General features: G+C 36.4%; 13 protein-coding genes across 14 annotated transcripts; 7 read left to right on the forward strand and 6 right to left on the reverse strand.

The window, feature by feature from the left end:
* Nucleotides 1-6,101: 6,101 nt before the first annotated feature.
* LOC125206631 (probable LRR receptor-like serine/threonine-protein kinase At3g47570) lies at nucleotides 6,102-8,007 on the forward strand. Its single transcript, XM_048105871.1, has 3 exons — nucleotides 6,102-6,999; nucleotides 7,347-7,538; nucleotides 7,634-8,007. Exons 1-3 carry the CDS (start codon nucleotides 6,102-6,104, stop codon nucleotides 8,005-8,007), a joined length of 1,464 nt encoding a protein of 487 aa, XP_047961828.1.
* A 6,576-nt stretch (nucleotides 8,008-14,583) lies between these two features.
* Nucleotides 14,584-19,129, forward strand: LOC125206632 (receptor-like protein 36). Its single transcript, XM_048105872.1, has 5 exons — nucleotides 14,584-14,770; nucleotides 16,011-16,220; nucleotides 17,538-17,732; nucleotides 18,083-18,172; nucleotides 18,231-19,129. Exons 1-5 carry the CDS (start codon nucleotides 14,584-14,586, stop codon nucleotides 19,127-19,129), a joined length of 1,581 nt encoding a protein of 526 aa, XP_047961829.1.
* Nucleotides 19,130-32,500: 13,371 nt separating this feature from the next.
* On the reverse strand, nucleotides 32,501-33,315 carry LOC125206633. Its single transcript, XM_048105873.1, has 2 exons — nucleotides 33,012-33,315; nucleotides 32,501-32,844 (listed from the first exon to the last, which is right to left on the reverse strand). The coding sequence occupies exons 1-2, from the start codon at nucleotides 33,313-33,315 to the stop codon at nucleotides 32,501-32,503; spliced, it is 648 nt and encodes a 215-aa protein (XP_047961830.1).
* Nucleotides 33,316-36,187: 2,872 nt separating this feature from the next.
* LOC125207126 (receptor kinase-like protein Xa21) lies at nucleotides 36,188-44,856 on the forward strand. The gene is made up of 10 exons (XM_048106346.1): nucleotides 36,188-36,715; nucleotides 37,379-37,591; nucleotides 37,659-37,727; nucleotides 39,216-39,434; nucleotides 39,530-39,673; nucleotides 40,879-41,040; nucleotides 41,210-41,422; nucleotides 41,543-41,686; nucleotides 42,217-44,202; nucleotides 44,301-44,856. The coding sequence occupies exons 1-10, from the start codon at nucleotides 36,229-36,231 to the stop codon at nucleotides 44,687-44,689; spliced, it is 4,026 nt and encodes a 1,341-aa protein (XP_047962303.1). The 5' UTR covers nucleotides 36,188-36,228; the 3' UTR covers nucleotides 44,690-44,856.
* Nucleotides 44,857-46,682: 1,826 nt separating this feature from the next.
* Nucleotides 46,683-48,348, reverse strand: LOC125207127 (protein SRC2 homolog). Of its 2 annotated transcripts, none has more exons than XM_048106347.1 (2): nucleotides 47,863-48,348; nucleotides 46,683-47,236 (listed from the first exon to the last, which is right to left on the reverse strand). In XM_048106347.1, exon 2 carries the CDS (start codon nucleotides 47,202-47,204, stop codon nucleotides 46,755-46,757), a length of 450 nt encoding a protein of 149 aa, XP_047962304.1. In that variant the 5' UTR covers nucleotides 47,205-47,236; nucleotides 47,863-48,348; the 3' UTR covers nucleotides 46,683-46,754. The 2 variants fall into 2 exon arrangements, with proteins under 2 accessions (XP_047962304.1, XP_047962305.1); XM_048106348.1 differs by having other exon boundaries at nucleotides 46,683-47,239.
* A 17,086-nt stretch (nucleotides 48,349-65,434) lies between these two features.
* Nucleotides 65,435-70,664, forward strand: LOC125206634 (probable LRR receptor-like serine/threonine-protein kinase At3g47570). Its single transcript, XM_048105875.1, has 6 exons — nucleotides 65,435-66,305; nucleotides 66,958-67,320; nucleotides 67,409-67,621; nucleotides 67,709-67,852; nucleotides 68,143-70,059; nucleotides 70,149-70,664. Exons 1-6 carry the CDS (start codon nucleotides 65,435-65,437, stop codon nucleotides 70,535-70,537), a joined length of 3,897 nt encoding a protein of 1,298 aa, XP_047961832.1. The 3' UTR covers nucleotides 70,538-70,664.
* A 438-nt stretch (nucleotides 70,665-71,102) lies between these two features.
* LOC125206635 (protein SRC2 homolog) lies at nucleotides 71,103-71,534 on the reverse strand. Its single transcript, XM_048105876.1, has one exon. It carries the CDS (start codon nucleotides 71,532-71,534, stop codon nucleotides 71,103-71,105), a length of 432 nt encoding a protein of 143 aa, XP_047961833.1.
* Nucleotides 71,535-81,518: 9,984 nt separating this feature from the next.
* LOC125206636 (uncharacterized mitochondrial protein AtMg00810-like) lies at nucleotides 81,519-82,172 on the forward strand. The gene has a single exon (XM_048105877.1). It carries the CDS (start codon nucleotides 81,519-81,521, stop codon nucleotides 82,170-82,172), a length of 654 nt encoding a protein of 217 aa, XP_047961834.1.
* Nucleotides 82,173-88,707: 6,535 nt separating this feature from the next.
* LOC125206637 lies at nucleotides 88,708-89,121 on the reverse strand. Its single transcript, XM_048105878.1, has one exon. The coding sequence runs from the start codon at nucleotides 89,119-89,121 to the stop codon at nucleotides 88,708-88,710; it is 414 nt and encodes a 137-aa protein (XP_047961835.1).
* A 1,235-nt stretch (nucleotides 89,122-90,356) lies between these two features.
* Nucleotides 90,357-91,576, reverse strand: LOC125203587. Its single transcript, XM_048101967.1, has 2 exons — nucleotides 90,913-91,576; nucleotides 90,357-90,471 (listed from the first exon to the last, which is right to left on the reverse strand). Exon 1 carries the CDS (start codon nucleotides 91,488-91,490, stop codon nucleotides 90,987-90,989), a length of 504 nt encoding a protein of 167 aa, XP_047957924.1. The 5' UTR covers nucleotides 91,491-91,576; the 3' UTR covers nucleotides 90,357-90,471; nucleotides 90,913-90,986.
* A 4,804-nt stretch (nucleotides 91,577-96,380) lies between these two features.
* LOC125206638 lies at nucleotides 96,381-96,698 on the reverse strand. The gene has a single exon (XM_048105879.1). It carries the CDS (start codon nucleotides 96,696-96,698, stop codon nucleotides 96,381-96,383), a length of 318 nt encoding a protein of 105 aa, XP_047961836.1.
* Nucleotides 96,699-112,354: 15,656 nt separating this feature from the next.
* LOC125206639 (probable LRR receptor-like serine/threonine-protein kinase At3g47570) lies at nucleotides 112,355-116,412 on the forward strand. The gene is made up of 5 exons (XM_048105880.1): nucleotides 112,355-112,397; nucleotides 112,508-112,675; nucleotides 113,248-113,391; nucleotides 114,623-115,816; nucleotides 115,917-116,412. Exons 1-5 carry the CDS (start codon nucleotides 112,355-112,357, stop codon nucleotides 116,324-116,326), a joined length of 1,959 nt encoding a protein of 652 aa, XP_047961837.1. The 3' UTR covers nucleotides 116,327-116,412.
* A 3,581-nt stretch (nucleotides 116,413-119,993) lies between these two features.
* On the forward strand, nucleotides 119,994-121,313 carry LOC125206640. The gene has a single exon (XM_048105882.1). It carries the CDS (start codon nucleotides 119,994-119,996, stop codon nucleotides 121,311-121,313), a length of 1,320 nt encoding a protein of 439 aa, XP_047961839.1.
* Nucleotides 121,314-122,739: the final 1,426 nt, after the last annotated feature.

Here is a 122,739-nt window from a genome sequence, read left to right on the forward strand (position 1 = left end):
TTAGAAAGACCGAATGGCATAACAACCACTCATAGAGACCATCTCGAGTTTTGAATGCCGTCTTCCACACGTCTCTTGATCTCATTCGGATTTGATGATAGCTACTTGTAAGATCAATCTTTGATCCTATCTTAAAATCATGCAATTGATCAAGAAGATCATCAAGACGAGGAATTGGAAAGCAATACTTAATGGTGATCTTATTTACCGCTCTGCTGTCAATGCACATGCTCCACGAACCATCTTTTTGGGGCACGAGAAGGGCTGGATCAGCACACGGGCTTTTGCTAATTTGCACAAGGCCCTTAGATATGAGTTCATCTACTTGTCTTTGCAGCTCTTTGTGTTCCCTTGGATATTTGTTAGGAATAGAAGCTCCTGGGATTAGATACAATGTTGAATATCTCGCATTGGAGGGAGGCCATGGGGAATTCCTTCGGGCATCATATCGGAAAACTCCTCAAGAAGAGGCTGCACTTGCCATGGGACATCTTGATTGACTTTGTTTTCTTCAAGGACCACTAAAGCATAAGCCGTTGAAGATTCACGTATTGCCTTGTGAACTTGAGATTTGGAAAATAGGTTGCTTCCTTCGTTCCTTGAAGGTTGGAAAACATCTTCCGTCTTCGATGGCCCTAAAGTGATTTTTGCACCATCTTTGACAAAAGTATGAGTATTTTTTAAGCCATCATGTACAGATTTTCGATCATATTGCTAAGGTCTTCCAAGAAGTAAATGAAAAGCATCCATTGGAACAACATCACACCAAAATCCATCTTTATATTTGCTACCAATGGAAAATGGAACAACGCACCTCTTGTTTACCTTTATTTCACTATTTTTTTTAGCCAAGAAAGCCTGTATGGTTGGGGATGGGGCAGCCACCACATTTACGCAGCTTCCTCCATCGATGATTACATTGCAAACTTTTCCATGAGAAGTGCACCTTGTGTGAAAAATACTATGGCGAAGCCAAGAATCATCTTCAACATGAGTTGCACTGAGATTACGAGAAACCATCAAATATTCTCCTTGATCTGCATAAACGAACTCTTCCTCATCATAAGCTTCATCGTAGATTGGCATTGTGTCATCTTGATCTTCTTCAACATCTTCTTCCACAAGAGTGACAATCCTTCGATTAGGACAATCCGCGGCAATATGTCTGAATCCTTTGCATTTGAAACATGTTTTTTTATTATTTGATCCGGTTGGGCGTCTTGTTCGAACACCTCCTTCTTTAGGTGTAACAAATTTTTGCTTTACCTCTTTTTGTACAGGTGTGGGCTTAGAGGTTGACGTGCTCCTTCGGTTGGAATTACCATCATAAGATGGAAATCGAAAACCACCTCGACTTGACTCCTCTTGTTGTTTCTCCACCTTGAGAGCCAATTTGCAAACATCATTGTATGTCCAGTAAGGTTGTAATTGGACAAAATTACATATATCATACTGAAATCCTCCAAGGAAACGAGCGATGGTTTGTTCTTTTTGCTCGACAATATCACATCTCATCATGAGACATTCAAATTCAGCCACGTAATCCTCCACGGACAACTCTTTTTGCTTGAGATTGTGATATTTAAAAAATGCATCTTGGCGGTAATTATCTGGCAAGAATTTCCTCCGTATTCCCTTTTCATTTTTTCCCAAGTTCTGATTTTGCCACGACCCTCACGTTCTCGCCGCCTTCTTAGATGCTCCCACCAGATGGATGCATGCTTCTTTAGTTTAATAGCCACGAGCATCACTTTTCGATCTTCTGGAACATCATTGAATTCAAAGACTCTATATGTACTACAACACTTTCTTAGGTACAATTCCTACTTCTTTGTTCAACAATTCCAATCTCCAAATGTTACAAAAATTATCCTTGTATAACAATCAATTGAGTGGGTGCATGCCACATAGTATTTTCAATATGTCATTAACTATAGATATTAGACTTGGACATAATAACCTATTAGGTTGGCTCCCAAGTGATATGTGTAGCAATATGCCCAACATCAAAATATTGTCACTCTCTGAAAACTGACTTGAAGGGCAGATTCTGCCGAATATATGAAAATGCACACAGCTTGAGGGATTGTCATTATCATTCAACAATTTCAGTGACAACATCCCACATGAAATTGGGAGATTGAGACTACATAGAGAGTTGTACTTGGGGTACAATAGTGGTTTTCGAGGTATAAATTTCTTCTTATTCTAGTATATCTTTATTGTCATGTCCGAAAAACAATAATCATCGTATCCTAAGATGCAAAGGTGATCATTATATATGCATATAATATGATTATTTTTATATTCTCATGGTATAATTTCAGGAAGAGTTCCCATAGAAATAGGAAATCTTTCAAAACTAGAGATATTAAACATCGACAGCAATTATCTAACCGGAGATATTCCGTCTACAATCTTCAACATGTCTTCCCTGACATACTTGAGCTTATCCAACAATAGTTTGTCTGGAAGTATCCCAATTTTCCCTAACCTACTAAAGCTTGAGGAGTTATATCTTGATAATAACAAGTTGAAAGGTATGTACGTCAATCCCATATTTAATATATGTCGCAAATGTATTCCATATCAGAATAAGATTATTAGATTTTCAGCAATTATCCATAATTGGCCGAAAATAGTAGTAATTCTAACCACTTTGAATATGCATCAAAATTATCCAAACAATGGCTAAAAATAGTCAGTTTAATCTCCTAGGTTGGGCAAGAAATGAGATGTGCAACAATATGCCCTACGTCAAAGTACTTGGTCTCTCCCATAATCTTCTTGAAGGGCATATCCCACCCAATATATGGAAATGCAGACATCTTGAAGTACTAGGCTTATCCTTCAACAATTTCAGTGGGAACATCCCACGTGAAATTGGAAGATTAAGCATGCTTAGAGAGTTGTTCTTGGGGATAAATTTTTTCTTATCCTAACATGAAAAATTGATCATTATCTACGCACCACAAAAGCTTTTCTACCTCGAGTCTGATTATTTATACGAGGTTTCTCATTATTTTCATTTTATAATTTCAGGAAGAGTTCCAACAGAAATTGGAAATCTTTCAAAACTAGAGATATTAAGAATTCACGGCGCTTCTCTAACCGGAGATATTCCATCTTCAATCTTCAACATGTTTTCCTTGACATAGTTGAGCTTATCTGACAATAGTTTGTCAGGAAGTATCCCAACTTTCAACAATCTATCGAAGCTTGAGAAGTTATTACTTTTTAATAACAAGTTGACAGGTATGTATGTTCATCCAATAATATACTACCTCCGTCCCCCAAAATTTGCTACACTTTGACCCGACACACGGGTTTTAAGAAATGTAATAGAAAGTGAGTTGAAAAAGTTGGTGGGATGTGGGTCCTACTTTTAAAGTATTAGTTTTATAATAAAATGTGAGTAGTAATGAGTTAGTGGGAATATGGGGTCCACTACCAAAAATGGTAAAAGTGAAGTGTATCAAATTTTCAGGGACGGACCGAAATGGTAAACTGTATCAAATTTTCAGGGACAGAGGTAGTAAGTCTCTAATGCATACTCTCTCCGTCCACCAAACGTTGTGCACTTTTTCCATTTCGGTCCGTCCACAAAATATTATCACTTTGCCTTTTTCTTTATTTGGTTAGTTGGCCCTATGTTGTGATTTCTAAGGTACAAATTAAGTACACAAAACAAGTTATAATTCCCTAAAAATACTAATTCAGCAAGTATACAACGTGCAAGGCAGTATAAAAGGTGTCGAACCCATAGGGAAGAGAGTAAAGTACTAAACGGGAAAGCAAAATGCGAGAGAAACTAAATAAAGAGGAAAGACTACTCCTAGCTTGTTTTGGGTCACTTGTTCACATGAATCATAAAGTCTAATTGCTTTCCATTATTTATCGGGATTGTGCTGATTTTACGCTCTCACGCAGCTGATCACTGATCGTAGAATTTTACACCTAGGATAAGTTGATCACGTTTCCTAGGCTCTACTCACCAACCACTTACTCCTACAGTCGCATAATAAGTTCAGGTTTGGCTTCTAAAAACATTCAACACACAAGATCCACCCCGGGCTATCTCTTGATCAGTTTTAGCCTTGGATTCCTTATATATTAGCTCCCCCATCCACCTAAAAGCCTCATATGGAAGCATTTACTCCTCTTCTTGTATTGTTGGCCACTATGAGTTCCTTAAGTTTGTTACCGGATTCATATTTACATGCTCCCTTAACAAACTACAAGTAATCCCTAAAATCTAGTAACTCATAGTGGCCAACAATACAAGAAGAGGAGTAAATGCTTCCATATGAGGCTTTTAGGTGGATGGGGGCTTGATCTTCTCCCTTTTTCTCCCAAAAATTCGTCAAAAATTGCCTTCCCCCTCTAGGGCACGCTTCCTTGTGTACTTTATACCTTTGGATTGGCCTGAAATCGAAAATGGGCTCCAGCACATTGCCAGCGGGTCGCCAGGTTCGTCAATACACGAACTTGGCGAGTCCCCAGTTCCGTTCTTGAATTGTCGTAGCTGCCTGGTGGGTCGAAAGGTTTGTGAAAGCACGTAGTTGACGAGTCGCCATGTTCGTCAAGTGCGAAGCTGGCAGCTTGCTGGAAACATTCTATCCTCCTTTGATCTTGTCCAGTGAGCTCTTTTTTCGCCCTATTCCTCGAGCCACTTCCGTATCCGAGAACCGTTAACCTATAGCGATGGATGTTATCTCAATTTGATTCAAATCACCCTAATTTCCACTAACTCTTTACACTCACATTCAATTATAAAACTAATATTTAAAAGTGGAACCACGTTCTACCAACTTTTTCAAATTTCTGTTCTAACTCTCATTTATTCACATTTTTTAAAACTCGTGTCGAGTCAAATATGGAGAACGATGTTGTGGGCGATGGGAGTACTTGTTAGTGTGCAGGTATAGGGTGGGGCCAACAAATTTGAAATTGTGAAATATGAATTTTACAAAACATGAATTTTAAAAGGAGTTGTTGGTGTGTAAGTCATACATATTACTTTGAATTTGACACAGAAAAAAATCAAACTTAAAAATAGTCCATTTAAATTACGTTGTCTTGAATTTGAATTTGAACCCTCCATAATTCGTAGGTCATATTCCACTCTAAGTATATGGAAATGTAAACATCTTGAGGTGTTGAACTTGAGCAGCAACAATCTCAGTGGAACAATCTCTCGTACAATTGGAAATACAAGCACGCTTAGAGAGTTGCACTTGTCAGACAATCATTTCACAGGTATCACTATATATACATGATTCGTTCTCCTTTTGTTTATGAATTCCTCAAATTATTTCGATAAAGTTCAATCTGAAGTTCAATGCTTAATTTCTCACATGGGTTTTACCAATCATACAATGTTAGATATATTTAGTGTAATTGGATTAACTTGATTGATCGGTTATTGTTATAGTGATACATCATTTAAGTATAGAGTTGCGGAGTGCACACTTATTTGAATTCATTATGATGTTAGGGGCGAAGCCCCTAAACAGATGAACGGGGGTCCGGGGGCAGCGCCCCCGGGTAGCGGGGTCCAAGGGGCGGCAACCCCTGGCTGGGGTCGAGCTGTTTCAGAAATTCATCCGAAATTAATTTCTGAAAATCGAAGGACTAATTTGCAATTTTGGAAACCTTTGAAAATTAGTTATTTTCGGTTAATTTTTCCCAACGGATGCACTGTTTCGTCAACAGCTGCATCGGTTCATCTTCTTCAAAATCCGATCAAGTCTTCTGGTTCATGATCTCAAATACACATAAGAAGGTTCTGCATTCTCTGAATTTTATCCGATCAAATAACTTTGGTAGAACCACCGAAATTGATTTGATCTGAAAGTGTTTTGCACGACTTTCAAATATCCGTTTTTCTGTTCTATATTGAATCTCCCTAATATACAACTTTACCTTTTTGGCTTCTATCTACTTTTAACATTTTTTATAATAACAAAAATCATTTAGTAAATACATCCTGTTTGGAAAATTGTAAATAACTCTTTTTTCAAATTAATAAAAAAAATACTACCCTTAAATAATTATATGACTTGGAATGTGTAATATTGTAATATTCAATGTCGATATATATGGCAGGTGAATCGCCACATGAGATTGGCACTATGCCAATACTTGAGGCTTTCAATGTGTACAGTAATTCCTTATGTGGATCCATTCCATCTTCCTTATTCAACATATCAACAATGAAGACATTAGCAATTTCGTTCAATGAGTTGTCTGGTACTCTTCCATTAGATTTGGGGAATAAACTTCCCAATCTTGATACACTTCTTTTGTCTACTAACCTATTCAGTGGCCCAATTTCAAGTTCTATCACTAATGCTTCTAAAGTTATCATCTTGGACATTACTAACAATTCCTTTAGTGGCTCCAGACCCGACTTTGGTGATTTGAAGCTTCTACAAGAACTTTACCTTTCGGAAAATATTTTGAGTGGAGCTGAATTCCCAACTCAGGAATTGACGTTTCTTTCCTCCTTAACTAATTGTCAACATTTAAAGAGGTTGGAAGTATCAAGCAATCCAATGAATGGCATCTTACCCACTTCACTCGGGAATTTTTCCTCATCTGTTGAGTATATTGTCGCTTCAAACTGCAGTATCATGGGGGTTATTCCGTTCGAAGTAGGAAACATAAGAAGTTTGCTAAATTTATATTTGAGCTATAATCAGCTGAGTGGTCTCATTCCACCAACAATAGGAAAAATGAAGCAACTCCAAAAACTATATCTTAGTGACAATCAATTGGAGGGTTCTATCCCCAACGACCTTTGTCGACTTTATAATTTGGGGGAGTTGAGCCTTCATGGGAACATGCTTATGGGGGCAATACCTGAATGTTTGGGTGATATTAAATCATTGAGAGTGATCTACTTAGGTTCCAACCAATTGAATTCAAGCATCCCTCCTTGCTTGTGGATTATCACAGACCTTGTGATTCTGAACTTGTCATCCAATCATCTGATCGGTCAATTGTCATCTCAAGTTGGAAATTTAAAGATGATCAATTGGATTTGTCATCCAATCAATTTTCAAATGTTATTCCCAGCTCAATTGATGGTTGTAAATTACTAACATTTCTCAACTTATCAAATAATATGTTTAGTGGTTTCATTCCTCATTCCTTGGGAGATGTTAAGGGTATGAATACATTGGATTTATCTCATAATAATCTTTCTGGATCAATACCCAAGTCATTTGAAGAGCTCCCCATTCTTGAAAATTTTAATGTATCCTACAACAAACTAGAGGGGGAAATTCCAAATGGTGGTCGTTTTCGTAACTACAATGCTCTGTCTTTTTCTCACAACTTAGCTCTTTGTGGTCCAGTAGAATTTCAAGTTGCACCTTGCCCGGAAAATCATCATGGATCATGGTTAAAGAAACTCATTGTGTCATCAGTGGTTTTAGTTGTCGTTGTCGTCATTGTGATGCTTACTCTCGTAAGAATGCGTAAACAGAAAAAAGTAGCACTCTCTACTGATATTCCACCATTAACTACTGAATGTAGGAGATTTTCTTATATAGAACTTGAACGAGGAACAAGTTCGTTTAGTGAAACAAACCTACTTGGAAGGGGTAGTTTTGTTCTGTATTCGAAGCAACACTTTCTGATGGGTTGAAAGTTGCGGTTGAAGTCTTCAACTTGGAATTGCAAGGAGTAACAAGGAGCTTTGATGTTGAAGCTACTATATTGAGCAAACAGAGGCATATGAACAGAGTATTTGAGCAAACAGCAGGCTGCAAAGAAACCCAGAGATGTCTTCCTAAAATGGTTGAAGATTTCTACTTCAAAATTAAAAGATTAAACGAAATCGCACCGAGGGATATAAAGCAAAGTAAGATGAGCTATTCATGTGTTTTGACTGCATACAATGAAGCTGATGGACTAACCAGAGAGATTAGAAAGGCCAAAGAGATAGTCTATAAATCAGATGAGATTTATTCCAACTCTGCTTTCCATCTGAGCTGTTGAAACTAAACAAGGCTTGTAACATATGCTTCCACTAGTTCTAAATTGAGCTCACTTCCAATTCTCAATGTAAATAATCATCAATCATGTATGTTTATGAAGGCAAGAAATTAATGAAGTAGAGATCTTCCATCTGGAATTCAGGATGATAGTCAAAACATTGAATAATTAGGAAGAGATTGTTATTGTTAATAGTTGAAGGGTTAGAAAATTGGAGATAATTATACCTCAATAAAGTATGGAAGGTGGAAGTGTTATAACCGATTCAAGCATCAAAATATATATTAAGGAATTTGTTGTTCCGAGCCATAACAATGGCCTACAATAAACAACCAATTCCAGTTCATCAGTTCTATTTAAGGAGACCTAAGTGCTAAGAACCCTTTTATAGAATGCATAGAGAGGCAAATTTACAATTTTATATTACCTAATGTTGGAGGAATAGGAAAAACTCACTTCATAACATACAAATATTGTTCAATGGCAATGCATCTGTCCTTGTATGCTGTAATACAACTTTAAAATAGACAGCTTAGAAACCCATCATTCATGAAAGTCGTTACTGTTAATAAATTTAATAGAATAAATATTCACTCAGAAATTTTAACACAGATTCACTTGACAGCTTGACCCCTTTCATCAACTAGTGTTCAAACTTATCGTCCTTTGCTCATCAAATTTCCTATATTGCTTTTAAAGACAAATTCGATTGACGTAAAATGGGGACAAATTGAACAGATATCTCACTTGATAGCAGCTCTCAAGAATGATGAACAACCCTCTGCACGTGTTTTTGCAGCTCCTAGAGCTTCAGCAAGTTGCTGCATATCAACATATCTCCCAGGTCCAAATTTTGTGGTACAGATATTCGTGGAACTTCATGTAAATTTTCCTGATATAATCTGCAAAAAGTCCCAGATTCTATGTAATGTAAGACAAAACCAAAAAAAGAATAGAAATAACACAAATGTTCATCACTTACTCTGATAAGAACTAATTACAAAACCCAAAGGGGAGTAAGTCATCTAATTCATCAAAGTAAAGAATGAACATTATAAATTTGTAATAGATCTCCAAGCAGTCATAGGATAAGTAGTAAAACAATATTGGTGAAACAATGAGAAACCAAAAAGATGGAACTGACCAAGAGTGTCATCGCCATAAGGGATGTTTTCTTTAACAAGGTGTTCCACAAAATAGACAGCAAGCTCTGCACCGCATGTAAACTGAATTGAGTATATAGTTCATCAAAAGTTCCAGCTTGAGATAATATAGGAAGATTATATTATTTCATTTCTATTTTGAAAAATAAAGAAGGCATGGAGCTTGAGGTCTCCAAACTCAATAAAATTTAACTTAACATCTGGAAGTTTCCTATGCTACTGGATATGTTTCAGCACAAATAATTATCACTTAGGGGGATTTACTTTTCATGATTGAATATTTTTATCCTCATAATAGGTTTCATTCAATCCAGCCATTTCAATGGATAGAGCTAATCCTCAAAAGTAAACATCCTAGTATCTTGTGTTATAACTTTAAACCATTTAGGGGATTTTACAAGGGCTTGACATAGACACATATTGCAAACACTATGGATACATAATGTCTTAAAGGGACACACTCAGCTAAATGCTACAGAACATGAAAGTATATAAAAAAACACAAGTCAGACCTGTCCATTTGCTAATCGTAGGCTAATACAGATATGCATATCGCAGGATATGCATACTTAGTTAGGTTTAGTTAGGATTTATTATTTAAATTAAGTTTGTTAGGATTCTGGATTTATTATTATTTAAATTTAAATTAGGATTAGGTTTATTGCCATATTCTCTCACTTGTATGCCTATAAATATAAGTCTCCACAACGATGAAATCATCTTTGGAGAGATCAATATTGGGGTGGTTTTTACCGTGGCCTCCTGAGTGAGGATTGGCCTCATTCGATTAATTCCAGTTGTGTCAGAAATCAGTTTCTATAGTTTCTGTTCTTTAAATTTTAGAGATTTGTTCTTGTTCGTCAGACTCTAGCCTTTACTCCTATCAATTGGTGCGGTGATGGTGGGTAGGCTAGAGGATGGCAATGGTGCTGTCATGGTGGGTAGGGAGGGTACCATAGCTGTGGTATTATCATTGGATGTGGATGGTACTTTTGCCTGGTTTTTGGCCACATGGACAGCAGCAATAGGAGCATCTCCAAAACGTCGCAACAACTCTTTCGTGAATTTGTCCCATGACAACAAAGAACAACGCATAAGGAGCAATTTTAGCCATGGCATTGCTGGACCGAATATGGCGTTGATGGCTACGTCGGCACGTCTATCCAATGGAGCTTTGTTGATGAGGAAATATTGGTTTGCCCGCGCGAGCCACGCGAGAGCCTCAGATCCATCAAATGTCGGAAAGATCACCACTGGTGAAACACGAGAAGCTCGAAACTCCAGCAAGAAATTCTCCATTTTTGCTAAAGCCTTCTTCAATCCAACCACGTCAAGTATGGCTTGTGTCCGAGAATTGACCATTGTTCACCGCACCAATTGATAGGAGTAAAGGCCGGTGCCAGAAAAACAAGAACATAAATTGGGAAAAACTATAAGATTGAAAGAACAAGATGAACTGAATGGAATTAACCTAACTAAAAGAATACAAGAAAATAATCCTCACAAGGAGGCCAATCCTCACGCAGGAGGCCACGGTACAAACCACCCAAATATTGATCTCTCCAAAGATGATTTCATCGTTGTGGAGACTTATATTTATAGGCTTACAAGTGAGAGAATATAGCAACAAACCTAATCCTAATTTAAATAATAATAAATCCAGAATCCTAACAAACTTAATTTAAATAATAAATCCTAACTAAACCTAACTAAGTATGCATATCATGCGATATGCATATCTGTATCATAGGCAAGCACCCGAGTGAAAAATATCCAAGGCTTATAAGTACGTGTATGCTGAAGCCTGAAGCATACCTGTCAATTGAAAGAAATAAGTTTAAGTTTTATCTAGGGAAAAAGTGTCTTGACATTGGCAAGACTTGGCTATAACTAAAAGTCAAAAACATAAGATTATCTCCCTAAGTTCTGGAACATCACCACATCTGTTGGAAACCATATTATTTATTTTCCAAGTAGAAATTTGACTATCATACCTAGAACCAAGAGATTTATACATTTGATGAATGCCATAGAAGTTTCCTTCCTCTGCAACTTTCTGAATCATCTCAATTGTCTGCAATTGAGAGCTAAAAAATATAAGAGCAAGAATGAACGGAACAAAGCAAACTAAGAAGACATTTACAAGCTAATTCAGATGCGCAGCACCACGAGTGTTGCAAAGATGAAAAAAATTGGTGGTGGAAATTACTACTTACAGTTCAAACAAAACAAACAAAAATTGAATTAAGCTCAGGTTCATAGACATTAATTGATTTGTGATTGCTTCTATGCTGCTCAAAAAACCACAACCCCAATTAAGAGGCTCCCTAGCGTCATTTTACACCCTGAATTCATTGTCCCCTCCTTTCCCTCACTGCCGTTTTAAATTTCTTTAAATACCAAAGAAAAAATTAAACTTACACGGCAGCGATGATGTTGTCCTAGAGCGGCGACGTCGGCGAAGGAGTTGGAGCGGCGAATCTGGAGCGGCGGCGGCGGCGGCAGCGGCAGGCTGGAGTGGCGACGGCAAAGGTCGCGGAAGAGTGAAGTGTGAATTGAATGAAAATCGCAAATCTTAAGTGCCCTAATTTAATTAAGATTCATAAAGCACTGGTGGAAAATTCCACCATTAATGCAGTGGCGGATTGTCCGCCACTATTTTTAAATTTATAATATTATATATCATTATATTTAATTTTTAAAATATTTATATATCTTATTGAGAAAATGATTTTTAGTGGCGGAATTAATCCGATACATATGGGTGGATTCAAATCCGCCCCTGATCCGGGGCAATTCCACCATTGAATTTTCCCGCGGATTATCCCGTCACTATTCCGCCACAATTACTGGCGGATTCTTTCTGCCACTAATTTCCGCCACTAAATAGCGATATTTTTGTAGAAAGTGACTAATTTGAACCCTCTATAATTTGTAGGTCATATTCCACCAAATATATGGAACTGCAAACATCTTGAGATCTTGTACTTGTACAACAACAATCTCCGTGAACCATCTCTTGTGCAATTGGAAATGCAAGCATGCTTAGACAGTTGGACTTGTCGTACAATTATTTCACAGATATCTATACTTGATCCTTTCTTCCTTTTTGTTTATGACTTCCTCAAATTATTTAAATGGAGTTCAACCTAAAGTTTGATGCTTAATTTCTCACATGGATTTAACGGATTTAACAACTTTTCCTTTTTGGCTTCTATGCATTTAGAACATTAGAGCATCTCCAATGGTACATAGGCCAGCAATAGGCTAGCCATTCTCTCCCCTGTCGCGTCAGCAACACTAAAAAATCTACCTGCCACATCAGATTTAGGTCAGCCGCAATAAAAATAATTCAAAATATACTACATTTACGGAATTAAAATTACGATTAAAATACGGAATTAAATTTACGAGACATATACGGGAAAATTAATCCATTCCATTAAAAAAAGTACAAAGATTTTTAAAAAAAAAGTACATGATTTTTTTTTTAAAAAAAGGGCTTCCACACACGAGCCCCGCCACTCTCTACTCCTCATCGCCGTCGCCGTCGCCGTCGCCGCCGTCCTCGCCGCTGCCGCCGCCGCCACCCGTGGTATCTGAGCCCACGTCGGAACCCGCTAGCCGTGCCCTCGCGATTTCCAAATCAACCCGCATGCTCTCGAGCATCGAGTGAAGAAACATCTTCTCCGTGGGGTCAGTGGCGGTCCTCCAATCTTGGAAGACCTTGTACATCTGATCCCGTGTATGGTTACGCGAATGAAGAGTGTACTCGAGTGGGGCGGGTAGGAGGGCGGAGGACTGGACCTCGCGGGGCGATAGGGGGGATCCGCCCTCGCAGCCCCATTGCGCCCGCTTCTCCCAACCGGGCGGGGGCGACCAGCAAATGAAGGAGGGGATGGAAACTCCTCGGCATCCGGAGGGAGGTCGTGGGATCCGCCGCTGCTCTTGCCGCTGTAGTCGCCGGTATAGTTTGCTTCTTCGGCCACCCAGCGTCGCACCCCGCCGGAACTTCTCGGAGTCCTTCAGCAACAAAAAGCACTCCCAGAAGGTGAACTCCTTGTACATCCCCGCCAAGGAGAACTGACTCTCGGCTATCCTCCGGGCGTCGTCCTCATTCTACCCACTACCGAGCCGACGGAGGGCGTTGGCGTACAAATTCGCAAAACGGCCCACCGCGCCCCGATGCGCTCCCACCCCTTCGGGACCTCCTCCCCGCCGAAGTCCTTCCCGTGCGGGCGGTGCCTCCTATAGCAGCTCTGATCTTCGCCCACATGTTGACGACCCGCCGGTTGTTCGCAACCAGCGGATCGTCGCACACCTCCAACCACCCCCTGGCCACCCCGGCGTACTCATCCTCCGTCCACTTCCTCCGGCCAGGGGGTGTCGTCAACAGCGGGCTGCGATGACTCGCCGAACGCCTTGGCCTTCCCCCTCGTCTTCTTCTTCGGCGCGGGCCCGCCTCGCTGGAACGGGAGTATCCAGATCCCCGAGATCGATCCCCATATCATGCAATGACAGAAGGTCATCGCCAGTGAACTGCGTCTCCACCGGGTCGACGTGTGAGACGAAGCCGTCAAAAAATCAAGCGAGGGACGATATACCGTGTCCCCTCCTGGTGACCCGCATCCCGGGATGCATACCGTCTTTACATCCCCACTGCATCCCGCCCTCGCCACATCATCCCGTCATCCGCTGCAGCGATCATCTCGCCGCTGCCTGCATCTGGGGCATACCCCCCACCCGGCGCTGACTGCCCGCCGCTCCCCTGCCCCCCGCCCGGCATCCCCCACAGCATACCCCTGGCCCATACTGCGCTCTTTCATCCAGCATCCCACAGTACCGCGGGGGAGTGGACACTCGTCGTGGACTCGTTGTTGTGATCCATCGCTCGATGATGCTCTTGTACAGAAAGTTAGAGAGAGAGAAAACTCGTTAAAACAAGTGGTGCAAATAAAAATGAAACGAAAATCGCGTTTATATAGGTTTAAAAAAAAAAACAAAAACAAAAACAAAAACAAAAACCAGCGCCGAATATCGATCGTTCCAGCCCACGCGGTCGCGCTGGCCGACTCCAATGGTTCGGCTAGCCGATCGGCCAGCGCGACGAATCGGCTAGCCGATCGCTAGCCGACCATTGGAGATGCTCTTATCTATGATAACAGATATTCTTTAGTAAATACATCCGGTTAGGAACATTATCTTAAATTTGAGTATGTGAATTAAGGGTTCTATTTAAATTACTTATACAACTTAGAATGTGTAACATTGTCATATTCAATATGGATATATATGGTAGGTGAATTACACAAGAGGTTGATACTCTGCCAATACATGAGAATTTTAGTGTGTACGACAATTCCTTATATGGATCCATTCTTCCATATTCAACATATCAACAGTGAAGAATTTAGAAATGTCATACAATGACTTTTCTGGTACTCTTCCATTAGATATGGGGAATTCACTTCCCAATCTTGAAAGGCTTCTTTTGTCTCATAGAAGACTTAGTGGCCAAATTCCAAGCTCTATCACCAATGCTTCTAAACTTATCATCTTGGATATGTCTGCCAACTCTTTTAGTGGCTCCATACCCGACTTCGGTAATTTGAAGCTCCTAGAGCTACTTCGTCTTTTGAGAAATTATTAAAGTAGGGCAGAATTCCCAACTCAGGTATTGACATTTCTCTCTTCATTAACTAATTGTCGACATTTGAAGGACCTGGAAGTATACAACCCACTGAATGGCATCCTACCGGCTTCACTTGGGAATTTTTCCTCATCTCTTGAGAATATTTATGCAATCGCATGCGACATCATGGGTGTCATTCCGTTCTGTTTGGGGTTTATCCCTAGTGATCTTTGCCGATTGTATCATTTGGGGAAGTTGAGCCTTGCTCGTAACATGCTTGATGTCCAATACCTTAATGTTTGGGTGATGTTAAATCATTGAGAGTGATCTACTTAGGTTCTAACCAATTGAATTCAACCGTCCTCCTAGTTTGTGGATTGTCACAGACCTTGTGATACTGAACTCGTATTCCAATCATTTGAGTGGTCAATTGTCATCTCAAGTTGGAAATTTAAAGATGATAACCTCTTTGGATTTGTCATCCAATCAATTTTCAGATGTTATTCCCAACTCAATTGATGGAAGTCACTAACATTTCTTAACCTTTCTTATCTATTTGCAGAATTTGCTTGATTTATTATCACATCAGCTGATAGAGTACAAGTTGTGCTTTCTCACTGCCTCCATAACCTTTCTTGATCCCATGAGAACTTCCATCTTTCCATCTGTGATCAGGAATGAGTACCCTTTCTTCTCGAGAGCACCCAAATAAATGAGATCCCTTTTAATCTATGGGATATCCAATCATGGATCAGGGAGTTTGAACTTTGCATTCCCTATTCCTTCCACCTTGCAGGCTTGATTGTTGTCAAGAAAGACAGAACCATATGAATCCACCAGGTTGTGAAACCATTCCCTCTTAGGGCTCAAATGGAAACTACATCCACTATCCATAATCTAAGATTCACTGATATCAGAATCCATCACATTCATGATTTCTGCATTTTCTGCTTCTTCAGCCAAATCTTTTGTATTCAGTCCTTTCTCTACCTCTCCTTGTTTTCTTTGCATAACAGTTCTTCTTCAAGTGCTCAGGCTTCTTACAATGGTGGCAAGATCTGATTTCATTTTCATCTTTCTCCTTCCCAGAATTCCACTTCTTCTAGCCCTTCTTCTTGAATCCCTTCTTGTCAGCAGGCTTGACATTCATGACCTCATCTGCTGAATGAATTGGTTTCCCAGCTGCCTTCTGAAATTCTTTCATCTTCAAGGTAGAGTGCACTTCTTCATAGGTGGCCTTAGAGTCTCAGCAAGGAAGTATGGCATCCTTAAATTGGTCGAAGCTCTTAGGAAGGGAGTTGAGGAGCATCATGGCTTTATCTTCATTTTTGATAGCTTCATCAATGTTTTCAAGATCTTCTACACACTTAGCAAACTCTTCAAGCTGTTCCCCAATATTCTCCGAATCAGAGAATCTAAAGGTGAATAGTTTTTGGTTCAAATGCAATCTTTTGGTTAGAGACTCAGTCAGGGACGCATCTATTTGAGCATCACAAGTGGCAATTGCCCCAGCTAAAAAAATTATTTATAATATTTTGATCATTAATTTTTAAATTTTTTGAAATTTCCTCTATATATGCCCCTTCTCTAATTCTTAAAATATCTTTATATGTATTTCTGCCCCACCTATATAGAATTCCTGGATCCGTCCCTGGACTCAGTCATATATAATGACTCAAGTTTTGTCCACACTTTGGTTGCAGGTTTTTCCCTTGAAACCTCCCTCAACACCCGATCACTAACGCTAAGAATCAATGTGTTGTAGGATTTATATTGGAGGCCTCATTTCAAGACTTCAGCCTTCTCACCGGCCTAGCCCTTACCCCCTTTCAGATGCTCCCATAACCCTTGCTGCATCATTACAGCCTTCATCTTGAGCCTCCATAGCCTAAAATCATTTCCCATAAAATTTCTCCATTTCGAACTTGGCCGGTGTCATTGCAATCGATTCCCCCATCTTTCCACTTACGGCGCCAATTTGTAATTCGATTCAATGAACAAGCGCAAATTGATACGGCAAGAAACTAAAGCACACAAGCATATACGTGGTTCGGATGAATCCTACATCCACAGGAAACTCTAGCACGATTTTATTGAATGAAGAAACTCACTACAGGATGAAGAACAACGCACAAGAACTACTTTACATACACCAAAACAACTCAAAATCACGATTGAATGGAGCGATCTAACCGAAATGTGAAGGCTAACTCCTCTTCTTCTCGGCTGATTGTGATCCAACTTAAAGTTTAAAATGGAACAGAAATGATTGTGAGATGTGTCAATCAGATTAGATTTAAACCTAATAATGAGTATATTATAATCGTTTTGCCACTAAAGTTTTAGTTCAAGTAATATTAGGGTGTGTCAAATATGAGATGTGCAACAGTATGGCCTAAGTCAAAGTACTTTATCACTCAAAGAACCTTCTTGAAGGGAATATTCCACCTAATATATGGAAATGACATCTTGAGGTATTGGGCTTATCCTTCAACAAATTCAGTGACAATATCCACGTGAAATTGGGAGACTTAAAAGTACTTAATGAGTTGTGCTTGGGATATAATAACGGTTTTCGAGGTATAAAATTTTTCTTATTCCAATAGGATAGTATTTTATTGTCATGTTCAATAAACAGTACTCTGTATATAATCCTAATATGCAAAGTTGATCATGATCTACCCACCGCAAATTACTTATATAAAGAACCTCATTATTTTTTCATTTTATAATTTCAGGAGTTCCAACAGAAATCTTTCAGGACTTAAACATTGCAAACGCTTCTCTAACCGGAGATATTCCATCTTCAATCTTCAACATGTCTTCCTTAACATACTTGAGTTTCTCTCTTAATAGTTTATCAGGAACTATCCCAACTTTTAGGAATCTACCAAAGCTTGAAAAGTTATATCTTTATAATAACAACCTGACAGGTACGTGTGTCAATCCCATATTATATCTTCATATGGCTATTATATTTTGATATACACGCTGCTTATGATACATGCACAAGTAGAGCTGTATAGGTGAGCAGATTATATTGAAAAAACTGGTAACCAAAATAAATGATATCAAAACAATATAGTATAAATTTCGAAAGTAAATTTGTCCATTTCATTATTTGGCATATAAATTTTTGCGTTCTTCATAAAGTTTTTAACTAATCAAACTTGAATTGTTACTGCTCTTCCATAATCAACTTATCAAATTTTAATGCCACTCAGTTTTCTGGTAGTCATTCTCCTATTGCCTGATTTATATTATAAAAGACTCACACTCACAGGTGAAACTCCAACATCTATCACCAATGCTTCTCAGCTTGATGATATATACTTGAGCAGTAACTCATTCACCAGTCCTGTTCCCGACTTTGGTAATCTTAAACATCTGAAAGTCCTTATCCTCAGCGAAAAATAATCTCACTGGTGTAGACTCGCCGAATCAAGAATTTAGATTTCTATCTTCTCTATCAAACTGCCGCAATTTGACGTTCTTGGATATTAGCAACAATCCAATGATGAATGGTATCCTTCCAGCTTCTGTTGGAAACTTTTCTACTTCTCTTTCCACCTTAGCAGCATCTAACTGCAGCATCAGAGGTATAATTCCTCATGAAATTGGAAACTTGAGGCATTTGGAAGTTTTGGATTTATCCAAGAATCAAATCACAGGATTCATCCCAACTACGTTTCAAATGGGTTGTAACCTTATGTCACTCAACTTGAATGTTAATAAGTTGGAAGGATCATTACCCCAATCCATTTGCAATTGTCATACGCTGCAAGTTCTTGATATTGGAAACAACAGAATACATGGCACTTTTCCAGTTTGGACCGGAAATCTCTCTGATCTTCGCGTCCTCATATTGACATCCAACAACTTTAGTGGTACCATTTCTTCTCACACTTCCAAGGCTATGCTTCCATTCCCTAACCTGCAAGTTTTTGATGTATCCCATCATGAATTCGCTGGCAATCTTCCCCATGAATATTTGAGGAATTTCAAAGGGATGGTGGATGTGCAAAAGAATCATCGAGGACACAGGTCTCCATTTTATACAGATTCATTGACAATAACAGTGACATTAACAGTGAAAGGCATTGATAGAGAATACAAGAGAATTCTGAAAACCATGACAACAATTGACATGTCATCCTACAGATTCTCAGGAAGTATCCCAAACATCATAGGAAATCTGAATTCCTTGATATATCTGAATCTGTCTCACAATTGCCTCATAGGAGGTATACCTGCATCTCTTGGAAATGTGACAGAACTCGAGTCGTTGGACCTGTCTTCAAACCAATTGGAAGGGGAAATTCCTACATAGCTAACAAAGCTCAAATTTCTTTCGGCGATAAACCTGTCCATGAATAATCTTTCAGGGATGACCCCAATCGAGTGGCCAGTTTCCCACATTTGACAATTCATCATATGTTGGAAATTCTGGACTCTGTGGGTTTCCTTTATCACGAAAATGTGAAGAGCCCGAGCCTCCAGTGATGCTGGAAGAAGATGATCATGGTTATGGAATTATGGATGGATTCTGTAGGCAGGCTGTTGTTTCTAGTTATGAATGTGGATTCATAGTCAGTGGTATTGTCGGTTGTGTGATTCTTGGGTATGGAATGCCTAAATGGTTGTTGGAATGGATCTACAGTGTTAAGGACCTAAATCCCTAACGATCCGATAAAACGGAAAATAACAAGATAAAGATAATTCGGCGCCCGTGAGGGTCGGCGGATATAAGGATCTGGGCGGCTGTGCGCGGGTTCCAACCCGTCGGGAAACGGCTACAGATCAGATATACGTTCCGGCTGTGCGCGGAGACCTTCCGTCGGGCAGCAGGTAGCGTAGGAAATTATGGATTCAAAGCATTTCGCAAGGCATTTGGCCAAAATAATACATTCATTGATTCATTGATGAGATGATTAAATATGACAACAAGCTTTCCTAATTATAATACTAGAATCTTACCCTAACTTATTGAATAAGAAAACTAAGATAAGGAAAAGATATGATGAAACAAAAGATAACTAATTAATTGTGATTTTCCTAAGATATGGATCGTATCAACTCCCCAATGGTTAAAATCCGCCTTGTCCTCAAGGTGGAAACCACGAAGCAGCGACGAGAGTTGAAAGCACAAGCATTGGCGAGGTGTCTCCCCCTGGATCAAACATACACTGAATAGCTGAACGTATCCCTCGATCACCTCCATAAAAAATCAACCAAGGAAACCTAATGTGGCCGGCACAATTCCGTGCCAAAATGAAAAGCCTGTTCACACCTCCAAGAATGCTCAAACATGGCGTGTCATTGCGCAGAGGGATCAACCTTGCATTGGTGTCGAGCGATGTTGATCGATGATTCATACTTGGAACATCACCGAAATTCAAACCCACATAAACACAAGAAATTACGGACAAACCGGTGTAAGCACCATCTTCTTTCTTGTCCCAACAATTTCCAACAACATTTTTGGATGACACTTGAACGTCATTGAGTGAGGCGATGACCATCTTCATTTCATTAGTGGAATTGTCCTCCTCTACATCATCTAACAATGCCACTTCTCGATGTGTTGGCACAATAAGATTACCAATCTTCTCATCGTATACCCCGACGAGCACTTGCAGCGGCATATTGTCGGTCTTGGCGATCTCTTCCTTGGACTCGTTGATTGGAACATCAACATCAAGATTAGTGCCCCCATTTTGAGCGGCGTTGTTGGGAACATCCTTAACTAGATTTTTGTCATCAATATTCTCCTCAGACCACGCCTTCAAATGGGCGAGAAGGGCAGTTTGCTCATATCTATAAATGCGCAATTTCTTATTGTAATCACTTACGGCAGCTAGTTGGGTCGGGCAAGGCGAACGAACCTCGAGACTGGGAATATTAGACCACGCTGCTTCCCCGAATCAATAAACTTGCTGGACTGTTGAGGTGGGTGCGTGAAGCCAGACCGTGGCGAGGCAACGACAGACAATGAGCTCTGCGGTGACTCCGCGGTCGGTCGGACTGCGTAGGCTGCACGGTCTGTGGGCAGCGATAGTCGGGCGGATCCAAACGACTAGGCGGACCCAGTGGTGGCTGATCATAATCTGAATATCCTCGCGATGCACGGCGAGGCGGTGGTTCCCAACAAGAGGGCTGGCGCGACTATGATGGGTCGTAACAAGTGGCTGGTCGATTAAACTGCTGATCATACCCGCCTATTAGGTGACGATGTTGTTGATATCTTTCTCGCTGATCACGCCTACGGTTGGGGTTCGGTTCAAGATTATCGAACCGACGATCCGTTTCAGCCCTCCAAGAATCAAATTTATCAAGTCTATCCAACAATTGATCCAGTTTTATGCTAATGGATTCGTCGTTGTTGCCATCATCCAAAGTCCGAATAGACGGCTCCTCGTCCAAGGGTGGTCGCTGAAGACCCAGGCAATCACGACGGACACCGACGTTGTTGCAGCGGGAAGAACCATTCAAAAAAGTGTCCGGGCGGTGGCTTCCCCAAGTTCCTTTCCCATTATTATGAAAGCGGGACATGAGTAAACCAATGAAAGCAACTGTTGTTAAGGACCTAAATCCCTAACGATCCGATAAAACAGAAAATAACAAGATAAAGATAATCAAGCGCCCGTGAGGGTCGGCGGAGATAAGGATCTGGGCGGCTGTGCACGGGTTCCAACTCGTCAGGGCAACGGCTACAGATCAGATATACGTTCCGGCTGTGCGCGGAGACCTTCCGTCGGGCAGCAGGTAGCGTAGGAAATTATGGATTCAAAGCATTTCGCAAGGCATTTGGCCAAAATAATACATTCATTGATTCATTGATGAGATGATTAAATATGATAACAAGCTTTCCTATTTATAATACTAGAATCTTACCCTAACTTATTGAATAAGAAAACTAAGATAAGGAAAAGATATGATGAAACAAAAGATAACTAATTAATTGTGATTTCCCTAAGATATGGATCGTATCAACTTCCCCATAGTTAAAATCCGCCTTGTCCTCAAGGTGGAAACCACGAAGCAGCGACGAGAGTTGAAAGCACAAGCATTGGCGAGGTGTCTCCTCCTGGATCAAACACACACCGAATAGCTGAACGTATCCCTCGATCACCTCCATAAAAAATCAACCAAGGAGACCTAATGTGGCCGGCACAATTCCGTGCCAAAATGAAAAGCCTGTTCACACCTCCAAGAATGCTCAAACATGGCGTGTCATTGCGCAGAGGGATCAACCTTGCATTGGTGTCGAGCGATGTTGATCGATGATTCATACTTGGAACATCACCGAAATTCAAACCCACATAAACACAAGAAATTACGGACAAACCGGTGTAAGCACCATTTTCTTTCTTGCCCCAACAATTTCCAACAACATTTTTGGATGACACTTGAACGTCATTGAGTGAGGCGTTGACCATCTTCATTTCATTAGTGGAATTGTCCTCCTCTACATCATCTAACAATGCCACTTCTCGATGTGTTGGCACAATAAGATTACCAATCTTCTCATCGTATACCCCGACGAGCACTTGCAGCGGCATATTGTCGGTCTTGGCGATCTCTTCCTTGGACTCGTTGATTGGAACATCAACATCAAGATTAGTGCCCCCATTTTGAGCGGCGTTGTTGGGAACATCCTTAACTAGATTTTTGTCATCAATATTCTCCTCAGACCACGCCTTCAAATGGGCGAGAAGGGCAGTTTGCTCATATCTATAAATGCGCAATTTCTTGTTGTAATCACTTACGGCAGCTAGTTGGGTCGGGCAAGGCGAACGAACCTCGAGACTGGGAATATTAGACCACGCTGCTTCCCCGAATCAATAAACTTGCTGGACTGTTGAGGTGGGTGCGTGAAGCCAGACCGTGGCGAGGCAACGGCAGACAATGAGCTCTGCGGTGACTCCGCGGTCGGTCGGACTGCGTAGGCTGCACGGTCTGTGGGCAGCGATAGTCGGGCGGATCCAAACGACTAGGCGGACCCAGTGGTGGCTAATCATAATCTGAATATCCTCGCGATGCACGGCGAGGTGGTGGTTCCCAACAAGAGGGCTGGCGCGACTATGGTGGGTCGTAACAAGTGGCTGGTCGATTAAACTGCTGATCATACCCGCCTATTAGGTGACGATGTTGTTGATATCTTTCTCGCTGATCACGCCTACGGTTGGGGTTCGGTTCAAGATTATCGAACCGACGATCCGTTTCAGCCCTCCAAGAATCAAATTTATCAAGTCTATCCAACAATTGATCCAGTTTTATGCTAATGGATTCGTCGTTGTTGCCGTCATCCAAAGTCCGAATAGATGGCTCCTCGTCCAAGGGTGGTCGCTGAAGACCCAGGCAATCACGACGGACACCGACGTTGTTGCAGCGGGAAGAACCATTCGAAAAAGTGTCTGGGCGGTGGCTTCCCCAAGTTCCTTTTCCGTTATTATGAAAGCGGGACATGAGTAAACCAATGAAAGCCCCAGTTGTTAAGGACCTAAATCCCTCACGATCCGATAAAACGGAAAATAACAAGATAAAGATAATCCGGCGCCCGTGAGGGTCGGCGGAGATAAGGATCTGGGCGGCTGTGCGTAGGTTCCAACTCGTCGGGCAACGACTACACATCAGATATACGTTCCAGCTGTGCGAGGAGACCTTCCGTCAAGCAGCATGTAGCATAGGAAATTATGGATTCAAAGCATTTCGCAAGGCATTTGGCCAAAATAATCCATTCATTGATTCATTGATGGGATGATTAAATATGATAACAAGTTCTCCTATTTATAATACTAGAATTCTACCCTAACTTATTGAATAAGAAAACTAAGATATGGAAAAGATACGATGAAACAAAAGATAACTAATTAATTGTGATTTCCCTAATATATGGATCGTATCATATTGATTTTACAGGATAAAGATGAGAAGCCTTAGAGAAAATGTGGCACCACAAAGAAGAAGAAGATGGAGATAACAAGGTTGAGATTTGATGTATAATAATAATGTGTTTTGTTGTTTTCTCAAGTTTATTAGCATCTTATGTTGAACTTTCTAAGTAGTAATGTTCTACTATCCATTGCTTCCTTATCCATGCGTGGCAATTGAATTACAATTGTTTGGCATTCATGTGTTGGGCTTTTCGAATTAGAAGGTTTGGATCTCAACCAACAATTATAACTAATTGGGCTTATTTAACTGCTAAGACTTCTTAGGTGTGCTTTGTTAATCGATAACCGATGAACTGGTTAATCACTCCTAATTTAAAGTGCAATGAAAGATATTATTATCGGATCAAAACTTCACTCGAGAAAATGAGGATTAAGAAAAAATGATTTTTATGGAAAAAGAAAGGTGGATTAAAAACGTAGAGAATTTTCTGTGATAAATTTATTACATAATCAAACAAGACCAATAGTATAATCATGTTTTCATTTTTGTCTAAGAATAAGTTCTTAAACAGTTTATTAGATTTGAAAATAAGTTTTAATATCTAAAAGTAAGCTCTCAACACATATACTTAAAGAATTGCATCTCTAGTCATTTTTTTTCATTAACTAAAATTTTCTCTAATCTCTAGCATATAAGCACGATCATGCAAATATATTTTAAATCTTATAAGCTTTTAAGACACTGCATCTTTACAGCTATAGAAACACTGTATGAGCTTTGAAAACATATCAATTCTTGAATAAGCGTAGTTAAGCAGCCCTAATTCCATTTTTCACTATAGTATCTTGCTTAAGCAATTAAATTAAATACGAACAAATATAATAGGTCAAACTTACTGACCGAGAAAATTTTAGAAATTGTTGTGTAATGGAGTATCTGAATGAGCTAGGAAATATAGTTGAAATATACTACTCCCTCGTCTCTTAAAATTTGACACTATTTAACCCGATATGGGTTTTAACTTTTAAGAAATATAATAGAAAGTGAGTTGAAAAAGTTAGTGACATGTGGGTCCTACTTTTATATATTAGTTTTAAAATAAAATGTGAATGAGAATGAAATAGTAGTATGTAGGGTCAACTACCATAAATGGTAAAAGTGAAATGTGACAAATTTTTAGGAACGGATAAAAAAGGAAATAAGTGACAAATTTTCGAGGACGGCGGGAATAATATGTAGAGTAGAAAAGGTAATTGGGATATTAATGAAGATAGAGTGAATTGACTGTTAGTTGAATATACTTTTTTGAAATTTGTAAATGTATACTCCATCCGTCCCAAGATATTAGAGCCCTTTCTTTTGGGCACATGGATTTAAGAGATGTTGTTAAGTGGTGTAAAATGAAGTTGGTAGTAAAGTAAATTTTTACCATAAATAGAAATGACTCAAACATGTTGGGACACCCCAAAAAGGAATAAGGGTCTAATATCTTGAGACGGAGGGATTAATTTTTTTTGATTGGACTAAAAAAATGTATATTTTTCTTATTTCACCATCTTATTCATTCCACTCAAACAAATTGACTAAAAGAAAATGGAGTGTCATATTCTACAAGAAAATTTCAAAAAAGGACATATACTCCTAAGGTGGAGTGTCATATACTCCTAAAAAATTTGTAAATGTATAATTTTCTTGTAGTACTACATGTCTAGATCGTAAAAATATGTTGGAGTTTGATGAAAAAAAATTACTCTGTTTATCGATGAATAATAAAGAAAGAAACATTATTTGCCCCGTTTATCACGTAAAGTATATATTGACAATTGTTTTCCAATATTTCGGTAGTGCATTAAATTACTAACAATCCAAATTCATCATCTACAAAAATTACCTAAATATCATAGAGAAACGATAAGGTACGCAAGTGGTGGGGAACAAAACTTTGAAAGACGATAAATAAAGGACATAGTACTGCTATATTTTTACTGGTTATTCAGAGTCTAGACCCTGCGAATAGCTGTGAAAGTGTGAATCTATTTAACTTGTGAAAGTATTTGACAGAACATGTAATTGCAGTATGGCCCTATCTAAAGGAATCCAAGGAAAGTGAGTCTTTTCATGGGCTATAACCTACTCCCTCCGTCCCAGTAAATATGGAACGTTTGCTTTTCGGCACAAAATTTTATGTATTGTTGTTTTGTGAGTTAAAAAAGAAAGGATAAAGTAAGATAGAGGAAAAAGTAGAGATAAAGTTATTTCTATTTTAAGAAATGTATATTTTTCGTTTTCTACTTTATTCTCTCTTCAGTCAACTCACGTAATACAACTTTTTAAATTTTCGTATTCAAAAAAAATGCCTCTACTATAAAGGGACAAGGGAGATAACTTTTTTTTTTGTCCCGAAACTTTATTAAGGTATCAATTTTGGTCCGTAACATTTGAAAATACTATACTGAGCTCCACTAATTTTAAATATTATGAACCAAAATTAATATATTGACAACATTTACTAATAATAAAAATAATCCCTAGACTTTCTACTCCACACAACTTTGTCAACTAGCAACCGGCACACATGTATCCATTCCCTAGTTACTAATAACCCGCATATGAATAGGATTTATTTAATTTTCAGAAATTGTTAAAGAAAAAATACTTACAATCTTATATTCCCTCCGTCCCTCATTAGTTTAAAATTTAAGATAATAATCAAATTTAATAGGTGCTTTGTGATAAATACGTCGTCTCTGGTTTATAAAAATATGAACTGTAAAAAGGTCAGAGGTTTTAATGTAAAGTTAGGAATAAAAGAAACAAGAGTAAAGATGAAAAAAATAAGATAGAAGAAGCAAAAAAAATAATAAAATTAATATTAGTGAATTGTGAGGTACATATCTCAAAATAAAAAGATTTTATTTTTAAGAAATTAACCAAAAACAAAAGAGTTAATAATTTAAGAAATTGAAGGAATATATAGCTATTAAAATTACTACGTAGTATTTGGGACTAAAAACCGTACGTGATTAAAAGTAGTAGAAGAAATAAGTCATTTTTCTTTGTTGATATCTTATTTAAAGTGATATATTTTACAAATGAAAATATCAATCGTTCTATTTTATTTGTATTTCATTTATTATTTATCTATAAATGAAATAGAAGAAAGACTGACATTTCAGTTAAAAAACAAATCAATAGTACCTATATAAATGGGGCGGAGGTAGCGTATAGGGTTGTGATCAATTGAGAACTTTTAGCTTAATTGAGAATTGAGATTCATTTTTAGCCACTCGTTTTTATTAAATGAGTGGTCCAGAATCTGCCACATGAAAAATATTTTTAGATTAATTAATTATGAAAGGGCAGAATAGTACTCCCTCCGTCCCTGATTAAGAGTCACACTTCATTTTTACTATAAATGGTAAGTAGGTCCACATTCCACTAACTCACTTTACTCACATTTTATTATAAAACCAATATAAAATAGTGGGTCCCACATTCCACTAACTTTTTCAACCAACTTTTCTTTACATTTTTAAACCCCGTGTCCGGTCAAAGTGTGACTCTTAATCAGGGACGGAAGGAGTAATTCACATCCCTTTTGTTCTCCGCACCAGCCATCTCTCTCTTCTTCTCAAAATTCCCTTTTTTCCCAAATCACTACCACTAATCGGCCCTCCATCTTCATCTACCTCTCTCTCACGGTTCTCCGTCGGTGAAACACTGCACCGTCACCACCAATGTCGCCATCCTCTGGTTTTCTCATTTCACCTTCATTCTTTCTCTTTCTCTTTCTCTTCTCATCCTTCTCTCATCGCCGCTGCAATTCGACCATCACCAGCTCCTTCCTCGCCTAAGACGCCGCCGGAGGTGGAATCCCTAGCTCATCATCCGATGCCTTAAGCAGATAGCTTAGATCCGGCCGCGATTCACCGGAATCCGACGCCAATTCGACGATTCTTTCCTCAACCCCTCCGGATTCGCCGCAATCTGACGCCGATTCGACGATTCCTTCCTCTGCCGCTCCGGATCCGTGACCGGAAGCGGGAGATGCAGTGACTTCCTTCTCGAATAATAAGTGTTATTTGTTAGTTGTTGACATTTTAATACGAGTTGTTGACATTCGATATTCTGACTATTGATATGTGAATTATAAGTGTTATTTGTTAGTTGTTGACATTTTAATACGAGTTGTTGACATTTGATATTCTGACTATTGATATGTGAATGATAAGTGTTACTCCCTCCGTCCCACTTTAGGAGTCCCGATTGAGTTCGACACGAGTATTAAGAAATGTAAAGGAAAGTTGGTGAAAAAAGATAGTGGAATGTGGGTCCTACTATTTTATACTCCCTTCGTCCCCGATTAAGAGTCACACTTTTCCATTTCGGTCCGTCCCCAATTAAAAGTCACACTTCATTTTTACCATAAATGGTAGTAGGTCACACATTCCACTAACTCACTTCACTCACATTTTATTATAAAACCAATATAAAAAAGTGGGCCCCACATTCCACTAACTTTTTCAACCAACTTTTCTTTACATTTCTTAAAACCCGTGCCCGGTCAAACTGTGACTGCTAATGGGGGACGGAGGGAGTATTAGTTTTATAATAAAATGTGAGTGGAAAAGGGTTAGTGGAATGTGAGGCCTAATACCATTTATGGAATATTCTAATGGGGACTCCCAAAATGGGACACCCAAAAATGGTAAACCGGGACTCCTAAAGTGAGACGGAGGGAGTATTTGTTAGTTGTTGATATTTTAATACAAGTTGTTGACATTCAATATTCTCGCTATTGATATGTGAATTATAAGTGTTATTGGTTAGTTGTTGACATTTTAATACGAGTTGTTGACATTCGATGTTCTCGCTATTGATATGTGAATTATAAGTGTTATTTGTTAACATTTCAATACGAGTTGTTGATATTCGATATTCTGGGTATTGATATGTGAATTATAAGTGTTATTTGTTGACATTTTAATACGAATTGTTGACATTTGATATTCTGACTATTGAAATGAAATGATTTTTTAGTTGTTCACATTTTAATAGAGTTGTTGACATTTGATATTCTGGCTATTGATATGTGAATTATAAGTGTTATTTTTAGTTGTTGACATTTTAATAGAGTTGTTGACAATTGATATTCTGGCTATTGCTATGTGAATAATAAGTGTTATTTTTTAGTTGTTGACATTTTAATACGAGTTGTTGACATTCGATATTCTCGCTATTGATACGTGAATTATAAGTGTTATTGGTTAGTTGTTGACATTCGATATTCTCGCTATTGATATGTGAATAATAAGTGTTATTTGTTAGTTGTTGACATTTTAATACGAGTTGTTGACATTCGATATTCTGACTATTGATATGTGAATTATAAGTGTTATTTGTTAGTTGTTGACATTTTAATACGAGTTATTGACATTTGATATTCTGACTATTGATATGTGAATGATAAGTGTTACTCCCTCCGTCCCACTTTAGGAGTCCCGATTGAGTTCGACACGAGTATTAAGAAATGTAAAGGAAAGTTGGTGAAAAAAGATAGTGGAATGTGGGTCCTACTATTTTATACTCCCTTCATCCCCGATTAAGAGTCACACTTTTCCATTTCGGTCCGTCCCCAATTAAGAGTCACACTTCATTTTTACCATAAATGGTAGTAGGTCACACATTCCACTAACTCACTTCACTCACATTTTATTATAAAACCAATATAAAAAAGTGGGCCCCACATTCCACTAACTTTTTCAACCAACTTTTCTTTACATTTCTTAAAACCCGTGCCCGGTCAAACTGTGACTGCTAATGGGGGACGGAGGGAGTATTAGTTTTATAATAAAATGTGAGTGGAAAAGGGTTAGTGGAAATGTGAGGCCTAATACCATTTATGGAATATTCTAACGGGGACTCCCAAAATGGGACACCCAAAAATGGTAAACCGGGACTCCTAAAGTGAGACGGAGGGAGTATTTGTTAGTTGTTGATATTTTAATACGAGTTGTTGACATTCAATATTCTCGCTATTGATATGTGAATTGTAAGTGTTATTGGTTAGTTGTTGACATTTTAATACGAGTTGTTGACATTCGATGTTCTCGCTATTGATATGTGAATTATAAGTGTTATTTGTTAACATTTCAATACGAGTTGTTGATATTCGATATTCTGGGTATTGATATGTGAATTATAAGTGTTATTTGTTGACATTTTAATACGAGTTGTTGACATTTGATATTCTGGCTATTGATATGTGAATTATAAGTGTTATTTTTTAGTTGTAGACATTTTAATACTAGCTGTTGACATTTGATAATGAAATGACGATAATATCCCTCAGTTGACATAATCTACTTGCAGTTGACATTTTAGAATGATTGGCTGATATTGCATCTAATTTCTCAATTAAACTAAAAAATCTCAAACTAACAAGACCCGTAGCATATATTTATAATAAGTAGCAATACTATATATTTAGAATGAGCTACACGTTATTATTTAGCCTTATTTTTCATGATATATTTCTACACTTGTAGGATTTTGTTTTGATTTGAATTGATTTTTTTATATGTGATATTTTGTTTTAGTCTTAGATAAAAATTAATAAAGAAACCAATATTAGGGTCTTATTAGGTTGAAATTTTTGAACCTAATTAAGAATTGAGATGCAATTTCAGCCACTCATCCAGAATATTTATGAAATGTCAACAGCATATAGTTTATGTCAACTAGAGGGTATTATTGTTAATAGCCTGCACATCAAATGTCAACAACTTTATTCAATAAATACTTTATTTATTTATTTTTTTTTAATTTTTTTAATTTTTTTAAAAATTTTGTTTAACTTATTTTTTAATTTTTTAAAACTTTTTTTAAATTAAAAAAAAAATTAAAATTTTTTTTAATTTTTTAAATTTTTAAATTTTTTTTTTTGCCAACTACATATACAATTCATATCAACTACATATACAATTCATGGCAACTACACATCAAATGTCAACAACTTTATTCAATAAATACTTTTTGACATGAATTGTACATGTAGTTGACATTATATTGTGTAGTTGACATGAATTGTGTATGTAATTGACATGGATTGTACACATAGTTGACATTATATGTTGGTAGTTGACATGAATTGTGTATGTAGTTGACATTGATTGTACACATAGTTGACATTATATGTGGGTAGTTGACATGGATTGTACACATAGTTGAATTATATGTGTATAGTTGACATGAATTGTATATGTAGTTGACATTATATGTATGTAGTTGACATGAATTGTATGTGTAGTTGACATTATATGTGCGTAGTTGACATGAATTGTATATGTAGTTGAAAAATAAAAAAAAAGTTAAAAAAAATTAATAAAAAAATAATTTTTTTTTAAAATTAAAAAAATTTTAAAAATTAAAAAATTAAAAAAATCAAAAAAATCAAAAATTAAAAAAATTTAAAAATATATATAAAAAAATATTTATTGAATAAAATGTACCATGATATTATTATTCTACCCTTTCTTAATTAATTAATCTAAAAATATTTTTTATATGATAAAATTTGGACCACTCATTTAATAAAAATGAGTGCTGATATTGCATCTCATTTCTCAATTAGCATAAAAAATCTCAATTGATCACAACCCCCAATACTAGTATGTACTCTCTCTGTCCCACAATATGAGTCACATTTAGTGCGTGCATGAATTTTAATAAAATTAATATTAGTGAATTGTGAGGTACATATCTCAAAATAAAAAGATTTTATTTTTAAAAAATTAATAAAAAAAAGAGTTAATAATTTAAGAAATTGAGGGAATATATAGCTATTAAAATTACTACGTAGTATTTGGGGCTAAAAACCGTACGTGATTAAAAGTAGTTGAACTTCATCCTTACCACTTGAAATAAGTCATTTTTCTTTGTTGATACCTTATTTAAAGTGATATATTTACAAATGAAAATATCAATCGTTCTATTTTATTTGTATTTCATTTATTATTTATCTATAAATGATATAGAAGAAAGACTGATATTTCATTTAAAAAACAAATCAATAGTACCTATATAAATGTGACCTTATTAAGGTAGGGAGGAAGTATTTATATTAATATCATTCTCAAATTACTCTCTTCTCTCTACCCGACTCCAATTTAGGTTAGTTTCTTTTATCTTTTCCTTTTCCTCTATTCTTAAACTTTATACGTACTTACAAAACTCTGTGCATGTATATATAGGATACAAGGATGTATTAATATGACAACCCACTTTATTGTAACACCATATCACTATTTTAGCCCATTAGATTTGAAAATCGTGTATTCTCAAACTACCATGTGGCAGCCCACATTTATTAATATTTATTAAAACTCATGTTAGAAAGAAATGAAACTGATATTCATGGACAAAGGAAGTACGTATCAGAAGCCTACAAGCAGAGAATAATTCACACCATATAAGAGCATCCACTATAAGAGGACACTTTTTGGTGGACACTTTTCTTTTGTCCATAGCCACTTTTTATTTGTCCACGGCCACAAAAAAAAGTTTCCGCAGCAATAGTGCACACTTTTGTTAGCCACATTTCACTTTATTTTTATTCTTTGTACATTTTAATTCAATTAGACTTAAAATTCTCGGACTAAAAATAATTAGAAAACGAGATAATAATAAAATTAAAAAGTGCGATGGGACCAAATATTCGTTGTATTTAATGTATACTGGAAAATTATACAATGAACATTTTATAAAAAAAACATATAAAAACAAATAAAAACACCGCCACCATCTACTCGGTGGCGGAGTTGGAATCCTCCGCCTCTTCTTCGTCGCCCACTTCCGCTGGCGCCGCCGCCCCTGCCCCCGCCGCCCTTGCCTCCTGCGCACTCGGCACCGCTGAACCAGTCAGCCCCAGATCCTCTCTGATCCTACACATGAGCTCATAGTATATCGCCTTGGTGATCGGGTCGGTGGCGGACTCGTAGAAACGGTAGTTCTCTTGCAGTTGTTTCATCAACTGCACATTCAGGTTCCTGTTCAAGACCACATGGGGCCCAGGGTCCACGGACTGAGCTCCAGAAGGCGTCTGCGCGCTGTGCGAACCAGACGCAAATGCCGAGTAGCGGGAGGAACCTGCAGACATTCAGGCGCTGCGGATACTGGCCTTCTGCCCCGGAGGGCGTGAGCGCCTAGTGTGTGTATCAGAGGGCTCCTCCGTTTGGGCGTCGTTGAGGTCGATTGATTGTCCGCCGCTGCTGCTGCTGTAGTTCTGTTGCGTCTATTGCGCTTCGCCCCTTGACCTTCAGTCTCCTCTGCACAGATGGACTTGAATTTCGGACAGTTCTCGAGAACGAGAAACTCCTCCCAGTGGGTGAACTTAGGCTTCCATAGCGCATTGTATTGGGACACAGACAGAGCCTTCACGTCGGCTTCGTTGCGGCCACTCTCAGCGTTGAGAAGGTTGTTGCCGTAGATGCCCGCGAACTTTCTGGTGGGTGTCAGAATCCTCCCAAACTTTTTCCGGATCTGTTCCGCGTCACGCGGTTTGGCGCCTCTCGGCTTGAACTCATTGTAGGTCAACAAAACGCGCTTCCAAAAGCCCATCTCGGTCTGATCGGTGCCAACACAGGGGTTTGATGTGACGGCATCCCATGCCCTCGCCACAACAAACGACTCGTCTTTGGTGTAGTGCCCGCCCCGACTTGTTACCGCCGACTCGCTACCGCCGCTGCCGCTGCCATCCCCGTCGCCGTCGCCGCCGCCCCTCCCCCACCGCCGTCGCCGCCGCCCCTCCCACCACCGCCGTTGCCACCATCCCTCCCATCACCGCCGTTGCCGCCGCCCCTCCCACCACCGCCGTTGCCACCATCCCTCCCATCACCGCCGTTGCCGCCGCCCCTCCCACCACCACCGTTGCCGGAACATCTCGTCGGGGGGTCTCCGGTAGGCCCGGACTCATCAGCCACATCATCTGCTCCAGTGTGAACCTATCGAAATCAGACAAAGGAGTCTGGGTGCGCTGGAAAGAGTGAGAAGGGGTATCCGGACGCGGATGGTTGGGCGAGTCCATAGTGGGTCGATAATCTCCGAATGCCGAACGACCCAAATTCCTCTGATGAGATGACTGACCCCGATATCGGGTTTGTTGCCACGGCGGGGATGTCGGTGACCACGACTGGAATGGAGGGGGACTGGGACTCGATCCCCGGGGGGTGGGACTCGATACCCACAGCGGAGATGGCTAGGAAGAAGGATAGTATCTGTATCCCGATTCTTCCGTGCCGGGTGAATCTTCGTCTCTCCCGTGCATTTAGTATAAAATTCTGAAGAGTGAAATTGGAGGTGGAGTGAAAATGGGTGTGGAGTGAAAAACAAATTGGTGGGGTATTTAAATAAGCCAACAAAATAATTACAAATTCGAAAAAAAAATAAAAATTAAAAGAAAACCGGTGACCGCCGCAGCGGTTTCGCCGCACAATAGATAGGCGCGGCGGCCGCCGAGCTTCTCTCTCCTCCGGCTCGTCCACGCCGCCTTCGGGGCGAATGCCCTTCCGCCCCAACAAATTCGTCCGCCTCCGGGGCGGACGCGTCCTCCGCAGTAGCCCGCCGCGGCTAAGCCGCAATCGGGGCGGCCGGTGCGCTGCCCCTATAGTGGATGCTCTAATACTCTCTTCTTTGCATGACAGTTAAGTTGGCTTATAAGATTACTTGGGTCAATCTTTCCTTTTCTATTTTATGTAGTACTTTTCCGTTCCACTTCAGATGTTCACCTTTATCTTTTATTTTGTCTCACTCAGATGTTTATTTTTTATATTTGAAAATAAATCTCTATTTCTTTATTAAAATATTCTATTTTATTATTATTTATTTTAATCTACGAGCACTTATTTTTTCTATATGCGTGTCAAAAACTATAAGGAGACTTTGAGTTGATGGGACTCAGTCCCCTTTGCCCGGCCCACCGATCACGTAAAGTAAAGTATACACGCAACTGATTATAGTCGTGCATATAAATTCTAACAGTCAAATTCATTATGTACCAAAATTGGGTGATTGAATTACCTATACTTTACAGAGTTTAAAATACGTAGGTATGACTGTATGAGGAAACATCGATCAAAACAGAATGGTACAAATAGGTGGGGAGAAAGCTAGAAATATGTACTCCCTCCGTTCCATAGTAATGGAGGCGTTTCTTTTCGGCACGAAAATTAAGAAAAATTGTGTTATATGTGAGTTAAGTAAAGAGAGAATAAAATGGAAAATAAAAAATATAGAGAGACGAAGAGAGTAAAAAAAGTAAGAAAGAGTAAAGTAATTGTGGAAAAATGTGTTGACTTTTATTAAAAAAAGAAATGATTCTATTACTATGAAAACGTCCTAAAATGGCAAAATGACTCTATTACTATGTAACGGAGGGAGTAATAAATAATAGAGATGAAAAAGTAAGGGAGATAAAAAGTGAATAAAATAAAAAGAGACAGAATAAATTAGGAGACAGTAATAATTAAATGAGTAAAGGCCAAATGTGGTCCCTAACATATGGTCGTTTTATCAATTTGGTCCTTAACATTATCATTTTGATTATTTGGTCCCTCACAAATAAACTCGGACCCGAATCGGTCCTCACTTAATAGAACGGCCAAAAAATTAGACGGTGATTGCAATTTGACTGTATTAAATTACTAATGGTAATTAATTATACTTAATTATAATTCTTAATTCCTATTAAATTACAAATTATTCATTTCATTTTGCAACTAATACTATCTTTTTTCCAATTTTGCTAATAGGAAAAGAATTATAATTATGTATGATTAATTACCATTAGTAATTTAATATAGTCAAATTGCGGTCATCGTCTATTTTTTGACGGTTCTGTTAAGTGAGGACCGATTCGGGTCCGAGTTTATTTGTGAGGGACCAAATAATCAAAAAGATAAAGTTAAGGACCAAATTGATAAAATGGTCATATGTTAGGGACCACATTTGGCCTTTACTCTTTTGAAATCACGAGTTTTGTGGACATTTGAAATTTTATCCTTTTTCAACTGAAATTAAATTCCTAATTAAATACTAGTACTTTCTCCGTTTATAAAAATAGTTCCATTTGTGCATGATACGAATCTTAATGAGAAATTATTAAATTAAGATAAAAGGGAAAAAAAATATAAAGTAAGAGGAATATAGAGAAAAAAGTAAGTAAAGGATGAGAGATGGGAAAAAGTTTGTAAATTGTAAGAGAGAAACTTTCCATATTTAGAAATGAGTCTATTTATGTGGACATTCTAAATGGCAAAATAAAACTAAGCCTTAAAAAATGATTTGATGCAATTAATCCCAATATTTGGACGAATATTTCGGTTGACGAAGACTCATCCTTATAATCTAAATGGAACTGAAATAAAAATCATTTAAGAAATTAGTTATACTCCACCATACATACTACTATTACACTGCAATTGCTAGCTTATATATATTAAGCATAGATATGTTTTAAAGAACTCAGTCTATCAAATGAAACCAAGCACCAAATTAATGGAGTCTTCTATCTTCTTCGTTGCTCTTTCAATCTTATTCTTAAGTAGCTTTACCCTCTCCTTGAATTCTATCATCACTGATAAAAGTGCACTCATTTCTTTCAAAAACTCCATCACTTCCGACCCTTATGATATCTTGAGCACTAATTGGTCCCAAAACACATCAGTCTGTAATTGGATTGGTGTGTCGTGCGGCCTCAAACACCTCCGTATCACGTCTCTCAATCTCTCTGCCTTCGACCTTGCTGGAACTATTTCTCCACATCTTGGAAACCTTTCGTTTCTCAGATATTTAGACATCAGTTCCAATATTTTAGCAGGGATCATACCATTTGAGCTATCTAAACTGCGTCGTTTGAAGGTGATGAATGTGGGAGCAAATTCAATCACCGGAGAGATACCAACATGGTTGGGCAGTTTACCTCAACTTGAGAAACTCTATCTGTACAACAACACTTTCTTAGGTACAATTCCTGAATTTTTGTTTAATACTCCCTCGTCCTATAATAGATGACACACTTTCCTTTTTAGTTTGTCCCATAAAAGAAGTTCTCTTTCACATAAATATAAAAATTATATTTTCTCTCTCCATTTAACACACAAAACAAAACTTCCTAAAATTTCATGCCGTCCACAAATATAACATCTTTTGTGGGACGGAGGAAGTACTTAGTTCCAAGCTCCAGATGTTACAGCTATTACAGTTGAGACTATAATCAATTGAGCGGGGTCCATTATCATATGCTATGTTAATATTTTAACTGTGTCTTCATGTAGAGAAATTAAAAATAATAGCCTCAGGTTGGCTACCAAGCGATATGTATCACATATGCCCAATACCAAAATATTGTCATTTCATCATAATCAACTTGAAGGGCAGCTCCCTCAATTATATGAAAATGTACACATCTTGAGGTGTTGTCATTATCCTTTAACAATTTCAGTGACAACATCCCATGTGACAATAATTGTTTTCTAGATATAACCATCTCATCTTCCTTCAATATGTGACAGTTGTAATGCTCAAAAACTACTAACACTATCCTAGTTTATGAAACTGGTCATGGTCTACACACCACAAATTATTTTTATAAGGCTTCTTATTATGTTCTTTTTCACAATTTCAGGAGGAGTTCCAACAGAAATAGGAAATCTTTCAAGACTAGAGAAATTAAATATTGACAGTGCTACTCTCATTGGAGATATTCCATCTTCGATTTTTAACATGTCTTCCTTAAAATACTTGAGCTTAACTGACAATAGTTTATCAGGAAATATCCCAACTTTCTACAATCTACCGAACCTTCAAATGTTATATCTTTATAATAACAAGTTAACAGGTATGTATATAAATCTTTGACATTTCTTCCTTGACATACTTTTGGCTTCTTTGACAATAGTTTTCAGGAAGTATTCCAAATCTCCACAATCTACCGCACCTTGAAGTGTTGTATCTGAACAATAACAAGTTGACAGGTATGGTAATCACAAACTCACATAACTGTTCCGAAATAATCCCTCCGTCCTATAGAAATAGGCCATTTAGGGTTGACACGAGTTTTAATGCATAATTGGTAAAGTAAGAGAAAAGTAGAAAAAATTGTTGAAATTGTGTGGATGGTGGAGTCCATAAATGATAAAGTACAAGAGAAGAAGAAAAATGTTACTATAAATGGATATGGACTATTTCTATGAAACGGAAAAAAATGAAATATGACATATTTTTATAAGACGGAAGGGGTATATGAAATAAACATCTCAAAATATAGCAGTCGGGTTCAAAAATTAATAAAAAAATGTTGACCCCCAATCGCAAAAATAACCAAGATTATTGTGATGTGGCAGCACCATTCTCCCTTGTATTTCTCTTCTCACACGTTTTTCTCTCTTTCTCTGTATTTAATAATTCTTATTTGACCTCTTTTAGTGGTTAAATGAGTCAATTTCATTTGGATCCCAACATTTCCAACCGTGAGAAGTTGGACTCCATGCGAGCCGTAATAAATTCTACTCCCTCCGTTCAAGGAAGATGACTTTTTCTTTGGATGGCATGAGATTTTATGCAATTTTATTTTGTGTGTTAGATAAAAAAAATAAAGATAGAAAAATAAGGTAGGGCAAGTGAAAAATAACCAAAACTCAAATATTCGATCCGAACCAAACCGAAATTTAAAATTTGATTCGGTTTAAACTTTTAGCTAATTTTATTTCTAGGTTCTTATAGGCAAAGAGACCGAAAAACATAATTTCATTTTAATATAATATTGTGCATTATATCCAAAAATAAATTATAATTTATTTTTAAATTCTTTTAATATGTAATTGGTAAAATAAAAGAAATATGAGAAAAAGTAAGTGAGAGAAGGGTAAAAATGTAGTGGCGGGATTATGAGGTCCACATTATAAATGATGTGTTCGATTATTATTTGTTAAAAACTTCTATGTTTAGACTTGGTGTAAGTTTGGGGGATGGCCTGAAATGGTAAAAACTGGTCTAGTTTTTTGGACGGAAGGAGTAATAATTAGATTTATAAATACTTTAATTGTTTGGATATATATTAATTGGTAGATATATTTTTTTCTGTTAGTTATAAAAAATTAACTTTTGAATTTTTTTTTTCATTTTTTTGGCAATATTTATGAAATTTCGGTTTTTCGATTTAGTTCGGTTTTTATAGTTCAGATTTCAGTTGTTTGGGTTCCGTTTTAGATAAAATTCTATTTAGATCGGTTTTTTCGAATTCATAAAATTTTAGATTTTCGGTTTGATTCAGCCAAAAAACTGAACTAAAAAACCAATAATCCCTAGATTAAAATAGAGACAAAAGTGTTTTCATTTTTAAATTCTTTTAACTTGAATTTCAAATATTAATTTCTTTTATACTATACACATTAAGATATAAATCCCTAAAATATCTTTAGAACGAACAAATGCACTAATAATTATTAGCACAAACACTATAGGCTGGGTTAAAAATGAGATGTGCAACAGTATGCCATACGTCAAAGTACTTGGTCTCGCAGAGAACTTTCTTGAAGGGAACATACCACCCAACATATGGAAATGCAGGCATCTTGAGGTATTGGGTTTATATAACAACAATATCAGTGGCAACATTCCACGTGAAATTGGGAGATTAAGCATGCTTAGAGAATTGTACTTGGGAAATAATGGTTTTCGAGGTATAAATTTCTTATTATATGTGATTTTATTATCATGTTCGAAAACAGTAATCTTTATATCCCAATTTCTCATTATTTTCATTTTATATTTTCAGGAGGCCTACCAAGCGATATAGGAAACCTTTCAAAACTAGAGATATTAAGCATTGACAATGCTTCTCTAACGGGAGATATTCCGTCTTCAATTTTCAACATCTCTTCCTTGAAAATAATTAACTTATCTCACAATAGTTTATCTGGTAAGTATCGCAAATGTATTCCTTATCTACATACTGTTACTCCCTCCGTCCCAGATAATTTGGGACACTTTGACCGGCACGGGTTTTAAGAAATCTAATGGAAAGTGAGTTGAAAAAGTTGGTGGGATGTGGGTCCTACTTTTAAAGTATTAGTTTTATAATAACATGTGAGTAGGAATAAGTTAGTGGAATATGGGGTCCACTACCAAAAATGGTAAAAGTGAAGTGGGACAAATTATGTGAGACGGCCCGAGAATAGAATACTGGGTCGAATTATCTGGGACGGAGGGAGTATTACTTACTCGATTTTGATATACAAACTAGTTAGTACGATACATGCACAAGTGAGCTGTGAGCAATTATCATAAAATGGCTGAAAATAGTAATTTTAACATATTTGAATAAGCATCAATATAATTAATTGCACTAGAAAAAAATGTTGTAATTTCTTACTATTCTGTACGTGCATTATATGACACAGAAATTCAGTTATAGCAGCTTATTCAACAATTACACAAGATGACAAAAAACCGACTGTATGAACAAGATTCATTTGTTTAGGGTAGTTATATAATGCAAACTTATATATTGTACAAACTCAAAACTCATCAACACAACTTCGATACTGTTTCAATACAATCTCAACACAGTGTAAAATTTCAAGATTTTAATGTCAACACAGTATCAACACAATATCAACACAACATCAATCATTGACTACTTGTTGAAACTCTGTTGACATTTTCTTGTTGATGCTTTTTTTGTGATCTGTTGACATTTTTCAATGGTCCAGATCATAGTTTTGAGTTTGTATAATATTTAGAGTTTTTTCATATTATCACATTCCCATTTGTTTATATATATATATAAATTTTTATGAGAATTATATATTCTGCTATAATTTTTAGAAATAAATTATATATCTTGTATAATATTTTCCCTGAATATAATTTATTTTCCTGTAATTTTTTTCTTTATTTTTTAATCTCCCCAAAGAAATGATCCAACATTAATGGGACGGAAGGAAAGTTATTTAACTTGAATTTACATTGATACTCAGTAATAAGATATCTTTCCCTGAAACATTTTTCGAAAACCAATGGGCAAATAATATTATGGTTAAAACAATCTTAGGTTGGGCCACAAATGAGATGTGAGTATTAATTACTATGTCCTGATTATATTCAAAGTAATTGATTTCTCAGAAAACAATCTTGAAGAGCATATTCCACCCAATATTTGGCAATGTAGACATCTTGAGACACTGAGCTTATCCTACAATAATTTCAATGGAAACATCCCACGTCAAATTGGGAGGTTGAGAGAACTTAGAAAGTTGTACTTGGGTCACAATAATGGTTTTCAAGGTACATATTTCTTCTTATTCCAGTATGTGATTATTGTAATTTGTAATTAATGTTTGTAAAACATAATCTTTGTATCCTAACATGCAAAATTGATCATTATCTATATTCTCTACATATTATATGATTACTTAATATGAGGTTTATAATTGCTTCCATTTTATAATTTCAGGAGGAGTTCTAATAGAATTAGGAAATCTTTCAAAACTGGAGATATTAAATATCGACAGGGCTTCTCTAACCGGAGATATTCCACCTTCGATTTTCAACATGTCTTCCTTGACATACTTGAGCTTATCTGACAATAGTTTGTCGGGAAGTATCTCAACTTTCCAAAATCTACCCCAGCTTGTGGAGTTATATCTTGAGAATAACAAGTTGACAGGTATCTATGTTAATCTAATACCTTAGGTAACAAAATTTTGTGAATATAGTCCATTTGCAAAAAAATGATTTGGTAATTTAACATGGTAAAGTGACTAATTTGAACCCTCTATAATTTTAGGTCATATTCCACTATATATATGGAAATGCAAATATCTTGAGACCTTAATCTTATACAACAACAATCTTAGTGGAACCATCTCTCGTGCAATTGGAAATACGAGCATGCTTAGAAGGTTGGACTTGTCGTACAATCATTTCACAGGTATACTATACTTGATCATTTCTTCCTTACGTTTATGATTTGCCAAATTATATTTGGATGAAGTTCGATGCTTAATTAAATTTCTCACATGGATTTTACCAATTTAACAACTTTTCCCTTTTGGCTTCTACGCACTTATACAATTTTTTATGATAATGAATACTCCTCCATCGGTGAATAAATGTCTCATATATGACCTGCACGGGTTTTAAGAAATTGTTTGACTTTATGTAGTGGGTAGAAAAGTTAGTGGAATGTGATGCCTACTTTTATATATTGGTTTTATAATAAATTGTGAGCGGAATGAGTTAGTGGAATGTATGGTCCACTTACTATATATAGTTAAAGTGAAATCGGACATTTATTGGCGAACGAACGATAAAGGAAACATAGGATATTTAATGGCGGACAGAGGGAGTATTGTTCAGTAAATAATCCCATTAGGAAAATATAAAGTAATTGTTTTTCAAATTGTGAAAAAAAATCTTCATGTGTACTATGGTAATTTTCAACATGGGTATTCACGGCAGGTGAATTACCGAAAGAGATTGGCACTCTACCAAAACTTGAGACTTTCACTGTGAAAAATAATTCCTTATATGGATCCATCCCATCTTCCATATTCAACATATCAACAATGAAGGAGTTTGAAGCTTCAAATAATGAGTTTTCAGGCACTCTTCCTTCAGATTTCGGGAATTCACTAGTAATTCTTGAACGACTCTATTTGGATAATAATAGACTCAGTGGCCCGATTCCAAGCTCTATCACCAATGCTTCTAAACTTACTATTGTTCAAATGAATATGAACTCCTTTAGTGGCTCCATACCTGACTTCGGTAATTTGAAGCTTCTACGATCATTTCGTATTTGGGAGAATAATTTGAGTGGAGCTATATTACCCACCCAAGAATTGACATTTCTCTCTTCGTTAACTAATTGTCGACATTTGAAGAGGTTGGAAATATCAGACAATCCACTGAACGGCATCTTACCCGCTTCAATTGGGAATTTTTCTTTCACTCTTGAGTATATTGACGCTTCAAACTGCAACATCATGGGTGTCATTCCGTTCGAAGTAGGAAACTTAAGCTATATGCTAAATTTATATTTGAATGATAATCAGTTGAGTGGTGTCATTCCACCAACAATAGGAAAAATGAAGCAACTCCAAATGCTCTATCTTTTTGACAATCAATTGGCGGGACCTATCCCTAACGATATTTGCCGATTGTATCATTTGGGGGAGTTGAGCCTTGATGAGAATATGCTTGCGGGTCCAATACCTGAATGTTTGGGTGATGTTAAATCCTTGAGATTGATCTACTTAAATTCCAACCAATTGAATTCAACCATCCCTCCTAGCTTATGGATGCTCACAGACCTTGTGATTCTAAACTTGTCTTCCAATCATTTGAGCGGTCAATTGTCATCTCAAGTTGGAAATTTAAAGATGATCAACTCCTTGGATTTGTCATCCAATCAATTTTCAGATGTAATTCCCAACTCAACTGATGGTTGCCAGTCACTAACATTTCTTCACTTATCAAATAATATGTTTAGTGGCTCTATTCCTCAATCACTTGGAGAAGTTAAGGGTTTGATTACATTGGATTTATCTTACAATAATCTTTCTGGATCAATACCCAAGTCCTTAGAAGGCCTTCCTTTTCTTGAAAATTTAAATGTTTCCAACAATAAGCTAGAGGGAAAAATTCCAGATGGGGGCAATTTTCCGAATTTCAGTGCTCTGTCTTTCTCCCACAACTTAGCTCTTTGTGGTCCTATAATATTTCAAGTTGCACCTTGCTCAGAAAATCATCATAGATCATGGTTAAAGAAACTCATTGTGTCATCAGTGGTTTTAGTTGTTGTTGTGTTCATGGTAATGCTTATTCTCATCAGAAAGCGTAAACAGAAAACAGTGGCACTCTCTGCTGATATTCCATCATTAACTACTGAATGTAGGAGAATTTCTTATATAGAACTCGAAAGAGGAACAAGTTCATTTAGTGAAACAAACCTACTGGGAAGAGGTAGTTTTGGTTCTGTATTCGAAGCAACACTTTTTGATGGATTGAAAGTTGCGGTTAAAGTCTTCAACTTGGAATTGCAAGGAGCAACAAGGAGCTTTGATGCCGAAACTGCTATATTGAGCAACATTCGACACCGAAACTTGGTTCGAGTAATTGGATGTTGTTCTAATATGGAGTTTAAAGCATTGATCCTCACATATATGCCAAATGGGAGTTTGGATAAATGGTTACATTCCGACATGTTTGGTTTGGATCTTATACAGAGACTGAAAATAGCAATAGATATTGCAGCAGCTTTGGAATATCTTCATCATGGCCATACATTTCCAGTTGTTCATTGTGATATAAAGCCAAGCAATGTGTTGCTTGATCAAGACATGACTGCTCATCTTACTGATTTTGGTATTGCCAAGCTTTTCAATGGAGGAGAAACGTTCATCCAAACACAAACATTGGCAACCATTGGTTACGCAGCACCAGGTGATGCATGATACTAATTTTTCGAACTAAAATTTCGTCATATATACATGTTTTTTCCCTAATTCTAACAAAATTTTGAATTCATTTGACACAATTAGAGTTTGGAATGGAAGGCAGAGTATCCACAAATGGGGATGTATTCAGTTTTGGGATATTGCTGCTAGAGATGTTCACCGGAAAGAGGCCAACAAACGACATGTTTGGTGAAGAAAGGAGCATGAAAGAGTGGGTAAGTGAAGCATTAGATGAAAAGGCAGCAACTGAACTGGTGGCGCCTGCTCTATTATCAAGGGAAGATCAACATTACTCTGCGAAGGTGCAATGTTTATTGTCAATATTTGAATTGGCAATGAAATGTTTAGCTGATTCAGCAGATGAAAGAATCAACATGATTGAAGCAGCAACTGCTCTGCACAGGATCTATGCTACTATTGTGGCAGCTACAAGTACTCGTCGTCCACGATTTGCTGTTTCTGTTCGCCAATAATCTCAGATGTGTAGTTGCTCAAATCAATTTGTTTGTCACTGTTATGTGAACACTAATCCATTAGATTTTTAGTGCCATTTGTAGTAGTTCATGATTTGATGAATGATTCAGCTATCTTACTTTTTATTTTTCAGAATATATTGATGAAGATGTATAATTTTTGGCCCTTTGTACTTGTCTATTATTGATTTTGTTTGAATTCTTTGTTAAGTTTCATAACAAACAGCAGGATATGGAACACAAATATAATGATAGAATGTAGGATTTCCAATGTCACAAATTTAGCAGTAGTGAATGCTGATAAATTTAACTTCTATTTTGACTGGGCCTTTAGAGCATTTGGATTTTGAGCACGCATTTTACTAAAAACAAAGTGGGCTGCCTATTTAATTCTTATGGGCTGTTTTCTTTTATTTAAAAGTCTTGGAATCTTAATTTAATGGCTTAGGCTAGGATTGTTATCCCAATGTAACAAACTTTTCTAATTTAATTATATTGTTAATTGCCTGATTAATTATTCCATTGTGTTAAAATCTCCAAAATTAGGTTATTGGTTAAGTAGATGAAAATAAATCTTCCGACTTAATGGATTCTAAAGTGATTAAATCTCCCGATTTAATTAAGTTCCGAGTCCATATCATCGACTAAGTTGTGATATACTAAGTTTTATTACCCGTTATTTTTAGGTTGTTTGAACATTAGATTCTCCTTCTTTCTATTCCCCTCTTTTTAAATCTATTCCTTAGTTGCGGTTTTATTGGATTTTGCTATCCTTAGCAAAGTGTATTCGCAACATCTAAATAAGATATTTCCAAAGGAATACTTTTAATGGGATTGATAATTATGGATTCATCAAAATTATACGCTATAATTTTATATTAGTTGAACAGTAACCAGGTCTTCAATGTTTAATCAGCATATCAATATATCAAATAAAACAATTCATATGTCACCGAAATTAATATCAACCATTTTCACGCCGATTACCTGAAACGAGACCGGTGGAGATTATACCATTTTCTTCTACACAGTTTCTTCTTCCTCTTCTAATGGAGATTTCTCCATTCCAATTCAAATCTTGATTTTCAACAAGTTGAATAAGTTAGTAAAATATGAATGTCGAAGTGCCCAAAACAAGCACCAAGAAAAGTCAAGGTGGAATTTTGTTTCCCGAAGAACCGGGGACGAGACCGATGGAGATTGAACCCTAGATATATTTGACAAAAAAGGTGTTTCTCGATCGTTTGAATATTTCCGAAGTGGCTTAAGCCTACTAATAAAATGGGGAAGAGGAAAAAGAAGAAGACAACGACAATTTAGAGTGTGATCAAAATCATAGATACATGTATTCATCCACACATTTTGTATCTTCCTCATAGTAGAAAGACTTAATATAAACATGAAAAATGTTAACGGTATTTCCCTTATCACGATGCCAGAGACGATAAACAAGATAAAAGAGAAGTCCCGGAAGGCGGAATCCCGTCGACAACTCAAGTTTAAACAAAGTGCGTAAAATAAAATAGAAAGAGACGTAAATTCATATATTATTGAATGAAAGGAATAACAATGACACCTATTTATAATGCTAAATACTCCCTCCGTTCCCTCATAGTTGAGGCGGAACTTTTCGGCACGGAGTTTAAGAAATGAATGTTGAGTGTGTTAAATAAATAAATAAAAAAGTAAGAAAGAGAAAAAGGTAGAGAGAATAAAGTAAAAAGTGAATAAAGTAGAGAGAGTAAAGTAAGAAAAAGAAAAAAGTTACTATATATGGAAATGACTCAACTATGAGGGAACTTCCTAAAATGGAAAAATGACTCAACTATGAAGGAACGGAGAGTACCCTAACTTAAAGGAACAGAAAAATATCCTAAACATATATGGAAAATATATGACAAATCACTAATTAACTAATTAATAAAGATTTGGGGATCTTATATATGCACATATCAAAGAATCAGTGGCGGATCTAGGCTTTTTGATTCAACATTTATATTGATTTAAAGCTTTAAAATTCGATATTGTTCAAGAAAAGAGGAAAATAGAAAGAAGAAAAAGAAAATTAGATGGTGCCTCCAGTCAAGACGAAACATGTCCCCTGTACCATTACCAAGAACCCGACCTTGAGCCTGACCTTGAGCTTCTTCTTCCAACGTGAAGGCTTATCATGATCATGCTTGTTAAGCATCTCCACAAACGTATATGAAATGTTGAGCTTCCCATTCTTGGTCCCATCCACATCGAAGCTCGCCTCTATTTCAGCCTCATCACGCCTGGAGTCGAGGAGACCCATGACCGGTATCTTGACTTGACCGATGTACTTGTCTCCCAGAGTTCTCTGACAGTAGAGCTTCACCACCACCACCAGTCCCGGCTCATGGAGAGAGACCTTGTTGATCGCGTAATTGAGTTGGAGGTCCCATTTAGGGTTCGTCTCTCCAGCCATGTCCACGGTGGTTCGAATTCTTGTTTGTGGCTCTCCGTTGAGCGAAACCTCGGCATAGACTTTCATCTTCCCGGAGCTCTGGATATCGGGAAGATTGTCTGCTGAAACAAGGTTTATCTTTAAAATTTGGAAATCCATTTTGTTAGGATTGAGGATTTTTTTTGTGGTTCTCTCTTCATGAATGTAGCTAACTAACTATATATAGACATTTCAAATTTGTGATTAAGGAAAAATTAGCAAGGAAGGTGTTGGGAATGCTCACCTTTGAGTCAATAATTATAGCTATTAACATTAAACGAGTTCAAGTCTTCCAAGTGGTTGCATTATTGCATATATAAATTTCTCCATTTTGTAACGCATACCCGTGGATACCCGATCCGAAAGTGATTGATTATCGTTGACATGATTTTACATCGTCATCTTCCATTTCCATATCCTTTAATATGGACGTTTATGAGACATTAAATCACAGAACAACTTACACGTGTCGTGAGAGAACAAGCCCAACTCTGTCATTAACTTCTTGAGCCACATCTAAGTAAGAAATTTCCAACAAATATGGGGGGAGGAATGCAACATAACAACAGTTTAGAAAAATACTTTTAATGGGATTGATAATTAGCAATTTATGGATACATCATAAACTATACACTAATTTTATATGTGTTGAACATTAACCAGCTCTTCAATGTTTTTTCTGACTGAAAAAATTTAATTTGCATACCATCATTTCCCGTTCAAATTATGTATACTCTCAATGTGTTGAATCTGCTGTATACTCCAGGGAGACAAGCGCGCGGCGCTGCTGAACGTCGGGGGACAACCGGCGATGACTCTCCGTCGCGAGGAAAGGAGCGGCGGCAGTGGTGCTCGCCGAGAGCGGAAATTTGGCGAGGAGCTGCCTCGGAGACCGCCGACGACGGCGAGACCACGAGGGCAATAGCGGCGGCGCTGGTCTGCGAAGCGGACCGAGCTGCATCTGCCCCAGCCGGAGACGCCGCGACGGTGCTGAATCGCCGTGAAGGGACGGGCGGTGACACGACGGAGAAACCGAGAACCCTTTCCATGGTTTCAGCGGAGAGAGAGAGAAAGCCCGAAAGCTGAGATAATGGCAGAAGAAGCTCACTCCGGTCACGTTTTCGCCGGAGGAGCCGTGGTCCTGTTTTTGTTTTGAGTAAGGAGATTGAATTGGGGAAAAGTGTCGATGGAATTGAGGGAAGAAGGGAGTGGACTTTTGGGCCAGCTTGCCTTTAAATTGAGTTTAGTATTTGGGCCACTCTTTTAAATAATTTAAGGCCAGGAGAATTATTTTATGTTAGGCTAGTAATTAACTTCTAAATAGAAGCTTGGGCCTAAAAACATTAAAGAAAGGAATGGACTTTAAGTTGGGCCTGCTGTACCTATTTAAATCATGGGTTCTCCTAAGTCGCTCAATTAATTGATGTTAAGTGATGGTTCGCTAATTAACTCCCGAGATGATAAAGTAATACATGGGAGGTAATAATTCGAAGTTAGACGACTTATTCCTTAAACCTCCTCCATAAATTAAATTCCTCGATTTAATTAATGTTCAAGGATCTTAGAACTTTTTCTAGAAAAATAAGAAAAAGAATAAAATGAGCCCACACTTAGGATGCATTCATGTTTAAGTCTTTTTGATTTCTCAAGGTCTAATTAGGGTATAACCTTAAGTCAAGGATTTTTCGAAAAAGACTTAAGCTATCGAGGTGGGCATTTCTTTCAAAATGTGAACTTGCCTTCTAGCATGATTATGTGAAAATTATGCTATTTATGTTTTGTCATATCATTTTATGTTTTATGGATTACCTATCTACTTGGCTATGTCAATTATGTTTAATCGAATTCGGGTTCCAGTAGGGCCACAAAACATACTCGGGTGTACACATAGGGGGATCATGAGCTAGCTTTTAAGTTGGCCGGTCCAGTGACCGTCGTGGAATGTGGCCACATTCCCGGTTCACATACGTTTCAGATATGGTATATATGTTATGTGATTGCGCAATCAACTTTACAAACAAAAGAATTTTAGTGACTCAGACCTTTTTAAGTTAAAACCCCGTGTTCACTCAACTGGCTGACAAAACTTTTACGAAAACTATGTTTCGGCAATGTGCCCACTGAGTATATCAAATACTCAGCCCTACATGTTTCTTTTCTAATGTAGAGGTTGAACGTGTACGAGGAGGCGAATGTGTTGGGAAATGATCATTAAATAAGTAGTTAGATAGCCCAAAGTAGTATGTCTTCATACATACTATTTTGTCTTGGACTCTTCCGCTGCAGTAGAACTATGTGCTAGGAATGTATGAATTCAGTCTTGATACTCTGACTTTCTTTTGACTATGTAACCATTCGCCTTCGAAACTATTACCTCGAGTTGATTTATTTCTCTTATGCTTATTTCATGATTTATGAGATTATTTTATTCGCGAAATAGCTATGCTCACTAGTACTAGGGAGTTGTGGTCGTGACAATAGGTCAACACAATTTAACATTAACATTATATATGTATTATATTGACATATTATATGATTTCTATGTTGACATTATCTGTTTGTAAAAAATATGAAAATTCATTAAATTTTTTTCAAATTTTGACATCGAAATATTGAGCATAGAGGCTCCACCGACTTCACGAAGAGCCGAGAGAGATGGATTAATCAAATTAACAAATGAAATGATTACTTAACATCTAGAGAGTTCCACCAACATTGGAATAGATTAGATATTTTGTATTATTATATTAAGTAGAATAGATTAGCTAGAGTTCTCTAGATTAGTAATGTCGGTTACATAAACCGACTTAGTCGCCTATATAAAGGCACTAGGCCTATTTTGCTAATGTACACAATTAGAGAGCTAAGTGAGAGTGTACGTGTGTGTTTGTGAGTGCGAGGTGTGTCCTCGTAGAGATAGAGGTGTGTCCTCGAGTTCTTGTGAGGTGTGTCCTCCAAGAGTCGTAGTGTTGTGTTGGTGTTGTGTATTGGTGTTTCGTACACCGTTGTCGAGTGTTTAATAAAAATTCCGTTTGTGTGTCGATCCTGGAGTACCGCTGATACCCAACAAGTTGTATCAGAGCCACGTCACAGGTCTTTTGTTGTGTTCATACGAAGGTTGGGAGTATACTGTAGCTCTGCCGGAGTTAACAGTCAAGGACTGTTGTTGGAGCAGCTACTCTGCCGGAGTTGACCGCTGAAGAATACCAGATGGCGGATTTTTCTAGAGTTGCAAATAGCATCGAGAAGCTAAATAGTAACAATTACGGAAATTGGAGTATCCGGATGCGATATTATCTCATAGGCCAGGACTTATGAGATATTATTGGAGGAGATAGCACTACACCACAGACTGGTGACGCGAAGGCGCGAAAAAAGTGGGAGATGAAATGTGGAAAGGCGATGTTCGTATTGATGGCTGCGGTAGAAGACGAGCAGACGCAACGTATCAGGTCAGCTAAGACACCGAAGGAAGCGTGAGAGATTCTGAAGATCGCTTTCGCCAAGAAGAGTGAGGCAAAGCTGCAGCGCTTGGAGAATGAGCTATTCTCCATCTCGCAACAGGAGCTTACTGTAAGTCAAGTCAGTACTTTTCTAAAGTCAAAACATTATGTGAAGAGATTTCAAAATTAGATCCTGATAACATGATTAATGAGACGAGGATGAGGAGGATCATCATCCATGGTCTAAGACCCGAAGTTCAAGGGTCTTGTGACTGCCACGTGCGGTTGGGCTACACAACCAACTTTGGACGAGTTAGAGAATATTTTGTCCAATGAAGAGATTTTGGATGATAAGATATCTAAAGTAGCAGTGAAGGATTACGAGGAAGAAGCTCTGTTCACTGGCAATAGAGGTCGTGCTGCCAGAAATGATCGTTGGCGAAGAAGAGAAGAAGGTGATCGAGATCATTAGTGTAGAAGAGACGAAGGTGATCGTGATTATCGACGTAAAAGAGAAGATGATGATGATGATGAGGAGGAGAGACGTTCTCAGCTAGGGGGAGCACAACGCAGAGATGGCCGGAGCAGCGAATCTCAAAGACGATTTGATGGAATGTGTTATAATTGTGGGAAGAAAGGCCACATAGCCAGGTACTGTCGGTCAGAGAATAAGCCAGTAGAAGGTCATGTAGTGATAACTAGCGGAGCATCACCGAATGAAGAAGAATGGGACATGGAAGCATTAGCCATTCTAAGTGAAGGGGAGTTGGAGTCTCAAGCGTCCTCCATTATAGAAGAAGAAGAAGATTGAGATTTTGAAGATTCCACATTGATGATAACTGAAGACGAGTGGGATATTTTCCTGACAGGAGAGACTCGAGGTGGAGCAAAGGGAGAAATAAAGCTGGAGCTGCTAGAAGTTGAAGAGGAAATTGATGAGCAACACGTGGAGCTTCAAGAAATGCAATGAGAAAATAAAGAAGGTAAAGATATACAAGTATCAGAGGCCGAAGTGGATAAAGACTCGATAAAGTTGAAGCAACGAGAAAAGATTTTGGAGTCCGAAAAAGAGTCGGAGAAATCACAAGCTCAAAGGTCAAGAACAACACGAAAGAAAGCGGTTGGTAGAGGAGATTTTAGAGAAGCCGACTCAATTAAAGAATCGTGTCAAGGTACGCATCCCGAAGAGCTTAATATTGCGAAGCTGCAGAAGCTACAAGAACAATTAAACATACGGAGAAGAAAGTCGGTGTCGAGGGGGAGTATTGAGCATAGAGGCTCCACTGACTTCACGAAGAGCCGAGAGAGATGGATTAATCAAATCTACAAATGAAATGATTACTTAACATCTAGAGAGTTCCACCGACATTGGAATAGATTAGATATTTTGTATTATTATATTAAGTAGAATAGATTAGCTAGAGTTCTCTAGATTAGTAATGTCGATTACATAAACCGACTTAGTCATCTATATAAAGGCACTAGGCCTATTTTGTTAATGTACACAATTACAGAGCTAAGTGAGAGTGTAGGTGTGTGTTTGTGAGTGCGAGGTGTGTCCTCGTAGAGATAGAGGTGTGTCCTCGAATTCTTGTGAGGTGTGTCCTCCAAGAATCGTAGTGTTGTGATGGTGTTGTGTATTGGTGTTTCGTACACCGTTGTCGAGTGTTTAATAAAATTCCGTTTGTGTGTCGATTCTTGAGTACCGCTGATACCCAACACGAAACATATATAATTGAGATCTTGTTAGAATCCTTATAAAATTATTTTTAATTTGATATATATTGTGTAAAAATATAATTTTTATTAAGATAGTTATAATCATTTAAAGTTTTGAAATATTTTTAAAAGTTAGTTATAACTAATCTTTTGTTAATTAATTGATATTAATACTCCTAATTGATATTTTTTTTACACCGTATTAATATTAGTGACTGAATGATCTTACACATTGATTTAATGATCCAATGTATATCATTTAGTTGTAGTTAACAATTTAAGAATGAGTTAAGCAATATAACACACCCTCTTATAATATTGTTGGAATGGAGAAATCAATTAATAGGAGAACAAGAAATCAAGAGATGATATAATAGCAAGAATAATGAAGAAAATCAATTAAAGATTATGGAAACTCAAATCAATAAGATATTGGTATAATTAGAAAATATTTTTCATATATAGCTAGAATTTGAGCTTAATGATTGTGTAACCATTGAGATAATCATTCAAGTCAATCACAGTGTAATCTCTAAAGTTATTCAGTATTCTTTTATTTTCTACATTAGTCTTTTATTTTCTGCATTTTACTTTTCAACAATATAAAACCCTATAAAAACAACATTAAAAAGCAGATCGAACACTATTATTTGATTATTAATCATCACAATACTGGCTTGCATATTCATAGCGAACACACATATTATTCTAGACTGGTGTTGCTTTGAGTTTTTAGAGGAGGCAATGACCTGCAATAGTTATTGCATTTGTCAAAACAAACATCTTCATCGATATTGCCGAATGATACCAAGCATTCCCTCAGGCACTTCTGAAATGTATATGCCGTGCTACCAACTATAGTCAAACGGACGCAGAAAAAAATGTTAGCAAGGGCTTAGCTATTTTTGCAATATTCTTACTATTAATTTGATAAGGGAAAAAGACATTTCTCAATTATTTACATTAATTTTAAAACACAAAATAAAAATAGTAGAAAAATAGTTTGCTTACTAGGTCCGCCCTTGGCTACAGAAGATATCAATATCACCTAGGGCTGACAAATCGTGTGGATTGTGTCGCTATCGGGTCAACCCAATATCGACCCAATTTTATCAGGTCCCAACCCAATCCAACCCAACCCAAATCATCGTGTTTTATCGGGTTCAACCCAAACATATTCATATCGGATTCGTGCGGATTTCGTGTCATCCAAAAAAATATCGATCGTGTCGGATTCGTGTGGATTTTATGTCATCTAAAAAAATATTGGTCATCTTTTAATGATAGTAAATTACTACACAATATAAACGCTATACGATAACGACCGACATGTGATATTATATAATTAAAATTTGATATTACACGATAAAATAAGATATTACAAAATTAAAATAATTAATTTAAATAATGTTTAAATCCAAATAACAAAATTAAAGTATATTAAAATTAAATCTAACAAATAAAGTTAGAATAATTAAAATAATTATTTTTAAATAAAATTTAAGTATGCAGTAATACTTTTTTAACATAAAAAATAATTAATAATAGTATTAATCATATTTTTACTAATAAAATGAAAATTATAATATTTTAGTTAATAAAAATAATTATAATTTAATATATTATTTTAATTAATAAAAAAGATCAAAATAAATTTTTTTTTCTTAACGGATAACCCAATCCGACCCGCATCCGACCCAACCCAACCCAAAATTTTCGGGTTCTTATTGGGTCGACCCTATAAGGACCCAAATCTTAAACGTGTGTGTTCGTGTCGTGTTAACTTCGTGTAGATTCGTGTCGGATTATCGTGTCGGATCAAAAATTGTCAGCCCTAATATCACCACCATTGCCATCAGCACAAGGAATCCCATTTTTAAAACCTTCATTTTTATCTATTTCTAATATTTTTGTCATATGATGTGTTTTGTCGTACAATATAGACCATCATCAATATATAAAGACAAAGTTTCGAAAACGCTTATGTGAATTTTGATTTTCACAATTGTATTCACCTCAATATATGAACGATTGGGTAAATTATAATTAATGTAATTAGATGGATTACATTTTATTGCAAACTGTATTATATTCTGAGATAAATTTAAGGTTGTTGTCAACTACTCAACTTCATAATTGGTCCCTGAAAAATTAGATTCGTACGCTTTAGGTCCCTAAACTCGTAAAATATTACCACATCATATCTCTGGAAAATCATCAATCACATTTCAGGTTCTTCTCCATTTATTTTTTCCTATTTTACTTCTGGACTTCTTTAAGACATACTTTGTCTAAATTTTTTGATATTTTAGGAATCCAAATCTAACATTATTAGTACTATATTATTCCATCCGTCTTATTGATGTTCATATTTTTTTTAAAATTTATTCCACTCAAGATGTACACTTTCTATATTTAAAGTGAGAAAAAAATCATAAATAAACTTGAATTTCAAATTTGTAATGCATATACATATAATCATGGATACACTTTGCTTCTTTTCTTAGGGAAGAAAGAAAGACCTAATAAAAACATCAGAAACATACCAAAAATAAAGAAATTAGAAAACAAGCTATCTTTGATATGATACATCAATATTAATTAACCAACGTCATCCTCCTCCTAGTCCTCGTCCTTACAAATCTAAGCTACCTCCGGTGAAAATGAACCCCGTCCCTTGTACCATCACCACGAACCTGACCTTGAGCGCCTTCTTCCAAGCCGGGGGTTCCTGCTCCATAAACTCTTCCCAAAACTATACAAAATGTTGAGCCTTGTAATAGCCGCTTTTTTTCGTTATCCTTTCCGTTGATGTTTAATGTCGAACTAGAGAATCTTTACTTTCTTGATTCATGTTTTAAATGGAACTCGTTGCTCCTTTTCTTTTGATGCCTAAGGTTGTTAGTTTGCGGAACAAAAGTTAAAGAAATAATTGAAGGAACTAAAACAAGCTAATGTATATTGTAAAATAAAATGAACGTGCTATAAGGATACAAGGCTTTTCCCCGAATGAAGGTGTTCGCATACATCTCAAATAATACTTTAATTTGCATGATCATCTTATATGAATAGAAGTAAAAATATAAGAAACTTTACAAATAGTCATGAATGGGCCAAAAAGGTAAGAAACTAAAATCTTTTCTTTTGCTACACTTTGGGCCTCTTTCTCCTCTAGCCCAAGTCACACTCCTCCACCGCGACCATATACGATCAGCTCGTTGGGCCCGGGGCAGCGAGCCCGAGGGCCCGAGGCAGCGAGCCCAAGGACTCGAGACAGCGAGCTCGTCTAGGACAACAGCTTGGCAGCCCAAGTCCTCTCCCAACCTGCAAAGTAGAGACAAACTTTACTTACTAAAGAACAAAGGAAGTTAAAAGAAACTCTTAACATGAGGAAGGAGAAACCTCTCTTTAGTTGGAAGACCAAAGACTTACCCAAAAGGGGCAAGTCAATCCTGCAAATCCTCCACACTATGGCAGCACCTGTTTTATACCAGCCACAATCAAACAATTGAATTCATTAGCCGAGTACCAAGTACCCAAGCTAGGCACCAAACCACATTAAGATAAAGGGGCTGCATAATCAGAAAAGGGGGATATGCTAGCACATGAAAACAAAAGAGGAACAGCTCCATTTAATCCTCATAAGTACACCACACTCTGCCTATAAAAACCCCATTCCACACCACCTATGAACTCCCTCCCACACACTTCGAAATTTCAGCAATATAGAGTTAGAGAGTGGAACATACCTGTGAGTAACAACAAGGGCAGCCCATTTCTTTCCATTTCTTCACTGTCACAAGAGGTAACACACAACTCTCCTTATGACTCCCTTTCCATCCATGTAGAAAATCACTACACAATCATGCTTAAGCACAACGATATCACTTAGCAAACCTACAACACAAAAATAGTAGGAAACCAAGCACAAGCATGTTTAGAGCACCACCATTTCAGATCTTAACAGCATGATAGGAATAAATGGAAGAAAACAGTAAAGCACTCGCACTCCTTGCCTTTCTTTGACTTCATGCTTAGGATAAGAAAATTTAGAGCTTTAACACATAGATGAAACAAGGGAAACTCAGAGAACAAGTGTTAAATCCACAAAGAAAATGCTAGCTTTACTTGAAATGCTACATCCACAATTTTTCATAGTAGTCGACAGTGAGTTCAAATCAAGGTGCTAGCTTCACATAATCATAAGCAAAACCCCAACCCAAATAGGGGTGCTACTGCCTCCTAACTCATCTATTAACTTAAGAAAATAAAAGAAAAGAAATTGAGGATAAGGAAGAGAGGTTAAGCACTTAGATACTGTCCGACGAAGCGGTGTGGCTCACGAGCGGTGGTGGCAGCAAGCACGCCCGCGGAGGTAGCCGCAGATAGAACCACAGCTCGACGAAGAGTCGAACGGCGCAGAGGAGTGAGGTCGCGCGAACCGGATGCCGATAGCATAGACCGCTGTTCCGCGCAGCAGCCTCATGCCGGAGGTGAAGATGACGATGGCGGAGATAGCTGCAGGCAGAACTGCAGCTCGCCGGAGAGCGGAGCCATGTGCGTAGAGAAAGAGAGGCGATGCCTCCTCTCCTTCTCCGACGGCGCAACACTAGCTACGGCGGTGGCGCGAGAAAGAGAGACAGAGATGGATGGAGACGGAGAGTACCAACGACCCTGTGACGCCGGCGACAGAGCGCTGGCGGTTGACTGTCGCGACGGAAGCAATCGGCGTGAGAGAGAAGAGGCGCCGTAGAGTTTAGATTTGAGAATTTGGATTTTGAGAAGAAGTGAATTGGGAGTTAGGGATTTGAAATGGATTAGCGGATTTTGTGAGTTGGGAATTTGTGAAGAGAAAAAGGGAGATGACCGATGGATATTGATAGTATGTGTTGGGCCTTATTCTTTTAATTGTTTTGGGCCACTGCATGAATTAATGACATAATGGACTGCCAAATTTAATTATTTTTGGGAGATAGGTGTTTTTAGTTTGGGTCAGTGAAATAAATCTTAAGCTCGTCAATGTCAAACGATTATTAAATTGTTTCGATGAGAGAGTTTCTAAATAACTCTGGATGAGGAATTAAATTCCCGAATTTAACTTAGTACTTGAATAATTTACACGGAGAGTAATACTTGCAGAGTTCATGGAATTATTTCTTAAACCTCCACAATAAATTAAATTCTAATGCTTAAGGTGTTGGGGTTTGTATACTAAAGGATGTTTCGAGCATACATGTCTTTGTACAGTCAGCTTGTGCATGTATACGAGAAACGCCACGTCCACTTATTTATCTAATTATGAGAATAAATAATATAATATAATGGTTTATTATTGAAATATGATAAACAAGTCTAAGGCTTTTTACTAAGAAGGTCAAGTAGGAAAATTCGATGAATCTCCTCATGAATTTTCCAATAGGAGACTTGGCCAGATCTAGTAAGAAGATAAACGTATTCACAACCTAGATAGGCTTTGGCTACCTATTGGTACGGTTGCGGTGTTTGTGATAATTCTCTCTTACCTAAGACGAGATTAGTAACACCGGTGTGGTAAAGCACTGAAATGATCTAATATGAAATGTATTCTTTATTGCTATCTACTGTAAGAATATATTTCAGAAATTTTAGTATTTTATAGTCTATGGAATTAATATCAATATTGTTTATTCAGTCATACGTCACTTTAACTTATCAATATGTGAGAATTTGTATTTAACTCAAGTTCATGATATCCTGGGTGGTAGTAATTGAATAACATGAAGGTATTGGAATATTATTTCATAGAATTTGTGTGCCCATGTGGTATGATTAAATCCCTAAGGAGTGATTCCCGAGAGGTGTTTGAAAAATGAATTTATTATCCAGAAAACTGCGCAGTTGGAATTTATTCCACGAATAATAAATAAAGTTTTAAACTAGAAAAACTCTTTGGAGAATTAATTTAATTCTAGTTACATAGCAGACAAAAGAATTAAATTGATGGATCAAGATAATCTTAAACGTGGAAAATATTATAAAATAAAATGGACCCAAGTTATTTGTAATTTGGTGATTTAGGTGGAGTGCAATATTATTCTTTAGTAGAACAAAATAATATTCCATTGATAATATATTAAATCATGGGTCATTTGATTTAATTAGTTAATTATCTAATGATGAGCCCAACACTTAAATCATTCCATGGATCCCTTACTAGCACATCAAGTCTATTATAAATAGTGAGGAGTATGGGAAACCCTAGCTCAACACACAATACACAACACACACTGAACCCTAACCCTAGCCGCCATTCTTAGCGTCTCTCTCTCTCTCTCTCCCTCTTGGCTCGATTTTCGTGCCTAGCACGTGGGAGATTTAGGGTTCTTGTTTTGTTCTTGATCTATCCTAATTCATAGGTTTAGATCGAGGCAATCTCGTGTTTTGTGTTTGGTTCACCTAGATCTCTTCAAAACTATTTGTTGATTATTCAAGATCCGCCCACACGGATGGATGATCAAGGACAAGGGAATAGTATAGAAGATACATGGTCAGTAAACCAGGGATCACTCGGAGGTGCAGCAAGCAACGTCAATCCGATGTCGGATTATTAGGTAACATTTAATTCACGTCGAATATGCATGTTTATGTGAATATTTGATGTGTGTTCTACAGATCTATGTTTATTGCATGAAATTGGAATCGAATGCATAATCACCTAAATAGATCCGTTAAGGACCTGTTTGTTTTCCGTGTCTTCCGCTGCGGTAGCCCCAACAATTGGTATCAGAGCCAAATTTTAGGCTCTGATTATGTATTTGATTGATTGAATTTTTCAAAAATTATAGTGTTAAAACTTGGGATTTTCGAAAATAATGCAATACATGTTATATGTTTATAATATGTGTTGGATCTATGTTTTTCTTGATTTTATTTTCGGATCTATGATATGATGTTCTAGATCGATGAAAGAGTATTATGAATCTTGAATTTTCTTCAAGTTTTTCACAAAAATATTCTAGATCTATGATGATCATCATTAGATCTATATATTCTAAGTAAGGGGTGCGTTATATTGCTAACTATTTAAGTTGCTAACTCTGCTAACTCATCAATACAGTGTATTAAAAATGTCAGCATGATGACATCAAAATGTCAACACATAATATCAACACACTATATTGAGCTTCAACAAAATTATGTGTTGACATTTTATTATTATCGTGTTGACATTTTTAATACACTGCATTGATGAGTTAGCAAGTTAGCAGTTTAAGAAAGTTAGCAATTGATCACACCCCTGCTAAGTAATATATACTAGATTATATGTTTATTGATTACATATATGTATGTGTTTAAGTGAATATGTGTTTGAATCATGAAATAAAGTGGTCCATGATTGAATACTTGGATCGATGAAAGAATATTATGAATCTTGAATTTTATTCGAGTTTTTTCACAAGAATATTCTAGATCTAAGCAAGTATTCGTAGATCTATAGTGTTTTATGTTCTTTATATGCAAGAACAATTTAAATTGCTAATAGCTAGATATTTTAATGTGCATATTTGATATAAACATAAAAGATTGTTACAAATTAAGAAACGATTAATTAAGATTTAAGATCACGATCAAGCGACGCGACCGCGATGAATCTAATAAATTGAAAACGACTAAATGATCACAAGGGTTAAAACCTAAATATGTTTGCGTTCCGCGCTGTCTTCATCGGGGATCCGAGATCCAGATCCAGTGAGAAGAGGCAGCGGCGATCTGCGTCGTCTTCGGGCAGTCCTCGCAGTTGCAGATCTGATCAGTAGCTGCGTCGCCTGGCGACGGCGGAGGAGCTGTCCTAATCAGACAGCAGCGCAGCATTCACAGCAGCTTCTTCTCCGGACAGCAGCTTCTTCTCCGGTCGTGGACAGCAGCAGCCCTGACTTCGGTTAGGGCAGCAGCCGCGTAGTTCCAGGCGACGGAGGCAGGACAGCGTCGCGAGAAGCTGCTCCAGTGGCGGTCTTCGTTGCTGGACAGCGGCGGCTGTTCCAGTGGGAGCGATGGCGGCAGCCACGGTCTTTATTGCTGGTCAGAGCCGGCTGCTCCAGTGGGAGCGGCAGAGGCGACAAGTGGACAAGAGTCATTTCCTTTTTAAAAAAACAACAAAACATCGAATCAATTTTACTTTATTCTATCATCTACTCTACTCTCTTTATCTTTCCTACTTTATTCTTTTCTCCTACTTTTCAACACAATTTCTTAATCTCCATGCCCAAAAGTTTTGTCTCACTTAATTCGGACGTAGGGAATAAAAGTGAAAGTTCACAATTTGTTAGGGACAAATGCAAATGAGAATAAGTAACAAATTTTCAGGGATGAAGGGAGTAATAATGCTACATAATGTGAAATTAATTTAATAAAGATTAAATGTTAATTTTGGTCCTAAACATATGACCAAAATACGAATTCCCTTCAAAACATTCACTATTTGATAAACAAGTCCATAACAATGAAATCCTTGTTGGAAGTCCGTGTACTGCTTAGCCTCAAGTTGTTGGTATGTTTTGGGTGAAAATAGATCGTGGACTTAATTTCCAAAGTTAGTGACGCCGCTGGGTAAAAACCGTCGGCTCTGGTTAAGCAAATGGTAGAACCGGGAAGCTGTCAATGAGTCTCCTATTCATGAAGGAAGGAAGTATTACTTGGAGAGACTTTCTTGGTTATTACTTACTTATATCTTACTCAAAAGAGTGTCTTGATTTTATTTCATTTTTTTTGTCTTGATTTTGATTATACCATAAATCTAAATAATCACTCTATCAACGGTTTTTTTCTTTTGAAAAAAGTCAACTTGCAATGCTTTACCGCTAATAGGCCTATATATGATCGAAAAGTAAAGCAATATTTATTTGGACAAATCATCTTATAGTTGGGCTGGGCTGGGCTAACCAGAACTCTTAAGTTCACTAGAAAGGCCTAGACTAGCCTTCACATGTAAATTTAACTTTTGATTATTAGCCAATACTCCATCCGTCCTCAAAGAATATATACTTTATTGTCGGCATAGATTTTAATGCAAAATTAATAAAGTGAGAGAAAGATAGAGAAAAAAAGTAAATAAAGTATTGTAAGTGGAGAATGTGTCCAATCTCATTAGAGAAAAAAAGCTTTTTAAAATTAGACATATTCTTGTGGAACATATTAAAAATAAAAGAGTCTGTGGAATATATTAAAAATGAAAGAATGCATTTTTTTTTTATAGACATGAGGATGTAATTAGTTTAATACTACCGCAATTGATAAAGTCCAGAGCTTAGCATGTATATGTGGGTAGGTTTTAAATTAAAATAGATCGTGGATTTAATCTCCGTGCATCATTATTTTAAGTTGAAATTTCTTTCCCATTAACCCTTGATAAAAGATCAAACGGAATAGAATATGTATATTTAATAGGAGTATGAATAAATAATAAGGCTCCAAAATATAAGACAAAAATAAATAGTTAAAGATAACTAAGTAAACTGGGGAGTAATAGGGTGCAACGTTAATTAGAGTGCTAATGTACATTCAATCACGTGCTGCTACGTGGTATAAAAAATGCAATATTGTAAACACAAAAATGCAATACACATTTGTGAAGTACATGCATTTCCGAAGATTGCATTTTAGTTATAGGCAAATTGTGTTTTATATTGTAAAGTTTTGCATTTTAACATAAATTGTCTACAATGCAAAATAAACAATATATAAATGCAATCCCTCTGTATATAAAATGCAAATTAAACAGTTAATATCTAAAATACAAAACTCAATAATAAAAAATGCGATATATCTGTAACTAAAATGCAATCTGCCAAAATTCATCTATCATTTTTCTAAAAATGTATATTGCATTTTTTTTACAATATTGCATTTTTCGTGCCACGTGACAGCACATGATTGAATGTACGTTAGCACTTTAAAATTAGTTCACATATTAGTATATCCATCGGCAGATCCAGGTGGGGTCAGGCGGGGTCGGCCGACCCCACCACAGGCCCCGGAGTGCCACCGGGAAGCTCCTTTCATCAGCCTCCGACCCTACGGCATTCGCTTCTCCGACCCCACCTCACCCAGTGTGAGATGATGAGACTGAACAGAGAGAAAGGAAGAAAATGAGGGAGGATGCTGTAAAACGGAAGCCGATAGTCGAGAAAGAAGAGGGAGTAAATTCAGAAGAGCCTTTTCGTGTTTCTTCGAAGAGAGAGAAATTGAAATGGGTTAGTGGTGCATTGGGCGAAGAGAGAGAACTAAAATTTATCTTCCTTATATTTACTTGTAAACTAAAATTAAATAAATCAAAAGACATCAAGAAAGATGACACGTGACTGCATAATTTATCTTAAGATTAAATTGAATTATCTAATTGTAATTAGAATGGGCATTGAACTTTTCTTTCTTTCTTAATTTGTATTAGTTCTCGAAAATCATTTAAATATATATTCAAATCTAAAAATTCAATTAACTTTAATTACGAGTACTGGTATTTATATATCTAAAAATCAACTTATTTATAATAAACACGTAATACTTCAATAAATATAATATAAAATAAATATTTCTCAATTTCATCTAATTTTAGTTTATACTCTCTTCGTCCCACAAGAATATGCACTCTTTCCTTTTTAGTTTGTCCCATGATAATATGCACTTTCCAATTTTGAAATTTTTTTCCTAGACTCATTCTCCAATAATTATACTTTAATTACTTTTTCTCTTTATTCTCTTACTTTAATTTTGCATTAAAACTCATGCCGAACCCAAAGTATATATTCTTTTAGGACGGAAGGAGTAATTAAATTTTCAACTATATTATTCATATTAAAATTAGTTTTGAAATTTCAAATTTGGGGATGTTACGAAAAAAATTATACACGCTTCGTCCCATTAACACTTTTGGGATGAAATGAAATTTTTAATGCACATTTAGTAAAAAAAAAAAATAGAGAAATAAAAAAGTGATTTATATTGTGTTTGTGGAAAATAAGGTCTACCTCAAAAAAGAGAAAAATAGTTAAAAAAAATAGAAGTGTCTATAGAGCGGACTCTGGCAAAATAGTCTATTTTTATGCGATAGGGTGAATATTTAGTTTAGAATATCGATATTAGTATGAGTTATAGTATTTAAATTAAAATATATTTTTTATATGAATAATTATACTATTAGATATTTATTATATGGTTCGACCCCACGATATTTAGTTTCTGGATCCGCCATTGAGTATATCCATAACTTTTGCTCATTTAGTGGAAGTGATCAACAACTACAAGATCGTGCGTGTGTGGGTTGGGATAGCTGACTATATCAAATGTGGATGACTACAAGTAAAATTTCACTAATAGCGTGCAAAATCGACTAATTATAGTCTAGAGCACTTGCAGATACACAATTAATAGTTAAATACTTTAATCCACCCAGTGCGTCAAAAAGAAAATTCTACTAGTACTTATTATAGTCTAGAGCACTTGCATATATATTAGTTAAATATTTAATCTTCCGAACAGGAAATATATTGGGGGCCAATTAGTCTAAAGAGCATTGACAACTTACACTATCCAGTATCCACCCACTTTTTCTTTTCTTATTTGTACTCTATAAAATTAGGGATCAATTTTGGACCTAAACATATACTCCCTCCGTCCCCGATTAAGAGTCATACTTTGACCGGGTACGTGTTTTAAGAAATGTAAAAAAAAGTTGGTTGAAAAAGTTAGTGGAACGTGGGACCCATTTTTTTTATATTGGTTTTATAATAAAATGTGAGTGAATTGAGTTAGTGGAATGTGGGACCTACTTACTATTTATGGTAAAAATGAAGTGTGACTCTTAATTGGGGATGCACCGAAATGGAAAAATGTGACTCTTAATCGGGGACGGAGGGAGTAATTAAAATATGAATTTGATATAAAATATTTACTTTTTAAAAAATAGGTTCATAACAAATGAAATCCTTATTGGAGTAGTCATTTTTTGAGTTCCATCAAAAAACTAACGGTCATGTCATTATGCAATTATTGTTGACCGTTAGTTTTTTGACGAAACCATTAAAAAAGGAGTACTTCAATGACATTTTTCATTTATTATAGACTCATTTTTCAAAAAATTGGATATTTTGGACCAAATTCGTATTTTGATCATATATTTAGGACCAAAATTAACATTTACTCTTTCTATAACTATTTATTTTATAACATTTAGCTGAAAATACTATACAAATAAATATAATAACCAAGATTTAGTTAAAATTTGGAGTTAGGATGTATATATGAACAAAAGGATTATACTAAAATGACAACCACAATTAAAATTACAATGCACCACCAATGAGAACCTTTAGATTTTGGAGTAGATGCAATCTTAGCATGGCATGTGGCAGACTTGTTTGCATATGTATCATAGATTGTTTGATTATCTCTGATTCCGTATCACAGATTGCTTGGAATCATATGCTAAGTTGTTTGCTTATTATTTTAACTATAGTACATCACCGTAATGCTCTGATTTTATATCACAGATTGCTTGGAATCATATGCCAAGTTGTTTGCTTATTATTTTAACTATAGTACATCATCGTAATGCTCTGATTTTATATCACAGATTGCTTGGAATCATATGTCGAGTTGTTTGTCTATGTATCTCAGATTGCTTGTCTAGGCTGTTATTTTAACTATGATGGAACTATAATGCACTCTTATGAACAAAAGAACAGAAATTGACTAAAGTACATTTCTTGTCCTAAACATATGGCTATGTCATAAAATATTGTTGTAATATGATACACAACAATTAGTTATTTCTCAAATTTAACGTAAACACTAAACAAGGTGTTTGAAGACTTGAGTCGACGACAACCCACAGACCACAGTCTCATTTAATTTTAATATTTACACACTCACCCACATGAAATGACTCGACGAGCTAAGAGTTTAACAATATATGTAATGAGCCACCGATTAATTTTTTTTAACATTAATATAACACGGAAACCTAATTCAATTTTATAAACTCTGAACAGAATATAATAATATTATATATTATTTGTATTCCACTACAAAGCATCTATTATAAATATGCCAGCCTATCAAAAGAAACGAAACAGCAAATTAATGGAGAGTTTTACTATTCCCTTTGCTCTTTTGATCTTATTCTCGAAGAGTTTTACTATTTCCTTTGCTCTTTTGATCTTATTCTCGAGTAGCTTTACCCTCTCCTTGAATTCTATTATCACAGATAAGCATGCACTTATTTCTTTCAAAAACTCCATCACTTCTGACCCTTATGCTGTTTTGAGCACCAATTGGTCTCAAAATACATCAGTTTGTAATTGGGTTAGTGTGTCATGTGGCCTCAAACACCGTCGCGTCACTGCTCTCATTCTCTCTGGCTACGACCTTGCTGGAATTATTGCTCCACATCTCGGAAACCTTACGTTTCTCAGATATTTGGACATCAGTTCCAATAGTTTCACGGGGATTTTACCCTTTGAACTCTCTAAACTGCGTCGTTTGAAGGTGATGAATTTGGGAGCATATTCATTCACCGGAGTAATACCAACATGGTTGGGCAGTTTACCTCAACTAGAGAAACTCTATATGTACAACAACACTTTCATAGGAACAATTCCTTCATCTTTGTCTAACAATTCTAAGCTACAAATATTAAACATGAACTATAACCAGCTGAGTGGGTCCATACCACATGGTATTTTCAATATGTCTTCCCTTGGACAAATTAGAATTAGAAATAATAACCTATCTGGTTGGCTACCAAGTGATATATGCAATAATCTCCCAAATATTGAAGCACTTGATATTTCGGCCAACCAACTTTCCGGAGAAATTCCACCGAACATATGGAAATGCAGACATCTTCAGGAGCTGGAATTATCTATCAATCATTTCAATGGAAAAATTCCAAGTGAAATTGGAAGTTTAAGTATGCTTAAAGAGCTGTACCTGGGCGTTAACGACTTCAGAGGTAAATGCCTCTCTTTTTAATTACCTCTACATTTCCTTTCTAGATTACAATTCCAAAATTTGAAATGGATAAATGATTTGAAAGCAATTCTATTGTCTGTTCATTATACCACATTCATCCTTAAAATATAATTATATTTTTCCATTTTAGCATTTTAGTACATCAATTAGAAAATTACCAATAGTTCAAATGGTAAGTTTATCTCTCTAGTTAAGTGACTTTCATTTTATTAAAAAAAATTTAGTAATTTTTTTAATAATTATCTTACTTGATCAATTTAACATTAAAATTAAATACGTCCTGTTATCATTTTTAGATGCATTTCCAACATACGAAGCAAAAACATCAATAGAAAATGAAATTAAGCCGTCAAACAGTAAAATTGCCAATTTATTGTTTCTGCAAATTTTATTTTACTTTTGTAATTTTATTTTTTTCTTTTTAAATTCCTAGGGTATTTAGATTACTTAGAGAATGTGGGTTTTATTATTTTGCAGTCAGTTTAATAATATTAATAAATTTTATTTTTAAGAAACTATGATTTCTTTGACTTTTCTATAAATTATTTTCCTATAAATAAATTATCTCATAAGCATAATGTGATGATTTAAGCAAAGGGTTTCCTTATATCTTTCTACCTGTAAAAATGCAGGAAAAATCCCTGTAGAAATAGGGAATCTTTCACAGTTAGAGGAGTTAAGCATCCCAGCCTCCTCTCTGACCGGAAATATTCCATCTTCAGTGTTGAACATATCTTCCTTGAAATACATGTACCTATATAACAACAGTTTGTCTGGAAATATCCCAAGTGATATGTGCGACAGTCTTCCAAATATTGAAGTACTTAATCTTTGGACCAACCAACTTTCTGGAGAAATTCCACCAAACATATATAAATGCAGACACCTGCAGGACTTGGAATTATCTGTTAATCATTTCAATGGAAAAATCCCAAGTGAAATTGGAAGTTTGAGTATGCTTATATATTTATACCTGGGCGTGAACGATTTCAGAGGTATTATGCATATGCTTCTCTTTTTAATTAGCTACATTTATATATGTATTTCGATTGCTATAATATCTTTCTATTTCCTAAAATGCAGGAATGATCCCTGAAGCACTGGGGAATCTTTCACGACTAGAGGTGTTAAGTATCCCAGACTGCTCTCTCACCGGAAATATTCCATCTTCACTGTTCAACATGTCTTCATTGAAATTCATGGACCTCTCTAACAACACTTTGTCTGGAAATATCCCAACTTTTCATGGTCTTCCTAAATTAGAGAAATTATATCTGTTTGACAACAACTTACTAGGTATGTCCATAATTTAAAATAGAATCAGTAATTACATGAAGGACTAACAATAGGAAGTGACTAATTTGAACCCTCTATACTTTGTAGGTCATCTTCCACTAAATTTATGGAAATGCAGTCATCTAGAGATCTTGAACTTAGACAACAACAATTTCAGTGGAACCATCTCTCGCGCAATTGGAAATACAAGCATGCTTAGAGTGTTGGAGTTGGCGTACAATCATTTCACAGGTATCTATACTTGATCCTTTCTTCCTTTCGTTTATGACTTTCTCAAATTATTTGGCTGAAGTTCAACCTGAAGCACTACAACTTTTATTTTTCGGCTTCTATGTACTTTTTTAACATTTTTTATGATAACAAAAATCCTTTACTAAATACATCCCTGTCAGGAAAATTTTAAATCAAATTGATAAAAAAAAAAATTCTTCAATTGAGTAGAGAATTAAGGTCCCTATTTAAATTATTATGATTTGGAATGTGTAATATTGATATTCAAAGTGGATGGATATGTATCGCAGGTGAATTACCACAAGAGATTGGCACTCTGCCAATACTTGAGACTTTCTCTGTGTTCGGTAATTCCTTATATGGATCAATTCCATCTTCCTTATTCAACATATCAACAATGAAGAACTTAAAATTTTCGTACAATGAGTTTTCTGGCATTCTTCCATTAGATATGGGGAATTCACTTCCCAATCTTGAATGGCTTCTTTTGGCTTATAACAGAATTAGTGGCCCAATTCCAAGTTCTATGGCCAATGCTTCTAAACTTATCATCTTGGATATGCCTGGCAACTCATTCAGTGGCTTCATACCCGACTTCGGTAATTTGAAGCTCCTAGAGGAAGTTCGTCTTGTGAGAAATAATTTAAGTGGAGCAGAATTCCCAACTCAGGAATTGACATTTCTCTCTTCATTAACTAATTGTCGACATTTGAAGGGATTGGCTATATCGGACAATCCACTGAATGGCATTCTACCCACTTCCTTAGGGAATTTTTCCTCCTCTCTTGAGAATATTTATGCATCAGCATGCAACATCATGGGTGTCATTCCATTCGAAGTAGGAAACTTAAGCTATTTGCTAGATCTCCATTTGAGTGAGAATCAACTGAGTGGTCACATTCCACCAACAATAGGAAAAATGAAGCAACTCCAAACACTATATCTTAGTGACAATCAACTGGTGGGTTATATACCTAACGATCTTTGCCGATTGTATCATTTGGGGGGCTTGAGCCTTGCTCGTAACATGCTTGTGGGTCCAATACTTGAATGTTTGGGTGATGTTAAATCATTGAGAGAGATCTACATAGATTCTAACCAATTGAATTTAACCATCCCTCCTAGCTTGTGGAATCTCACAGACCTTGTGATTCTGAACTTGTCTTCCAATCATTTGAGCGGTCAATTGTCATCTCAAGTTGGAAATTTAAAGATGATCAACTCTCTGGATTTGTCATCCAATCAATTTTCAGATGTTATTCCTAGCTCAATTGTTGGTTGTCAATCTCTAACATTTCTTAACTTATCAAATAATATGTTTAGTGGCTCTATTCCTCAATCATTGGGAGAGGTTAAAGGTTTGATTACATTGGATTTCTCTTATAATAATCTTTCAGGATCAATACCCAAGTCCTTAGAAGAACTTCACTATCTTCAAGTATTTAATTGTTCTAATAACTTAGCTCTTTGTGGTCCAATAGAATTTCAAGTTGCACTCTGCCCAGAAAATCATCATAGATCATGGTTGAAGAAACTCATTGTTCCATCTGTGGTTTTAGCTGTCATTGTGGTCATCATAATGCTTATTCTCATAAGAAAGTGTAAACAAAAACATGTGGCACTCTCTACTGATATTCCACCAGTAACTACTGAATGTAGGAGAATTTCTTATATAGAACTTGAACGAGGAACAAGTTCATTTAGTGAAATCAACCTACTTGGCAGAGGTAGTTTTGGTTCTGTATTCGAAGCAACACTTTCTGATGGGTTGAAAGTTGCGGTAAAAGTGTTCAACTTGGAACTGCAAGAGGCATTAAGGAGCTTTGATGCTGAAGCTACTATATTGAGTAGCATTCGACACAGAAACTTAGTTCGAGTTATTGGATGTTGTTCTAATATGGAGTTTAAAGCATTGATTCTCACATATATGCCAAATGGGAGCTTGGATAAATGGATACATTACGACACGTATGGTTTGGATCTTATACAGAGATTGAAAATAGCAATAGATGTTGCATCAGCCTTGGAATATCTTCACCATGGCCATACATTCCCGGTTGTTCATTGTGATATCAAGCCAAGCAATGTGTTGCTTGATGAAGACATGACTGCTCATCTTGCTGATTTTGGTATTTCAAAGCTTTTCGATGGAGGAGAAACGTTCATCCAAACGCAAACAGTGGCAACCATCGGTTACGCAGCACCAGGTGATGCATGATACTAATTTTTAAAACTTAAATTTCATCCGATATAAATGTTTTACTAACAAAATTTTGAATGCATGTGACACAATTAGAGTTTGGAATGGAAGGCAAAGTGTCAACAAATGGGGACGTATTTAGTTTTGGGATATTGTTGCTAGAGATGTTCACCGGAAAGAGGCCAACAGACGATATGTTCCGTGAAGAAAGGAGCATAAAAGAGTGGGTAAGTGAAGCGTTAGATGAAAATACAGCACCTGAATTGGTGGCGCCAGATTTGTTGTCAAGGGAAGATCAACATTTTTCTGCAAAGGTGCAATGTTTGTTGTCAATATTGGAATTGGCAATGAAATGTTTAGCTGATTCAGCAGATGAAAGAATCAACATGATTGAAGCAGCAACTGCTCTACACAATATCTATGCTACAAATGTGGCAGCTACAAGTACTCGTCGTCCACGATATGCATTTTCTGTTCGGCAATAATCTCAGTTTGATAGCTCAGATGTATAGTTGCTCAAATCAATTTGTTTGTCACTGTTATGTGAACACTAATCCATTAGATTGGTGGGAAACTATTGTTTATTAGTGCAATTTGTAGTAGTTCATATTTTATGAATGATTCAGCTATCTTACTTTTTAATATGCTTTTTTAATATTGATAAAGGGTAAAGAGAAATAATTTGAGAAGGTATTATACACCTTATTCAATTTTTAAGACATTTTTAAGACGTGTCTTCATATTTTCTTCACATAAAAAGTAAATAAGGTAATTATTTTTCTTCAAATTACCTTTTTCCCTTGGAATTCACTACCGTATATAATAAAGGTTATATTTTACTATTTAATAAGGTAAACAAGAAATATATATTTTCAATTTACTTTTTTTCCATTTTAGACGCTCTAACAAAATAGGGAAGAGGACGAAGAAGAAGACGATGCCAAGGACATAATATAAACATGAAGAAACATACAAATAGTAAAGTAATTAGAAACGAGCTATGCCTGACATGATACACCAATATTAATGATTTAACCAACCTCCTCCTCCTCACATATCTAAGTTGCGCCCTGTCAACACAAACCACGTCCCCTGTGCAATCACCACGAATCCGACCTTGAGCGCCTTCTTCCAAGCCGAGGTCTCCTGCTCCGTAAACGTCTTCCCAAAACTATACAAAATGTTGAGCCTCCCATCCCCAGCCCCGGCCACATTAAAGCTCAGCTCATTTTTAGCCTTTGGCCCGGAGTCGAAGAGACCCTTAACCGGTATCTTGACTTCACCGATGAACTTGTCTCCCAGTATTCTCTGACAATAGAGCTTCACCACCACCTCCAGCCCCGGGTTGCGGAGAGAGGCCTTGTTGATTGTGTAATTGAGAGGGAAGTCCCATCTAGGGTTTCTCTCCCCGGCTGTGTCCACGGTGGTTCGCATGCTTGTGTTTGGCTCTCCATTAAGGGAAACCTCGGCATAGACTTTCATCTTACCGAACCACTGGATATTTGGAAGATTGTCAGCTGAAACAAGGATTATTTCAAATTTTCTGAAATCCATCAAAATATGTTTGCTTGATTTTGCTGGATTTCAGGATTTATCTTGTGCTTGACTTTTTCATGGATGTAGCATACCTATTATATATGTGTAGCAGTGTAAGAGTAAGATTTTTTCATGAGGAAACTTTCCTTACTCAAATGGCAGGCGGTGTAAAAAATTAGAGGAGACTTAGTAGGGCGGATGAAGTGATGTGTTTTGTGTGACTTGTAAGGAATATCAAGCTCCCTAGGTCCAGCGAATCCACTAGATCACGGGGTCTAGGAACTCATGGAACGTTGGAATATCTCGGTTGTCGGACACACAGAATACCTCTTCAAAACCCTCAACCACATATACTAAATTAGCACAGGGAAGTAGGGATCGATCCCACAGAGATGAATGCGCAAAGAAACATGTTCAAAGACTCGGGACTATTTTTGGTTGGCTGCTGCCACGCAATTTGGGTTGAGGAAATTAAACTAGACTCGGTGTTGAAATTTACTATGCTAACAACTAGATCTAGGCAGAAATAGGAAAATGCATATAAACCGGAACAAGCGAGACAATAACTAGATCTAAGAAAAACTATTCTCTATATTACCTAGACCTGGGATAACAACTGACGGTGGGGACCATTTCCTGAAAAGGTAAAATACGGATGAAAAGCTGGAAAACAACTAACTAAAGTACTAACTAACAGCGACATCATCTTCTCCAATAATTGACATGAAACAATCAGTAAGAACAGAGTGAGAACGCAATACGAAACGAAGCAACAGAAATTAAAGCGACAAAATCGAAGAACAATTAAAACTAAAGCAGATATACGGTTACTAGACGAAGTAAAATAAAAAGAAAGCAGAAAGTTCAAAATCCATGCAAACTCGGTTTCCCCTGTTCAGATCCACACTCCGGATGCTAAATCCACTCCGGATCCAAGCATCCGAAACAAACTCCGACCAAAATTATATCCATAACTACAAATTCGCCGATTCACCATAGATCAAACAACAACAACACAGATCCACAACCTATTTCCCAAATCAAGCACAGAAACATCCAAAACAGAGAATAACATTCAACTTCTGAAATAAAACCTCAAAAACACAGAATCAACGTAAATCAACACAAAATAAACACCATCATGATGTAAACTAAATGCATAGATAATGGTAAGTAGCAAACAACCAATCGACTTCAGAAACGTTGAAATTCGACGGAATAACAGTGCGAAACTGAATGTAAACTGATTGTATCTTCGCCCTTCGTGAGGACGGTGTTACCACTAACATTCTCATGAAACCCCTAACTACCCATTCCCCATTTTCTCAAGTGTGTGAGTGTGTGAGCTGAGAGCAAAATCATGCATGTTTGGTGTGCTGCATGCTCCTCTTTATATAGGCGTGGAAGTGGGTCCAGCAGGGTGTGAATAGTCTTCGTTACCCTCAGATTTGGACTTCCTTCGTCTAGCCCTTTTCCTCTTCAATTCTGCTCACTTCCCTTCGCTTTCCTTCGCCTGTCCACTGCCTCCAGCTCTTCCTGGACCTAGCGATTTTCTTCACACACCTGGCTTAAAACTTGTGTTAGACCAGTAAAAAGGTGATTTTTCACCACATAACCGATGCATGAAATTAGCCTTATCAGCGGACAAAGAAAAAAAAAACATACTGATAGGGACTCCACTGTTTTAAATTTTTCGAAGTCAATATATATGAGTGCGTGAAAAAATAATACTCCCTCCGTCCCCCATAATTTGTCACCATTTGATCCGGCACGGGTTTTAAGAAATGTAATAGAAAGTGAGTTGAAAAAGTTGGTGGCACATGTGTCTTACTTTTATATATTAGTTTTGTAATAAAATGTGAGTGAGAATGAATTAGCGGAATATAGGGTCCACTACCAAAAATGGTAAAAGTGAAAAGTGACAAATTTTTAGGGATGAACAAAAAAGGAAATATGTGACAAATTAATTTTCAAGAACGGAAGAAGTACACCATAAACATATAAATATAATAATTATTATATCTTGATCAGAAGCTTCATGGAAAATGATAACATTAAATTATGTTACTATTGTAGTGTAAATCAGAGGCTACTATGATTAATTAAAATAAATTGAAATGTCACCCGCAGATAGCAGTAAAAGTGGGTAAACAATACTGCTTCGAATCATTTAAAAAATATACTACCCCGGTGTTTAAACTCAAACCGTAGAAATACTTCAACCCAACACCAAACAATTTAATAAATCTCATGATATTTAGAAAGAAATTTCGTTTTTTTTTGTATTTTTATTTCACTCACGTTGTATTACTTACTCCCTTCGTTCCAAGGTAATTGGATCGTTTCCTTTTTTTTCACTCGTTTTGAAAAAATTATTCTCTCTCGTACACTATATTTTCTCTACTTCAACTATTTATTATATTTTTGCAAAACGAATGCAAAAATGAATCAACTCAACTACCTTGGGATGGAGGGAGTATAAAAATTTTTCGACCCACTTCCATTATACTTCCTCCATATTTTAAAAATAAAAACATTTGGAACGGCACGGGTTTTAATGCACAATTTGGTAAAGTACGAGAGAGGGAGAGAAAAATTAGTAAAGTAAGAGAGAATGATACGAGTATATCACTAGAAATATCTCCATATATCTATTATTTAGTTTTGTATTGATTTAGCATATTTTTCCATATATTCTTAGTATCTATATTTCTTGTTCCCTAAGTCAGAGTAGTCTTATAAATAAGAATTATTTTATTCTTCTATTTCATTCAAGATATATCAATTATCCCTTTATTTTATCTTTACGCTTTTATCGTATCATTCCTGGTTTGATCGACCGGCAAAGCTCCGGCGACTACCTTTTATCCCAAAATTTAACGCCGGAGTGATCGTCGGGCAACAGCTCCCACGACGTTCGATGCAAATATCCGAGTTAAGGACTTCATCCTTAACCAATTGGCGCTTTCGTAAGATCTCATCCTCCATCCATGACTTCCGACAAAGAAATCTATCTATCTTACCTACGTGACCAGATATTGGTTGCCTGCAACAGAATAAACAAGAAGTTAGACGTGATGGACGAACAACAACGCTTGTTCACCTACACGGATTCATATGCAGCGCCAACCTACGTATCTGCACCCTACTTCCACAATCAGCCGCCGTCGGCGTCTCTAAACACCTACCAGCCACCGCCACCACCTCCACCACCGCCTCCAAATATCTTCCAGCAACATACCTACAAGCAGCTGACCTACCTGCTCGACACGGAGCCATACGGACAGTCACTGTATCCAACCTACACCGAACCCTACAGGCTGTTGAAGTCTCAGCCCTACACTGATCAATGGCAGCAAGACCAGCTCGTCTACCGACCACCGCCCCCAACTGAATGGCCGTCGTCGCCACCGCAACACCAACCCTTCTGGAGCTCGACGAGGCACTGCTGCACAGCAGCACCGTGTTGGGGATTGGTGCGCCTTGCACAGCGGAAGATATGCATACACAAATAAATCAGATCTACAGATCTATTTGACCAATTATGGGATTAATTATCTACATGTTAAACAAATCAAATTGCATTCAAGAACACAAATAAATCATGTTTAAGGAATTAAAACCCTAATTCATGATTTCCTACGGTTTAGAATTACCGATCTGATTCTCCAAAGAATCGTCGATTGCTTGTGCCTTCTCCACGAGATGATCTTCGTACTCAACCATGAATCTTCTAATCTGTATCCCGAACTCAGAATCTGACCTTTGGGTGGGCAAAGCTTGTCAAAATGAAAAGGACTTAATTAGAGAAGAAGACAAAATTTCAGTTCTAGAGAGAACTGAAAAATCACGTTCAATCTGGAGAGAGGAACGATTAAAATGAATTAATTAATTTGTCTTCTCCCTAATCTCCTTTATATATAGAGTTATGATGGGCCAGATTAGGGATCCATGGAGGTTGGACTTGGGCCAAACCTGTTGTACTTTTACTAATTAAATTGAGCCCCAATTTAATATAAGTCCAAACAGAATGTTATTATCATCCACAATAGTATAATAATATTGACTGCCCGTCCAATCCCAAATTACAAGTAATCCTCCAATCCCAAATTATGAGTAATCCGGGCTTTACCTCTTTAATTTATTATTTTCCGTGTTTAAGATATAAATATCCATTAATTAATTTAAGTTTGCTATTTGACTTTAATTATTTAATATCTTTTTCCAGGAGTTGTCTAGTCCAAAATCTTTATTTATTATTCTGGAATAAATTTCAACCGGCCAGGTTTCTGAATAATAAAACCTTAATAACACCTCTTGAGGATATTATCAAACTGGACTCACCCAGCACACGATTCATTGCAATAACAATACTAGCACCTCTAGACATTGATCACCACTACCCAAGATATCAGGATTCTTGGATTGCGAAAAATCTGCACCATTTGATAAATCAAAGTAGTGCATAATCAATATCGTATGCTCAATGCTATGTCAACAGTGATTAAGAAATAAAAATCACCGACACCTCGTCTTTCAGTAAATAGCAAGAAAAACTTATCTCAACTGTTAGATCCTTCAGTGCTATACCACACCAGTGTCGTTTATTTCTTAAGGTAAGGAAACATGTGGATTGACACTGCAACCTTTCACGATAGGTTGTGAAATTCTATTTCTCTTCTACAAAGAACCGACTGCGTCACCTTCTCGTGAACGTCTGTTCACTCATGACCAGTCTACTATGTAGAAGAATTAGACTTATTTGCTTCTTATACATTTAAATGTTTGAGAAGCATCTTATAAATGCACAAGCAAACATCAATGCGATAAAATTACTTCTTCTTGCCTTGGGTTAAAAGTGAATTGTACAATATACAAGCAATTCTATCCGTGCAACATGCTCGAAATATGCTCTTCAGTATACCATTCCTAACACACCGCTGCCCGCGGCAGCTGTCTTCCGGCCTCTTCCGCGACCTCTTCCACCGACTGAACGGCCGCCTTCCTACCAGCATTCAACCTCAAAAAATACAACCTCGGCGAATTCCCCGGCAACGACAACTCAAAGCCGCTCTTGCCACGATCAGCCTATCTGGCGACAACCGCTCGGACTTCAGCAGTACGATCAGCCACCGGCCCACCGAGTTTCGTGTTGGGAACCCTCTCTAACAACAACCGTCGCCGCACACCAGCCCCGCCAACACTACCAGCATCCGCAAACAGATTGCCCGTTACAGCGGTGTAGCCCAGCCCCGCCTGTAACTGCTCCTTCATTGGCCTTTCCGTCACACCCACAGACTGTTGTCCTGTGCTTAATGACAAATGAGTGGGAAACGAATCGGCATGGAGGTGAACAGAGAATGGAGATTCAAGGTCGTGTTGATAAACACAAGGGAGCAGTTGAGACAATAAAGCAAGACATGGAGGAAGAAATAGATGGGAGGAGACAGTTGCTTGAGGATGGGCTGCGATTATATATTGAAGAAGTAGTAATGAAAGGAGGTGCTTCTCTATATGCATTTGTTGGAGATGAGGATGCATGCGCCATTCCAAAATGTTTGAAGGAATTTCCCTAATGATGTTGTGAGTACGACTCATAGATAAACATCGCTTGACGCTGATACACGGTTGATCCCCCCGCGTAATGACATGTTGTATTTGGGCATTTGTGGCCGCGAGGATAAAATTCACGTGTTAGCGTTGAAATATCACAACTCTAAAGATCTTCCCTTGGTGAGTTTTGATGTTGCTGAAGAGGGGAGATGCTCAACTAGTCGATGTGTGTTTGATCCAGGAGGGGATAGCTCGTTAAAGCTTATGTTCGCAACGCTCTTTGTTGTGTCGTGGTTTGCACCTTGAGGGCAAGGCGGATTTTAACCGTGGGGGAGTTGATACGAGTATATCACTAGAAAGATCCCCATATATCTATTGTTTAGTTTAGTATTGATTTAGCATATCTTTCCATATATTCTTAGTATCTATATTTCTTGTTCCCTAAGTCAGAGTAGTCTTATAAATAAGAATTATTTTATTCTTCTATTTCATTCAAGAAATATCAATTATCCCTTTATTTTATCTTTACGCTTTTATCGTATCATTCCTGGTTTGATCGACCGGCAAAGCTCCGGAGACTACCTTTTATCCCAAAATTTGACGCTGGAGTGATCGTCGGGCAATAGCTCCCGCGATGTTCGATGCAAATATCCGAGTTAAGGACTTCATCCTTAACAGAGAGAAAGAAAAAAAAGTAATGGAATTAATGTTAGTGGATTATGGGGTCCACTTTATTAGGGAGGTTTAGTGGTATAAGTGGTAAATAAATTGATGTATAAGGGTGCAAAGATTTCCTAAAATAGAAAGTTTAAAAGTTACTATTTTTAAGGAACAGACTAAAATAGAAAGAGTTGCTATTTTTGAAAAATGGAGGGAGTGTTTCTTAAAACCCGAGTCAAGACAAAATGTAATACTACCTCCGTCCCTGAAAGTTTGTCACAGTTTACCATTTCGGTCCGTCCCTGAAAGTTTGTCACAGTTTACCATTTCGGTCCGTCCCTGAAAGTTTGTCATACTTCACTTTTTACCATTTTTGGTAGTGGACCTCATATTCCACTAACTCATTCTTACTCACATTTAATTATAAAACTAATACTTTAAAAGTAGGACTCACATCCCACCAACTTTTTCAACTCACTTTCCATTACATTTCTTCAAACCCGTATCGAATCAAAGTGTGACAATATTTAGGGGACGGAGGTAGTAACGTCTTATTGAAACCTCTCCTTCAAATATCAAAATTGAAGAAGTCATCGGCAGAAGTGAATGCAATGCCAAGTTGGAAAATAACATTACACTGCAGCAATATGGAAAGATGAAGTGTGCATCGGATTTAATTTGTAACTCTCAAATAAGTAAAATGCTACAAGACTCTTCATCTAACACATCAATGCAGAAGCTTGAAAGGTTGTAGAATGTGTTAGGTCTTGTGTTTTATTTAATGCTTATCTATTATGAGTAGCTTATAAATAGTCTTGATGTAATGCTCACTTCTGTAAGTGAAAATCTTGAATACACATCTTTTCATCTTTTATTTTATTTCTTTCATGGTATATAGAGCCTAGGTTCTGATCACCTACTCTTCGCTTCCCTCCCTCCCTTTCCATTTCCATTCTCCATTTCCTTTTTTTATGGATACAAATACTAATTCCAGCTCCTCCACCTACATCATCCTCTTTCCATCAAACTCTCCGATGAAAATTATCTCATTTGGCGACAACAAATTCTAGCTACTGTTCGTGGTCATGGCCTTGAGGGATTTCTTCTTGGATCAGACATCCCACCCTCTCCCTTTCTTACTAATGATGATGATGTTGCTACAAAGCAGCCCAATCCCGCCTACCTTGCTTGGCATCGCCGGGATCAACTTTTATCTGCTTGGATTCAAGGATCGCTTTCTGAGAGCTCGATGATACTCGTTGTTGGCCTCTCCACCAGCAAAGATATATGGCAAGCTATAGAGTCCAGCTATGCGAGCCAATCAAAAGCTAAAATTATGATCTTGTCCACGCTCGTGCTCCTCCTGTAGCTCCTCCCGGCTTCCGTCCACCTTCTCCCCACCAGCAACTTCACCAAGCACCTGCCTATTCCTATTCTCCTTCAGAGATTAGCTTTGACTCAGCTTCCAACTTTTGGTATCCTGACTACTCTGGTGCTACACATCATGTCTCCAATGACCTCTCATCTCTAAATGTTGCCACTGAGTATCAAGGAGATAAATCTCTACATCTTGGCAATGGAGATGCTATCAATATTGCTGATGTTGGTAGCTCTTCATTTCAGCCACCTTTGTTGTCTTCAAGATATTTACTCTTGAATCATCTTTTACATGTTCCTAAAATTTCGAAAAACCTTCTAAGTGTCTCTAAGTTTGCAAATGACAATAATGTCTTCTTTGAGTTTCACCCTCCCTTTTGCTTTGTTAAGGATCGAATGTCCAGGAATGTTCTTCTCAGAGGCACCCTTGACAATGGATTATATCGCTTCTCTCTTCCCAAGGCAGAGTCTGCTCACCTCTCTTCTGACTCAAGCCATGCACCCGTTGCCTTCTCTTCAGCTCTTTCCTCTACTTTCACATCTCATGTGTCTTCTACTTTAGATCTTTGGCACAAACGTCTTGGCCACTGTGCTTATGATTTAGTAGTTAAGGCTCTAAATGGCTGTAATATCAGTTTCAATTCAATAAAATCCAGTATCCTTTGTCATCCTTGTTGTATTGCTAAGAGTCATAGGCTCCCTTACACTGCTTCTAACTCTCAATATTCAGCTCCTCTCCATCTCATACCACTGACTTTATGGGGTCCCTCTCCCATCAAATCCAGAAATGGGTTCTCCTACTACATCACTTTTGTAGATCAATTTACTCGCTTCACATGGATTTATCTATTGAAAGCAAAAAATGAAGTTCGAAACATTTTCAAACACTTCAAAGTGACTGCAGAAAACCAGCTTAATCATAAAATTAAGATTGTGCAAAGTGATTGGGGTGGAGAGTATAGAGGGCTTACTTCTTTTTTTCGGGAACATGGTATCATACACAGATTATCTTGCCCTCATACTCCCCAACAAAATGGCCTCATTGAAAGGAAGCATCGACATGTTGTTGAGATGGGTTTAGCATTACTTGCTCAAGCAGGATTGTCTACTCAATTTTGGGATGATGCCTTTACTTCCGCAGTCTACATCATCAACAGATTATCCACACCACACTCCTTCTTGCCTCCCCCTTTGAAAAGTTGTACAACTCCAAGCCTAACTATCATGAGCTCAAAGTCTTTGGTTGTCTATGTTATCCATTCACTCGGCCTTACAATGCCCACAAGCTTGAATACAGATCATCCCCTTCAACTTTTTTGGGATATAGTAATGCTCATAAAGGATACAAAGCTCTCCTTCCCAATGGAAAAGTCATCGTCTCAAGAGATATCATATTTGATGAATCGTCATTTCCTCACCTTAATTCTCCATCCTCACAAGCTCCCTCTCTGCCAAATAATCCTTCAAGCATTCCTCCCTTGCACATTATACCTCCTTCACCACCTACTACAAATCCCACTCCTCCCATCAATCTCTCTCCCTCTAATCCACCTGTCACACATGAATCTCCATCTTCACAGCCTTCTGCTACTGTAGCAGCAGCCTCTCCAACTTCTCTCACCTCTGACACAACCGCTTCCTCCTCTCTTATTCCAAGCTCTACAGCTGCCTCTCATCCTATGATCACTAGATCTAAGGCTGGTATTTTTTAAGCCTAAAATTCTTCTTGTCACATGTCCTTTTTCCTCTCTCCCTAAATCTGCCCAAGCTGCTCTTCTAATCCCCATTTGGAAGCAAGCCATGGTTGAAGAGTTTCTGGCTCTTATTCGAAATAAAACATGGATTCTAACCATTCTTCCTCATGGGAAGAATCTTATTGGTTGTTCTTGGATTTTCAGGTTGAAGAAACATGCTAATGGCGATATTGCTCGACATAAAGCTCGATTGGTTGCTCAAGGCTTCTCCCAAGAGCCTGGTTTTGACTTCACCGATACATTCAGCCCTGTGGTCAAGCCCACAACCATTCGCATAATCCTGTCTCTTGCTATATCTTCTGGCTGGCGAATCAAGCACTTAGACGTCAACAATGCATTCTTACATGGAGATCTTGAGGAAGAAATCTACATGCGCCAACCCCTTGGCTTTGAACAAGGAGGCCCACACCTTGTGTGCAAACTCAACAAAGCTCTCTATGGCTTGAAGCAAGCCTCCAGATCATGGTTCCTCACTATTCAAGCTGCCTTATTATCACTTGGATTTCATTAATCTCGGGCAGACCGATCTCTGTTCTTTCGGATTCAAGCATCTGAAACAATTTATCTTCTCATCTACGTCGATGATATGTTAATAACTGGTAGTTCATCTTCTGCCATTGAGCATGTTATTTCAAGCCTCAGCAAGCAATTTTCTCTTAAGGATTTGGGTGAAGTGAAACATTTCCTAGGAGTTGAAGTCACTCAAACTGCTCAGGGACTCCATCTAAGTCAAGGTTCCTACATTAAAAATATCATTGAACGAGTAAAAATGCAAGATGCGAAAGGATTGCCTACTCCAATGCTAGCAAATCTTAAATTATCAAATGATGAAGGTGATCCTACCATAGATGGAAAGCTATATCGGAGCACTGTAGGAGCATTGCAGTATGCAACCCTCACACGACCGGAAATCAGCTATGTTGTTAATATGGTTAGCCAATTCATGGCATGCCCTCTTGACTCTCATTGGAAGGCAGTGAAACGTATTCTCCGATACCTTGCCAGCTCGGTCGGTTACGGCATTCATATCCAAGCATCTCACACCAATCTTATCGCCTTCTCCGACTCTGATTGGGCTTCAGATATTGACGACCGACGATCTGTCACTGGCTATTGTGTTTTTCTGGGTAAGAACTTGATCTCTTGGTGTTCCAAAAAGCAGCCTGGTGTCTCTCGAAGCAGCACACTGAGGCTGAATACCGGAGTCTTGCTCAGGCTGTCTGTGATGTCACTTGGGTAACTCATCTCCTCTCCGAATTGAAAATCTCATCCTCTCGCACTCTGATTGTGTGGGTGGATAATATCAGTACCATCGCATTGGCCAGCAACCCAGTTCTTCACGCCCGCTCCAAGCATATTGAATTAGACATACATTTTGTTCGCGACAAGTTTCAAGACAAATTAGTGGATCTTCGTCTTGTTCCATTTGCCGACCAAATTGCAGATGTCCTCACCAAGCCACTTTCTTACCAATTCTTCTCTAAACTTCGCAACAAACTCACTGTTTGTCCTAAGTCCGCGCTCGAATTGAGGGGGGATATTGAAACCTCTCCTTCAAATATCAAAATTGAAGAAGTCATCGGCAAAAGTGAATGCAATGCTAAGTTGGAAAATAACATTACACTGCAGCAATATGGAAAGATGAAGTGTGCATCAAATTTAATTTGTAACTCTCAAATAAGTAAAATGCTACAAGACTCTTCATCTAACACATCAATGTAGAAGCTTGAAAGGTTGTAGAATGTGTTAGGTCTTGTGTTTTATTTAATGCTTATCTATTATGAGTAGCTTATAAATAGTCTCGATGTAATGCTCACTTCTGTAAGTGAAAATCTTGAATACACATCTTTTCATCTTTTATTTTATTTCTTTCAAGTCTAATGTACTATCACAAGACCTACGCTACAGTTGTGGCAGGCACAGGTACAAGTATTCGTCGTCCATGATCTGCTTTTTCCGTTATTATCGCCAACAAAGGGTCTTGATTCTTGTATTATAGTATCAGTTCTGACATTTTTACTACTCCATATGGCAAAACATTGGGCCATTGGATATACTATCTCCGTCTCTGAAAGTTTGTCTCATTTTTTCATTTTCATCTGTCCCCCAAAGTTTGTTCCATTTCGCTGCTTATCATTTTTGGTAATGAACCACATATTCACTAACTCATTCTACTCACATTTTATTATAAAAATAATATATAAAAGTAGGGCCCATAATCCACTAACTTTTTTAACTCACTTTCCATTACATTTTTTAAAACTCGTGTCGGGTCAAAGTGAGATAATATTTGAGAGACGGAGGTAGTAATAAAAATGGAATTTTTACCATGAAATTGCTCCCAATAATCTCTCGTCCTTTGCTGAAATCACTTTCTTTGTCACTGTTGTGTGAACACTAATCTAGAAGATTGGGGTTCAACTATTGCTTATTAATTCTTTTGTAGCACTCTCTCCATCTAGATTAAGATGATACATTTCTTCATTGACACGAGATTTTAATAAATATAAAAACTTTCATGAAAAAAAATTCTAAATAACTAAATTCAAACAAATTGAAAAACTAAAATCTTGGGGAAAGGAATTAAATGGAAACAATAATATGGAGTACTATATTGAAAGGACAAACTCATATTTTATAGAAAATGAAATGCATTCCTTTCTATTTTCTGTGCAATTATTGAGAATCATATCTTACACTATGAGACCAACCACCAGTGGTGTATCCAGGATTTTTGATATGGGGGTGCGAAAAAATTACAACTTAAAAATTCACAATGTGACTAATCGATTTTATATATTGAATGGCAATCTTGTAAATCACCAAAATTATTCACTATTCACCAAAATTTAAATATATTTAAATTAAATAGTAATCTTGTAATTTCTCCAACACTCACCTTTTATATATTGTATAGATTAATTTATAAAAGTAGATCCACGTTCTTATAACTTTGTCTTCCCACCATTTTTCCAAAATCTAGCATATTTTTTAAACTAGTGCAAGTAGAAAATTAAACATTTATCGTGGAAAGGGGGGAATAGTACATAATCAAGTAAATACTACTTTAACATCTACTCCCTCCGTTCCAGAAAGATTGTCCCAGTTCATTTTTACACTCGTTTTATAAAATTAATAATAAATAGGTAAAGTTGAAAGAGAGTAAAATAAGAGAAAGAATAATGTAGGTAAGACTGTTCTCTACATTATTCTCCCTTTTACTTTACTTTCTTTCTACTTTAACTATTTATTACTCCCTCCGTCTCCCATTAGGAGTCACATTTTGACCCGACACGGGTTTTAAGAAATGTAAAGAAAAGTTGGTTTGAAAAAGTTAGTGAAATGTGGGACCCATTTTTTATATTGGTTTTATAATAAAATGTGAGTGAATTGAGGTAGTGGAATGTGGGACCTACTTACCATTTATGGTAAAAATGAAGTGTGACTCTTAATTGGGGACGGACCGAAATTGATAAGTGTGACTCTTAATAGGAGACGGAGGGAGTATTATTTTTGCAAAATAAGTGCAAAAAATAAACTGGGACAATCTTTCTGGGACGGAGGGAGTATTAACTTGATGTATTTCATCCGTAAGTACCGACCACCAGTAAGAAATATTTATTATGTGAAAATTGTAACATATACTCCATCTATTCCATTCTAAGTGAAATATTTTTTAATCCGCACAAAATTTTATGTAGTGTAGTTTTATAAGTTAAGTGGAAAGAAATAAATTAAGAGAGAAAAAAATAGAAAAAAGTTATATTTTTATTTTTAAAAGGTATTATTTAGAATGAAATATTCTAAAAAATGTGTTACTTAGAATATAACGACGAAGTTTTTTTTTTTTTTTGAATATAAGTATTTTAGACTATAAATTTGGTACAAATATGATAATAGCAGACTATTCAACCCAACACCTAAATTCATCCCCATAAACAATATAAATACATTTCACTAATTTGAGAATTGAGAAAAAGATGAGAGTGGGTTGGGCCCAACAGCCCAATAAACTGACCCCAATGCCAAGGGTATCATCATTGCCAACCACCCATTAGTAAAATTGCAAGAATAAACAGCGTAGATTGCAATTGTATAATGTAACGCTATTGGAAATTATTCGATTAATCATCGAAGAATATCCAAAAATCTAAGTGTTGAATCAAATGCTTTTGCCGCGAATACAAAAGTGAATTAATTCAATTATTCACACCATAGTAATTAAAATAGTGAACTGATATTGGACATATAACATATTTATTTGCATGTTTTAACATACGAACTAATGTTTGAAGACTTGAGTTGACTAGCTAGAGTATTCGTTCCATTTCCTTCCATTTCATTAGTGTTAGAGCACTTTTTTTAGTACTGAACCTATTTAATAAGTTAAGTGAAAGAGAGAAAATGTACGAGATAGTAAAGTAAACATAGAAATAAATTAACATGGATAAGTGAATTATATTTTCTAAAAAAGGAAATGGTCCAACTCAAATGAAACTGCAGGAATATGTAATATATAGATGTGATCAATTATTACTACTAATTAGCTAATTCATAATTACTACTCATTCCTAGCTAATTTATAGATCCAGTGGTATTTAGTGGTGCCACGTGAAAATTCATTTTGTATTAATTAATTTGAAATGGCATTTTAGACATTCCTTGTACACGGTAGTTTTTGTGATTCTAGTGATGTCAACACGATATCAAAATGTCAAAATGAGTGCAAAAATGTAAGAGAAATAATAATATAGATTAGAGTCTTCTCTATATTATTCTCTTTTGTGTTACATTATCACCACTTTAACTATTTTATTACTATTATTGTTTTTAAAACGAGTGATGAAAAAACATCTCACTTATAGTGCGACGAAAGGAATAACATTTTTTGTTAAAATGGACTAAAAAGAAACCGATGGAATATTAATCTTAGCAAAATATTATTTGTCAAAAATATAAAAAATTTCCAACTAACTTGGAGTGGTCCCACATGCGTAACGAAGATGACGCTCATAAACCTTTGCATTAATATTACTAGTATTTCATTTAATTCTAGTCTTCTAGACTATTGCATTTCTCTTTCTAGCATGACTTGAATATATGGTCCATGCATGTCGTATGTCGTACAAGTCTCGGCCTGGCCCACTATAGTTAAATTTTATGTGTCATTTTAATAGTAGAATTTTAGAATGGCAGACTACTTAAAAAAAGTCATAATATTAGACAAATTCTATTCGTCACAGCTTTAAAAAGCGGTAGCTAAATTCATACTCTATGTCTTCCATTAAAAATAAAATATTTTTTTAAATTATTCTATTAAATATAAAATATTTATATAAATAAAAATAATATCATATCTATATTTTCCTCTCTATTAGTCGTTGTTCACTTTTCCAGATATAGTTTTGTGCCCAATTTACCATATCCAGATATAGTTTTGTGCCCAATTTACCATAAAATCAGTCAGTTTAACAATTTACATGCTTCAATTCTGACTACATAACTTTTTTTTTATACAATAGAAAAGCTCAAGCTGAGGGCACAGCGAGCAAAACAGTCGATAACAAACAAACGAACAAAGCAAACAAGGCAATAAAAAACAAAGTAGAAACCCCCACTAACCTGCCACTAACCAAAAACCCATAAGCTAAGCAAAGAAACACTACAAGTCAGCAGCAACCCGACTACGAGCCATTCCTCAACAAAAAGCCACACCACCAGCTCAACCAACAACAACACACCAACAACAGAAAAGCAGACATCGGAGTAAAAGAAAGAAAGAAAAAGTAACAAAACCACAAAAGAGCGCACCTCAAATGCTTTATTCCATCTAGTTCCTTTTCCTTTCAAAGCCTCGCTAGGCCTCTAACATTGTGCAAGTTTTCTGCCATTTGTGTAGGGGAAAAAGGGAATCCTGAGCACCAACCCCTCACCCATGTACCAAGTCACAACAAAAGTCTTCTCTTTTCAAACTCCCAGTTTAGTGTGAAGTCTTGGAAAATTATTTTATTCTGGATGTCCCAAATAGTCCACGAGAGACATAGAACATGGAGATCCATATCTTCTTGTCAAACCTCTTGAAGGGGGCACCAAGCCATGAGAGCAAGCATGCTTCTGGTCCCTTTGGCAAGCAAATCGACATACTCCAGCAGTCACAAGAAAAATACCACAGTATTGATGAAACTTTGCCGCTGAAGAAAAGGTTCTCGATCGATTCAGATTGATAAGGCTCGTTTCATGCATTAGTTTAGGGTTAAAATTCTGTGCATTTGGGGCGCTAATGTGCGTTTATGAGTTCAGGTGCGTAGTAAATATGCCGGACCTAGGAGTTGCTGTTACCTGACCTGGTAGATGCAAAAGAGATGGAATTAAAGTAAAATTAGAAGTTATCGTCCAGACCTGGGAGAATTAAAAGTTGGCGACAGGAACAGAATGGAGCATGAGCAGATCATTTTAAAAGTCTTACTCAAGGGCAAGAGCGTCAAATCACCAGAGGGATACCCTAGGGATCAGAGCCTCACATATATAAAGAGCTCAACCTTGAAGAACAAGACAACCACTTCTACTCGCACTTTAGCTTAAGCTCTCATTCCATTCCTTAGTTCCACACTTCAAATTTCTCATTTCGTTTACTACGCGCTTGGAGATGGAGGATTCTGGCCACCGTGGTTCTTCTCATCGTTATTTTGCTGCTGTGTAACACCGTCTTGTGAAGGCGAAGAAACAATATTTACTTGCTTTCGTTTAGTGCTTGTTGGTTTTTAAGTTTCATAACTCTAGTTCTTGCTTTGATCTACTGGATCCGAACCTATTTCTCGTTATTATGGAAGTTTATGTTGGTTTTTGTTGGATCGCGCTGAGTTGATGTTTATTTCCTGCTTTTTACTTTCGTTCTTATTTATTGTTGGATGTTTGGAGCTGAGATCTGTTGGTTTGTTGTTGGAGGTTGGGGATTTGCGTATGGAGATGTCTGAAATTGTTGAATCGTGGTGTATTTGAGTTGGAGTTTCGCGTATTTGGTGTTTGCTGTTTACGTTGTGCATGATTATGGCTGTTCACTTTATGTTTCTGCCCTTTAGGTCCAGTAGCGTAGATCTGGTAGTTTAGGCTTTAATTTCTCGTTTTAAGTTAGATCTGAAGTTTGCTCTGTTTTCATGGTGTTTAATACTCTGTTTTATCTGCTATTCTCGTTTGATTCCCGAAGAAGATGAAGTTGTTGGTAGTTAGAACCAGATCTGCTTTATGTCAGTACTTTTTCTGCATGTACTTTACTTTTCTGCAAGTCCCCTAGACCACTGTCAGTACGATCTACTTTGCCTTTACTTTTCGTTTTATGCTTGTCTGTCCAAATTAGGAAAGTCCGTCTAGTTAGTTTACTCCAGTTGTTTTAGAACTTTAAAATATCTCGTTTCTCAAAAGTCATGCATGTTCCGTACGCTCTCATTTCTTAGACCCAGTAGGTAGAGTAAAGTTTTTCTATCCTTCAGACCCAGTAGTTTTAAGTTCTTGACCCACAAAATTTTGTGGCAGCAGCCAACCCCCTTTTTCCCAAAACATCCTCAAATGCAGCTTCGTAACACCTTCGTCCTCGTGGGATCGAGCCTTTACTTCCCTGTGCTAAGTTGTAGCATAGTGGGTTGAGGTTTTGAAGAAATAGAGTGCACCCAACGACCCCTTTCTGATAGTTTCATGATCTTCTAGCCTCTGAAGTCTAGTCGAATCCTCTGAACCTGTTAGATCGAGTGACATATATCACACAGCGCAAAACTGCACGTCTACTCTAGTCCCTTCACAAATTCAACCTTGCAAAAGGTGCGTAAATTGTCTTCAATCCTCGGAGTTCCTAATCTGAAGAGTCTCTCTTTAGTGTTGAGTCGCCCAAGAAGTACCAACCCAACATGGAGCTGAACACGAGGGGGAGCAAGGTTCTTCGAAGCTAGTCGTCCGGGTTCATTTGTTGTCTGCCCTTTTTCCGTTTGCTTATTAACATGTAAAACAAAATTAGAAACTGAAAATAAAGTATGATTGTCCTCAGACCACACCCTCACATCGCTCGTATTTTCCTTCAATACTATCAAATTCACGACCATTAGGAGTTCTTCCACTAATTCCTCCTCCCAAACAAAGAGCCTCCTTCTCCATCTCCACAGAAGGTTCCACCTCCAGACACCTCCATCCCATCTCCCCATTTCTGACTACACAATTGAAGCCTTATTCCACCAGAATTATCTCTCTCTCTCTCAAAACGTATGCGTTTTATTTCTAGTTGTACTATCTTGACCATGAATTATATAAAAAAAAAAAAATTCTATTTCCCCCAAATTGAATTAACACAAAACGATTTACTGTTGGATTTTTCACTTGTCGCCCTGTAATTGGTAGAGGGGTGGGGGGTGGAAAAATGTTAAAATATGTAGTATCGTTTAGGATTAATTAGTTTTTTTAAGATTTGGTTTTCAGCGTATATAAGACATCTAATTTATTTTGTAGTTATCAATTAATAAAAAAAAATTGTACTAGTCATTAAATATATTTCTCTCTCTTTTCTCTTCCCTCTCACATCGACCGTTTCTTAAAATCTTCATCCTCCTTATTCAATTCTCAATATTTTATAGAAATTAAATGTTTTATATTTATTAGGATGAAAAGAATATATTATAACATTTTTCTTTATTTTTTTTTAAGGGGTGGCTAATTCGTAGTAGTATATTAATATAATTGTGTAGAACAAATGCACCTCAAACGTTGCTGTGGTAAAATTTATAAATGTAGGCCTATTTTGGCTCAATAAAAATATTGGACATACATATCCCTAGTTTATAGCATTCATAACCCAAACAGGAGAGGGATGCCGCGACGGAACAGTGGCGAGGCAAGGTGAGGCGAGGGCGCGACTCATTGTGCGATAAATGAGACAGGCGGGCGACAGGAAAGGGACATGGGGTGAATTTTCCTTTAAATAAAATTGGTGGAATTCTTTGATCGGAATTTTCCGTGGAGAGAGTAGATGATTACAACTTGATGAATGAAGACTTTATTTTTAGAAGACAAATTATCACCATTTTATTTACTATATTTCAAAATAAAACCATTCATGAATTACCGAAATTAATCTCAACCATTTTCTCGGAAAAAATTGCCTTGCGTTTGGGGACCAAGGTGGAATTTCGATGCCGACTACACGGTGCCTTGTAATGACCGGAGTATAAACGAGACTGATGGAGATTATACCCTATTAGAATATGCTATGCAGCGTGTAGAAAGAAGAAGAGAAGACACATTTTGCTTTCTTGTACATGTATATCTGTTAGTATGCCTTGAATATGTATAGGATTGTGTCCTATTTGTCATAACAATATCCTATCGTTCTGCAACATTTAGTAGAGATATAGATGGTAACGAGAGATAAATAACAAGTTATGGAGTAAATTATGACTATATTCATGTTATTTTTACATAAATACTTTTATACTATAATGCAATAAAATCATTCACCATTCACCAAAATTAATCTCAACCTTCCCCACTCCAATAATTCCCTGCAAAAATCAATTAAGACAGCAAATTAAAATTAATGAAGTGCAGAAAACAGCCACATCGACCGCGTTTGGGACTGAAGAACCGGGAACGAGACTAATGGAGATTGAACCCTAGATATGTTTGATTAAAAAAAATGGGGTTTCTCTGTCGTTTTCCGAAGAGACTTAACGCTACTAATAAAACGGGGAAGAGGAAGAAGACGACGACAATTTAAAGTGAGATCAAAACTCAAAATCATAGAGACATGTATACATACACACATTTTGGTAGTACTTTCTTAAAGAGGAAAGACCTAATAAAAACATGAAGAAACATTCCAATAGCCAAGAAATTAGAAAACAAGCTATGTTTGACATGATATATCTGTTGTGACAGAATAGAGCAACTGTGTAATCGTGAGAAACATAAACGTAAAGAGACACAGAATTTACGTGGCTCACCAACGTTGTATCGGCTAGCGGCAAACTATACAGATTCAAGGCATACTAACAATATCAATATTAGGAAACAAATCTTAGATGCCTCCAGACAAGGCGAACCACGTACCCTGTACCATCACCACGAACAAGACCCTGAGCCCGGCCCTAATCGCCTCTACCCAACAGGAGGGCTCCTCATCCCTAAACATCCTCCCAAAACTATACAAAATGTTGAGCTTCCCATTTCCGGTCCCAGCAACATCGAAGCTCGCCTCTTGACCAGCCCTACGCCTGGCGAAGAGGGCCTTGACCGGTATCTTGACTTCACTGATGTACTTGTCTCCCCGAGTTCTCTTGCAGTAGAGCTTCACCACCACCTCCAGCCCGGGCTTCCGGAGAGAGGCCTTGTTGATGGTGTAATTGAGCTGGAGGTCCCATTTAGGGTTCCTCTCTCCAGCCATGTCCACGGTGGTTCGGATGCTTGTTTTGGGCTCTCCGTTGAAGTAAACCTCGGCATAGACTTTCATCTTCAGGAAACACCGAACTTTTGGAAGATTGTCGGCTGAAACAGTTTTCATATCAAGTTTTCTGAACTTCATCTTTATCGGTGGGTATGATTTGTTTAAAATTGATGAGGATATATTTTTGCTTTTTTGTATATGGATAATGTAGCTATAGCTAGATCTATAAATATGTATGATTCATGATGAATACTGAAATGGTGAGGTGTAGAAAATATAATGGAAATTTACTAGGACGAAAAAGAAAAAGAAATTGATTTTGCTCGCCAGATTTAATGAATATATTACTATTGTGTGTGTATGTGTGTGTGTGATTAGGCAATAATCTAAAGGAAATATGTATTTAGGAAGTTTCCTTTAAACAATGGCCGGTTGGGGTAAAGAAAAATAACAATATTGATAGGGACTTCACTGCTAAAGTCCTGCTATACTGCAAACTTTATCTCTCTTATGAATTACTAGTACGAATTAAAATTTGGACCATTAAATTTTAAAATTTGATGTCAATAGATAATAAATAACGTTCAATGTTAACACAATATCACTCGATTGACGTTGTATTGACGTTATTTGTCATTTGTCATTTGTTGACATCAAATCTGGAAATTTAATATAGTCTACAATGGATTACACCTCGACTTCACTATATATATTTTGTGCATGTATACATATATGTGTGTGTGAGATAGAAAAAACAATATTCCCTTGGTCCTGACTAAGTTGAGTCGTATTGCTTTTAGGGACGTCCCAACAAAGTTAAGTTATTTCCTTTTTTTTTTAAACAAAACATCACTCTTACTTGATTTCATCACCTATTTTACTCTCTATTAGAGCACCCGCAACGGTGATCAGGGAAAAGCGTTGGCTTGTCACGGCGGGCCACCGTTGCAAGGCACCCTCGGGGAGTATATATCTGATCTGGCTGGAACACACGCCCCGCAACGTGAATATAACCGTTTAATACCGCTTTTCTCACATTTTTTTAATTTTTTTATCCTTCAATGCATCCCCAAATCATCTACAAATTCTCCATTCATCTAAAAAAATTCACACTAAATTCTCAACATTTTCATTCTCTCTCTCATATTCTCCCCTCATTTTATATATATTTATTTTATTAAAATTTGATATTTTAGAATAAAAATAGAGAGTTGCAACCAAAAATTTCCACGTGAATATTTCAACATGCACCACTTGAGCATTACTTACCCAATAAGAATAGGACTATTCAAATCTTCAAATCAAATTAACTGTGAAATCATACTACTATTAGGCAACGAAATGTGTGGGGATTGGGATATGTCACTAGGGAACGTTAAAGGTCTTAATATCTCCATAGTATAAGCATCAAATAAAGTATTTGTATATTATAGTGAATTTGATGACTATGATAAGTTACATTATTATATTAAGATTGCTACATTATTAAGCGACCAATACTATTCCACACCTAAGAAATTTAAATGCAGAAATTTGAATGCGTATGAAACCACTAAAATTTAGTGTTTAATTAGTAAAGTAATATACAAGTACTTCAAATGTCTCTATGGAATTAAAAACTAATTTATAACTAATTAGACCAATAGTATTTACTATTTCAAAACAATTTATCATTAACAATTAGGTGTCTGGCTCTCTCTACAAATTATAAAATAATAAAATAAAATAATAGTACTAGTTTAGTAAGTTATGCATTATGTCATGTCACGTAAGGTACTTTCAAAAATAGAAATATATTTGTGCTTTTTTGTACATGATTTGGTTAGAATTGATGAGGATATATTTGTGCTTTTTTGTATATGGATTTATAGATGTGTATGATTCATGATGAATACTGAAATGGTTGGAGGTGTAGAAAATATAAAGGAAATTTACTAGGGCGAAAAGAGAAAAACAAATTGATTTTGCTTGCCATATATACTAGTGTGTGTGAGTGTGTTTGTGTGTGTGAAAAAAGGCAATATTCCATAACAATCAAAATCATAATTAATTTTTGGGGATTAGAATCTTCGTATGGGAGTTTTCTAGTTTGAATTTGATGCCTAAAAAATGGGAATTATGTCAAGATAAGCAATTTCAATGTAGTGTTATCGAATTATTTTTAATGTGTAGGCATAATTTGGTAGAAATTAAAGTATACTAATCTAACGACACAACGCTATAGAGAGAAAAAACATTGGCAAGATTTAATATCGATCGTCAAGTTTGTTATGCGTGTCACTGTGTAGGCCATTCGACGAGGGTAAATATTTCGGTATTTTGGAAAAATTATACTGCTAAGATTTAATATTCCATTCGTTTCCGATTCAAGACGAGCCACGTCCCCTTTGTCATGACCACGAACCCGACCTTGAGCTCAGCCTTGAGCGCCTTGTTGATCGTGTAATTGATCGTCCCATCTAGGGTTTTTCTCTCCAGTCATGTCCACGGTGGTTCGAATGCTTGTTTTTGGGACTTTCATCCTCCCGAGCCACCAGATATCTAGAAGATTGTCTACTGAAACAATATTTATTTTAATATTTTGCAATCCATCAAATTAAAATATGATGATTTTGTTAGAATTGAGGACTTATCTATATGTACAAAAAGTTTCCAAAGTCGTAAATTTGTATGAGGAAGTTTCCCTTAATTGAAATTTAAGGAGGATTAGTAGGCTGGACTAAAGAAAAACAACAATATTGATAGGGACTTCACTAATTTTCATCCGTTCATGTGAATTCTATTTTTGGAAAGTTATATCGATTTAATAATGTAGGTCTCACTATCGATTAACCACTTTAACTACAATTCTCCTTCCCTATCTTACTTTACCCCATTTTCTTCCTCTCTTACTTTACCAATTTTATCTTAATTCATGCGTCATACTCATTGCTCATACTTTTATGAGAAGTGGGAGAGTACATTATTTTCTATATCAGTCTCATCTACTTTTCGGCATGAGTTTTAATAAATTGATTGCAATATTATAAGCCTCATTTTCACAGGGGAGTATTTTATTATTGAAACTTTCACCATTTTATCAAAATCTCCAACATTCGGAGTTTCTTTCCTTTTCTAAACTAATTGCTTAATAAAACTCATATCGTCCACTTTCATCCTCAATATATATATATATATCAACTTATTTACTAATTTCTACCACATACTCTACCACTTTATTCATTCACAATACTATATTTTTTAATTATTATTAAGTTCAGATCCTTTCTCCGCTCAAATGCTCCAACTATTTTTACTACCTGTAATGCACACATTAAGCAAAGCTAGGAATATAATGTGCAAAGAATAGTAAGTAGAATGAATTTAACTTTGTAATGGATGTAATTATAAATGGAATTTCAGCTATGTTTCAGATTGTGGTAAAGGAATTGTATTGAAAGTTATACTATATAATAAATGTGTTTTACATTAAACGATATCATAATTGGTCTAATGTAGTTAAGTTATCGTGTATAAAAGGCGAAAGAGTCCAATTTTTCCAATGTGTAGACATAATTTGGTAGAAATTAAAGGAGTATACAAATCTAACATTGCCAAAATTTAATATCGTCAACTTTGTTATGCGTGTCAGCGTGTGTGCCACTCGACGTGAGTCAATATTTTGGTATTATGGAAAAATAATATTGCCAAGATTTAATATTCCATTCATTTCCGATTCAACAAAAATGCTATATTTACATTTAATAAAAAAAATTAGAAAAATCAGGATACATAATAAGGTGCGGAGAGAGTAACTGTTTTAACTAATTCACTAAAAATGAAGGGAAGGTGATCTGTGCGAGTTGTCTTCTGGTGTAGAACTTTTTTTTATAATGAATCTTCCACTAAATCACCTTCATTCATAATTTATTATAAAATTAATATATAAATGTATGGCTTACACTCTATTACTCCATGTGTTCCATATATTTTATCACAATTTGTCCAGACAAATGCTTTAAGAAATGCAATAAAAGTGAAATAAAAAAATTAATCAAATGTGAGTCATAATTTTATATATTAGTTTTATAATAAAAATGTGAGCGAGAATAAGTTAGTGAAATATAAGGTCTGCTACAAAAAATGGTAAAAAGTCAAATGTGAAAAATTTTGTGGGACTAAAATGAAAAATGTGACAAACTTTTTGGAACAAAAAGAGTAATATATAGTAGTATTATTTAACAAAGTCAAACAATTTCTAAAAACTAAAGAAAAAATACATTTATTAGGGGACGAGGGAGTAGATAATAACAACTTGATAATTATAGGCTTTTCTTGAGAAAACAAAATATCACCATTTACTTTATGTTTGAAAATAAAACCCTTCACAAGTCACCGAAATTAATATCAACCATTATTCGTTGCTGCAGCTATAGAACTATAGATGGTAACAGAGAAATAAATAACAAGCTATATATGGAGTAAATTATGACTAAATTCATGTTATTTAGAGCCAGAAATTAAAGTTTATGAGAAAAAATAAACCCTTATTTTTACATAAATACTTACTCCAACAAAATCATTCACCATTCACCAAAATTAATCTCAACCTTTTCCAGTCCAATAATTTAACAAAATTAATCTCAAGAGTAAAGGTCAATTTCGGTCCTAAACATATGACCAAAATATAAATTTGGTTCAAAACATTCACTTTTTGAAAATTAGGTCCATAATAAATGAAATCCTTGTCAGAGTGGTCCTTTTTTTTATGGTTCCGTCAAAAAGCTAACGGTCATGCCACTGTGCAATGTTTTTTAAAAAGTGAATGTTTTAGCCAAGAAATAAGAAAACAAGCTATATTTGATATGATATATCAATATTAATTGACCAACGCACCGTCTTCCTCGTCCTCACGGTCACGAATCTTATAAGGTGCCTCCAGTCAAGACGAACCACGTCACATGTACCAGCCCCGCGAACACGACCTTGAGCCCTTCCTTGAGCCCTTTCTTGAGCCTTTTCTTGAGCTCCTCTTTCCAAAAGGAGGGCTCATTCCCAAAACTTGAGCTTCCCATTCTCGGTCCCATCCACATCGAAGCTCGCCTCTTTACCATCCGTACGCCTGTCGAAGAGGGCATTGACCGGCATGTTGACTTCACCGATGTACTTGTCTCCTCCCCAAGTTCTCTGGCAGTAGAGCTTCACCTTCACCACCACCTCCAGTCCAGGATTGTCGAGAGAGGCCATGTTGATCGTGTAATTGAGTTGGAGGTCCCATTTAGGGTTCATCCCTCCAGCCATGTCCACGGTGGTTCGGATGCTTGTTTTGGGCTCTCCGTTGAAGTAAACCTCGGCATAGACTTTCATCTTCTAGAACCACCGCCGAACTTTTGGAAGATTTTCGGCTGAAACAATTTTCATATCAAGGTTTCTGATCTTCATCTTTATCGGTGGGTGTGATTTGTTTAGGAATTGATGAGGATATATTTGTGCTATTTTGTATATGGATGTAGGTTTATATATGGATGTGTATGATTCATGAGGAATACTGAAATGGTGTGTAGAAAATATAATGGAAATTTACTAGGACGAAAAAAGAAAAACAAATTGATTTTGCTCGCCAGATTTAATGAATATATGTACTATGTTCTAAAGTAGTAATATATATACTAGTGTCTTTGTGTGTGTGTGTGAAAAGGCAATATTCCGTGAACAGTCAAAATGTTAACAATCAAAACGAAATATGTATTGAGCAAGTTTCCCTCCAAACAATGGTCGGTTGGTGTAAAGAAAAATAACAAAATGTCAACACAATGTCACTCGATTGATGTTGTATTGACGTTATTTGTCATCTGTTGACATCAAATCTAGAAATTTAATATAGTCAACAATGATTACACCTCGACTTCAATATATATATTTTTTGCATGTATATATATGTGTGTGTGTGAAAAAAAAATACTCCCTCCGTCCCAACTAAGTTGAGTCGTATTGCTTTTAGGGATGTCCTAACAAAGTTAAGTTATTTCCTTTTTTTTTACAAAAAAGCAAAACATCTCTCTTACTTGATTTCATCACCTATTTTACTCTCTCTTAGAGCACCCGCAACAGTGATCAGTGAAAAGGGTTGGCTTGTCACGGCGGGCCACCGTTGCAAGGCGCCCTCAGGGAGTATATACTGATCTGGCTGGACCACACGCCCCGCGACGTGAATATAACCGTTTAATACCGCTTTTCTCACATTTTTTTTTATTTTAAAATTTTTTTTATCCTTCAATTCATCTCCAAATCATCTACAAATGCTCCATTCACTCGCTCCTTTATTAACAAAAAAAATAAAACGGCACTGTTACTTTATATTATCACCTACTTTATTCTCTCTTAGCCCGCAACAATGATCCGGAGGAAGGGCTAGCCTGTCACTCTCAACATTTTCATTCTCTCTAATATTCTCCCCTCGGTTTATATATATTTATTTCATTATAAATATTTGATATTTTAGAATAAAATAGAGAATTGCAACCAAAAAATTTCCACGCAAATATTTCAACGAATACCACTTGCGCATTAATTACAATAAGAATAGGTCTGTTCAAAATTTCAAATCAAGCAACGTGTGTCACTATTCGATTTAGTGTCAAAATAAATTCAGAATCAAAAATTTAAATTCTTAAAAAAAATTGTGTGCATGAATTGAAATGCAAAAATGAAGTGATGCAAATCATCAATCCAGTTAAAACACACTGAAAAACTGAAAATTATGTCTTTTGATTAGGATAGGATGCGTAGTTACAAACATGTTTCCCTTTACTTACACCTAAGAAATGGGTCAGGTCAATAAACAAAATATGGAAAATATATTGGTACATTTAACTGGGATGTCAATCCGCTCAGATTGTCGGGCTATTCAGATTGTAAAATTTTTTAATTATAAATTTTCAATCCTAATCTTTTGGATTTCAGACTAACTCATCGGACTAGTCGGGCCAAATTATTTTTCCGTTGAAATATTAACTCTACACATAAGCCAAAACAAACTAAACAAAAGAACAATCGAATGTGATTGTATGCTTTACAAAACATTTGTTATAATACCGAGAAATTTAAACGTGTATGAACTAAATGTTGGGAAGAAACCAAACAGCCAAACCTTGCGGAAGCACAAAGGGTGTTCTTTCTCTCCCAATAACACAAGTCAATAATTATTTCTAACACAATGTGGCACGATAATTTCAAAGACAAACAATCAGCAGAAATATAAACTGAGACAACGATTTTTACGTGGAAAACCCTTTCGAAGCAAAAGGGAAAAACCACGGGACTTGAGAGTCCACTCAAAAGCTCCACTATAATATATTTTTGCTACAAGATCAAACATCCAACCTCTACAACGAAGTATAAACTCCAACTAGGTTGATAAAACAATCTTAAGCAAAATACCCAAAACAAGATGAGAAAATCACCAAAACAGGGGCTGATTTCGACACCAGAAAATCTGACCTTACTGTTCACGGATCAACAATCGCACCGTACAATATCAAGATCTTCAAGTCGACTACCCACTGTCCGAGTTTCAGCTCAATCAGACCACGGATGAATACCCGATCGAAGCCTCGAACAGAACTGCACCAAGCTGAAAATCTGCACTCACCTTTCACAAAATGGAGTTATGTTGCCACTCTCAATCTCTCAATTCTGACTCTGAATTGATGATAATAGCAGCTGACTCTCAATCTCTTTTTTCTTCTCCACCGTCTTAATTTGTGATTTTCCCCAAATCAAAAGATGTGCTGTCAATTTCTAATTAAACACACACACTAATTAGCATTAAGGAAAAAAGAAATATGCCCATTTATTTTGGGCCAACTTGAGTTGGGCTCCCACATAATGGGACCAGCCCAACAAATCTCCCCCTCCCATTATGTGGAGGAGACCGCCATCCCGGCGATCGAGCGACAAACTTCAAACTTCCCTCTCAGTAAAGATTTGGTGAACATATCTGCACCATTATCATCGGTGTGAATCTTCTCAAGCTCTAACAATTTAGCCTCAAGAACTTCTCGTATCCAATGATATCTCACATCAATATGCTTTGATCTTGAATGAAAGGTTGAATTTTTACCGAGGTGAATTGCACTTTGGCTATCACAAAACAAGACATAGCTTTCTTGAGTAAAGTCGAGCTCTTGCATAAACTTCTTCATCCAAAGCAACTCCTTGCTTGCTTCGGTCACCGCAATGAACTCTGATTCAGTAGTAGACAAAGCAACACACTTTTGCAACTTAGATTGTCATGACACAGCTCCCCCTGCACAAGTAATCAAGTAACCTGAAGTAGATCTTCTTGAGTCAATATCTCCGGCCATATCTGCATCTGTGTAACCAACTAGAACAGGTTTCTCAATGCCGAAACATAGTTTCAAGTTGGAAGTTCCACGAAGATATCTCATAATCCACTTCACTGCATTCCAATGCTCCTTGCCCGGATTAGAAAGAAACCGACTAACTGTACCAACAGAAAAGGCCAAGTCCGGTCTCGTGCATACCATCGCATACATCAAACTACCCACGGCTGAAGAATATGGAACTTTCTGCATCTCTTCCTTCTCTTTATCTGTAGAGGGACTTTAGCTTTATCCATATTAAACCTTTGAAGTACTTTTTCAATGTACCTCTCCTGTGATAACCATAATTTCTTGTCATTTCTGTCACGTGTCAATTGCATGCCAAGAATCTGCTTTGCCGGCCCCAAGTCCTTCATCGCAAATGACTTACTTAATTCCTTCTTCAATACATTGATTCTAGAAGTATTGCAGCCAAAAATAAGCATATCATCAACATAGAGCAACAGAATAATAAAATCATCATCAGAGAATTTCTTAACAAAAACACAATGATCGGAAGTAGTTTTCTTATAGCCATGCTCCCCCATAACAAACTCAAACTTCTTATACCATTGGCGGGAAGCTTGTTTAAGACCGTACAAACTCTTCTTCAATCTGCACACATAATCTTCTTTTCCTTGTACAATAAAACCCTCTGGTTGCTCCATGTAAAGCTCTTTCTCCAAATCCCCATGAAGAAAAGCGATTTTTACATCCATCTGTTCAACCTCTAAATCATAATAAGCTGCCAAACTCAAAACGGTTCTGATAGAAGACATCTTTACAACCGGAGAAAATATTTCTTCAAAATCAATCCCCTTTTTCTGACTATAACCTTTGACGACCAATCTGGCTTTGTATCGTGGAGCTTCAGAATTTTCTTCTTGTTTTACCCTGTAAACCCACCGATTTTTCGAAGCTCGTTTACCCTTAGGCAGTTTCACCAACTCAAAAGTATGGTTGTCATACAAGGATTGAAGTTCATCTTTCATAGCCTCAACCCATTTATCTTTGCATCCACTTTCCATAGCCTCATCATAACATTCAGGTTCTCCCCCGTCAGTTAAAAGAACATACTCTTCAGAAGTATACTTCACATTAGAACGTCGATCTCTAATAGACCTCCGAAGTGGAGCTGTTGGTGGAGCTATAGGTGCTTGGTATTGATTATTCTCATCATCATCCATAGGAGCATCAACATCATCTATACCTTGCTGGTTATCAACAACGTCATCTTGCACGTGATCCTGAACAGGATCTGGCAAATGACCTAGAACGGGATCCATGTTAGTCAAGTCATTAGTTTCTTCTGGATCCTTTTTCTCTGCCTCGTAAATATTATCAACGGTTTGATCCTCAATGAACATCACATCTCGACTTCTCATCAGCTTTCTTTTAACTGGATCATAAAGTCTATACCCAAATTCATCTTGACCATAACCAATAAAGATGCATTGTCGTGTTTTGGCATCCAACTTAGATCTCTCATCCTTAGGAATATGAACAAATGCTTTACAGCCGAACACACGAAGATGATCATATGACACGTCTTTACCAAACCAAACCCTATCTGGTACATCACCTTGCAAAGGAACACTAGGAGAAAGATTAATCACATGTGCTACAGTACACAGAGCTTCTGCCCAAAAGCTCCTAGGCAACTTTGCATCATGAAGCAAACATCTAACTCTCTCAATCAGTGTCCGATTCATTTGTTCAGCCAATCCATTCAGTTGTGGAGTTTTCGGTGGTGTCTTTTGATGTCTGATTCCCTGCACACGACAATAATCATCAAAAGGTCCACAATATTCACCACCATTATCAGTACGGATGCACTTCAGCTTCTTTCCTGTTTGCCTTTCAACTGAAGCTTGAAACTGTTTGAACACATCAAGAACTTGGTCTTTTGTTTTCAAAACATAGACCCAAAGCTTTATGGAACAATCATCAATGAAAGTAACAAAATAAAGTGCACCACCATGTGATCTTACCTTCAATGGACCACAAACATCGGAGTGAACCAACTCTAGCAGCTCAGACTTTCTCGACGGAGGATGACGCTTAAATGAAACTCTTCTCTGTTTTCCTGCAGCACAATGAGCACAATTTTTCAGTATAGTATTCTTCAAACCCGAAAGTAAGTTCTTTTTAGCTAGACAATTAAGGCCCTTCTCACTTATGTGACTAAGTCTTCTGTGCCATAACTCAGTTGAGCTATCATTCTCTGTCACATTTACAATGGTACTTGAAGTCGAAGCTTGCATCAAGTAAAAATTCGCATTCTTAGTTCCTCGAGCCACAACTAAAGAACCTTTAGTCAATTTCCACTGCCCTTCCCTGAATGTATTACAGAATCCCTCGTCATCTAGCTTTCCTGCAGATATCAAATTCAAACGAATATCCGGTGCATGTCTGACATCTCTGAGTGCAAACTTTGTTCCATTATTAGTAACTAAGCAAACATCTCCTATGCCAACAACCTTCACTAAACCATCATTGCCCATCCTTAATACTCCAAAATCACCTGAAGTATAAGATGTGAAGAACTCCTTCTTTGACGTGACATGAAGTGAAGCACCGGTATCAATCACCCAACTCGTCTCGTCGTATGCTAGGTTGATCACATTTTTATCACAAACAACTAGCAAATTATCATCAGAAGTGGTAGTAGCAACAGAATCAGATTTTTCATCTTCTTTTCTTTCTGATTTATCTCGGCCAGCTTTGTTCTCTTTCTTCCACTTGAAGCAGTTTTTCTTAATGTGGCCTGGCTTACCACAATGATAACATTCAATATTCTTGTATCTTGATTTTGATTTGCTACGACTTTTGTCTCTGCCTTTTTTTCCTTTATTTTTGCTTCTCCCCCTGTCTTCGGTAACCAAAATCTCTGACTGCGATGAAGAACCCTGCGACCGTCTTCTCACCTCTTCATTTAACACTCCATTCTTGGCGATTTCCAAAGTCACAATACCACTGGGAGCTGAATTAATAAGTGAAATCCTTAGAGTTTCCCAAGAATCTGGTAGAGTAGCAAGCAACCAAAGTCCTACAATCTCATCATCTAATGTGACCCCCATGCCGAGTAATTGAGTCAATGAACTCTGAAACTCACTCACATGATCAGCTATAGATGTTCCATCTTTGTATCTCAACATCATCATCTTCTTAAGTAAGAATAATTTGTTATTGCCTGACTTGGAAGCATACAAATTTTCAAGCTTATCCCATAGTGTGCGAGCATGTGTCTCTTGATCAACGTGGTGATAAACATTCTCTTCAACAAATTGCCGAATAAAGCCACACACTTGATGATGTTCAAACTCCCATTCTTCATCACTTTTAGACTCGGGTTTTTGAGTAGCAAAAACTGGAAGATGCAAAGCTTTCACAAAAAGCAAATCCTTCATCTTATTTCACCAAAGTTGATAATTTGTGCCGTTCAACATAATCATTCTGCTTGTGCTAATTTCCATAATTACCGAACACAATAACCGTAGCTCTGGATACCAGTTTGTTGGGAAGAAACCAAACAGCCAAACCTTGCGGAAGCACAAAGGGTGTTCTTTCTCTCTCAATAACACAAGTCGATAATTATTTCTAACACAATGTGGCACGATAATTTCAAAGACAAACAATCAGCAAAAATATAAACTGAGACAACGATTTTTACGTGGAAAACCCTTTCGAAGCAAAAGGGAAAAACCACGGGACTTGAGAGTCCACTCAAAAGCTCCACTATAATATATTTTTGCTACAAGATCAAATATCCAACCTCTACAACGAAGTATAAACTCCAACTAGGTTGATAAAACAATCTTAAGCAAAATACCCAAAACAAGATGAGAAAATCACCAAAACAGGGGCTGATTTCGACACCAGAAAATCTGACCTTACTGTTCACGGATCAACAATCGCACCGTACAATATCAAGATCTTCAAGTCGACTACCCACTGTCCGAATTTCAGCTCAATCAGACCACGGATGAATACCCGATCGAAGCCTCGAACAGAACTGCACCAAGATGAAAATCTGCACTCACCTTTCACAAAATGGAGTTATGTTGCCACTCTCAATCTCTCAATTCTGACTCTGAATTGATGATAATAGCAGCTGACTCTCACTCTCTTTTTTCTTCTCCACTGTCTTAATTTGTGATTTTCCCCAAATCAAAAGATGTGCTGTCAATTTCTAATTAAACACACACACTAATTAGCATTAAGGAAAAAAGAAATATGCCCATTTATTTTGGGCCAACTTGAGTTGGGCTCCCACATAATGGGACCAGCCCAACACTAAAGTATAGTGTTTAATTAGTAAAGCATTATACAAATACTTCAAATGTCTCTATGGAATTAAAAATAATTTATACAGTAATTAATTAGACCAATCTAGTATTTATTTCAGAACAACTTGTCATTAACAGTTTGGTTTCTAGAAGTTTTAGGCCTTCAGCCATTTTTGTCATTTATTTCTTCAATTCAAAATTTTTAGAGATGTAGTTATTATCTCTTTTATTTCTCAACATCATACGAAGAAAAAAAAAACTTGAATCAACCTTCCTCCACTCACAACCACGCCGGAGGCGACCGCCCTCCTTTTCCGGCGGTGCCAGTGGAAACAAGAGGTCATCACCTTCCATGTGAATTTTATCACTTTGTGTGTGTCTCCTTTTCTCTTTGTTTTTTTTACTTGCTTCTTTTTATATTTATTTATTTTCTTGCTTTATTACATGCCCTAGTTATTGTGGTCAAACTCATTCATTTTATTCAGTTTTGGCATGATAAATTCATTTTATTACATGCACTAGTTAGTTTGGCTTTTTCGATGTAAAGACAAGATTAGTTCCAAGAATATATGACCATTCGATCGTGGTTCGACACTTGACTTCACTTTTTTGTGTTGACTAATCTTTACTTGTATAAAATTAGGTTTTGCCTACTATATAATTTAGCTTTCTTTGGTTAATTATCTTTACACTTAAAAACACATGTACACCGTGATGTGATAAAGACGAGCGTAATGTAGGATTAGTAGGTTGTAAGACCCGTGCGCTGACCCGCAACCTGACTGGGCCAACTCCTGCATAACTTACCAGCCCAAATGGCCTGATTATATTTCAGGTTACAAAAATACAACCCTAACTTGTTAATTTTACGTGCTCAGGCTATTGTTTCAGGTTGTATTGACATTCCTACATCTAGACATAATTCCAAAATTACAAAAACATATGCAAAAAAAATACAACAATAGTTGAAAATCAAGCAAATGATATAAGATACCCACATATATCAAAAATCTCTATAGATTACAACAAAACATGGCAATATAGCCTTTGGATTAAAAACATACAATATATCCAAATTCGAATAAGACCCAACGGCTCCGGCAACGGAGTCATAGTCCTCCTCATTCCCCTCTGGGTTCTTCTTTACCCGGCCGGCGATCACCCTACAAACCAGCATCGCCCTCCTCCCCTCGTCCGCCGCCACCCTACAACTATCGTGGGCATTTCCGCTAGTCGCAGTTGTTAATATACCTATCCATAAAAAAGTAACAGCATAAATAGCCGCAATTATACGACATTTGTCGCTATTCACCACTAAAAAGACGTTGTCTTGTACACGAATGAGAAAATTGCCTAAAATCAAAACTTTAATGTAGATGTCTATTTTAGTAATCAAAATTTTATATTTATAGATATTCTTGTAATCCAAAGACTTTTGTCTATTCTCAAAGTTATCATATCTTATGAAACCATATAGAAACGACATGAAATTAAAGTAGATCGATCTCTATTATTTGATTATTAATCATCACAACATTGGGTTGGCATATTGATAACAAACATGTATTCTAGATCGATCTACATAAAAGATAGCATCCGGCTCAACAAGCTTCTTGACATCGCGGCATGATGCCAAGCACTCCCTCAGGCACTTCTCAACTGAATCTGCCGTGCTACCAACTGCAGTCGTACGCAGAAAAAAAATATTAGTAGGGATTCAACTATTGTGCAATTTTCTAACCATTAATTTGACAAGGTCGAAAAACATTTTTGGTGACTTACACTAATTCTATATAGAATACAAATTTTTTTAAAAAAATAGTCGTAAGGGCTTAGGCCCCTAGAGCTTGCTTACTAGGTCCACCCCTTGGCTATAGAAGATATCATTATCACCACCATTGCCATCAACACAAGGAATCCCATTTTTGAAACCTTCATTTTTATCTATTTTCTAAGAATGTTTCATATGATGTGTTTTATTGTACAAAAGAGACAATCAATATACAAAGAGACAAAGTTGTGAAGGTGATTTGATTTTCAAAATTGTATTCACATGATTACACACATGTTAGAGCGATAAATATACGAAAGATTGGGTAATTGTATAATTAATTTAATGAGATTAATTAGATATGTGGAGGAATGTAAGGTAAAAACACTTTAGAAAAAAAATACTTTTAATGAGATTTATAATTAGCAATTTATGGATTAAGTTGTTTAACATTATCAACTTCTTCAATGTTTTTATATCAGAAAATATCTTTATGTTGCATATCATCATTTGCCATTCGAAATATGTACACTCTCAAATATCTTGTTTAAAGTTGTTTCTTCTTAAGCAATGTCAAAAGATTTTCCATATCACATTAAACAGAACAGCATTCAAGAAAATTCAAAATAAAAAATGAACACGTGAAATTAATTATCTACATTAGCAACGTTACTGTACCGTCAACGACATATATGGACTTCTATTTGTTACTATGTGTCACATTTTCTTTTTTCTTCACTAAAAATCATTGTAGATATTATTGTAATCCAAAAGGCTTATGTGTATATTTAAAGTTATCTTATATAGGGGTGTGATCAATTGTTAATTCACCATTTAATTGCTAAATACAACTATTTTAAAACTATAAGATTTGTAGAGATCTAGTGGTATATAAATTGTCATATGTAATTTTATTTTATTATTATTTATATTTAAAATTATAAGAAGAATCGCCAAGTTTAGGGTTTTGGAAAAACTGTGAATATAGTGTATAAAAAATATCAATATGATTCCTTAAATATGTCAACACAATTTAACATTAACATTGTATATGTATTATATTGACATATTATATGATTGCTATGTTGACATTATCTGTTTGTAAAAAATATGAAAATTCATTAAATTTTTTTCAAATTTTGACATCGAAACATATGTCATTGAGATCTTGTTAGAATCCTTATAAAATTATCTTTAATTTGATATATATTGTGTAAATAAATAATTTAAGTTAAGATAGTTATAATCATTTAAAGTTTTAAAATATTTTTTAAAAGTTAGTTATAACTAACCTTTCGTTAATTAATTGATATTAACACTCCTAATTGATATTTTTTTTACACCATATTAATATTAGAGACTGAATGATCTTACGCCTTGATTTAATGATCTAATGTATATCATTTAGTTGTAGTTAGCAATTTACGAATGAGTTAAGCAATATAACACACCCCTCTTATAATATGTGTTGGAATGGAGAAATCAATTAACAAGAGAACAAGAAATCAAGAGATGATATAGTAGCAAGAATAATGAAGAAAATCAACTAAAGATTATAGAAACTCAAATCAATAAGATATTGGTATAATTAGAAAATATTTTTTTTTTCATATATAGCTAGAATTAGAGCTTATAAATGGTTGTGTAACCATTTAGACAATCATCAAGTCAATCACAGTGTAATCTCTAAAGTTATTCAGTATTCTTTTATTTTCTGCATTATCATTTTATTTTGTGCATTTTACTTTTCAACAATATAAAACCCTATAAAAACAACATGAAAAAGAAGATCGAACACTACTATTTGATTATTAATCATCACAACACTGGTTTGCATATTCATAGCGAACACACATATTATTCTAGACTGGTGTTGCTTTGAGTTTTTAGGGGAGGCAATGACCTGCAATAGTTATTGCATTTGTCAAAACAAACATCTTCATCGATATCGGCGCATGATACCAAGCATTCCCTCAGGCACTTCTGAAATGTATCTGCCGTGCTACCAACTATAGTCGGAGTTATTGTATTTGTCAAAACAAACATCTTCATCGATATCGGCGCATGATACCAAGCATTCCCCCAGGCACTTCTGAAATGTATTTTCCGTGCTACCAACTATAGTCGGACGGACGCAGAAAAAAATGTTAGTAAGGGCTTAGCTATTTTTGCAATATTCTTACTATTAATTTGATAAGGGAAAAAGACATTTCTCAATTATTTACATTAATTTTAAAATACAAAATAAAAATAGTAGAAAAATAGTTTGCTTACTAGGTCCGCCCTTGGCTACAGTAGATATCAATATCACATTATCACCACCATTGCCATCAACACAAGGAATTCCATTTTTAAAACCATCATTTTTATCTATTTTCTAAGATTTTTGTCATATGATGTGTTTTGTCGTACAAGAGAGACCATCATCAATATATAAAGACAAAGTTTTGAAAACGCTTATGTGAATTTTGATTTTCACAATTGTATTCACCTCAATATATGAACGATTGGGTAAATTATAATTAATGTAATTAGATGGATTACATTTTATTGCAAACTGTATTATATTCAGAGATAAATTTAAGGTTGTTGTCAATGACTCAACTTCATAATTGGTCCCTGAAAAATTAGATTCGTACGCTTTAGGTCCCTAAATATTACCACATCATATCTCTGGAAAATCATCAATCACATTTCAGGTTCTTCTCCATTTATTTTTTCCTATTTTACTTCTGAACTTCTTTAAGACATACTTTGTCGAAATTTTTTGATATTTTAGGAATCCAAATCTAACATTATTAGTACTATATTATTCCATCTGTCTTATTGATGTTCACATTTTTTTTTAAAAATTTGTTCCGCTCAAGATGTACGCTTTCTATATTTAGAGTGAGAAAAAAATCATAAATAAACTTGACTTTCAAATTTGTAATGCGTATACATATAATCATGGATACATTTTGCTTCTTTTCTTAGGGAAGAAAGAAAGACCTCATAAAAACATCAAGAAACATACCAAAAATAAAGAAATTAGAAAACAAGCTATCTTTGATATGATACATCAATATTAATTAACCAATGTCATCCTCCTCCTCGTCCTCGTCCTTACAAATCTAAGCTACCTCCGGTGAAAATGAACCCCGTACCTTGTACCATCACCACGAACCCGACCTTGAGCGCCTTCTTCCAAGCTGGGGGCTCCTGCTCCATAAACATCTTCCCAAAACTATACAAAATGTTGAGCCTCCCATCCCCGGCCCCCGCCACATTGAAGCTCAGCTCATTTTTAGCCCTATGACCTGAGTCAAAGAGAACCTTGACCGGTATCTTGACTTCACCGATGTACTTGTCTCCCAGCACTCTCTGACAGTAGAGCCTCACCACCACCTCCAATCCTGGGTCGCGGAGAGAGGCCTTGTTGATAGTGTAATTGAGAGTGAAGTTCCATCTAGGGTTTGACTCTCCGGCCATGTCCACGGTGGTTCGCTTGCTTGTTTTAGGTTCTCCGTTGAAGGAAACCTTGGCATAGACTTTCATCTTCCCGAACCACCGGATATTCGGGAGGTTTTTGGCTGAAACAAGGATTATTTCAAATTTTCTGAAGTCCATCAAAATATATTGGTGTGATTTTGTTAGAATTGGCAGGGGGGGTTCTCTTGTGATCGTTTGTTCATGGATGGATGGCTATTTACATGTGTTTATGATTCATTAGAGAAAGTTTCCCTTAATTAGTCAAATGGTTGGGGGTGTAAAAAATTAAAGAAAACTTAATAGAGACAACAAAGAAAACAAATTGGTAGGAACTTCATTCGTATAGTCAATATATGTTACTATACCATAATAATTACTATATCTTGATTGGAAGCCTCATGGAAATTGACAACCTTGTAATGTGAATCATTGACAACTATGATGTTAGAATTAAAATTTTTAAATTAAATTGAAATGTCACCCACAGATAGCTGTAAAAGAATTAAAAATATTAGGTTAAATTGATATGTCACCCCCAGATAGCTGTAAAAGAATCATTTTCAAAATGTTAAACCCCAATGGTTTAAACTCAAACCAAAAAACTTCAACCCAACACCTCAAACAGGCAAAACAATCTTTTTTACAAATTACATAGTCTTATACTATAAATTTAAACCAGAAACTTTATGCATAGCTTTTTTCACATTTTTATTCTCAATTTCTAATATATAATAAATATACAGAATATAATTGTTCAAAACGTTCTTTTTGTATAATTGAATTTAAAAGTAATTTGAGAAATAGAAACTTTTGAAACAGCTCGAATTTTAATGTACAATTGGCAAAGTGGGAGAGAATAATTGGTAAAGTAAGAAAGATGTGATAAAAATAGGTAAAGTAAGAGAGATGATTATAAAAAATAATGAAAATGGTATTAGTAGATTGTTGGAAGTTTCTATTTTTAAGGGACGGTCAAATAAAAATAGTTTCTACTTTAATTTAAAGGGACGTAGGTAGTAAAACATAAGAGAAATAAAGAATGTGCGTAGTTTTAGTCTAGGATTTTAACTTGAAGAATAATCGATTTATAATAAACTAAGAAGAAGTCAAAATAACACTTCATTAGTCCACGAAAACATATTCACATTTTTCCATTTTGGTCGGTCCAATAAAATAAGTCTCATTTATATTTGAGAAAACTCTCTCACTGTGTATTTTTTTTCTCTCCTACTTTGTCGATAGATCAGTACAATTTGAGGCTATTCTTAGAACCGTCGACTACTCATTCGTATAATATCATCCGCCTTTTGCTAAGCCCGTTGAACTTGAGAAGCACTTATATATTGTTTCCAACTTTCTTTTCTTTGATGTGGTATGGGTTTGCACCCGACAAACTCCCCTTTTAACCAAGACCACATCGGGAACATCTAATGCAATGCAATCGACTTTGGTCATTCAGGGCACGACCCTAAACTTGGGTCATCATGGGCCCAATCCTGAGTCATTCTAGGCCGAATTCGAACCTGAGTCAGACTGTATACAAGGTAAGACCATATGGTCTCCACTCCACCCCAAAATGAAGCTTAGCTGTTTAATTAACTCCCTATATATGTTGTTTCAGTATTTATACGAGAGATATTTTTCTATTAGTAGTCACAATTACGGCGTTTGATTCTCTGTCACATTAATTACCTAATTAAAAAGTACTTGAGTTCCAGTCAATTTACGCGTAGTGAATCGGTCTCGATGAAATATCGTTTGGGGCAAATTGAAAATTGATTAGGATTATTTAGGCGAACATTAAACAATTCTGCATACGAATTGACAAATTGCACCCAACATTCTAGTAAATAATCAAGTGAATACTACTTTTACATTAATTATCTTAGTGTATTCCATCACTAAGTACCAACTATCGGTGATTGAACAAGAAAACTAAAATAATACTAATAATAATATTAAAAAATGAATTAATAAGATAATATGTTTACATTATCAATTTTTTTTAAAAAAATTCTCAATGTATATAGTTACATTTGAACAAAAAATATGATCGATTATGTGACATTTGATTTGTTTATGAATTTGTTCTATCACATATCATTCAATGCATATGATCACATGAAACTTTCATTTAGCACGAACCATTTCACTATAACACGAAATCATTCAATTTGTGGGATCGCATGAGCCTTTGATCTTTGCATAAATATGTATTCTTACAATGCCATCAAAGGGTCCCAATAAAGTTAGTAGATTAATCTTGAAATTACATAATAATCAAAGCAAACTGGACATTTTGGTCAATACATTGAACCTCCAAACAAAATTGAGGTGGCAATTTAGAGTCAATACAAATTAGTTATAGAAGTCATTATATTTTTCTTTATATTATTAAATTAATTCGCACAGCATATAATAAAAGTATCAATGGAGCCGTTATATATTGATAGATTTGTTTGCATAATTTAAAAAGAAAAAAAAGTTTGACACGTTCCAAAATTTTGACATATTACAATTTCTGTTATTACATAATGTATGTATATATGTTTTTGTTTGTTGTGTGTGTTTTTGGATATGCATATGTTTATGTTAAGTTTTTCTATTATGCTTAGTTCTATTTACAAGTGTAGCTTTATGTTTCGTAATATGCATACTACTTTATTAAGGGTTTTTGGCTTTTTAAATTAAAATCTTTCCCTCAATTCTGATTTTTCCCATGAACTATGAGATTTATTTTTAAAACCACGAACTTTCATTTTCTTAGGATTTTCCCAACCCGACCCGATTAGCACATTGCCGACCCGAATAGCATAATTCAAAATGTTAAAGTTGTGTTTTGTTTATTCAAAAGTTGTCATTTGTTATGTAATAATTGTGACTATATGCATTATTGTGCCAAATAGGATCCAAGTAATCAATTTAGTGACAAATAGGATTAAAATTGACATGTAGACAACCCGGGTTTCGTCGTTGACCCGCTGGGGGAAAAATCCTACTTGAAGGGCAGATTCCGCCAAATATATGGAAATGCACACGTCTTGAGATCTTGTCATTATCCTTCAACAATTTCGTGGCAATATTCCTCCAGAAATTGGGAGATTGGAAATGCTTACAGAGTTGTACTTGGGATACATTAATGGTTTTCGAGGTATTAATTTTTTTTTTCTATTGTATAGTTCATATCCTTATATGCAAAATTGATCTACACACTAAATTTTTTTATAAGAAGTTTCTCATTATGTTATTTTATAATTTTAGGAGGAATTCCACCAGAAATAGGAAATCTTTCGAGACTAGAGATATTAAATATCGACAGTGCTTCTTTAACCGCAGATATTCCATGTTCAATCTTCAACATTTCTTCCTTGACAGAATTGAGCTTATCTGACAATAGCTTGTCAGGAATTGATTATAACAAGTTGACAGGTATGTCGATCCCATAATATCAAAGTTGTGACAGGTATGTCACAACTTTTCCTTTTTTCATCAACGCATTTGTGACATTTTTTATGTTATACTATTAAAATAAGTGTAAAGATCAATTTTGGTCTTGAAAAAAGAGTAAAGATCAATTTTGGTCTAAAATATATGACTAAAATACAAATTTGGCCAAGATGTATATAAAACATTTACTTTTTTCTGAATTGGGTCGATAACAAATGAAAATGTCGCTGAAGTAATCTTTTTTTTTACGGTTCCTTAAAAAAACTAACGGTCAACGCTAATTGTATAGTGGCATAACCGTTAGATTTTAGACGGAACCGTAAAAAATGACCATTTCAACAAGGATTTCATTTGTTATGGATCTGTTTTTCAAAATGTGAATGTTTTGGACCGGATTCGTATTTTGATTATATATTTAAGACCAAAATTTACCTTTACTTTTAAAAAGTTAAAAAAAATAATTATATCTATAATTTCAAATTGACAAACAAATATCTTCAACCTCTTTGATTGGGCCCAAAATGAACTTCATCTATCTATAACTTTACTTGAAGGTGATATTCCACCAAATATATGGAAATGCAAACATCTTCAGACGTTAGATCTAGGATCCAACAATTTCAGTGGAAACATCCCTAGTACAATTGGAAATATGAGCACGCTTAGAGAGTTGTACTTGGGATACAATAATTTGACAGGTACATTGTACATGATCATTCCGTCCTTTTTATGATTTCATCACATTATCTGGATTCTACCTAGCAGGCAACAACTTTTCCATTTTGCAAGTATGGACTTTTAACAATTTATATGATAACAAAAAAATCTTAAGCATATACAGCCTGTTAATAAATTTTAGAAATAATTTCTACCACTATCTCATAATAGGAGTCATATTTGGTATGAGTACGGATTTTAAGAAATGTAAAAAAAAATGGGTTGAATAAATTAGTGGACTACGGGTCTCACTTATACTATATATTTGTTTTATAATAAAATTTGAGTGGAATAAGTTGGTGGAATGTGGAGTCTACTTACCATTTATGATAAAAGTGAAATGTACTCCCTCTGTCCCATAAGTTTTGTCACACTTTGACCGGGCACGGGTTTTAAGAAATGCAATGAAAAATGAGTTGAAAAGATTAGTGGAATATGAGTCCTACTTTTATATACTCCCTCCATCCCACTCTATGTGTACACATTTTTCTTTTTGGAATGTCCCACCCTAAATGACATATTTATAAATATGAAAATTCACTCTCTATTTTTCCTCTCTCTCTTACTTTATTCTCTCCACCTAACTCACAAAACAACACTGCATGAAATCTCGTGCCGAATTAGAAATGCTTCATTTAGAGTGGGACGAAGGGAGTATTAGTTTTATAATAAAATGTGAGTGAGAATGAGTTAGTGGAATATGAGGTCCATTACCAAAAATGGTAAAATAGTAAAATGTGACAAATTTTATAGGACGGATGGAAATGGAAAAATGTGATAAACTTTCTGGAACGGAGGGAGTAACTCTTATTGTGGGACGGAACCAAATGGCAAAATGTGACTTTTATTGCAGGAAGAAGGTAGTAGAGTTTTATTTCAAATTGACAATGATAAACTTCAATTTGCATAGGTGAATTATACTCCCTCCGTCCCTCTTTAGTAGAGGCGTTTCTTTTCGGCACGGGATTTAAGAAACATTGTGTTAAGTGAGGTAAGTAAATGAATAATAAAGTAGAAAAGAAAAAAGGTAGAGAGATGAAGAGAGAATAAAGTATGAGAGAAGAAAAGTTGTTGCTTTATGCTAAAAAAGGAAATGACTCTGCTACAGTGGGAATACGACTCAGCTACCGAGGCACGGAGGGAGTATAATTTTTTATGTATAATATTGTAATATTCATTGTACCATCTCGATTATGTTTGTATATCCGGCAGGTGAATTACCACAAGAGATTGGCACTCTGCCAAAACTCGAGGTTATCGACGTGTTCGGCAATTACTTATATGGAGTCATCCCATCTTCCATATTCAACATTTCCACATTGAAGTGGTTAGAGATGTCATTCAATGAGTTTTCTGGTACACTACCATCAGATTTGGGTAATTCACTTGTCAATCTTGAAATTCTCTATATAGCCAGTAACAGACTAAGTGGCCCAATTCCTAGCTCCATCACCAATGCTTCTAAACTCACAAATTTGGACTTGGCTACCAACTCATTTAGTGGCTCCATACCCCACTTTGGTAATTTGAAACTCCTACAAACACTTTACCTTTGGGAAAATAATTTGAGTGGAGCAGAATTTCCAACCCATGAATTGACATTTCTCTCTTCATTAAGTAATTGTCGACATTTCACTGCTCAATCTTTTTCCCACAACTTAGCTCTTTGCGGTCAAGTAGCCTTTCAAGTTCCACCATGCCTAGAAAATCACCATAAATCATGGTTGAAGAAACTCATTGTGCCTTCATTGGTTATAGTTGTCGTTGTGGTCATTGTGAAACTCACTCTCGTAAGAATGCGTAAACAGAAGAAAGTAGCACTCTCTACTGATACTTCACCGCCAACTGCTGAATACAGAAGAATTTCTTATATAGAACTTGAACGAGGAACAAGTTCATTTAGTGAAACCAACCTACTTGGAAGAGGTAGTTTTGGTTCTGTATTCGAAGCAATACTTTCCGATGGGTTGAAAGTTGCGGTAAAAGTGTTCAACTTGGACCTACAAGGAGCAGCAAAGAGCTTTGATGCTGAAACTACTATATTGAGCAACATTCGACATAGAAACTTGGTCCGAGTTATTGGATGTTGTTGTAACACGGAGTTTAAAGCAATTATTCTCACATACATGCCAAATGGGAGCTTGGATAAGTGGCTACACTCTGATATGTATTGTTTGGATCTTATACAGAGACTAAAAATAGCAATAGATGTTGCATCATCCTTGGAATATCTTCACCATGGTCATACCTTCCCAGTTGTTCATTGTTATATAAAGCCAAGTAATGTGTTGCTTGATCAAGACATGACTGCTCATTTTGCCGATTTTGGTATTTCCAAGCTTTTTGACGGAGGAGAAACCGTCATTCAAACACAAACGGTGGCAACCATAGGTTACGCAGCACCAGGTGATGCATGATGCTAATTTGTCAAACTTTAATTTCATCATAAATTAAATTTTTTTATCTAATCATCCTAGTATATGGTAAATGCATGTGATACTATTAGAATTTGGAATGGAAGGCAAAGTGTCCATAAATGGAGATGTATATAGTTTCGGGATACTGCTATTGGAGATGTTCACAGGAAAGAAGCCAACAGATGATATGTTCGGTGAAGAAAGGAGCTTAAAAGAATGGGTAAGTGAAGCATTGGAGCAAAATGCAGCAACGGGGATAGCGGCGCCTGCTTTGTTATCAGGAGAAGATCAACATTACTATGCAAAGGAGCAATGTTTGTTGTCCATATTTGAATTGGCAATGAAATGTTTATTCACCTCAGCAGATGAAAGAATCAACATGATTGAAGCAGCTGCGGCTCTGCACAAGATCTATGCTACAATTGTAGCCGCAACAGGAAGGCGCAGGCGCAGGCCAGGATATGCTTTTCAAGTAAGTGTTGGCAATAATGGGGTTTGATTCTATTATATACTTATGCCTTCTTGAATTTCTATATATAGCCGAATTAAGCAGTTGATCAGTGATACATTTGGTTAGTAATTTAGTATGATTAACATAAATCCCCCACTCTATTTATAATATAAATATCTATTAATCATTCATAATAGCCATATGTTTTTCTTCATTGAGCGAAGTGTAAACACGTCTATTATACATGCCGATTCATTGTATGTAAAACAGCCATATTTTTTTCTTCATACAGACTTCATTCACTCGCAACCTTAATTATTGGACATGTGTTTATCTCTATTTTTAATTTCTCTCTTATTTTACTCTCTCTCCACATATTAATTACTTAATTATTAATTTTTTTAAACTCGTGCTTAAGAGAAGTGTCTTATTCACTGTCAGACTTGATATGAGACGTTACAAAACCAGTGACGGAGTCATAGTCCTCCACATTCCCCCCCGGGTTCTTCTTTACCCTGTCGGCGATCACCCTACAAACCAGCATCGCCCTCCTCCCCTCATCCACCGCCACCCTACAATCATCTGGCGCTTTTTCCACTACTCGCAGTTGTTAATATACCTATCCAAAAAAAAAAGTAACAACATAATTAGCCGTAATTATACGACATTTGTCGCTATTCACCACTAAAAAGACGTTGTCTTCTACACGAATGAGAAAATTGCATAAAATCAATATTTTAATGATATAATATAGTGTTTATAAATAGATGAAATTGTGAATGACACGAGCTTTAATGTGCAATTGATAAAGTAAGAGAGAATGAGGAAAAATGTGGTGAAAGTAATGATAGTAGATTTATAGAGTCTGTACTCCATTTGTTTGAATTTTTTCATATTTGAAATCGGTGTCGCTGAAATAAAATTGGGGAAATTGAAAAGTTATTAGGATTATTTTATTCAAATACCAAACAATTCAGCATATGAATCCACAAAATGCACCCAACCTTCTACTCCCTCCCTCCATCTGTTTCAATTTTCCTTTTATTGCCAAAGGTTTATCGTCACCTTTATTATGCGTGTGGGACCACTCCACGTTGGTTGGAATATTTAATATTCCATCCGTTTCTTTTCTAGAAAAAATTTTTATTCCTTTCGTTGGACTATAAGTGATTAGATGTTTTTTCTTCACTATATTACCTTGTATTTCACCTTAGAATAATTCATTAAATTCTAGTCTTCTAAACTATATTACCCTTGCACTGACTTCATTCCTTAAAAGTCTACTTTAATTTCAACCAAATTAAAAGATATATATGGTCCATGTCGTATGTTGTACAGGTCTCGGTGACCCGCTATAGTAAAATTACATGTGTCACTTTAGTAGTAGAATTTTAGAATGGAAGACTACTAAAAGAAGTCATAAATATTGGACCAATTCTATTAGTCACAAGCTTTAAAAAGCGGTAGCCAAAATTAATACTATATATGTGTCACTAAAAATAAAACATTTTTTTTTAAGTTATTTTATTAAAAATAAAATATTTATATAAATGATAAAATATCATCTCTATTTTTCTCTAGCCTTTAAAGGTTGTTCACTTTCCCAGATATAATTGGTTTTGTGCCCAGTTTTGGAGAAGATCACTTATTTATTGGGACGAAAGGGTCTACACTATTGAAGCCTTATTCCACCGGAATTATCTCTCTGAAAGTATGGGTTTTATTTCTAGTTGTACCAATGAATTGGACGGGTTTTATTTCTAGTTGTACCAACTTGACCAAGAATTTCATATTTATTGGGTTGGGGCGAAGGAAGTATATTTTAACATTTTATTTTTATTTTTTCTTCAGGGGGCCTAATTTATAATAGTATATTAATTGTTTAGAACAAATGCACCTCAAACGTTTGTTGTGGTAAAATTTATAAATGTAGGACTTTTTTTGCTCAATAAAAATATTGGACATACATATAACCATTTGATTAATATTTCAAAATAAAACCATTCATGAATCACCGATATAAATATCAACCATTTTCACGCCAATAATATTCCCTTGGAAAAAATTCCCATGCGTGTGGGGACCAAGGTGGAATTTCGTGGCCGACTACACGGTGCCTTCTGATTGAAAAAAAAAAGAGAAGAAGAAAAGAGAAGACACATTTTGTGTATATCTTGTCATTCTACAACATGGGTGATATGAAATTAATTACTAGAGATATATAGACGGTAACGAGGAGAGATAAATAACAAGTTATTGAAGAAATTAGGACTAAATTCATGTTATTTAGAGCCAGAAATTAATGTTTATGAGAAAAAATAAACCCTTATTTTTACATAAATACTTTATATACTGCAATAAAACCATTCACCAAAATTAATCTCAACCTTTCCTACTCCAATAATTCCCTGCAAAAATCAACTAAGACAGCAAATTTAACATTAATGAAGTGCAGAAAACAGCCACATCGACCACGTTTTGGGACCGAAGAACCGGCCGGTACGAGACCGATGGAGATTGAACCCTAGATATGTTTGATAAAAAAAAGGGGTTTTCTCGGTCGTTTAAATATTTCTGAAGAGACTTAACGCTACTAATAAAACGGGGAAGAGGAGGACGAAGAAAACAATTTAAATTGAGATCAAAATCAATGAGACATGTATACAAATACACATTTTGCTACTTTCTTATAGAAGAAAGACCTAACATGAATTTGTAGAAGAGTAAAGGTCATTTTTGGTGCTAAACATATGACCAAAATACGAATTTGATCCAAAACTCAATTTAAAGTGAGATCAAAACTCAAATCATACACACATTTTACTAGTACTTTCTTAAAGAAGAAAGATCTAATATAAACATGAAGAAACATTCCAATATTTGACATGATATATCCATATTAGAAAACAAATCTTACATGCTTCCGGTCAAGGCGAACCACATCCAATGTACCATCACCACGAACACGACCTTGAGCCCTTTCTTGAGCTCCTCTACCCAACAGGAGGGCTCCTGATCGCTAAACATCTCCCCAAAACTATACCAAATGTTGAGCTTCCCATTCTCGGTCCCTTTGACATCGAATCTCGCCTCTTGACCAGCCCTATGTTGAGTTTATTAAACTCAATTGCTTCAAGATTAAGAAAAATGATGAAGTAGGTGCATCACCACCTCATCTTAGTTGATGAAATCTTGTGAAGTTTTCATGGCTAAAAGGAAGCCACAATTGCATTACGTGTAAGGCGGTGGAGTATGTGGTCATTATATGATATCTTCCTAATTAAACTAATTAGGACACGTAGCATGCATGTGTTAGCAATATATCAACTTTAGTTACTTATAAATAGTAGTACTTGCTTCATTGTATTATAAGAAAAAGAGAAAAAGAAATGTAGTGAATGAGATTTAGAGAGAATGAGCCGTAGCTTATAGTAGAGAGAAAGGAAGAGTGAGTGTTTGTAAGAGCTGAAGCTCTTAGATAGAAAGAAAGAAAAGGAATTGTGTGAGTTGGAGTGGAAAAGAGCCGTAGCTCTAAGTTGGGAAAATTGTGAGAGTTTTTGTTGTTGTGCAGAAGCACGTTTGATTGTATTTTGTAATCCCTTTGTGAGAAGCCTATAAATACTTATCCTCCATATTTCATCTTTGTTGAGTGTTCTTATATTTTGTGTGTCAAATCTCCAACAAATCTGGTATCTAGAGCCACTCGATCCTACCTATGGCGGCAACGTTGAACATGGTCCAACCCCAAATTCCCAAATTAGAGAAACACAATTATGGAAATTGGAGTATTCAGATGCGAGTCTTGTTGCAATCACAAGAGTTGTGGGATATTGTTCAAGACGGCTTCACCGAACTTGCTTCCCAAGAAGCCGAAGATGCACTGACGAACAACCAGAAGAACGCCCTCAGAGATGCAAGGAAACGAGACAAGAAGGCATTATTCAATATCTATCAAGGTATTGATGAAACCACATTTGAGAAAGTAAGTGCAGCCACCACGTCGAAACAAGCCTGGGAGATTCCGAAGAATGCTTTCACCGGCGTTGATAAGGTGATACGAGTTCGACTGCAGATCCTGCGAGGTGAGTTTGAAAGTTTGGCCATGTCTGAAACGGAGAGCATTTCAGACTACTTCACAAGAACATTAGTTATTGTGAATCAAATGAAAAGGCAAGGAGAGAACATTGAAGATGTTCGTGTCATTGAGAAAATTCTTCGTTCCTTGACGTCGAAATTTGAGCACGTCGTTGCGGCTATCGAAGAATCAAAAGATCTCAACACCATGTCAATCGACCAACTGCAGAGCAGCTTGGAAGTCCACGAGCAACGCATGAAGAAAAAGGCCACTACTTCACTTGATCATATGCTACAAGCAAAGATGTCAATCAATGAAGACAAGAAGTCTGAGCCCGGGACATCGCGTGGTGGATACAACCGAGGCCGAGGTCGAGCTTATCGTGGTCGAGGAGGACGAGGCCGGAATTATCAAAACGAGGGAGGATGTCCAAACTTTACTTATCGAGGCAGAGGTCGAAATTCTTATGGACAATACAGAGGCGGTTATTCTCAAACCTACAATCAACAAGGGTTTGATAAAGCAAATGTCAAGTGTTATACTTGTCATGAATTCGGGCATTACAGCTATGATGAGTGTCCAACAGCCGGAAATACCAGGGCCAATCAACAAGTCAATTATGCCGAAGGTGAAGATGATGATGAGCAGGTAATTTCAACCTCCCTTTTTACATATAAAGAAATTGTGGGTGATCAGTATAGCACAATGTACTTGGATACTGGAGCAAGTAATCACATGTGCGGGAATAAACATGAAGATGCACGTGAAATTGAAGAACCAGAATCACCTGAATCATCTCAAGGTCTAGGTGGAAAGCCAAGAAGAATGCGCGACCTGAATTATATGTATGAAGCTACTGAAGAAGTTGATGGAGCTGGAGAAGAAAATGTGAATCTTATTTATTTTCATATGGATGCGGATCTTGCCTATGCAGATACTGCGCAAGACATGAAGAATTGAGTTTAAGGGAGGATGTTGAGTTTATTAAACTCAATTGCTTCAAGATTAAGAAAAATGATGAAGTAGGTGTATCACCACCTCATCTTAGTTGATGAAATCTTGTGAAGTTTTCATGGCTAAGAGGAAGCTACAATTGCATTACGTGTAAGGCGGTGGAGTATGTGGTCATTATATGATATCTTCCTAATTAAACTAATTAGGACACGTAGCATGCATGTGTTAGCTATATATCTATATATCAACTTTAGTTACTTATAAATAGTAGTACTTGCTTCATTGTATTATAAGAAAAAGAGAAAAAGAAATGTAGTGAATGAGATTTAGAGAGAATGAGTCGTAGCTCATAGTAGAGAGAAAGGAAGAGTGAGTGTTTGTAAGAGCCGAAGCTCTTAGATAGAAAGAAAGAAAATGAATTGTGTGAGTTGGAGTGGAAAAGAGCCGTAGCTCTAAGTTGGGAAAATTGTGAGAGTTTTTATTGTTGTGCAGAAGCACGTTTGATTGTATTTTGTAATCCTTTTGTGAGAAGCCTATAAATACTTATCCTCCATATTTCATCTTTGTTGAGTGTTCCGATATTTTGTGTCTCAAATAATTCCAACACCCTACGCCTGGCGAAGAGGGCCTTGACCGGTATCTTGACTTCACCGATGTACTTGTCTCTTCCCCAAGTTCTCTGGCAGTAGAGCTTCACCACCACCTCCAGTCCAGGCTTGCGGGGAGAGGCCTTGTTGATCGTGAAATCGAGTTGAAGGTCCCATCTAGGGTTTGACTCTCCGATCATGTCCACGGCCGTTTTCCTTCTTGTTTTGGGCTCTTCGTTGAAATAAACCTCGGCATAGACTTTCATCTTCAAGAATCACCACCGAAGTTTTGGAAGATTTTCGGCTGAAACAATTTTCATATCAAGTTTTCTGAACTTCATATTGATGAGGATATATTTTGTGCTTGTTTATATGAAATGGTGTGTAGAAACTGTTGGATATTGGACTCCTTGCTTTGGGCTTCCTTTATTAATTGATTGGCCTGGAAATTGTTGAGCCCATGTGATTAGTTATTGGCCCAAATCGAGCCTGGCCCGTTTACTTACCCAGAGCGGCTGGATGTGTGACACCTGGCAACTCCATGCGGATTGTGGCTCTCAGCCGTTGGATGAGTGTTGTGTTTGTTAAGTGAGAGAAGCCTGTTAGACTTCTCTCATTCTGCTTCTCTCTCTCTCTCTTGCTTCCAGAAACCGTCACCGCTCTCCCTTCTCTCTAGTTTTACGGCAAATCTAGCCGGAGTTCTCCTTCGAGCTTTCAGTTCCACCGATGATTCTCAGTTCCTAAGATTTCTACCGGTGTAGATTGAGTGTTAGGCAACTTCTTCGGTTTCCTTCTCTTTCTAGGGTTTGGTCTTTAGTCTGTGACCAATCCCGAAGTGCTTGGAG

Source organism: Salvia hispanica, chromosome 2, assembly GCF_023119035.1.
Source record: "Salvia hispanica cultivar TCC Black 2014 chromosome 2, UniMelb_Shisp_WGS_1.0, whole genome shotgun sequence".
NCBI lineage: Eukaryota > Viridiplantae > Streptophyta > Magnoliopsida > Lamiales > Lamiaceae > Salvia > Salvia hispanica.

What these genes read in the sequence shown, in the direction of transcription:
- LOC125203587 (XM_048101967.1), bottom strand. Translation starts at nt 91,490, where the DNA reads ATGAAGTTCAGAAAACTTGATATGAAAACTGTTTCAGCCGACAATCTT.
- LOC125206636 (XM_048105877.1), top strand. Translation starts at nt 81,519, where the DNA reads ATGTTAATAACTGGTAGTTCATCTTCTGCCATTGAGCATGTTATTTCA.
- LOC125206637 (XM_048105878.1), bottom strand. Translation starts at nt 89,121, where the DNA reads ATGGGGAGATGGGATGGAGGTGTCTGGAGGTGGAACCTTCTGTGGAGA.
- LOC125206640 (XM_048105882.1), top strand. Translation starts at nt 119,994, where the DNA reads ATGGCGGCAACGTTGAACATGGTCCAACCCCAAATTCCCAAATTAGAG.
- LOC125206639 (XM_048105880.1), top strand. Translation starts at nt 112,355, where the DNA reads ATGCTTACAGAGTTGTACTTGGGATACATTAATGGTTTTCGAG. An exon ending in TGATTATAACAAGTTGACAG is followed by an intron (nt 112,676 to 113,247) that starts GTATGTCGATCC and finishes CTTTACTTGAAG; the next exon opens with GTGATATTCCACCAAATATA. An exon ending in GGGATACAATAATTTGACAG is followed by an intron (nt 113,392 to 114,622) that starts GTACATTGTACA and finishes TATATCCGGCAG; the next exon opens with GTGAATTACCACAAGAGATT.
- LOC125207126 (XM_048106346.1), top strand. Translation starts at nt 36,229, where the DNA reads ATGAAACCAAGCACCAAATTAATGGAGTCTTCTATCTTCTTCGTTGCT. An exon ending in GTACAACAACACTTTCTTAG is followed by an intron (nt 36,716 to 37,378) that starts GTACAATTCCTG and finishes TCACAATTTCAG; the next exon opens with GAGGAGTTCCAACAGAAATA. An exon ending in ATCTCACAATAGTTTATCTG is followed by an intron (nt 39,674 to 40,878) that starts GTAAGTATCGCA and finishes TTGATTTCTCAG; the next exon opens with AAAACAATCTTGAAGAGCAT.
- LOC125206632 (XM_048105872.1), top strand. Translation starts at nt 14,584, where the DNA reads ATGTCATACAATGACTTTTCTGGTACTCTTCCATTAGATATGGGGAAT. An exon ending in TGGCTCCATACCCGACTTCG is followed by an intron (nt 14,771 to 16,010) that starts GTAATTTGAAGC and finishes TTCATCTTCAAG; the next exon opens with GTAGAGTGCACTTCTTCATA. An exon ending in CAGTCCTGTTCCCGACTTTG is followed by an intron (nt 18,173 to 18,230) that starts GTAATCTTAAAC and finishes TCACTGGTGTAG; the next exon opens with ACTCGCCGAATCAAGAATTT.
- LOC125206631 (XM_048105871.1), top strand. Translation starts at nt 6,102, where the DNA reads ATGGCAGGTGAATCGCCACATGAGATTGGCACTATGCCAATACTTGAG. An exon ending in GTCATCCAATCATCTGATCG is followed by an intron (nt 7,000 to 7,346) that starts GTCAATTGTCAT and finishes CTCACAACTTAG; the next exon opens with CTCTTTGTGGTCCAGTAGAA. An exon ending in TCCACCATTAACTACTGAAT is followed by an intron (nt 7,539 to 7,633) that starts GTAGGAGATTTT and finishes CTGTATTCGAAG; the next exon opens with CAACACTTTCTGATGGGTTG.
- LOC125206634 (XM_048105875.1), top strand. Translation starts at nt 65,435, where the DNA reads ATGGAGAGTTTTACTATTCCCTTTGCTCTTTTGATCTTATTCTCGAAG. An exon ending in GGGCGTGAACGATTTCAGAG is followed by an intron (nt 67,321 to 67,408) that starts GTATTATGCATA and finishes CCTAAAATGCAG; the next exon opens with GAATGATCCCTGAAGCACTG. An exon ending in GGCGTACAATCATTTCACAG is followed by an intron (nt 67,853 to 68,142) that starts GTATCTATACTT and finishes TATGTATCGCAG; the next exon opens with GTGAATTACCACAAGAGATT.
- LOC125206638 (XM_048105879.1), bottom strand. Translation starts at nt 96,698, where the DNA reads ATGAAAGTCTATGCCGAGGTTTACTTCAACGGAGAGCCCAAAACAAGC.
- LOC125206635 (XM_048105876.1), bottom strand. Translation starts at nt 71,534, where the DNA reads ATGAAAGTCTATGCCGAGGTTTCCCTTAATGGAGAGCCAAACACAAGC.
- LOC125206633 (XM_048105873.1), bottom strand. Translation starts at nt 33,315, where the DNA reads ATGGGCTTTTGGAAGCGCGTTTTGTTGACCTACAATGAGTTCAAGCCG. An exon ending in CTGTGCAGAGGAGACTGAAG is followed by an intron (nt 32,845 to 33,011) that starts GTCAAGGGGCGA and finishes GAATGTCTGCAG; the next exon opens with GTTCCTCCCGCTACTCGGCA.
- LOC125207127 (XM_048106347.1), bottom strand. Translation starts at nt 47,204, where the DNA reads ATGAAAGTCTATGCCGAGGTTTCGCTCAACGGAGAGCCACAAACAAGA.